This window comes from Gambusia affinis, linkage group LG19 (genome assembly GCF_019740435.1).
Source record: "Gambusia affinis linkage group LG19, SWU_Gaff_1.0, whole genome shotgun sequence".
In the NCBI taxonomy this organism is placed as follows: domain Eukaryota; kingdom Metazoa; phylum Chordata; class Actinopteri; order Cyprinodontiformes; family Poeciliidae; genus Gambusia; species Gambusia affinis.
The window spans coordinates 10,143,393-10,255,412 of NC_057886.1; the positions used below are offsets into that span (position 1 = coordinate 10,143,393).

Below are 112,020 nucleotides of genomic sequence, written 5' to 3' on the forward strand. Positions count from 1 at the left end.
ATGTGATTTTAATACCTCTATATACATAAAAATCATAACTGTTAACACAGAAACCGTGCATCTCTAAAGTTGCACCAACAAATTGCTTCTAAATGTAAATTCTTACCGTTTGGACAATTTAATATGTCCTTTTTTGATACTTTCCTTTAGAGATGTGTTAGTAAAACATCCCAAAACAAGTGATGGGTGATCAATAGTAGTGATTTTCACATAAATTAAACAAAAAAAATGAGATAAGAGGTTTTGCCAGACAGCCACAATGCTGATGTGTTTTTTTCTTTTTTTTTCACTTTAAGGCTATAGAACCTTTGACGAGCAGTAACATTCGAGGTTACAGGGAATAAAATATAGCTGATAATAAACTAGGTGTGTTTCATTTAAGGTGTTTATAGATGAGAAAAAGAATGTGACATGAAGGACTATAACTGCAGTGTAAAAAGAATGCAGACTGTCACCAAAATCCCTGTTACTGTTTAGAAAAAAAGATAAGCATTTGCTAATATCTGGGCAGTGCATACTGGAATACAGAAAAAGGTAGGGTGGATGAGATGTTTATTGTCTCAGTATCCATACCTCTTTATGGCTCTGGAATAAATGGGTTTCATTTCTCTACACTGCACTTCACTCCACTTTTCCTGGTAGTGCCCTCATCCTTATATAATGGCATTGTAAATTACTTTATTACAATGCACCCAGTCCTTTCAGTAATACAATGTATCTACGGATGGCATATTTCCAAAATGATGTAGAGATAGCTTCAGGTGATGTTTTAACTCCTCTTTGAAATCTTGAAACTGAGAAGAAGCAGACTTGCATTCAAATGTTAAAAAGTAATGGGCCATTTCTTCTCGGCCTGAAGTAAAACCTAATTAACCTTTAATAACTTTCTTAAAAAAAAAAAAGGAGAACCAACTTTCAACAGCTTTATTTGAGAACATAAAATGTCATGTCACTGAAAATGATGGTTTCAGCCCATTCATTGAGTCTGGAAGTAAAACACATCTGCATAATTCTCTGTTGTTGTTTTTTGCCTCTCAGATGTTCACCTACTCTGAGGATGAGAGGCTGTAGCTCTGAGGCGAGGGCCTAGAAAGGAGTGGCATGACTCAATGATTCATAAAGCTGAATAATTCAATGGCTGTATGCATGTAGAGCACTCCGCCCCTGCTGAACCCGCTCTTCCACAACCCAGTGGCAGATTTCCAGGCAAACCTCTGCAGGCTTGGTCCACACCACATGAACAACAGACGGACAGGGAAATTCACGCCATAGCTACAGCACGGGTCAAAAGTGCTTTTCTAAATATCGCTCCAACACACCTGAACCAAATGACTGAATTCTTTCATCGACAAGACACTCAGTTCTGGTGACAAGACTGTCATTTGATTGAAGTGTGTTGGATGAGAAGCTGTAGGACAGCAGCTCTCATGGGTGTTCTTGCACAATTACTCAGTTTGTGAAGATGGCCTGATCGAGGCAGATTCACACATGAGCCATGTCACTTCTATGTCTTGGTGAGGGATTTAGCAGAACTCCAGGTATGTTCAGTGCCTTGGAGATTTTCTTTTGTATCCATCCCCCGACTTATACTTTTCAATAATGTTTTCTCTAATTCGCTCTGAGTGTCCTTTTTCCTTTATGCTGTAATGATAGCCAGGAACACTAACTAACCAGAGAATTAACCTTCCAGACACAGCTGCTTTTATGCTACAATCACTTCAGACACAGTCACTCCACTCAGGTGGTCCCCATTCCACTGATTTTCAGATTACCAGCACCAATTGGCTGGACCTCTGTTGAATTGGGTCAGTCAGTTTAAAGAGGGTGAATATTTATGTTATGAAGAAGAATGTTAAAAAATGTTTAATTATTTATTTTATTTTATTTTTTCAATTATTATTTAAATATTAATTAGTATAAAACAGTTTTTAATATAACATTAAAGCTGTTATTTTGGCTCTTTTTTTGTAAATTGTTTTGCCAATAAGCTTAATTTTATTGATCATGATTGATTTGTTAAAGCAACAAAAACCTTAAAACATCCAAAGAAGTGAATACTATTTATTTGTACAACAAGATTACTTTGAACCTTTGTAAACTCTCTACAAACTGTTGCAATAGTTAAATTTATGGGCAAATCTCAGGAAATCTATACAAAAATAGGTAAACTATTTTAAGGTTTCCAGATTCATTATATTATGACAAAAGTGAACTCTTGAAGACTGAATCTTGAAACCACATTAAAACATGAGCACATTTACGTAGCCATATTATTCAGGCTTTCTTCGTAATCCATTTACATTTTCCTCCAAAGTAGACTTGCAGCTTTTTTAGTTTTACTGAAGAAGCTAATCATGTTTTGAAACAGAACCAAATGGGTCAGTCAACGGTGTTCGTCTCCATCCAGTGTTCATAGAGAAGAACTACAGCATAAGCGGGAGAAGACGTAATGGTTTTTATAATGCTGTTAACTTGTCATATTTGGTACCACTTCGTGAACGCCTCAAAACAAGAGAAGCGCATACTCAAAAGTTTTGTGTGTGGTTAAGCAGAGCATACTCACCTAAAATCAAAAAAACATGGCGATAAAATACAAACTCGCAGAATTGCAGAGCAGAGCTATTTGTCTGCTGAAAAATAGCGCTGACTACACATCCCCCTTTTTTATTTTGAACATAAATCCACGTTGAACACCCTAAAATAGCTTCCTCTATTTGGTCAAATCTAGAAGTCCTTCAGTTATTGTAGGTTTTCTAGTGCAAGACCACATGCCCCACAATGCATTGCGACTCCATCATGGCGCCCCACACGACCGCCTGACAAGCGACACTAAGGGCTGCTGAAGGTAAACAGTTCTGTTCTTCGCGGTAAACTAGCTAACTTAGCAAGTACGGGAGGATGAAATTGTTGCTGACGACACTGAAACACACACGAAAGCCAGCTGTTTACCTTTGCCGACGGTGCTGTTCGAGCCCCATAAGCAGCGGTGGATTGTCATCGCTCCAAGATGAGGTGATGGTGGGGTCAAGCCTGGAGCTGGTACAGACTGTGGGCTCTCAGGTGGAGGTGAGGCCGGGCTTCATCACAGAGGAGGAGGAGGCTGTCCTGCTGCAAGAGCTGGAGCCAGGTCTGAGGAAGAAACGCTACGAGTTCGACCACTGGGACGATGTAAGACGTGCTTACAGGGATTGCAGGGACATGACAGTAATTTACCACAAGCAATAAAACATATATAGATTTATCAAACACAGAGTTTCAATCATTTATTTTAGTTATGACTTAGAGCTACTGAAAAGCAGACTTCTGATTGTACAGTTGTCCAGCAGACAGTCGTTGACACCCTCCACAAGACGGTTAGTCATAAAAGCTCATCGTCAAAGAAGCTAAATGTTCATAAAGTGATAGCATTATTGGAAGATTGAGTGGAAGGGGAAAAAAAAGGGTTGCACAAGTAATACAGATGACAGTAACACAGCTATGGAAGTATTCCGAAGCAAAACCTATGGTTTATACATTTGCTAGCCCCTTCAATGGCACTCCATCACCAAGTCACATGCATTTTCTTAATGTAGGATTTTACTGTGCAACTTGGTGAGTATGGAGGAGTCTTCGTTAGTATAGGATGTAAATAAATTAGTTTGCAGGGTGGGCATTTAGTTTATACAGCGGTTGCATTTGATTACCCCATAATATAAAACTTCAAACAGCCTTTTAGAGCTTTCTAAAACTGCTGATCAAATGTTTTTAGTTGTTTATTCAAATAGACTGAATTGATCCCCTCAAAAACCGAGCGGCAAGCAGACAAGTCTTTGGTGTGTCAAAATTAAAGTTGAAATTGATAGGCTAAATAAGTGCTTCTTGAAATGTATCAATCCAAGAAACTTATTCAGTTCTAAATCAGCAATTTTTCCAATGCTTTTTTTCAAAATATATTATGCAAAATCATGTATATATATCCCCCAACTTTTTCAAAATATATTCTGTGAAATCTTGCATGTATCCTCCATACATTTTTACTCAGCTGTTATTGTTGCTGCCCATTTGCTAGTGACATATATAACAATACAGATGGATAGCATCGAGTGTTAAAATGACTTAAGAGCACGTATTTATTCGATACTTACTGTAAATTCATTTGCACTGTGCTACCTTGTACACGTTCAGGCAATTCATGGCTACAGAGAGACGGAGCGTCTGAGGTGGGCGCCGCCGTGTGAGGAGATCCTGAACCGTGTCCGGTCTGTAGCGTTTCCTCGGGGCGCTCCTTTTCTGGGGCCCGTGCACGTTCTGGATTTGGACAAAGCTGGCTACATCAAGCCCCACGTCGACAGCGTCAAGGTACCTCTCTGATCACATTGTTGTGATGTTTTGTTATGAGCGGATCTCTTAATAGTTATTTCTCTTCGTGTCTTCAGTTTTGTGGCAGCACCATTGCTGGTTTGAGTCTTTTATCTGACAGCATCATGCGTTTAGTAAAGGAGAATGAGCCAAATGAATGGCTGGATCTGTTGCTGACTCGTCGCTCCCTCTACATACTGAGGTCCAATGGGTTTTTGTATTAGAAATTGCCTGTGTATCAACATACCAAGTTTAAAGGACAGTTTTACATTTATTTTTGTTTATATTTGCACAGGGACCAGGCCAGATATGACTTCACTCATGAGATCCTTAAAGATGAAGAGTCAGTGTTTAACGGACACAGGGTGCCGCGGCAGCGCCGGATCTCCGTTATCTGTCGTAACCTTCCAGGCTGACGCGCTCTCTGTTAGCATATCAGCATAATGTAGACTGGCTAAAAAAAATCTTACCAGATTATACCTGGATATCGAAACCAAAAGAACCTACTTTGACTAAGTTGATATGAAACTGATGGAAAGGTTTTGGATTGTATTTATATAATACCATCACTCTGATGTGTTTTTTCGCTTTCTGTATAATACAGACACTCTTTTGGAAGTATTGAAACAACTCTCCATCTAAAAGTAATGTTTCTTCCAAAATGTAATTGTTTTAAAACAATAAATGTTGAAAGACCTCAATCCAGCTGTATTATTTTTTCAAATAACTTGGTTGAACGGTGAATAAATTAGCTTTATATATATATGCATATCTATATAAATATATAAATAATATGGGCACTACAGGCTGAGAACTGAACAATGCCACCAGTGCTTGACAATATTTCAGAAATAAAATTACTATAACATCAAATATTATAGTAATTTTACTATAACAAACTAATATTTAAAGTTAAAACGTAACCAGAGTACAGAACAGAGACACTTGACCTCTACAAGTAGGAACAATATTAAAGCATGTTGCCACTCATAATTTCCTTATTTTGTATATTTAATGCAAATTGTGTTTTTATTGTCCTGCAATATGTGGACTCTTAAAAGTGAATTAAAACATGCAGGACTGGTGTGAACATCTTCAGACATTTACGTGGGATGTCTTAAGCTCTGTTATGTACATCTGACCATCTTTATTGTAGTATAGTTGCATAAAAACTTTACACAACTAATATCACAATTTCCAGAAATACTAATTTAATTACAAACATTCCTGATATTTTGCAGCTGTAAAAACACCACATTCATCTGATATGCTTAAATGCTAGCTGTAGACTTTTAACACTGATAATTTTATATATTCCTATCCATTTAATTATTTAATTCTTTTATATAGTATTGTAGAAATATTTGACGTTATATGACACAATCAAATGACAATGTGTATCGACAAATCACAGTGACAAACCAGTTAAGTTTACATTTTATTATAAAAGTCTTGACTTAGAAAAAAAAAATGGATAGACTAATTTCTAATTACTTGCAATTGAAAACGTGTTTACTAAAACATTACATCTACATGAACAAAGTTCAACAAAAATATTTTAGCAAATCTACTCCTCACACAGCTGATAAGAGCTGGTGCAGCATGTGTAAGAAAGCACAAGATTGTTACACCTTCTGTCCAGGGATCAGGAAAAACACTTCTTTATTTACTATGGTTTCGTTATTATTCCTACCGCTGTTTACTCTGTGAGGTAGAAGTGCATTTTGTCATTGACCATCTTGCGCTCTGGATTGAGACGCTTCAGGATCTGAGCGAGCACGTTGACCGTCTGCTCGCTGCTCAGACCTGTGCGCTTTGTCTGGAACTTCTTCAGCAAGTCTTTGGTGGTCATCGGCTTACGGATCAGGTAGCGGCGCACGGCTTCCTCAGTCAGCTGCACGTCACTGTGAGGAGAATTTTTGTAAATTGTGATCGGTTTCAATGTAGCCAAGAATAAATATTAATAGTTCATTCATTAGTACCTAACATTTAGCATTAGGTCAGTGATTGTTTCAGGTCTGAAACTCTATTTTTTTGTGTGTTAAAAGTAGGTCATACCTTGAGCTTGGAGTGGATTTGCCAGATGGGGGTTGAGGTGTGCTCTTCCCAGAGGGGACAGGGCTCTGACTGCTGGGCTCCATCTTGAGCCTTTTGGCTGCTGGTGAGTCAGTACCTCCAGTCTGAATTTGTCTCTTCCCTGATGACAAATGAATCAGTCTTCATCATAGGCAAACTAACATAGACATCCAAATATCTGTCATGCGTCTCTTTTCAATGCAGATTTTGTTTGGACATTGGACATTTTTGCTGATTTACAAGGGCACACCTTGCTCTAGTTTGCTGGCAGCAGCACGCAGCGTACTGGAGGTGGAGGCGGAATCTATGGACGGCGTCCCAGGACGACTACCCGTCCTGGAGCTGCCTGCAGAGCCGCGTCCACCAGGCCGCTTGGGAGGCGTGCGCTTTTTCTGCGAGGAGAAAAGTTACAGAGACATTTCATAAGAATTAAAGTATACCTGTAACAATAGTATAAATATAAAACAATTCACACATTCACATCTGCAAGCTTAAAATAGCTCCAAATACTTCCAGCAACACTTACACACTGTCGATAAGTTACTGTCAATATTCAATATAAGTATTTGAGTCAAACAGTAGATAATGATTTGGAAACTAATAACCAGTTTTTCTGCCACACACACTTTAGCTACCATGAACAAAGCAGAAGCAGTCTCTCCTTCAATGTCGCTGTCGTCGGAGCTGTCTGATTCGCCACTGCTGTCTACAACACAAACAAGACAATGTCACTCAACATTTGTCAATATTTATGTCTCTTACAAAAACCTCCAAGAAAAATCCTTGCAGGATTTCACCTTTTTTCTTCTTCTTTTCCATCTGGACCGGGGTTTTCTTCCCTTCCTCTTCGTCTTCCTCCTCTTTAGCTTCTTCTTCATTCTGTTTCTCCTCTTCACTATCTTCCTCACTCTCGGATGCCTCATCGATTCCTACATGTTTAATTATTTTAGTAAAAAAAATTAATTGGAATTCCCATTCATAGTTTTAATTATCAAATGCATTAATTGAATCCATGATCTTTGGCTTTTTGTGACTCTGTCACCATCATTAGTGGTTACCTTTAGGATGCTCTTCTGCTTTGGATGGCTTTTCATTTGTTGGCTCGTCGTCTGAGCTGATAGGGGCAAAAAAAGAACATGTTAGCACAATTATTTAAAAAAAATAAACTCATCCCAACAACCAATGATGGTTGTGACAGTGGTGCTTCAGAATAAGGAAAAGGCTCCAATCAGTATTAATATGCTGATGTAAAATTAGTCATGGCAATGTAAAAAAAAAACTGGGATTAATTATATTTCTGCTTATTTAGGCCTGGAATCAACAACTGATTAATGTTGGACATTAAAAAAACCTAACAGAAATTAAATTAAAAAAATGTAAAATAAGTGACCAACCTGTCTGTGTTTTAAATAGAAATATCAGGGAGCAGTGTTTATTTTGAGACTGATTTCTCTCAGTAAGTTTGCAGACAGTCAAAGATGCAGTGAAAGCAAATGCAAGTATCCCAGTGGGGAAGTAATGCAGGACATGAAATAGCTGTGCATTCTGGGTACTGGCTGGCAACCAAGCAGGTACACTGAAAGACAGCATATGGACCACAGTTGGAGAATGAGAAGGAGAAAGAGTCATAAGGACAGAAAAAGGTATAAAAAAAATGCTTAAATCAACTACCTCTTACTGTAGTTGGTTCTACAGTAAGAGGTCATCGATGGAGCCTCTGACCAGTTCTCCAGACAAAACATTAATATGGGTTGGACCCATAAAAAAGTCCAGACATTGATTTATTTATTTTACTTTGTTATTAGACAGTATGATTAATAAAAGTTAGCAGTTTTGGTGTTTTTTAACATGCAATATTGGCAAATATTATTGCACATCTGATATGCATATTGCTGTGATTTTGTTATAAGGATATATCTGTGATATATTGTGCATACATTTTCTAGTTTTATTTAGTTTTTGCTATCATGAAGTCTAGAATGGTGGTTTCTTGTCTGCTCTGTATTTGTGCCATGTGTCATCTTGCCAAATAAACATTTCAAAGTGGCTTGGTGCTTTTTTCTGCCACCAGGAGGCGATCTCAGAAATGTGTCATCTGACATGAGTCTTGTTTGTGATCAGTGCTGCTGGGAAGGCAAATAAAGGGAATCTTAGTGATCTGACCTGCTTTCCTCTGACATATAATCCACTTCCTGGCCCTCATAGTCTCCATCATCGCTGTCTTCAAGGGCCTCCTTATCATTGTTCTTTTGCTTCTTCTTCTTTGATTTCCCTTTTCCTGTAGCTTTTTTCGTCTTTGCCTTGCTTTCTCCATCTGTTACATGAGAGAGCCCAAAAAAATAGAAAACAGGTTCAACAATCTGATTAAACAGACAGAATACTGATAAATATGAGGGTTTACAATGTGTTCCCTACCTTCTCCCATGCTGCTGTCACTGTCATCACTGCTCATCTCAAGGTCCTCATCTAGGTCGTGTATGAGAAGGTCGCCACCCTTACGGCCCCCCTTCTTTTTCTTCTTCCCACCCTTTTCTGTCTCGTCTTCATCGTCATCACCACGCTCCTGCTCCCGAAGTCGTCTCTGAAGCATAATGCTGAAGTGGTTTACCACCTTGTTCCGCCTGTAAAAGGACAGAAACATGCAACTTACATGGTTTTTCATGCAAGTATACATTTATTTATGTACTTTTTAAAAATGCTTTTAACTTTCGATTTCAAGTCATTCATTCATTCACGTACCTGCCCCACTCTTCTTCGGCTTCTTCAGCGGTTAACGTCCGATGCTTTGCCTGCTGTGTAAAGTTATACCACCCATGAACAGGAAAGGCTTCAAAAGCTCCATCTGGACACTGGGTAAAAATGTAGTAGGATGCATTTTCTGTAACTCCACCTTTCTTTATACCCTTAAACCTGATAAAAATAAAATAAAAAAAACAGGAGTAAAACAAAAAACAGGTTGAAAACTATAAAACATTAGAAAAACTCCACTAGAGACACATAATTGGTGCAGAAATACATCTCACATGTTTTAGAAAAAATACATTGTGACAAGATCAAGATAAAAAAATAAAAATAAAAAAAAAAGACACTTTGAAAAATTGCTAAGCATTTTAACTTCTTAAATCCTAAAGAAAAGTAATCTGTTTTCTAACCTCTTGCCAGCTTTGCCATTGACCTTCAGGATCCATGGCTGATCCTCCACTTTGAACTCTCGGGTAACAATTCCAAACTTTTTTCGCCGAGATTCCTCTCGCTGTTTTTTGCCAAACTCGCTACCTGCGCCACTCTCCGGTGTCTCCTCCTCCCCATATATTCGCCGAGCACTCATGTCTCTTTCCATACGTGCCTGGGAAGAAAGAGAAAGGGAAGCATAACATTACAAACTCACATTGGAGATATATTGCAATTTCTCATCATTCTAATATTCTGGTTTCTTGATTTTTTTTTTTTTTTTTTAAGATATGAAAGCTCACCTGTGTCCAGCTTGAACAGTTGACTCTATCCCCTGCGTTAAAAGCCATTATATTGTACTTTTTGGTGGTGCTTCTATAGGAAAAACAAAGATGAAAACAAAATATAGTCAGTCCCATTTTTCTCTGGGTCAGAGAAAATTATTATTAGATGAAGGTAAATCTTACTCGAATTATCCCCAAACGATAACTCGAGTTATACAGATACATGCTTTCACTACAATTGTTTGTTACTTACTTGGGGACTCTCACAGTGTACTCTGTGGTTGAGGAACTGCTTCCACCCTGTAAAATAAACAGAGGGATGTGTCTAAAACCATGTCATTGCCCATATTGTAACTCAGGAGCTGTCCAAGCCGAAGTATGTTCAAGTGTTTTTCATTTAGACTTTAAGAGTTGTGACATGTTCTTAGAAGGAACTGCATATGTCAAAGTGGTACAAAGAAAAAGAAATGTAAATTTGCATTTTCCAAGAAAAGTCACTACTTACCAGTGACGTCATGGCCAGTGATCTCCTGCTGGGTTTATGAAGAGCTGATTCAGTCCAATGCAATACACTAAATAACAAAACCAAAATTTAAAACACTGATATGAGCATGGAATAGTTACTTCTAGACGAAAATAAGACAAGAATCTCAATACTACTGTAACTTTTTCTTGACCCAAATGATTTGGTATAAAAATACCAATTGAAGCTTAATGTTACTAAAGCTACGAAAGAAGCAATATTATTATATGACAAGCAAGTTATCAAATTTTATAATCCACATTAAATCAAACTTAACAATACAGCAGAAATGAATAACAGTACGAAATACTATAAATCCTAACCCTGCAAAAAATAAAAAGGCTTCACTGTTAGCAAAAGATGCTAACACAATTAGCACTTGCTGGTTAACCAAAACTGTGATGCTATTTGCTGCGTACTGCCCTTAACTTTGCCGTAATTACTATCATTGTGGTTCCAACTCACTCACCTATCCGTGTAGAAAAAGATAACTTGAGTTATACAAAGCTTTAGGACATTAAATTGAACATCTTGATAAGTGGTGCAACACTGTGCCGATCAACTAGGTGTATTGTGTTCCGTTTATGAGGACGGCTAGAAACAACTAGCCACAAATGGTTCCGAACTAAAACCCCGTCACAGCGTCAACGGTAAGTGCTGCAAAGTTAACCAAAGGTCAATATTTTTGTTCATAGTATTTTGTGCTTTTAAATCAGTCATTCGAATAAAATGTCAGGAATTCTATTGACATGAATCTTGTTACCAATTTGCTCAATAAACCGAACATTAACTTCACCAAATTTATCGCTTCTTAAACGTCCTCTCTTAACCACCGCGTTTACACAACATATTTCCAGTTTTTCAGTGAAAAACAGTGGAATACAGGATGAAAATCTGTTCGAGGATGGGATGGTTCTGATTATAGATTTCCGCATGTAACAATGGCACGGTTAGACATAAATCCAAGAACATGGCAAATTTTAAGGGTTAAAGTGACTACAAGATCCCCCAAAAATGCAGCTGTAATTGCAGAAAATTTAAATTCTACGAAGTATTGACTCAGAGGGGCTCAGAACAAATGCACAAACATTTTATGATAATTTGTTTTAGACATAATAACTGCCTTTATTCTAATTCTAAAGAATTTTAAACGGCATGAAAACTTTAAAAATGGTTACAACTTATATTCAATTTTTAAGGCAACAGAAACCTAAGCATTTATTAATAAAATAAATTAAAAAACCGTCAGAATTACTGATATTTGTCACACAGATCTCATCGCTGAACTTTGAGACGTCTGAACTTCAGATTGAATTATTAAAATTCTTTTAAATATAATTTAATCTTTGCAGAAGGGCAGTATTTCCATTATTATCTGCCGATATTATCATTAAAAGTGCCTCTTGATGTTTTGTAGTTTCCCTTATCTGCCACAAGATGTTGCTGACAGTCCAAAGACCACGTAGTATAATTGCAGTCTCGCTCAGAATGGCAATTAAGGTTAAGAAAAAAGAAGAAATTGGACATAATGCATATGTGTACTTGCTGGTTTCAAGCTAATTTGTTGCCAAATAGAACCAGTATACAGTGCAAATGGTCATCATGTATTACGTCTTACACAGTAAATAAAAACTCACATCACCGATTCTGTTGCAATTTCTTTGAGCTTGTAAAGTTTATTTACATATTAATCTTTTTTTATAACCCATAGTTCTTTTTTTTCACATGCTCATGTGTATTTATTATGTAAGCAATCTGAATAAAATTTACACATCAGATTATGTATTTGCACATTTATTTAAATGGTAGTCTATATTTAGAAAAGCAGATTTTAATCTAGGTTGCCTGCTTTTAATTAAAAACATCTAGTCAATGTTACGTTTGCATGCAAATGTGAGTGTGTGACAAAAAGTTAATGCATTTGATTTGCTGTTACTAATTGATGTTTGATGCCGTGCAGCTTCGAGGACTGATGAGAACTCAGTGTTCCAGTTGCCTGGGTGCAGACTGCATCATCGCTGAATTTAATGACACTGAGCAAACAGTCATGTTGTTCACTCAAATTCTCACTTGCTACCTTCTTCCATAATCATGTTTGTATCTCAAGCGCTGAGTCAAACTGGTTTATTTATGATGCATTTCCAAAAGCATCCTAAACTCAGAAGTGTTTTACTTTTGTTAATAGCAAAGATTCCTGTAGTTTAAAAAGAAAAAGTTGAAGGACAGCTTCAGTTTGCAGTGCCTTACAAATTATTCATACTCTTTGAACTCTATATTGGTTTTTATGGAGCAACTTGACTTAATTGTATTATGTTAGGATGACTTGCTATAATATATTACATTATATAATGAGGTCCTCTTCCACCTCCCAGTGGTCAACCCTGTGATAGACCAACACAAAGTACAAGCAGATTTTGTACTTTGTGTTGGTGCAATGTGAAGGACTCAGTGTACCAAATAAATCATCAACGTCTCAGTGGGGTGGTTTTGTCACGGTCATTGAGCCAGGTCTTAACACTGGTCAGCGTTAATAGTGAGATGACTGTTGCTAAATCAGTGCTATCACTGAGGACAATTTATCTGAGGCTTTAAAAGACTTGAAACTGAGGCAGCAGGTAACCTTTCTGCAGGAGAGCAACGTAAGTAATGTGGACACTTTTGTCAAGCTGAGTTTGTAAAAGGCGATTATTTTAATGAACTGAGAATGTAGCCATAGTGGTAGTATTAACACCAAGACTACTTTTAAAGTCTATTCCAAAAACAAGCTTCTGTTACTTTAAAGTAATAGTTAAGCTGCAGCTACCTGTAGAGAAGATAATGGGAGCACGGAGCCAAATAACAAGATATTACAGAGCTAAAGCTTCATTGTCTCTCGCCCCTCTCACACTCTTTGCACCTCTTCTCCATACTATACGCGGTTGCCATGGAAACACACTCGGAGCGCTCGAGTCGTGAGGCCAGTCAGCTGCGATACCTCGTCTGGTAAACAATCCTGCAATCTGAGGGGGAAAATGTTGGCTGCATGTCAGAGTTTGTCGGATCACGTAGATATCAGCCAAAGGTCAGGAGCGTCGGGAAGCTTGCCGGACCAGAGGTGAAGTCCAGATCGCCAACGTGAAAGCCTGAAACTTTGGGCTTGTTTTATTATTACACCGGCTTATGAGTGACAAACTGACACAGGCCACTGACAAGCAGCTGCAACACATAATGCTATAGTTATAGAAGATAACTTTTTGTCTGTTTCAGTTAGTTGTTAATAAATGTGCAAATATTATTTTATTACCTAACAACAGAACAGGAGAGACAAACAATTAGAAAACATCCTCCTTCCGTCTACATGAAATTTTCGCTCAGCTCGTCCCAAAAGTTATGGCAGACGGCTTGGCTCTGTGTCCACCGATCTTAGAAGCTTGACAGAGTTTTATGAAACCAGTCTGGTCAGTTGCAAGTCTGAGTGATTATTCCTCACTCTGTGTGCACAGTGACAGTTGTTGTCCTCCGCCTCTGACAGGAAACCATCCTGTCTTGCTATAATTATTCCAGTAAATCTTCTCTGCAGTCTGAAGCACACACTAAATGTAAGAATAATTTTTAGAGCGTGCCCAGTAGGTCTGCGTTTCTTTCTTTCTTCGGTCCCTGCCTCTCACCTGTATTGTGAGTTACTCTAATAATGTGATGAAATTCAAAGCGGTGTAATCAAAACAATAATGTTGCACTAGGGTGTTTCAGTACCTCATCAGATGATATACTTCTGTAATACTGTTGCGTATTTGTCTGTATTTCTTGTGGCTGTGTCAGAGAAATGACCTAATAATATTATCATTCAGTACAACGTTCTGCATATGTTCCCATTTGGCACTGATGAAGATTCATTCAGCTGTGTGTGGCTGACCCAGTGAAGAAGGTGGACAACTTAAAAACTGAGTTTTTTAGTTACATGTAATCAAATGAAGATAATCAAACTTCATTTATTTATGTTCACTTAACATTCATAGACCTCATACTTACTCGGATAAACATATTTTGATTACTTGTTACTTATTGAATCTTTTTTTAAGTTGTGGCAACTGTTCTCTTTTTTCAGTGTGTTTAAATTAGTGAAGAACTATTTGACCACTTGGGGGAAATTACTTTAAACCAAGAGAAACATATTTTAATGGAACATTCTTGCCATTTTAAAAAAAAATCTTATAAAAGCCAGAGTGATAATATTTTCCTTTTTTTTTATATTGGCTTGCAACACAGTTTTTTCATAAAACGTGCATCTGGATACCGTTATTAAGAATTTTTATGTGAGTACCTTGAACAAAAAACTGAAGAAAAAAAGCTGGTTGTCACAGGACAGATTTAATTAAATTGCTGACTTTAATTAGATAGAGGTAAAGTTAGGTGAAGGAAGGTCTTTAATAGATTAAAAGGAAGTTGAATCAGGAAACACATTCTTCCCCTCCTGTCCTCGTCCATCACTCCACAGTTTGGTGTTTTTTCTTGTCTAATGATTTAGCTGTGAAATGCAGTCTTGGAAATTCGCTAATGGAAATTCAAAGATATGATTTTAATCTTTAGCTTGCATATCATAACGATCACATTTGGTCCAAAAAGCACATGGAAAAAAGAAATGGAAACTATCATCAATGGGATGTTTTGTTTTCTTAGTTTTTTGCCTCTGAGTTCAGTTTTGCTTTCACTGGAACATAAATTAAGTCTGTTAACGCACATCACCGCAAAGCCTCTCAACAATAAATTAGTTATTTCTTAACCATCAAGCCTAGACAAGCTATTGTGATATTGCTAGCCACCACTGGGAATGATAATGAGAAAATATTAATAAGAGTCTGAGAAACACAGGATGCTGTGGAGCAAATTATTATCCGTTAAAAGAGGCAAAGATTGACAAAGAGAGTTAATGAGCCTTCAAATAGTTGCATGTGTTTGGAACAAGACTTGCATAGTGAGATGGACAAGAAAGAACAAAAAAATTTAAGAAAAACACAATGGAAAAACAAAATAAGCAAGCAAGTCAGTAACGAGTAGGGGATGTTTGTTAATCAGGTCTAACCAAAATTTCAATAGATTCATTCATGTGAAACAGGAAGGACTATTCTTACACTGTTCACGCATGCAAAACATGTGCCTCTCCTTGTGTTATATCTGGAGTTTCCTTCATCTTAATTCACAAGCTGCTGAGGAACACACACTGTAGAGCATTGAAAAGGAAATATGGAGTTGCATTTCTTTTTTTATTATTTTTGCAAGCAGTTTACAGTTCTGTATTGATTCATTTCATACATTAGTATCAGTATTTTCCTTTATTCCAGAGATAATCATCCCAATGTGTATGAGTTGCTGTTACAACTCCACAGCTGAAAAAAATGAAAAAAAAAAAATCCAAAAATGTTCTTTTTTTGAAAATTCAAAGAATGAGCGCCCCCTGTCATGAGGCAAGAGAATTGCCTGCCTCACCTCGAATCTGTTCTCTGCCGTTTATGATCGGTCCTCAGCACACAAAACACGTTACACACACTTGGTGACAAAAAACACTTTACATGCTAATAGTTATGGAAAATCAGTTCATACATTAAATGTTTTTTAGACATTTTTTGTTTTTGGCGACGTACAGAAAGGAGGAACATGCTCTCATAGAATGGCAGTCAGTGCAGTTAGTGAGAGGTTGCATAAACCCAGGTGAGGCTCAGCTTGCTGCTGCCTCACCGGCTGCACTTTTGAGTATTTGAATGGGGAAAATGCGAAAATTCAGCAATTCTGAAGAAAAAAATATCAGAATTGGTTAAGCTAAATGAAAAATAAGTACTTTATGGTACAAATCACAGGGTGAAAATACCAATATAAATTATTTTATTATTATATATTATTTTCCCATGATGGCAGGTGAGGCTCTGACCACATGTCACTGCACATTTCTGCCTAATAATACCAATTAAATGCAACTGAGGCAGAGCCACAGCTGAGGTTCTGCCTCCCCTGACCGCATGTCGCTGCACATTGTTTTTGCCTTATAATATCAATTAAAAGCTAAGAAATAAAAATGTGGCATAAAGTAAAAAACAAAACAGCAACTGTGTTTTTTCTGTTCTCATCCAACCTGGGCTCTCTAAGAAAGTATGTGGGTCTGTGTTTGTTTTCACACACCGACACACTTCCAAAACTTCCTAGCGTGAAAGGATTTCTTGTTTTTCATATTTTTTTTTTCAAAATCATGAATCACCTCCTGGAGTCTCTCTAGACAAAGGATGAACACAAACACACTCACACGTTTCAATATTGCACCAGGAACCTTTCTGCCCCTGCTATCCTGGAAATCCAGTGTGTGTGTAATAATGTAACAATTGCACACAGAGAGGCCATTTTAATGCAACATTAGATCTGAGGATGTCCACAGTTGACCTTTCAAAAATGATTCAGAAAGCTGCGGCTCTCACTTGTGAGACCTGTATTCAGCAAATGAAATCCTCCATGGGGACAAATGAAAGCAGCAGGATGCAGATCATAATGCAACAAGACAGCAGCAGAAATTGTTTAATTTGAAGCGCATCAATTGTGATGGGTGAATTTAGTCATGTTTTTGCCAGCATGAAAATTTACATGGAAAATGGTGTCAGTGAACTAGTGAAATGACATGTTGTATCATGGCACATAGGCTGTATATAAGATGGCTACCAGGATAAACTTTGAACAGTCTCATATGAATAACATGAGCAAATATCCTCCTATATTTACCATTTTTAAGAATCTTCAAGCCTGGCTTTTATATAACCACAGTTAGTCTCCTACCTGCTCCCATGTATTCCTTCACTCTTCACCTTTTGTACCTACTCCTCAGTGACTACTGCTCCATTGAACTAACTCCAATTAAGATGCAGCAGGAGTCCTTCTCCACCCAACCTTTGACACCTTCCAACTGTGAATATCCATCCAGCCAGGTCTTTAAAGCAACTACATCCCCGACTCTGCACCTCGTATAGCTTCATGCTTGCCATGTAGTAAAAACTGCTGTATTACTACTATCTCTGTCCACTATGAACTAACATAAACAAGAAAATGAACAAATAATGCTTTTGTGGACAGCAAGTGCTGAAAAAAGGACCCACTGCTCCTGCCCCATTGCACAGTTATCTCACTGTTGTACCACAGGGACCATTCTGAAACCAAAGTGTGGAACCTTGATATGGAAGCTGCACAAGGTCAGATTGTTTACGTTTACAGAAAATAGAAAACATCAATCTTTGTCTCCCTTTGATAGGTGAAATCCACAAGGTCCAGTTTGTCAAAAAGGCCACCATCTCTATTTTTCTATTTAGCTGGCATTAAGTTAAGATGCTACAAAACATAAAAACTCCCAACAAACCAGGCACAAGTCCCGTTCTACAATACATTAAATGTTTTGACATTTATACAATTCTCTCTTCTGCAAGAGTAACATCGTACCAGATTGTACGTGCTTTGTGTTTACTTTATGTCTTTACATGTGTTTATTATTACTAGATGGTAAACTTGGAAGGAATTCAGACGCTGAATTTACACAGTTGTAGCCTTTAAATCCCCTTTAACAGAGTTGACCAAAGCTGCACCAAATGTGTTTACTAATAATTGAAATACTTCTGTAAATATGTAAATAGCGACAGATACAGCAGCTTCAATAACAACTGCAAAAACAACTAATGTTTTAATTTAAACTGGCTTCTTAAGCTTATAATACCGATGAGGTCACTGGAGAGTCCCATTTTAATTAGAGCCATAACTTTGGGTTTTCAAAACTTCTTCAAGGGTGTGTTAAATGCAATGGAAGGAAACATAAAAAAAACCCTTTAAAATCCCAATTTAGACCAGTTAGTTTTAAAATCCAATATGGAAGATTTATAGTGAATCCTCAGCCTGAAAAGAATGTGGAAAACACACTTGAGAAAACGGTTAATTAGATTGCTTGGTGTCAATGACAATTGCTCACAAGAAAAGAGATAGCTTCCAATCAATGTTTTATGCCTATACTAATAGGCATAAAACCTATTAATGTAGGTTTTCAAAACAGCTTTGGAAACCATTGATGCTTCTTTTGTCTCCCACAACAAGATTATGATGCTAGAAATTTATTGTGCTTGTTTTTATGATTGCATTGTTAAACCATAAAGACATTATGTGTGTTGAGTGTTAATCACCTTGAGAACATTTCTTTCTTACACTTTTGCTTCACTTCATAAAACTTGCAGTCAATTCTAGTCGACTCCATCTGAATTGGTCAGGCTAAACAGAACATGATCTCACCTATAAAGTCAAATGGACAGTATTTAACAATCTTTCTTTGTTCTTGTGTACTTGAGCACAAAAGAAAATGGATTTTCTGTGAGTGTGTTGAAGGCTTTGGAAAATATTCAAACAGGACAAGTGCAGTAAGTGAGGATATTTGGGGCCTCAAATTGCCAGTGGGATCAAGCAGTACTTGAAATTTTATTAGATATGTTAGAAAATGTGTTGGTTGTGAAAATGCAACACATTGTTTGAGACCACATTTGTTGGTAGAAGACCATTTTACTTAGCTATAATTTGCAGCTAGCCTCAGCCTCCAAGAAAAAGCAAATTCGTTGATACAAAATAAAATCAAATAATAAACTGCAGCTAAGATAACTACTGCTAATGACCTTTTAACAGAACCTAATTTTAATTTTCATCTCTTTTGGAATTCATTTCTGGCTTACTAGTCGTCTTTACAATGAGCTGTTGTGAAGACAAAATGCAAAAACGATCAAGGGTGGATAATGTGAAAGCGATGCCAGAGGGGCAGTGGTGGCAGGTGGACAACAGACTTAGACAGAAGTGAACACATTTACAAAATTCTGCCTGTGGGCCTTAAACATCTTGAACTGGCTCTATCTCACCGTGAAACATGATGCAAACTCTGCAGAGAGAAGTTGCCTTTAGCATGCATGTTAAAATGTTTAGTAGTCAATATCTGTCAAGAAGTAAATTAGAAGGCTTTTTTGAAATCCATTAAAATTTTGTTTCTCTGGGAAGTAAAATGTCACATAGGGCCAATAAAATGATTTCTAATAGAAAACTACTGTTAAAACCATTCAACAAACAATCATGGTGAAAACTGTTGATTTGACAGACTGAGTGTCAGCTGTCACTGTCATACATGAGGAGAACTTGTTTTTAAACATTTTACTCAAAAAAAAAAATCAGTAGGGGTTACAACAGCAAACAGTTGTAAAGCAAAGCTAATTTATGGGGAAGCTGAATTCATTTTTGGACAGGACTTGCTGCATGTGCACACTGCCAAAAGTGCCATTACATGGTTTATTGACCATGGTATCATTGTGTTTGATTGGCCAGCAAACTGTCCAGACCAAGGCCCCGTAGAGTACCGGCACTAGGTGGAGACAACAGAACCGAGAATGGAGATAAGCTGAAGGCCGCTATCTAAGCAGCAGCCATTGTTTCCTTAACACCTCAGTAGCAACACAAGTTGATCCCCTCCATGGCACTTTGCACTGATGCAGTAATCCATGTAAAAGGAGCAGTGACCTTGAAGTATTGAGTGCATATAGTGTGCAGCACAAGGACATTATTTTTCAGTAGGGCAATACCGCTGTATTAGAAAATCCTTTTTTAATTTGGTCTTATGTAACACTCGGATTTTCACAGATCCTGACTTTCTAATTAGCTGTAAGCCATAATTATCGAAATGACTGGAAATGGGTCACTCTGTGAATATTTCAAATGTACATTCACCTTTTTTTAAAAATTGAAATAATTTAATAAAAAAACATTTATGAATAATATAAAAAATTAATTAATAGCAGTTCTTCAGCATACGTTTTTGCTCCACATGCCAATCAAGCTTAACACCCACCTACACAATCAAGCTTGTGTAGGTGGGTGCGTTTGTTGCTTTTTTAAAACACGTGAAATCTCAGTGTAATGTTTGCTGTCAAGTTGATAGAATCATTGATGTGCAGCATAGCCACCTCCTGCATGCAGTGTCCTGATCATATATCCAGTAGATGCTAAATTCACCTATCATTCATTGCCTATAGCACCAAATCTGTGAATAAAAGACCAATGTACTGTAAATTTGCTGCTACTCAAACAGAAAGCAAAGCTCACCGCATTAAACTGTTACACTACGCAGAGGTCTATGCATCCTCCCTCCCTCTCCAACTGCCTCTCTCTTACTCTGTTGCTCTCCCTCTCTCAGTCATCCTCTCCCGCCGTGGTGCTGAGCCTGCGACGTTGCTTAGAGAGAAAGAGGGGAGAGAAAGAAAAAAAATCTCATCCTTTCTGCTCCAGCCACTGAACGCAGCGTCTGACGGGGAAATAAGTGAAGGTACTGTGCAAAATATGTTTGCTTTCATTTTTGCAACATGTAGTTATTTATTTATTTATTTATTTATTTATCTTAAAGAACAGTCATGCTCCGATATTTCATATGCACCGATATAAAAGAGACGGCGGGGCGAGAACGCACCTGCCCTCACAGACTCCAACCTTCTTGGTGCAACAGAACCTCACTGAGCTAAATTTACGATGGCATTAAAACGCCTGCTTTTTATTTTCCCTGTTGGTGCTTTGTAGAAGACTTGTCAGAATAACCTATTAAGGTGCCCAGATTTCATTTTATATTTTTTACAATACGCTTTTTTTTTCTATCGGGTTGAAACGCACGCCAAAAGTGATTCAATCTGTGTCACAGATTTAAAGTGTCACATGAAGCCAGGTTGGATTCTGCAGAGATAGGACGGCCGGGCAGGATACGCGCCATGGACAGATGTGCGAGAGAGAGGGGATTTAGTATCGAGGGAGGAATCACGCAGGGGATAAAGCTGGTGATGCATGCGCGCCGCTGCTGCGTGTGTGTGTGTGTGTTCTTGCTTTTTCTTTTTTTTTATTCTGGGTTAAATGGTCGGATTTCCAGCAGTATTGACTACTCAGTCGCACGACAGAAAAGCGGCTCACTTCACCTGCAGCGAGGGCTTAGGCGGAAGCCACCTTTAGTTCTCCAGCATGCATGAGTTATTGAATGTGTGGCTCTGATTATGTGTTTAAGTGAGAGCGAGAGTGAGAGAGATAGAGAGGAAGAGCTCTCATACCAGCAGCGGCAACAGTGTCCAACTGCTGACCGATGGACCACACAGATTTGTACGCCCACACACTGTGGACAGCCAGGCACGAGAATATGCGTAGCAACAGAGACAAAACACTTGGAAATCTATTGTCTGTATCGTCATGGGCAGTAAAATCCCTGTGCATCATTCACTTTATAACAAGTTTTGAGTCTTAAAATGCAGAAGGTAGTGGACAGAGTGTGTGCAGATCAGATGGAATTTCTGTGGGTCATGGAGTCTAAATGTGCAGACTTCCATGATCCAAGTAGGCATGGGCTTTAAGAAAAAAGTAAGAATACCCTGCTTTCATGGTATTCATATATATATATATATATATATATATATATATATATATATATATATATATATATATATATATATATATATATATATATATATATATATATATATATATATAAAACAACAACATGAATATTAAACATGATCTAACTATTGTTATTCAAAACTGATTAGCACCAGTTTTTCCTAGTGTTGCAAAAAACAGTAGACATTTTCATTGTTCCAGTTATAATATCGTTGTACAGACTGTGTACATTGTTCAAGTATAACATTTTCACCTGGGTAGAGCGTAATTGTTCCCTGGAAATGTTTTTGAGTAGAATATTCAAGTCATTTCAATTAATTACAAAATAAACCCCAGCAGCAAATTAAACATTGGAACTCAAGCCCTGTTAAAGAATTGTTTTATTGATGGGTCTCACTTAGTGGTCAGTACTACATGGCTGATTGGTGATAAAAGCCTGACGTTGGGGCTTTACGTAACATTTCCAAATATTGGAATCTATTGCTGTGTGCCCTACACCCCTTTAAGAGGCTGAGTGACTGTAACATTTAAGGGAACTCTAATTGGTTTTGTTCCTTCCATTTTTGTTGCTTGTGGCTGTCAGCAACCATCGGTTTGTTTGCAATAAAAGCCTTCTTTATTTATCTAAGCTAGTGTACTTGAGTCTTCACTTATACATCTTGCAGAGGCGCATATTTATAGACAATCTCTAGTACACTTCAGTAGCAATTGATTTTGTCTTCAAAGTTGGAGATTAAAAATGGGCAAGAGTAGAGAACTGTACCACATTATGATAGCTAGATGGCCAGATTATGGCATCTCCAAAAACTGTAGTTCTCATGGAGTTTCTCCCGTTTTCAGTGGTTAGTTTCTTTCAAATGTGGTCCAAGGAAAGAACAGATGTGAATGGGCAACATGTTACTGTCATGGTTGTTTGGGGCTCATTGATAAGTGGGGAGAAATAAGGCTGGTCTATGTGGTCTGATCTAACAGGCAAGCTATGTTAGCCCAAATTGCTGAAAAAGTTATGCAGATTCCAATGGAAAGATATCAAAATACACCATCACAATCTGTTACTTGCACTGGCTGCAAAGCCAAAGTCCACCGGTGTAGGGGCCAACGATTGGCATGTGATCATCCAATCTAAAAAATGTGACCTGCTGTGAATGCTTTTTTCTTTACAATGCATGGATTGCTAGGTGAATATGTGTAGCTAACTAGAGAAATAAATTGCACCAAAAAAACATTGTGAGCTATTGAAGCATAGAAAAACAGCAAATCATCATGGGTCTAGTAGATTCCTTCCTTGAATGGTTCAAGGCTCTTTTTGCAACATGAGCCAGGAGCCGACTTTTATTTGGCTCCTCAATAGAAATGCCATTCATAATGTTTGAATTGATTAAGCTGTTATTACAAAATTCAGAGACCATACAGATGTATGATGCTTTTCAGTCTGCAGCTGAAAAGCGTCTGTGAAAAAAATAATCTAATCATGGGTTGATACAGAAATTTATACCATTCACCGACATCAGATCTTGGCATTGTGCACAAACAGATAGCATGGGAAGAGAACCAGGACGATTACACTGTTGCCATATGGGAAATATTTACTAATGGCCTGTTCTGAACTCAGTTTGACATTTTGTTCTGTATCCAGAATTTAGATGGGATAAGGAGAACATTTTGGCAAACCAACAAGCTCTTACGTGATACACTTATACTTTGTGATGCAAACAAAACTAATGAACAGAGCGCTGCTTTGAAAACCATCTTGGCTGTTTTTCCTCCAACAAGAATTACTTGTCAAATACTGCTTTAAGAGGAGCGGTGGGTGATGCCATGACTCTCTGATGAGATTAACTTGTCTTTTCTTTTTTCTTTTTTTGTTAGCACAGGAAAAGTGTAGGACAATTCCCTCAGCTAACTCTGAGCATAATTTTCTTGGAGAATAGACATATGTTCATTGGAGAAACAAAACAATACAGAGAGAAAGAGTCTAGTTTCTGGTTGTTTCGTGTGAGCTTTGTGCACAAGGTTCAAAAGTTCGGACACTTATTTAGTCTGTGTGATCAATACTTAATAAGTGCTTCATCTGATTCTCTTAAAATGACAAAGGGGGATATCAGTTTGCTTAGTAAGTGGATTCCCTTTTTATAAGATGTTGTAAATTAGCTTTTGCTCCAGTCAATAATGAATCGCTTACCTGTTTTCACCCATGACATCTAAGGTGCAGTTTGTCCAGAGTGATCCCTGGAGACACCCACTTTAAATGCAAAAGGGACACCCTTCCAACTTTATTTTGCTATTTTATTGCACCCGTTTAGCTTCCACACATAGTCTTGTTCTCCACCCACCCGCTCCTTTCATTTTACCATGCCTCTTGATGTCGTCCCTGGAGGAATGATGAGCAGTCTCCAATCAATTGCAATCACATATCAGAGCTGTACCAGGGTGAAAAAAAGAGGGAGAGGTAATCAGTATGGAGGAACAGGCCTGGATGAAAGTGAAATAACCACCACCTACCAAACCAAACCACTATGTAATCTTCTCTTTATCAGAATTCTATTAAGCAGCGTGAGAAATAATTTTGGAAATCCATAGTTCTGTCTGTGGGCGATAATCTGAAGAAGTGATGAATGCTGCACTGGTATGAGCCTGAAAATGCAATTTTCTTACTTCTTTATGTTTGTGTGAAAATAATCAAATATGATGCTGCTAAATTTCATGAGCAAAATGAGGATATACACCAGCATACCTGTAAGGAACTGGTTCTTGAACAAGATGATTGGGAATACATGCCACTGCAGACATGTCCAATGCATTGGCTGAAAGCAATAAAACAGCTTGATATCCTTGCTTTGAAACCAGCAAAAGTTAGGGAGGACTGACCTAATTAATTCTGCTTACAGTTAAGTTAAAAAAGATGCTTGCTCTGTAACGGTATGGTAGCTGAGCTAAAATGCTGTGACAGCAAATGCCTGGCAGGTCAGATTATATAGATGTAGCAAAAAAATACAGCATATAATCTTGACTCATTTGTATGGCTCGGATAGTTTTCTTATGGTCGTAACTGCTGTGTAGCAGAACAAATAAGAAGATGAAACAGTACATAAAAATGATGAAGAAAACATGTTACTCATTAATTTCAGAATAGAAACTAGATGGCAGGCATATTGTCACAGGTAATTCTTTTTCACATTTAATAACATACTCAGTTGTTACAAATGCACAGTTTTGTAAGGTGAATCATTGAAGCCACTACTGAAACACTCCAGCAGAAATTGACAAGATGACTAACATAAAGTGCTGTGAACCATTGTTTTAAAGATAAAAAAAATCCTGAATTGTTGTGGGTGCTTCTGCTTTGCCTGTTTTTTAATTGATATCACTAAATATAATCCAGGACAATGAATTGCCTTTAGAAGTTAGATAATTAGTAAGTTGGTTCCACTTATGTGTCATCTAGTCATAGGTAAAGCTGATCTTTAAAGACTTTAGGGGTTTGTAAGAGAAGATTAGAGTACAAGTAGAATCATGAAGACCAGGAAACACATCAGATAGATAAATAAAGTGGTGAAGAGGATTAAAACAAATGTAGATTATACAATTACATGCCAAACTTATCATCTTATTTAAGAGTTTTCATCTGTTTCCATCAGTCATGCAAACAAATTTGGATGAATCTGGTCTTTACTGAAGAGTGACAAGAATAAATGGATCATTTAACAAAAGGATATTCAGTTTAAACTATGCTACAAAAAGAACCAAGTAGGAAACTCTGCATGTGAAAGGAAGTGATCTGGTTAGATAAGATCAATACCAAACATCCTGGCCTACATGAAAAATCCTACGAGAGAGAGAAATTAATACAGCACATCTCCTTAAACATGCCATCCCTACTGAGATACATGGTGGAGGGAGGATCATGCTGTAGAAATGTGCTACGTCACAGGGGATAGGAAGGCTGGTCAGAGTTGGTGGGTAATGGATGGAGATAATCCTTGAGAACTATGCTTATTATGGGAAGCATAAGAAACTGGAATGAAAGTTTAACTTTCAAACAGAACATATGCTTTACAGTAGGGGTCTCAAACTCCAGTCCTCGAGGGCCGCACTCCTGCAGTTTTTAGATGTGCAACAGGTACAAAACACTGGAAGGAAATGGCTTAATTACCTCCACCTTGTGTAGATCAGTTCTCCAGAGCCTTAATTATTCTATTCAGGTGTGGTGGAGCAGAGGCACATCTAAAAGTTGCAGGACTGGGGCCCTCGAGGACTGGAGTTTGAGACCCCTGCTTTACAGCATACCACCAGAGCTATGGGAAGTCATATTCATGTGCTGAAAAGGCCCAGTCAAAACAACAAAGAAGCAAAAACTTGCAACAAAATGTCTACAAGTTCAGAATGCCTTTTCACTGCAATATAAATCTCATGGGGTCTTACCTATTAGATATCTTGTACATTAAATAGCTGTGTGCATTATTTGTGTATATTAATTCAGCTAATAATGTGCCTGTATGCAGACCATGAAAATCCTTGCAAGAAGAACCTCTAATAGGCCAAGTGAATAAATTAGGTATTCAGGAGGTCCTCCTTGCTGTTTCACAATTGACAGCCTTAGATCTTTAGGCCTCCCCACCTGCTTCATCCCTCCTGGCCTCTGTTTCTCTGCCACACCCTCGAAATCGATCTCAGAATCCTTCAAGGGAGATTATGCAAAGATCCTGAGAGGGATAACCCTTGGGATAGATCCGCACTTGCTCACTCCTCCACATCACGTTCTTGGCTACTGCATGCTGTGCTCTATTTCAGCCAACCAGCTGTTGCAGTCCTCTGCACAATCAATATGGCCGTCGTGTTTCACAACAACCAACAGTCCCTCACTGCCAGGTACCTGTGGGAAGTCCCCCAGGGAAAGAAAACAAAAGGCATGGGAAGACACCTTTAGAGTTGACAGATTTCAGAATTGCAGCATGTTTGAATGATTTGAGGAAACTGGATGCAGTCTCTTTAGCTGTGCCGTTGCCAGGCGTGAATGAAGTAGCAGGGGAAGAGAACATCTTTGTAGACAAGTAGAAGCTGTCTCAGAGGGAGAGAAAAAAATAGATCCAATGGATAAGAAAGTGGAACAAGAATATTACAGTATGAACCATATGTTACATATGTGAAAAGGAAAAGAATAGGGACTAGTGAGAAGTTAGTGAAACAGCTCTGATGAATGTCATGCACTCCCATAGTCTGCTTTAGGCATGTCTCACACCTGGCAAGTGAACTAATAATTGGCGAGAATGGTGTTGGAAGGTCTGGTAAAGAAAATTTTCCAATTTTTTTCAGAGTATTGCTGAGTTTAAAGTTTTACAGCTCCTTGACTCTAGCTTGAGTTTAAATTTTGTTTTTCACTGCCACGTGTACATTGCAAATCTATTGACCCTGCATCGTGTGACGATAGATAACTGTCTGTATGAGTTTTGACTGAAGTGATGTTTTGTGAGGTACTTATGTGAAGTCAGTATCTTACCTAATAAAGGAAGCGACTTATGTGCCACATTTTGGAGAAACAGGATTTTGTTGGGATTTTAAGCAAACAGGTACTTAAAAGACATTTTGAAAAACAAATCAAACTTTGAAAATATATTAGGGATTTTAGTAAGTAGCACTCTTTGGTGTGCATTTTTTTTTTACCAGAGAAGGTTAATGTCAATATGTGACATTGTGTGCATCCTTGTAGTTGTTTTAAGTAGAAACATCTTCCTAACGTCTAGGATGCATGTAAAAAAACTTTGCAGAGAGATATACTGGATGTAAACTCTTAGTACAGTGAAGCCATTTGCAGGAAATGGGTCTGTCATGTTACCTCTAATGTGTTATTGCTGGATATTTGTCTGAAATGATTTGCATGGTTATATTACTAAACAGTTATTATGTATATATTTAATTCTGACATGGGTTTGTGACATGTTCTGCTCTTTTTACTGTGTGTGTGAAGGTGTAGTCATGGCTGACCTCCACCCTAATTTGTCTATAAATAGTTGCATTGTCTATAATTCACAATGATCTGTCTGTCAGACCAGACAGGGGTACTTTATTTTTTACTTAACTGTTGCCTTAATATTTAATGCTAAACTGAATGTCCATGAAAAAAATTTAATTATTTACTTGTACCAAAAAGTGGTCAGATTAACCCAAAAAGAAATAAATGTAGGTCACCCTATTAGTTTCATGTTTTCTTTCAAACATCCAGCGTACCTGGTAAGCACATCTTTGTACATGCACTATATTTCAAAAAGCCACAGCCTGGCTTATCTAGTAATCCAACTATGGCTGCAACAGTGTCAAGTGAATAGATAGATGATGATGGCCTCTTGTGTCTTACAGCTGCCAAGAAAAATTAATTTCAAGAAGCTTTTCATTTTATTTTACTCTTAGAAACATGTACTGCTTTTCCAAACCATAAACTATCTGCTGCCTGCTGCAGGGGAGACACTGACAACTCAAGCATACTTCATACAACCTCATTTATGAACAAAAATGAAAAATTTAAATGAGTAAAAGGAAAAAAAAATGCTTTGACATGTCATTTTAAATTTCACTAAGTGTCCTTGAATGGAATAAACCCACCCTTTGAAATTACCGCATTCAAAACTTAAAGCTTTCTGACAGATGGCAGTAACAACGTGGTGCAATGTAGTGCAACCGCTTTGTAGTGTCTTTAGATCTTTGTAAGAGTGATAATGTAGAGATGCATGTCTGATGCAGAACATTAGTTTCTTTATGATGACAAATTTGGAAACCTTTAGTAGATAAAAGAAAATATACATGTATCCATTCTGAAGGAAAGGCATTAGAGCCAGTTGAGGTCTCTAGATAAGTACAAATACAATCAAAACATTTCATGGTATAAAATCACTCTTTTGTTTGCTGCGTGAAAACTGCCAAAATTATTTATATTTTCTAAAGGCCAAAATAATGAGTGAGATTTTTTTTCTAACAACTGTAGGAGTTTGGTCAAACCGTGTGGGAATTCTTTCACAACCTTTTGACAATACTTTGTTGGAATATTTATGTCCTAGGTAGTTTTGAGTTGTTTTTGAAGTTTGATTTCTGTTTTACTCTAATTTAGTCCTTCCTTAGTGATTCCAGATTATGTTTATTTCTTATGTCTAGGTATTTCTTGTTACTCTAGTTAATTATGTTTCTTTGGTCTAGTTATTCTTCAGTGTTAGATTTTTTTTACTAGTCCTGTGTGTGCTGTCCTTCGCGCTCTGTGCCGCTCTGCCTTCTGCTCTCTCCCCTCACACCTGCAGCCCGTTTCTAATCAGCCATATGTTCCTTGTTCAGTAATCAACCTCCCCAGTATATTTACGACTCATTCCCAGTCCCTCCTTACTGGCTTACCTCGTCAACTCCTGTTATTTTCCTGCTAGAATTTTTACTTATATTTCTGATTTTGTTTTGTCTCTGGCTCCTTGTGTTCTCTGTGTGTTTTTTAAATTTTTTTATAATCTTCTTCACCTACAAACTGCCTCTGCCTCTCTGCCTTTGGGTCCACCTAAAAACATCTAATTATGACAATATTGTCCTATTCCTCCTGACAGAACTGCTTTAACCAAGTCAGATTTGGAGAACATCATGCAAGAAAAAGTATTTTTTGCTCTTCAAAGCACATAAGCAACCATGCAACTAAGTTAGCAGTGTTATTGGGGATATTGTCCAATAATTGGAGTGTTATTGGACACTCCAATAGCAGTGTCCAATTGCTATTGGACTGCTATTTATGCAATAGCAGTCCAATGCAATTATGCATAAATTTATGCAATTTATGCACAATTGCATAAATTGTGCACTTATGCACAATTTTTATGTTCTTTTACAATGTTTTAAAAGTGTTACTTGAGTGTTGCATAATGTTCTTTTCTAAAGATATCTGTTTTATGAAAAATACCCATTCCTTTTGAAGTAAAACACATACCCAGTTCTGTCACCCCCATACTTTACATAGGCATGCAGTTCTAATGCTCATTACCCTTTTTCTCTAAATTCAACACTGGTCATAATAATCAAATGGTTTCATCAGACCATAGGAAATATCTCCAAAAACTAACATCTCTATCATTGAGAGCAATGTAAGCTGTAATTTGGCTTTTTATGTTGCTAATAAATAACATAAGTGTACCTGAGTGGCCATTCAGCTAATGTACAAGACCTGTTTCACTCTAGATATGAAACTCTCTTTGTAGATAACTCTAAACAAACTGTCCATGTTTCTGTCCATGCTAAGTTTTCCTTGTCCATTTTAATGAGTTAGAAGAGATAAGACAGCAGTCGATACTTTAATCTTTTTTGAGTTTTGCTTGACTCTGTTGGCTATTTTAAAATCTTAATTTGCCATTTTGTTTTGATTAGCGCAATTCTCACCACATCTCAGAACAGTAGAAAGAATTTATAAAACGTTCTCGCTTTCATTATTCTAACTTTAACCAAAGTTACATGGAGGGTGATAAATCACTTTTCAAATCCTAGCTAAACAAAAATAGGACAATTTTATTCTGATTTGTTACAGGTAATGGTTAAAAAAAAATGGACATGTATTGCTTTACACAATGTATGCACACATCTGGTTTTAAGAGTGTATGCATACACTGTGGATTCCCTTGTACACCTTCCATCCATCCAGACTTTCTGAAACCATTCAGGGATCCAGTCAGATCTGTTCTGAAACAAATACACCAGACATTACTTACCTCTAAAAACGACTGCACTGCTTCCTTCTCCAGCGCTCTACTATCTCATAATCCACCTGCAGGCTCTGACTGAGGGTATGATATAATAAGTCCCCAATGTCTCTTTGCGAACATTTTCTGTTAGAAATGATGAGGTCAGAGCCTACGTGGCACTTCTTCGGGTTGCTATAGATATTTGTGTGTTTGCGTGCGGGCGTGTGTGTGTGTGTGTTTATAGCCAGAGACAGAAAATGAAAAATAATTAAGCTGTTGTTTGATCTTTGGGGAGGAAAAGCTTTTTGATGCAGTTTTTTTAAGCGTACAAATTTTCTGAACAAGAAATAGTTGAAATCATCTCGTGCAATATGCATAAATTACTTGTAGGACTGCCATTTTAAGGCTCGTACTTGCATCAATACATAACAGACCTCCACATATTTTGTGCTCAGTGTAGTCTGAAATTTTTTCAAGTTATTAGAATTAATGTGAAACATCATCAGAAAGGGAGAAATTGAAAAAGGCAAAGATAACTGTGTAGGCGTGTGCCACAGTTTTTTTTTTCTTACATCTTTTTTTGGGTTAAGTAACTGCAGCCAGTAAAGATATGATTGGCAACTAAACTGCATCACTAATTGACTGTAATGAATGTAAACAAATAAAATACAATTGGATCCAATAAGATTAGTAACAAATTCATACAAAGACAACCGTAAACCATGATTACATGCAAAGCTTAGCCATTCTCTGTGGAGGCTGTGATGCTTTTGCAGAAGTCTCCAGGTGTGTGTGTGTGTGTGTGTGTGTGTGTGTGTTATGAGCCATGCATAATATATACTCTATGTGCTCATCCTTCTCTGAGTAAGAGTGTGTGTGTTCAGTGTCAAGTGTGTGCATGTGGTGTATATGTTAAGTAAGGACACCATCTGCCATGATCTTTGGTTTGTGCCAACCCCCCACCCCTGTTAACCCACGCCCATGCACACATACACAAAATCACTCAGTGTTGATGAGGAGAAATGAAGTCTCTCTCAGTGGATTGCGAGAGTGGGGCAGGGGATGGATGCTGTAAGAAGAGTGGGAGTAATGTGGAAAGCGCTATGAGGATTAAAAGAGGATGAATACAAAGAAAGTTGTGGTGTTCCAGCTTGGTTAACCTCTGGTATGCTGCTTTGAGAAGTGAATGCTTAGCGTACTGTATGCTCCAGCAAAATAAACACAAACATTTAGAAATAAACGCACACACACACACCAAGAGCTGCACATGCGTACTAAGTAGATTTTTGAATAATGCTTTGTGTTTAGTTTTTTTTTTTTTCTGAACTGCCCTAGATTCATTTGGCATCTGTGCTGCACACTCATTTCTCTCTCACTGTCTCTCTCTCCCATTCTCTCTCTCTCACTTTCTGTCTCTCTCTTACTTTGACATGCCTTTTTATACACATCATCGCTCTCTTCTTTTACTCTTTTTACCCATCTTTCTTTTTCAGAGAGAAGTGATGGTGAAAATGCCCGACATAAATATTTTAGCCCTCTTAGCTTTTCTGCATCTGCACTTTTGCACTGAGAGAGATTACTGTATATCTGGTTTACTACGGTGAATACATGCTGGTGGGTTTCCTTGTTAAAAACTCTCTGGGTAAATATACATAAAAATTCCCAAATCCCACATATATTTTGCTTATTGTTTTATGAAGATGTTTTATTGCATCATATCTGCATCAACTGTAGTTCATTTGGGCCAGGAGACAATTATGAATGATGACATCTTATTAAACCATAATGACTGAACCACCTCCTGAAGTTAGATATTACAAATCAACGTCACACAATCATATTTCCCTTAAGGAAACTAGGAGCATAATGTGGGAAATTATGCTCAATCATAAGTTTTCAAATGACAGAGAGGCATTCCCAATTCAGATACAAAGCAAAACAATATAGAGGGTTAAAATATTACAGTCCTTGGCTAATTTAGCGACAATAGCTACTTTCACCAACATAATTACGTTAAAATTAAAAATTGCAGACAGTGATCCATAAAGAATGTGATCCTGGACGTATTTGCTTTACTGGAAGTGAGCAGTATTTCCAAGCTGTGTTTGGAGAAATCATCTGTGTTTTAGCCTGGGCATAATAATTACAGTTTATGCCAGAGGATTACAGATTAGATTACCTCTGACAGCTTTCACTACTTCCATTGATTTATTAATATGACAAAATTGTGACAGTATGCATATGTGGAAGTGTTGTGCTTTCCTTATGAGAGGAAAAGAAACAAAAAGAGCTTTTGCTGTGAAGACTTCTCTAGGCTTAGTCAGGTTTCTTGGCTGAAAGTCTGTGGTATAAAAACAAAAATCTTGAAATGAGCTACTGGCTTGAAATAATCAATATACAAACAAATAGTACCTCTTCCTTTTGTCAATAATAATATTGATTGTGGTACATTCTCAGTTAAAACAAGCCAAGGGGAGTTTATTGTTCTTCTTTTTCATTTTCTACCACTTTGCTATGTCATCACTTGGTCTGACGGCATAGAAACTCAAGCCAACAGAAATAAAGTGTGTAAACTTGGGTTAAGCACACAATCTCACACAGACACAGTCATGCATGCATACACAGGGAATGAAAGTGTGTGAGACTGACCGCTTATGTTGCTCTACAGTTTGAATGTAAAGATTTGAAAACAGAAAAAGATTCAAAATTAAGTAGGAATATTTTTTGTACACATTGACTGAAGAGTGATATAAGTTTGCAATAATTCCCAACTATAAGAAGATATTCGTTTTGCTAATATTTTTAGCATAAACAATGTATTCACTCTTCAGCAGAGATGTCGAGAGTCCCATTTCGCCCTCAGATTGCAATTCAGTTATTTTCAAGACTAACACAAATTTGGCTTTGATCAGATTTATTCAGTGATATTTTTACAACCCTTTTGAAGTTTAAGATCAGAAAGGATTTACACGTCCATTTCCCACAAAAAAACCGACGACTTTATTTGTTGCCAAAAACTTACACAACCCCCTAAGTTTTTAATTACAGTTTGAAACACAGATTGTGTCAATATTATGTAAAAATGTGAGAGAAAGCCAATCAAACACAGCAAATAATGAAGAAAGTGTATTTCCTGGTGGAAAAGTTTAGTCTGGGCCTCACTATCACTTCCAATGTTACTGGCATGATTAAAATATCCCAAGGCAAATGTTTTCTACATTTGAAGCAGGCTCCGTCATAATCTGTGGAGTGCTTTCCATTAATGGAACAATGTAGCTTCAGGTTGTTGTGGTATGTCAAACCCCGGCTAGCAATGCGGAGATTTTGCATCAGACAACTGCCTTGACTGACAGAGTTCCCCTGTGGTTGCAACGATGCAGTTTACTACGCTCATTTGACAAAAGATTTCCTCCAGGAGAATGAGATTTCTCTCTTGGGCTGTGCATGACTCCCTGATCCAGAACTTTTACAAGACAGTTATGGTCTACAAGAAAAAAATACATCAGTTTTAGACCATAACTGTCTTTCAGTAGGTCACGTTCACCACAAGGAGCAACATTTCCATCTAATGCACTCTATTTAATTGCTCCTTTGTAATCTGGTATGAGGCATATGTATAAGTAGAGCATTAACACCAACTGACTTAGTATATGTACGGTTTATTTGGTGGGAACATACCTTACATAAAGACTGATGCATGCTTAGATATCCAGTCTGTAGCAGTTGCTTTCACAGCTAGGGTGAAACACCAATAAATGTGAGAGCAACTGACCTGACAGGGAAGTTGAATGAAGTATCTCCAATTCATTACTAAGAAACCAGTGAGCTGACATACAGTACAGCATTAGTGATGCTTGGCAAAGATACTGGTAGGAGCAGCCACGATGGAAAGTGTCCACCATGAAGAAGAAGAACGTTGAAAGCCAAAAGTGGGGCAACACAGAAAGAAGTCAGCCAATTGTCAGATCTCCAGAAACTTGCATCTAGAAAAGGAATACCCCAAAATTACAAAAAGATGCCCATACCTGAGGCCCTGGGAACTGCCACGGACTCCAAGCTTTGGCTGCCAGGCTGAAGAGATATAAGTCAGACAAATAAACAAGTCGTCCTACATCAAATCGTGGCTGGGTAATAACGCACAAAGTAACCCAGGAAGGAGTGAACAATACTGGAAATAAGCATCACATAGCAATGATGGACAGTGGACAATAGACCTGGAAGCCTAGCACACTAATCTCCCTGTACAAAGTCCAGTGAACATCACAATGGCTGACATCCAACAAAGAGTTTGTGAGTAGGAAGAGCTGGACAGCTGGACATGGTCCATGCCTACAGGCTCAAGAATATGAAGTCTCTTCATGAGCACCTCTTGGCACAAGTGAACCAACGGGTGAAGAATGAGACCAACATCCAAGATCCAAGCTCCAAGAATACATTAGGAAGATGGCCGGTGGTAGAGGACCCAAGCTTGAAATAAAGAGCCACCCTTCTTGCCCAGGAGGACAGGGATGGGTGAGAGAGTAGTTTTAAATAATGTTAGAAAAAGATTTGATGGTTGAAATAACACCTCACTTTCTCATCTGAGCATTTTGAAACTTTTCCTACTGAGCCTGTGATGAACCATAAAAATAAAATAGGTCAACAACAGTTTTTTTTATGCCAAGGTTTTTTGTCATCTGTCTCCTGCCTTGGCATTACTTCTTGTCCTCCTTTTTCTTTCTCTAAAGTTTTTTTTAATGTTACTTGCCTAAAGCTCAACACAGTCTCTGCGGCAGATTTTATTTCTACCAGCATTAAGGTCACACACACCTTAAAGGAAAGGCAGATCAAAATGGTTATAAGATGAGGACAGACAGCATTTTGGTAGAAGATAACTCTGTTTCACAGTAACACTAATTTACTTTAATGACTTGTTTTCGCAAAGTTCACATTTTCATCACAGCCCTAGTATTTTTGAGACACTACCTGGAGGAGTTGCTTTTGATATAATAAATGTCTTATAAGCTGAAGTTGACACTTTGATGGCTACTCAAACAACAGTATGGATCAAAGTAATGGTAACATCTAATTGAGCCTGTAAGGTCTTTGTCCAGATAACTCACAACTGATGACTGCGTAGGGAAGAACTGTGACACAACAAGGAAAGTTGAAACCTGAATGTAACTGCATGTTGTGACAAGATAATGATCCAGAAACAAACATAGAAACAGGTTTTGGAGAAGAAAAAGCAGGCTGTTCCATTTTCAGGATGAAACTCCAGCTGTAGTTTTACACAGCAACCTAGAATGAGGCGTAGTGCACGATTTCATGAAATGTGCTTGCTTAGGAGATGCACATTAAAATAAGAAAATAAAAGTGGTTCTTGGAAATTTTCATCTTGAACTAAAAGGATTATATTGTCTAAAAATTAAGTGAAAACACTTTTTTATCTTTTGCTTAAACTTCTTATATAAACAGTTTTTTTTTGTGTGTTTGTGAAAACTTAAATCTAACATCCTTGTTACTTTTCAACCGCTGGCATTGTCACCAAACTATTCATTGCAAATTTGCATAAACAAACTTGAGTTTCTTTAAAAAAAATAGCACATTTTGTCCATGTACCTCCAGAGATAATATAACATCTCTTTTATTCTGATTCACATATGTATTCTTTACAGACTGCAAATCTTAGCCCTTATGCCATTTTTCATTTAGTTCCTTTATTTACAGCCTTGAAACACAAATGGTCACATACAGATAGTGTCATAAAGCGTGGTGGAGAGGTGGTGAGGCAGCAAACGGAAACCCAGGGCGTAGTGAAAAATGAAGCTTAATGATGAAAATGTCCACAAAAAAAACAGGCAGCACGGCAGAGCAAAAACCAGGGCTCAAAACCGGTAGCAACTGGGCAGCACAAATACAACAAACGTAGGGAGACGAAACCAGACGTATGAAGACGTAGGACCCGACAAGGACACAGAGACACAGGTGACACTAAATACACAGAGGGTAATCAGGGAACAAGACACACCTGGGAACTAATCAAGGGGAGACAGGACAACACAGAGACTCAGACACACAGGAAACTGAAATAAATCCACAGAAAAACCTGGAACCTGACAGATAGTGTAATAATTGAGCAAGAGTGTTTTTAAAAACATTTTCTAATTTTATTCAAGGCCAACCATTTACTCTGTCATTTTCAGTAAAGCATAAATGAGCTAGTTTCAAGAAGTGTAACACATTCAAAGCAGGTTTCTTTTGTTCAGTCAATTTCAAGATTTTATAAATTTTTATGTATTTTAATTTATGGTCTAATATTACACCAAATGGTTAAACTATGTATGTATGTATGTATGTATGTATGTATGTATGTATGTATGTATTCCTTAAAATCAAAGTAGTGACTGGTAGAATAATTGCACCTTTAATAACCAAACTAAGTGGTAGCTGGTCAAATGAAGGCACGGCATATCACTTGCTATAACTGGGGAAAACACTCTTCATGGTTAATTTCCCTCTTGGCATGTATTATTTTACTGCTCACAACATCTAGAAGTAAATAACACTAGAAATAATTCCAAGCAAAAATAGGCTTTTTTTCTTCTCGTATATATAATTTACTTGAATTTTTATTTCCTCTCTTGTACCATTTTCTGCCATTAGGAGGTCTATGGCCTTCCTGTGTCTACTTAAACTACAAATCTAGATAGCATAGCCCATTAGTGTAACCCAACCATTAGAGAAGGCTGTTTGTTTCTGTGTGCGTTCATGACTGATTCATTTCAAACCTCCTCATTGTGTCAGCAGCTGTTTCCCCCGTGATGTGATTATAGGTGGGAGAGGAAGAACAAGACCAGAGACAAGATGATACGTATGTGTCGACTCAGGAAATGTAGGCAACAAAAGCAGTCCGTGACTGAGGTGTCACAAAAGTAAATCATGGCATCCAGATCCAAGGCTGGTTTGGCATTAGAAGTTTTACACTTCTTAGTTGCTGTTCATCTGGCAAAAAACTGAAAAAATCCTGGAAGTCTGTCCAGGGCAAACAAAGATAATCCTCTTGGCAGATATGGTAATGGTGGGCAATGTCCCAGTCTCTTGATGCAGTATGTGTCTGACTGAAGTTGCATAAGTAATGACATCATGGTTAAGTAAATATTCTTGTATCTGATCTACACAGCATTTGGTTATTTAAAGACCTCAGTGAAAGCTTGAGGAAGAAGACCAAAATGGTGTCCATCTATTATTGACCACATAATTGAGAAGAGATAAAATACTTAAAATATATTGCTGAATGCAAGAAAAAGAAAGACCTTCATACTGCTGGATCATAAAATTCAAGAGTACTACAATGTACAAACCATTGTTTGTGAATTGCTACTTGGCACTGGGTGTGCCAAAAAACAATTGAACTCATAATTGAGCTTAATGATTTGCAACTGTGGTGAAATTTTTTTTTGAACACCCTCTTATTTTCCACTGGACTTACATGCTCCCATTGACTGCTGTACTTTCAAAATATTTTCAAGCACTTTTGTCTTGCAACTCCTGTGAGATTCATAAAAGTCTAATTGGCATCACTTAAAATGATGCAGAGATATAATTATGTTTTCCTTTACTTGGTGTTTGCAAAAGAATGTTATGTTTTTTTTAATTCAAGGAAGATGTGCTTGATACAACTCATCCAAATACTGCCATAAAGAACAAATGAGAACAGAATGTCCAACAATCCAGCCTCTGATTCCAGATATTGTTTGTTCTTATGAAGCACTGTGATGTGATGCAACAGTAATGACAAAGTGGCTCAAAAATTAACCCACTTAAAGATTAGAAAACTCTCATGAGAAGCAGGTTGATAAAAAGGAGCCAACAAATTAAGATCAACACTGAGCACTAATTAGTCAAGAACAGGTCACCTTCAGTCAGGACTTGACCTGGAAGTTTATACTCCGCATGTGTGAAAAAGCTTAGAAGTGGTGAGAAACTGGGGTTGGCAGTATGAAAACATGCTTTCTTTATACATTTTAATTACATTTTTCTTCAGTTTACTCCAGCAAATATAATATATGTACAAAACAGCATGTGTCTCTGTTACTTAAAAAGAAACTTTGGCCATGACGGTACATTCGCCGCATAAAAAGGCACGATGATCGTACTTGAAATTATTGCTAAAATTGAGACTTCATGCTTGAGTCCCTTTAGGGTAGCTGGTCAGGCTACTCCTAACTGATTTAGACTGTGTGTATATGTGCACCACAGAGTGGGTAAAGGTGCTGATGGGAAAGGGAAAAAGACAGCAAGAGACCGTTCCAGAGAGGAAGAACTGAAAGAGCGAGCCCCACAGAGATAGACTGACAAAGTAGTGGACTGTGTGTGCCACTTTCTCTGACAGTTATTTGCAGGAATTGTTCATAGACAGCAAATGTGCTGTGTGCTGATGGCTGGAGGTGTTTTGAGACAGGTCTTCTGCTCTGTGATTGAAACAGAAGATGGGTAGCGCCTCATTTTATACAGTACCACTGTCAGTGGAGCTATCTGCCACTGTGTACCCGTCTGATGCATCATCAGCTGTAATTGTCATCATTATTCTTATCCTACTTTCCTGCCCCCTACGCTGGCAGAAGGGTGTAAAAAGTAGTAGGGAAGGCAAAGAGTAAGAGCTAATAGAGAAAGAAACGGGACATTAAATAGACTTTATATGGACTGTATAATGCACTTTTCAGGACGTCCTTGGAGGGCGAAAGAATTCGGCATCCTTTTAAGTTGGTCAGTGCTCTTAAACTGTCTTGCAGTTTTGTTTCACATTAAATTTTAATGTTCGCTCTACTCTAAATATTTACGTGTTTACTCCCGTGTAATATATATGTAGTTGCACTGCAATACATTTAGTTCAATTAGAACTCTGAAGTTTTGTTGCAATATCACCCTTTGTAAAAAAATAAAATAAAAGAATGTATTTGGAGATTTTACACAAACACAAAATATTTTCGTTCAAGTACTAACACAATTAATAGCAATACCAAGGTCCAATCTGAGGGAACTGCACAGCAGGAGATGTGAAAGGTGTTCTGAAGAATTTATGACTTCTGCAGTCTCTTGTTGTATTCCAATATTACCAGAAATTAAAAATTTATGAAATGGCACTCTTTTTTTATATGTATATCTGCATTTTATTTTACTTCCAGGCTGAGATGTCTCTCATGTGAGCCACACAGCACAACCACAGAGGGGCCGTAGAAAGTCCAAGAACAGTGAAGCAACTCGCAAAAACTTTCCAGTGCAAGCCAACGTGCCAAACGTTGGAAAATCTGCCTCCCTGGGTTTCCCCAGAAAGGATACACAGCAGTAAATCCAGGGAGTGCTGTGAAAACGACACTTTGGAGTGGGAAGAGACACCGAAAATATAAAACAGGTAGGGGTATATTTTTTTATTTTCTTTAGCTGACAAAGATGTTTTCTTAAGTATATTTTTCTTTTACATGAACGCAAAACATTGATAAAAGTTTTAAATGGCTCCCCATAAATGAACTCCTGGTAAAGACGTGTAAAAGGCCTTAAAAATAAATTTGGATTTCACACCCGAAAACCCAACGTCACACCAAAAAAATAGCAAGTGTTTGTGTGTGTTATGGCAAGACAGAAAAGTGTGTTTTGGGAAGATGAACTTGGGTCTTCATCAGTCTTTTTATTTGAAACTTTTTAATTGTTGGTCTGACTGTTGAGATGGTCAAGTTTAGACAATGAGCTGTTTTCTTAGCCATTCGTTTAAGTTGTGTTATTATTCTTTTTATGAGTGCCAAATGAAGAAGCAAAGATTTCTGTTTGAAGAAAAAAATGTTGCTTTGTGATTGACTTTGTAAATCAGTAAAAATTATAATTTAGGGCTGTTTTTTGTGTCAGTGCAAGATTATCATGCTACAAGAAAGGTTATCAATCTTTCTTTTTTTTTTTTTTTCCAGAAAATCCAATATAAAGGTTGCCTCTCTATCCTCACTAAAGATGAATTCACCACACTTAGCCTCTTGTTTGAAATGCTTTAAAAGTAACATGGCATGATCTTAAAATAAGATTAGATCCAACTAAACTTTCACACATATGGCCTCTGATTCTTCTTCAAGTTCCTTGCCAGCATGTATATAGTCCTGTGTCTTTGTATGATAGTCAGAATCGCACACACACACATTGTCTTGCTGTGCGTACGGGAGCGTGAGCGTCCCTTTGCATCTATGACGGATTTGGCATGAGGTGCAGCATTCGTTAGTGTCTCCTTAAACATATATTTTGCCACAGTTCCTGCATTTATTGCACCTCTTTTACTGGCACCACTGTGATTAGTGCCGACAGTATTCGACCTACCCCTTGCTATTATATTCTTTGTGCACATATGTGAGTGCACTGCGTATGTGCCAGGCAGAGATAAAGTAAAAGCAGTAATTGTTGTAATTATTCTTTCTCCGATCTCTTAACGCCTACTGTGATGGCGGAGAATCTAGCTCTAAGAGAATCTAACACTGCAGCATGCAATCCATCCAGATTTATTCCGACTTGTGAGCACGCCAGCTTATGGTGCTCATTACTGGTCATTATGTTAATTGCTAGTGTCAGGAAGAGAGTCAGAGTTCCTGACAGAAGTGCAAAAAAAAAAAAAAAATTCAAAATTGAATCCCTCTTAATCAAAACTCAATTGATCTTTGAAAGAAACTGCATTGAATGTGTAAGTTTAAACAAATTTGGTGTAAAGCTGTACTTCTTTTAAGTGTGGACGTGAATTAATATTTGGAAAGGCAAATTCAAGAAGGGTGTGTTCACATCCAAGGAGATAACACTAAAACCCATTTGTTCCGTTTCTCTGGTGGCCATCTAATGCAGCTCTGTTGCCGAGCGTCATCCCAGATGCTTCCGTAAAACAAACGCCTGAGATCAGACAGCGTGTGCACACAAACTGACCCCAAGGTCGGCATTAATGTTTTATTTTCTTAGCTGCTTGGTGCATATTAAAACTTGAACTGTGTCCTGAGAACAAAGCTCATATGCGACCTGCAGGAGATAACCTCCTCTGAACTGTTTATCTCAACACAGAGTCTCTCCTTGTGTTCAGCAGCCATGACTGCAGTGGAAGTGTCAGGAGACGTAGACTTTAATACCACATTTGCTCTGGCTTTATGGGAGGTTATTGGCGTGGCCGTGGTTTTTAGTCCTGCATAGAAAGGATTGTGAGCCACTAAACAACCCTCAAGTCCCTCCTTGGGGTTTTGGCCCTAAACATATAGTGGGAGCTGTAGTTCTGTTAATTAATAGAGCAGGGACTTATTCAATTCAGACCAAAGATCTAAGTGATGAGATCTATTTAAATGAATAATGAAAGCAAGGAAATTTAAGCTTTTTTATTTTTATTTTATTTTTATTTTTTTTACCAATTTCTCCAAAATCATCATAAACTAAATGTTCTGAAGAAGCGCCATGTGTGTTTTTTTGTTTTGTTTGTAATACTTTTCTGTCTTGAATGCTTTGAAGAATTTTCAAATCTAAATATTAGTGTTGTTTTGTTGAGCATTTAAAAAAAAAAATCTTCAATGAATTGAACCTTGTTCACCCAGTTCTTATTTTTAAAGTCACTGACGTTGTACAGAGTCAATCATACCCCTCTGGAAAATAAAAAAAATAAATAAAAAAGAATAGCTCAAATGCATCCTTAAAAGGTTATTGTGAGAAACCTTACTTTGTTTTCTCAAGGTTACTCTCTCAGTTCAGTGTTCCTGCTTTGAAAATATTAAATATTTTTCCCTCTGCGATTGTGTCATTGAAACAACAGCGGCAGTACTTCTTCCTTGCGATGGGTTCAGCAGCAACCCATGCTCACAAAAGGAGTTGAACAGATTTCTGGTTGTTTGTTAATGCAAACTCTGAGGTTATCAGCGAGAATAACTGTGGCAAACTGACGTCTTAAACAGGTTTATTCCCTTAATGCCAGCAAAATTCATGTTGTTGGTGAAGCAGAATAACAAACAGCATTTGGGTCAGCATTTGCTGCAGAGGCATTAACATGAGTTACAACACTTTTTTTTCTGGGCTTTGGCTGAGAACGTTTTCACAAAAAATACAACAAAGGTAAAAGGACAAGATAAGAATAAAATGTGCAACAAATATTGCATAAACACTTTTTTTGCCCCCCCCCCCCCCCCAAGTGATGTTGGCTGTAGCTTTTAAAGTGAGTCCAGGGAAGTCACTGTCTAAGCTCCTTTGTAAAAAAAAAAAAAAGGAATTCAACAATGCTGGTCGAACCTAATCTGTGCTACATTTTAAATCAAGGCTTTTAGATGTCGAACAGTGGGCGAGAAGAGTTGCTTTTAGCAGCTGAAAATAAATTCTGCTCTTAAATCACGAGATGCGCAAGGGAACCAAAACGTTCCCTTTCATGTAAAGCACCACTGTTGTTCTAAAGTGTGGGTTAAACTAGAATATGTGTGCTTGCTTTTTCGCAAACATGTAGGTATCAGTGTAATGAATAAATGTACCAGATTTTGGAAAGAGTGTTTATGAATTTAAAAGTAATTCAAAGATTTCTGGAAAAGGAGAGCTCTTTCAGGTGATTGTCTCAGAGAGCTAAAGATTATATCAGAGCCGTGTGTAAGAGACAAGTTGCACAGCAGATTTTTGATTTAATGAAACAAAGAAAATTGTCCAAACTTCACATTAAGGAAAAAAAACAACTAATACTCTTCTTTTGATTCTAACCACCTCCTCTTATGCTACCTAACGTCCAGCCGACATGTACCACTCCTCGACACTAAAATTGCAAAGGTGCTGATGACAGAAAAAGCAGCAAGCACCTTTTTTTTTAAAGTGGCACATGATCTAGCTACAATTAATTACATCTTTTAAACTAAAGTATCCAAAAAACATTTAGCTATCCATCCATCCATCCATCCATCCATCCAGATATAGTGGATGGATGGTATAGTTAAATGCAGGGCCGCAAGGGGGACTGGCTAAAGGGTGTAACATTCTGGACAGATTGCCAGTCCATCACAGTCCAAAACAGAGACACACCCAATAAACAGCCATGTGCGCACAGTCGGCCTGCTGTCATCACCCTTGGCTGCTGGAGGCATGCCTCAGTTCACCTGCGACCCTGAACAGCACTGAGCAGGTATAAAAGATGGATGGACGGGTGGATGTTACCTCGTAACATCCTCTACTCTTCTGTGTAGACCAGGGGTTTAAGCAAAGACTGTTTGTGGCGAACATCCATTTCAAAATACACTCTCCTGGCATGAATAGTGTCCTTGCATGCACCACCAGTCAGCATGAGCTGCAGCTTCTCAGTGGGAGCCTGTAGTGCTGCCTCGTTCCAGGGAAATCCTGAAATCACTGAAGCAGCTCGTATTTCCCTGCTCAACAGAAATCCTTTCATGAATACCAGAGCCACTACGATGTAGACAATTTCGCCTGAAGTTAAAGGTGTGTTTTCATTTTTGCACATTGTTAGCTGAAAGGACGGCAGGTAGGCCAGTAATTTTGTGACTTAAAAAGTTTGATTATCAATCATGAATAAATTTCTTGTTATAGAGTTCCAGCAGTATCATAGAAATGTAGTGTTATCAGCATTATGCACAAAACCCATCGTCATTTATGTTAAAGAGACATTCAGACCCAGCATGGTTTCATTGAAAGAGCAGATGCATAATTACTGATGACATTATAGGATGTTAAGTGTTTTTCCTCATTGGGTTAGGTGCTTATATTTAGAAACACATTAAACGTTTCAGCCAAATGGCCATCAAATGATTGGCATCTCGTCAGCAATTTTCTGCTTGGTGTATATAGTCAAAACCTCAAAAACAAAACAAAACAATAAACCTCAGTGGCCTTAGCCACACAAGGCCTAAGATGAAGAGAAAGAGCTTCTGGCTTTTATTTATTTATTTTTTCCCCACTTTATTTTACAATTCTTTTATATTAGTTGGTATTGACCGTGCTTTTCAGGTGGATTTAGTTTTATGTGTTTGAACAGCCAGAAGAAAAAAAAGGGTTTTGTGGGATTTGAAAAGGAAGTAGATAAAAGAAAACTCTCAAAGGGCTTTTATAGATGTACGGCTTATCTTATATCCGACCCAAATAGTATAATCAATGGGCAAAACACTTTCATATAGAGAGTAGCAAAGTTGTTTCAAGGATTTTATGCCAGGAACAAACACGTAGTAGTGCATAGGTGAGAAGAAGAAGGAGAGATATTCACTTTTTTTATTATCATTTCTTTTTATGTTGAAATCCAGGTTATGCACTGTGTTGTGCACTTGTATTCTGCCCCCCCCCCACTTACTCTGATATCCCTAAATATGAGGAAGAAAGATGGAATAGAAATTTCTCTCATTGTTCCTTAGTGACAAAAATCAAAATGAGAGACAAACGAAGACTAATGTTGTTCTTAGACTTTTCAAAAACCGTAATGTGTACAGATGGAACTAGCCCTTGCAGAGTAAATGTCTGCTGATGGTGCCTGCCAGCCCAGGCCATGTATCGCGTTCAGCTTGAAATCCGTCTAATGATGTCTAGGAACTTGGCAAGTGACGTGGATTCCCCAAGGGTTTATCCACAAAGCTGGAACGTGCCAGTGGAGATATCGGAGCAATGTGAACAAGTCTGACATTTTGTTTCCAGTTGTGTTTTCTCTAACCATGAGCTGTTCCAGGCATGGAAGCAGTTCCCGCTATTCTGCTTTGAGGAAGTTTTTGCCAAATGGGACAAAAATTATGCAGAGGAAAGAAAGTCCGGAAGCTGAAAGCGCTGAATTTCCCCAAAACCATATGAACTTTTATTGACGTCTGGCTTTTGGAGCTCTTGTCTTTCGCATGTGCAGCAAAACGAAACTGTGATTGCCAGCGATGTGAATGCCAGTCATGACAAGATTGTAACAGTAACAGCCGGAGGGAGCTGTGGTGCAGGGACACAGTGATGCATAAATCCTTGTACAGCACAGTTATTATTTTAAGTGCCGTCCTATATATATATATATATATATATATATATATATATATATATATATATATAATTGTGCTTTGTCACATATACATAATTATTACCAAATAAGAGTGAGCTCTGCTTCTTTGTAAGAGCTTTAAAGATTAATGGTGGATTCATACTGTGTGTACTTTGCTTGAGTGGCTTGGCTTTCACCCACACACTCACGCCTACACCCTAAACACATCTATAGGTGGCATCCTGCACTGCTGAAGTTAAACAGATTGGACCAAATGAAGAGACCCCAAAAAATGACGGGTGAAAAGTTCATAAACCACACATGTATTTCTGTGTACATATAACCACAGCAAAGAAAGAATATTGAAAGATGGTGTTGTTCTAGAATGTGTGTGGGTGTGTGTGTGGCTGTGTTCAGCGCCGTCTTGAGTTTTGTTTTATTTTGTAGATGTTGCCTTTGAATGATGGGAGGAATGAAGCGTAAAATTAGCCTGCAAACTTTCATGAATGGTGTATCATCACTTAATGAGTTTTTGTTTTCACGTCTGCACTTCAAGGTGTTTTTCTATTTTAATTTGCTTTTCTCTACGGTTTATTTTATTTTCTGTTTACGTAAATAAAAGAATAAAGATGACTGCATTGTCATACCTAGTTAAGATCTAATGACATTGTTAAGACAATAAAAACAGAAAGTCGTCTCTTAATTGATGTTATTGTAATAGCTGTTTCTCAGAGGTCTTGATCAGGATTTATTTTGTTCACTTACCAATCAGGGGCACTTAAGTAGATGCGTTTTATAGTACTGTCACTGATCAATGTTTCAATAAAAACAATGCCATAAAAATGGTGTAAAACAACACTGTGTTTCATCAGTTTTACAAGGTCTGCATTAATTTTATGAACTTATATGTCATAAAATTAATGATTAGGAATGAGCACAAGTTCCCAATACTATCTGTTTTTTTTAACTAGAGATATTTTGCTCTAGCCAGGGCTGCTGACACAAAATAGGGTAACTAGGTCAATAAAACTTTGGTAATGTTCTGACAACCAGTCAACTAAGACAGGTTCATCATCTGCCCCTGGAGAAATTTCTGACGGTATTTTATCATGCGCAGCAGTTTGCTAAAGTGCTAGGCTAGGAGCCGTTAGCCTCTCAGGTTCAGTTAATTGTGTGCAAACAGACAAAACTGTTTTCTTGTTTTATGACACATTAACTGGCTCAGAAAACCAAAGTAAAATGTAAAATGTGCTCAAGGGAGATTTCTGTGCCTGTGGATGACATAAACGTGAAGACAGTAGATCAGTAGTAATTATTAGCTGCTAGGTTTCATCGGGGATCATTTCAAAATGCCTTGCTTGGCATCCCAAGCAGATCAAACTGAGACGTCCCCATCGACTATATCTGTTCCCACTTTTCTTCTTCTGAAACAGTGTGTGTTGCTATCCCTCCCTTTACTTCACTCCCTTGTCCTGTGAATCATGTAACAGTTTAAACCTGATATCCAAGTAATTTGAATTATTCTTTGGTTAATTAATCAAATATTTTGTAATTAAAATGCAAGTTCAGTTAAGGTTTCTATGAGTTACTTGCTGATGTTGAATTGCAAGTTTGTTCAGGTGTTTCTTAATTTTTTTTAATGTTATATTCAAGCTACAAGATGTGGGATGTCTATTTTCATGTCCCATTTTAACCCCAAACAACTTGCTATGAAATCATTTGAAGTTGAATAGCATTTACTCAAACAGATTACAGCAAGATCTGTTGCCTGTTTAGTACTGAGGACGGCTGTACATAAATCAAACTTTTAGTTTTAGTGATTAAAACTGGAAGTCATTCAAATCGGACGTACCGGTTTACAGTGGAGATAAAAATTTTTGTGTGGCACAATTAAATCTTTTCAAGGCAAAGTAACACTCTGGTACCTTGTTTGAATGTGCTGTGCAAGTTCAACTGAAACATGTGATTTTGATCTAAATCTTTTAATATGTGCCTAACAGTGTGGAGTTGCAAAGAAAAAATTTACATTGATTGGGTTGACCAGGTCCAAATGTTGCCATCTGTGCTTCACTAATTTAACTCTTCCTGGATGAAAATCATCCGAAATGAAATTGTGAATTGATGGAACCATAGGTGGGTGTCTCTGGGGCTTGAGCATTTTTTGGCAGAAGTCTCAGTGGTTTTCTTGGTGGTTTTCTTGGTGGCTTCTCACAGGGGCCGTCACATCCCATCAAGCTGACCGGAGGGATTTGAAGTTGGCTGAACATGCCAGCAGTTTCTGTGGGCAAATTGGTGTCCTGCTGAGGGGGGATGCTACTATAGGTGAATGCTGTTGACAATAGGAAGATTGTAATTGGTCTCCAAAAATGATTTGGTGGGTGGGTGGCAAGTGTCAAAGTAACATTTGTATGGATGCCGGAATGCCGAGGAGAATGCCACATTGTAACAGGATGCCATTTAACTCATTTGTTAGTATAACAGAGGAATGTTGCAGACATATTTTTAGAAGAGATTTTAGATAAAAGGTATAGCGCAATGAGTTGCACAGATTGCTCCAGCAATTTGCATTGCTGCATGACTAAAAATCTCAAAACAAGGCGTATCGCTTTTATACTTTTAAGATAGAAAGTATTCACAAGCCTTGCTTTTTCTACATTTGGTTACATTAAACTTTGCATCTAAACTCGACATGAGCATGTTTTTTTCTTTCTTTTAAAAGAGATCCAAACAGTTCTGCAAGAAAAAGCAAATATAACTTTTCTTGCCGGCAACTTGTTAATCTGTTGCATTTTTTTAAGCATTTGTCATTTAGTCGTCTTTATTATGTTATGCACAACTGCGCCTATTGTGCTTTGTTTAGATCCTCCTCTAGCAAAAAGGGTAAATGTTTGTTTAGACTGCCTCAGTGTCAAAACACCGGGAGTAAAAAAAAAGGAAATAATAAGATGTCTGCATTCCTTCTCTTACATATGTCACCCTGACACACACACACACACGCGCACACACACACACACATCCAGATGCACTAGCAGATGCACAAAGACAAAAAAAAAATAAATAAACCTGCTGAATTCTTCTCAGGTTCTTTCCTTCCTCACGACTCTGTCTCACCTAGTTTCACTCCCCTGCTTTTTTGCCTCCACCTGTGTTCTTACCTTTTCCACATCTTTGTTTAGAACAAATATAGCGGCAAATTCTTGCTCTATGCTATGTCTGGCATTTAAAAATCATGCTCAAATTGGATTATGTCTTAAGCCTCTTTTTCCTAGATGTAGCATGTGTTTTGGGTTTAGAGAGAGGCTAAAAACCAAAAGCAAACGCACATTTTAAAAGACACGCTGAGATTCATTTTAAGATCCTTTTTTAATACTTACCAAGGTCTTTGCCTCACTTGTTTATCTGATGTGTGGCAGGTCCTTCAGGTAACTTAATCTCTATTCAAATGCCTTTTAAGTGTAAATCAAAGCACGTGGTGAAGCATATTCTTCAGCTCTATGCGCTCAACTGCAAGTAATATTTAAAAAGAAATGAGAGACGTTCAGCAGCTAATCTGTAACAATTGTGTCATTTTCCAGTTTGATAACTATTACTCATCAGTCCCTGAGAGAAGTGCAATACTTTGAGATCAAGATATGAAGACAGCTTATTAACTCATAATGTTAATGGATCTAAAATGAGAAACGCTGTATGAAAATGCTCTTGTTATCCTGTCATGAGCATTTTGCTACTTTAAGAAGAAGATGTATCAACATTTTACGATTATGATCATATGTTTCTTTGTTTTTAAAAAACCTGCCAAATGTATTTACTTTTCCATTTTCTGATGACTTTGCACATCCAGCTCTGATCTCCATGCAATAATATTCTGAACAACAAGCCTTATACAGTCAAATCTAAGCTGCTAAACAATAACTAAATTCTTACATAATGAAAGCATTTGGTGACTCTGAATTTAATTTTAATTTCAATTAATAATCACTGACTTTCTGTTTCTGTCGAATATAAATATGATGTAACAAAGAGCCCTTTCTCTTAGACATCCAGATTCCCAAATTTGATAGGAATAAAAATATTGTAGTAAACGGGGCAATCATCTAGAAAGCTAAACATCAAACATGGTCTCAATTTTTAGTAATACTTAGTATTGCTAATAGATGATTTTCTTTTTTTGATTGGGGTATAAATATAATGCAATGTAGAGATCAGTCTGTTTTAGCCACAAGTACCAAGGTTTATTTTGTCACAGTGAACAGTGAGCAAGATGATAAAGGAGTTTTTTGTAAAACAAAAGCACATTTTGGTGTAAGTATGGTGGAGGATCTGTGATCCGTGATGCTGCGGGCCTGTTTCTCTTCAAAGAACCCCTAGGAGCCTCGTTAAAATGCATGTAGACCTCAATAAATATTACAGAGAAGACCATATCGGTGTCATAAAAGAAGAAATAAAAAACTTTCTACCTTCTACCATCTTTCCTTACTGTTACAAAAAATATCCTCCCTGTATTTCTGTTATTTCATTTCGTTCTGCAACTTGTTTATATATGCATGAGTGCATTCAGAAACCAAACAGACGGCTCACACAGATGCTTCCTTACACCGATATGCACAGCGTTGCACACAGCCATACCCATGCAGGCATTAAATTGTTATAATAACAATGTCAAGTGAGGGACAGAGGGAAATTGTTCTGCAATCCACAAGATAAAGAGTACAAATGTCGCAGGCGGTGCAGTGGCTTGGCTACATCCACATCTGGCTTGGGCATAAACTCAGTTTTTCAACATTACCTCATATTTTTATGGCGCCGAACATTTACTCTAATTTGTTCTTTTCAGTCTTTGAAGTGGTAATCCGCCTGCCAGGTCTGCTGGCTAATGAAGCTGCAGCCTTGAGGTAATTATCAGTGCCTTGTGCATGGGAGGTTACCAGCTATAGGCAAAAGACCAAAGCAAAAGTGTTTTCTTTCCTCCTGTGAAGGATTACAACTGCAGTATTTCCAGACATTGTTTATGCTTGTCTGACAGTTCATTACGGTTTCAAGTCATGTCGTATCCTTAATGTGAAGGCATTCTGTGCAGAGTACTAAGGAAAGCTTTATGGGCGCCACATAGGCTATCAGACACTGGACAATGTGTCTAAGAAATAAAAAAGAATAACACAATCAAGGGGAAACAATAACATGAAGCAAAAATATACAGCTTGAACAGACTTAATTGCTTTAGTCATGACATTTTTATGTAAAATATTTATTTTTTAAGAAAGGGTAGAACATGATTGTCAGTGCGGAAAGAAGAATTTAGCCTGTGCACCATTTCAGCCATGATAATTGATGCTGACATTTATCTTGCTTCGCTGCCCTCTTCCAGAAGTAGACAGTTTCAAAGGATAAAAAGAATATGGCATGATTTTTTATTTTTTATTTTTTTGCCTTTTAATGCTTTTCTGTGCTTTTTCTGGACTTGTAGACCACAAACGATGTAGTTTATTTTAATCTCTTGAGACATTTAGAGCAGAATACAATTACACTTTCAGCTAAGAATGTTCATGTTTACTGCAAATAAGCAATACTGAGCACAATATTAATTAAATGTTACATGGTTTTCCAGGATAATCTCCTTAGCAGTAGAATAACAAAAAAGAGAGGTTCCATTAGATTCAACCATGGATGTTGCGTAACTCAACCTACATACAACCACAGTATCTAAGTAACTAAAAACAAACATCAGGTGTGGGAATTGAAAGTAGAACGCCATCCAAACGGACAAATATATTATCAATATACAAAGTGTTAATGCATGGCACTTCCAATATGTTAACAAATTGACTACTGTGTGGGTTGTGGTGCAGTTGATAGCACTTTTGCCTTGCAGGAAAAAAGGTGTTGGCTTTGAGAATTTTCTGCACAAAGCTTGCATGTTCTCCTGATGCATGATTTATAGAACAAAAACTAACCTGGTTTAATTCTGTTATGCTTGGATGCAAAAATTGTGCATCCTAGCTAGCAGTTAGCAGTCACTCCCTAAGACCCAACTTCACCCCCTTTAGCCAAGACAATTTCAGTGAAATAATTATTGTTCCCCTCTTGCAGTCTGATATCTGACCTACATCTGACATCACCCTGTAGAAGGTTTGCTTCACTCCTCAGTTTCACCACTGAGCTGAGGTCTCTTGCATTTACAGCCAGTTTCAAGATCTGTGCTTTTGTCTTTGCACTTTCAAAGTCTTAATGTTTCTCCAGTCTTTAGTAAGTAAAGAATTTCGCCTATTTTCCACAAACACCCCCTGACAGAATTCTTGAGGGATGCTATGATAGTGCAAAATCTTAGCAAGTGTTTTTGGTCTAGTTTCTAGTGCAAATGCTTGAAATAAGAAAAGTACATTTCCTGCAAGATTTCAGATCTTGTTTTTAGTCAGTCATTCTTTAATATGTGGTTATTTTCTTGGAATGCTGGATTTGGCTTAAGCCAACATGTGTTCTGATCTTGCATCCGAACTGACAATGCACCAATCTACTTTTTTTCAATTCCGATACTGATGCAGATGTTTGAATTGTAGTACTGATAGATACAGAAAAAAATGCTGAATTGACTTGAACTGTTTATTTTTAAAACCCAGACATAAATGTACTGAATTAGTAATTTATCTGATAACTCTGTACCAGTACAGGACACTTTAATACACCACTAGCTTCACAAGCTTGGTGAAACATATAAAAATAACAAAACTTTAATTTGTTCAGTCAGTGAAATGGGGTGTATAACAGCTAATGTAAAATGTATAATAAGGAAACTGAAACCGACAAAGAAATTCGGTTGACTACCTAGGTCAAACATATAAAAATCAACTTCAACAAACCTTCTGTTCAGCAAGTAAAATTAGGAAGTCTAAATATAATGTAAAATAAATAAATAAAGCATAATTAAGCATAGAATTAGACTGACTAACTGTTAAGAGCACAATGGCACAGTTGGTAGAACTGTTGCCTTGCAGCAAGAAGGTCCTGGGTTCGATTCCCAGCCCGGGGTCTTTCTGCATGTCTTTCTCTCTAAATTCTCCCTTGGTGTGAGTGTGTGTGTGAATGGTTGTTTGTCCTGTATGTCTCTGTGTTGCCCTGCGACAGACTGGCAACCTGTCCAGGGTGAACCCCGCCTCTCATCCAAAATGTTAGCTGGAGATAGGCACCAGCATCTCCTGACCTCATTAAGGATAAGGGTGTTAGAAAATGGATGGATGGATGTTAAGTGGACAATATGTAAGAAAGGTTTGGTTATTTGCTACGGGCAAACATCCATCTGTGTCCCGTCTCTTTTTCCTCTAATAGTTTCAAAAGTGTCGATACTGTGTTTTTACAGTTTAAAAAAAAAAAAAAAGTCATTTGGAAAGCATCTACTTAACATTTCAGCAAAAGAATTGCACTAAATAATAGAGTTTGAGGCAGCGGAAGAAAAAGGAAAATGATCAAAGAAACAATGAGGTGTCAGTTCAACAATTACCCCATGGAGATTGTGTGCTGCACCTGTGGTTCTCTTTGAATGTTGTTGTAAAGGGGGTAGATATCTTGAAACAGGCAATAGTGCACATCTAAATGTGTTTTACCCACTTTCACACCATGTATAAGTTATATTTTTACTGATTTTTCCAGGTCTATGTAACCTTTAATATTCACTACTATGAGAGAAAAAAAAAAAGATGGTAGGTGGGGTGTGTAGGTGTGTGCAAGGAGATCTAAGTGTGACCGTAGAGGTCCCCTGACTTATTGTGCGCATAGTGTAGGAGCTGCCAACATAGTGGGAGTTTGCAGAATTTTTGCAGGTCTGTACGGATCTGCTTTCATTGCAGCTACATCCACTTCATGAACCACTGTGGCTCGTTAAAAAAAGTCTGCACCTCCAAGCTTCAACCAGATCTTGACATTTTGTGAAGGCTAATTGTATCAGTTACATCAGTTACTCACCCAAAGTCTAACAATCTTTTCAGTCAAGACACATGCCATCATGAATATAAAGACAGCCTATCCATCTTTTCATCATCTAGCTATTAATATTATCCCTTTTTATGATGATTAATTTTAGCTTGCACGGTCTATTGTCTAAATTCTTTCATTTCTCTTTGAATATCCAGTACATAAACACGCATTCCTGTATGTAAGTGTACATAAGTGAATGTTCTCTCCAGTTTCCCAAGTGTTTGAAAAGACGTTTAGAAATATTTGCGTTGGTTCACCATATTGCTTGTAGGTAAAACATGTCACACTAGCTAAGACACCGGAAACTTTAGTAGATGCATTCGAAAACAGTTTGGGTTATAGATTGACAGCTGATGCTGAAACACTAGAAATTGACATTTACCACATTCATCTTAAATTTAGCACTTGTGTACATTTCACTCAATGGGATTGGCAATTTGCTCCCATTAGCGAAGGATCAAGATTAAGGAAGATAATTACTGGGGCATCTGTGGTACATACCCACCCAGTACAAACCAGGATATCAAACACAAGAAGAAAAGTGGTGTTTATGCTTCATGTGATTTAGGTGTTCCTTTTCAGCTTTGCAAGTAAAATTGCTTACAGATTAGTTGTAAAAAAAATCAATGCCCAGAAAAGTCAGAATCTATCCTTGGAAAGTTAAGCATCCAACCTACCACTGTCCGGTCAGGTCACGAGTGCAACAGGTCCAGGAAGAAAACTCAGAAATCCCTCTGCCCAACGGCATTCTTGAGCTTGTTTTGAAGAATCCCGAAGCATTCCCACACCAGAAAAGAAACGGTATATAATCCCTCCGGCAAGCTTGAGGTCTGCCCTGGGGTCTCCTCGCAGTAGGATGTACTCTGAACTCCCCTAAGGCAGGCACTCAGGTTTGCAAACTGACTCCTTTTGAAAGCAAATGAAAAGTGGGTGTCCCCCAGATGATGGAGCAAGAGTCCAGCAACCCTACAGACTAAGCTCATTTCAGCTGCTTGTATCCAGGATGGCACCCATTTGGTCGTGAACCATATTCCATAACACTAGCTAAGGGTTAAAACCTGATCTTCTGTTCTGTCTGTATCATAGAACACTAGGTTCTTGTGCAAATGTCAAGTATGGCTCCATCACACAGCAAAAAATGTCTGCAGTAATAAACTCTTTATTTGCATCTTTTGGAGTACTTATTTCATTAAATCTGTCTCACAAAGTTTTACCAGGTGGGTAACACAATGGCACTCTAAAAATGTGTTCCCCATTCGTTCTACTGCCAGTGTGTGATAACATTGTTTTTGCTTGCGTGTCTATTTTTTCACATGAAACTGCAAGATTTTAAATATTTGCTTTATTATGTGTTTGCTTGGCTCAGAGCTGCTCTGGGATGTTTGTTGGTCTCTATTGATTTATTTGAATAATAATGAGAAGAAACATCTAAACCCAACACTTATGGCGCATATTTCCCCTAGTTGAGCTTAGATTTCATCATGTAAGCTGTGTTCTCCTTTCTTTAGGTATGCTTGTTACTTCCAAAATCCTAAATAATACAAGAAGCAGGTCTGCTGCGCTCAGTAAACAAACCCCCAATTCAGCTAAGTGTAAGACATCAGATTCAAAGATGCTGCCAAAAAAGTGGTGAGCTCTGGGAACAACTAAACCGAGGCGCTGCTTACTTAGTCTGAGTTCAGCTCCTGAGCGACGCTGCTTTTCATACATCCCTTTTTTTTCCTCTGAGCTGTTTTTCGTGTCACTCAAGCCGTAGCTGTTCACTTAAGTAAGCAAATGCAGCAATAAAAAATAAAAAATAAAAAAAAAGTTTGGATGCGCTGTATTTTTAGCTGAGCATATGAGGACGATTTTATTGGGTCACAATTTGTGTGAGGCTAAGTCTCAATTAAGATGCGCCCACACATACACCTATCAGCGCGCACACATTCACATACATTGCCAAGTAGTTGAAACTGGAGCATCGAATGAGGAACGGTGTGTCGTCTGAGACCTAGCCTCATGTTATTTTAAACCTGAGAAGCATGTCAGGGTTATACTATGTAGGTAGCCTAGAATGAGTTTGACCTGGCAAACATCAAGCATATAGTGCACACTCTGTGGAGTGTTAAATAGATGCAAAGTATTATATTGTAAGTTCATTCAAAGGCAGTGACAAGAGGAACATTTTCTTTCTCAATGCCCAACTTCTACTATTTAATTAGTTCTCCGTAGAATATAGGTAATATATCTTAATGGTTCCTCAGAGTCAATGAAGCCACTGAGTTTGCTACATGTTATTTATTTTTAATTACACCACATAAGACACGAGGGGAAAAATGCAAAGAAACTTATGCATGCCTCCTACAATCATTAGAGACACAGCCACCTTGATAACACCAAAAGTGCTTCTTGTATTACTGCGGTGCTTTTGCGAAAGTTGTGAATTTCACCTCTATTTCTGTGTGCAGAGCCGAGGCACGCTCGACTTGTGGGAGAGTCAAGAACGCGGCGGGGATTATTTCATATACGCTGCCACAGCCAGCAATGTATGAAAGCATTGTTCTCCCAACCGAAGCCATTATTCTTTCAGTCGTCTTCTGTTTCTGCATGATCACAGACCATATGCTGATGATATGCCTACACAACAGGCGCCCACGGATGAAGAAGAAATAGAGATGAGGCAATAAGAGATATATTGGACGATAGATAGATAGATAGATAGATAGATAGATAGATAGATAGATAGATAGATAGATAGATAGATAGATAGATAGATAGATAGATAGATAGATAGATAGATAGATAGATAGATAGATAGATAGATAGATAGATAGTGTTAAACATTGCTGATGCTCTGCTAAAGAGAACAAGCCAACTAAATCCCCCTGTTGTAGATTGTTTGAAGGTGTCAGGCAGGAGACTGAAGGAGAAAAAGTGCAGCCAAAAATTGGAGTACATTGTAAAACACAAAACAAGAATAAATAGGTAAAGTGACAATGACAAGTTCTAGAACTTACAAAGTAACACGTTGGAACAAAGAACGTTATAATGAGACGGGCTTTTGTCGTCCTTCGAATAGCGTCAACTCAAAAGCAGTGAATTGTTTTCTACAGCACTCACTTTCCTTCACTCCTCTTCCTCTTTTTTTTTAATCTTCCATCTCTAACTTTGTTGGCCACACCTCCCCACACCCTTCTATGGCACTTTTGTCACAGATTTCTAATTGTGAAATTTTAGTTTTCTTTGATTTCCTTTAGCACTTTCACTGATTCTCTATCAACGTTTACCCCTGAATCATTGTAGAAGTAGAAAATTGATTGCTCTAAATCTTCAAATATGACAGCTCTTGTGTATGAAACAGATAAAATATCTATCACCATGTTAACATTCAGTTTAAAATGACATTTTCAAATCAAATGTTTTTGTCAGATTGATTCTTTAGTAATGAAGAGTCTCTTTTGTGTCAGTTTGATTAGTCTTGGTCGGGCAATTCAGATAGTGTCATATTATCAATGTGTTAACAAAATCTGACCCTGAAGAAAACCACTCAAAAAAAAAAAATCTCTCACCGCTGGTGCCTCTTGATTGCCTGTGCTGAGGGCGTTGAGCAGTCTTGGCTTTGACATGATAGACTAAATGAAGTAGCTCTTGCTGCTCCTCAAGGGAAGACAGGTGTGGAAAACCCACTGATGCATTCTGACTCTCAAATGCGTCTAATCTTGGCTGTGCTCTGGCCCACACCTGCAATCTTCAGAAGAGTGCAATTGCAGTTGACAATTGTTGTCGTTTTAGGAATCCTAATTGGATGAACTTACACTTAGTTAAAGACTCCAGCGGTGCGGGAGATAATATACTTCACTGTGGGGGGTTTCCATTAGGGATATGGTGAGGGACAGCTGTAGAGACTGGAAGCAAAGAAATGGGGTTGTGCAGAAAAGCATGGCATTGTTAGTTTGTAACAAGATGCCTGTGGTATAAGGGCATTTTAAGATGAATAGGACTTTGCACTGTGCACTGTGCACTGTGCCGAAGGCTTTAGCACTGTTGTGTCACAGCAAAGCTCCAGTTTGAATCCCAGAATGGCTCATTGTAAGCAGTTTCTTCCAAATGTCCAAAAACACTTTTTTAAATTAGTGCAGGATGATTTGTCTTTGTTATTTGCTGTATGTTTCTTAATTTAGCATGTACAGCATTACAAGTAAGCTGAATCATAACACTTCTACTTGTATAACCCTATAACTGGTAGCATATGGTTTTTGTGATACCTGTGTCTTCAGCTGAACATGTCCATTGATGTAGCCTACGTTTCACCATCCAGTGGCAGCAAATTATCTAAGCCTTTCTGAGCAGGGCAGCTATTTCGTATATATCTGCAGTTATAATTGTGCTGTTTTTTTTTACTGTTTCATAATTTCAAAAGTTCTGAGATGTGTCTACTACATTTTTTTCTTCCATTACCCCCTAATGACAATATGACATCATGGGTTGCTGGTTTGGTATTTGCATTGTTTCATTTTAATTAACAGTTTTTCTGTGTTTTCCCATGTTTAGATTGATGATTTTTGCTGTTTGCTCAATTCTCACCCTTGTTCCTGATTCACACAATATGCCACGTGGAATGTGTGACATGTCCTATTGTATAATAAACTTCACCTTTTTTAATTCTTTCAATCTTGAGCCACTTTATGGGTCATTATCATCAATCTCAGTATTTTCCACTCCTCTCACACCATTTTGTTTGACGGTCTATCATAGCACCACCTTAAAAGCACATAAGCGTTATATTCACCTTTCTGCTGTTTGGAACTTGAGTCAGCTGTGACAAATTTGTTCACACCGAAGCCCCTTTTTGAATGTTTTATCCTTTTGACAAACACTACGTTTACAAAAAGATGGTGTCAAACATTTCTTGTACATGCATTTATTTTTTTCACATGACTGCATCCACCTTTGCCTCTGTCCTTGGATCAGTATTTGGGTCGTTGATAAGGGCGACTCTTAATGACAGAACAGAAGGTTCTTTCTCTCTGTCACTGTTTTCCACAAACTATTTTATTTATTTATTTTTGTCTTTTTCACCCGTCTTCAATGTGTCGCAGAGATTTAACCAGCAATACAGAGTTTTGTAACATTATCTGTTTTGGTTTATTATAAATGTGGTGCCTTTTGTTCTTCCCGTCATCCCTATTCCTCTGATCTCATTTTGTATTTCCCCTTTTCCCAGGCCTCACTTTTTTCTTTTCTTTGTCCTGCTACATTCACATCTCAGATTGAAATTAAGTGACTTCATATTGTTGAAATTGGATGTTGTAATAATTAAAATTGAATCATATCCAGTTTTTGATGTAATTCGACTTTCATGAAATTTTTTTTTATATCATAACTGCATGGGATATTTGCTAAAATTGCCTAATAGAAAAAAAATACACGTATCTTGGCAAAAGATAAGCTTAAACTCTGGCAGTTTCTAATGATGGTATTCACAAAAAAACCATCATTGTTTTATGTTGCATACCTTAATATTCTTTTACTAACCAAATCTTTTCTTGGATCTTGTTCTTAAAAATGATTAATGATTATGTTTTTAAACATCTGGTTATGCTGTGATATAAGTAAACCAAATAAATCCTTAACTCTGTTTTCAGTTTGATGATTGTTATCAATCATTTTTTGTTTGTTGGTTTTTTCATTGTTCAGATCAGTTTACTTTTTAAAATATACAATACAATACATGTTAATAAACATTAATTATATCCAAGTGACTAATTTACTTCTTGCCATGTTGTTAAAAATACAAAAAACATAGAAACAAGAAAAAGAACAAGCAAATGTAGTACTACTGAGTAAACAGTCAGTAAGAAAATCTCAAGGTACATATTTTAATCTTGCTGTGTTGACATTTTTGGATTTCCAGAATCCAGATTTTAGTATGTCGTCTAAAGGAAGTGAGAAGTTGGAGTTACTATAAATTACTCAGAATTTATTACCAGGGTTGATATGTGCGATAAGACGCAGAAGCTTGAACAATAGCAGCTTTCCTAAATAATATTAGACAGTCAGCCCTACAGTGTGCATTATCCATTTACTGGAATTTTATTGAAATAAACTTTGAAATGGAGGGGAGCATAGCTGTAGTAATTTATGACATACAGCACCTTTCTGCAAAGCAATAGGTCAATTTTATCAATATTTATGCAGTGGGTTCACTATGAGGAATAGAGGAAGGTAATATCAGGTTCACTTTTCTTCTTCTGCTGTAGCTCCAGTAAGATACAATGATGAATATTTCAAAAATTAAAGTCCATCACTCTCAAAGCTGAACAAAATGAAATTAAGATAGCTAAGTGCAAATTGTATTTGTATTTCTGGAAGATATATCACTGAAAAAAACATGTTTGTTTTTTTTAATCTTCTTATTTAATCATATAAAATAATAATAATTTAGTTATGCTCCAAGATTGCATTCTTAAGTAAGGATAAGCAGAGAGAGAAGGAGGGAACAGGAGGAGGAGAGATGAAGGGTGAAACTGACAGATGGGACACCATATGATCTGGACAGGTGAGGAAGAGAAGGTTACCACATGGTTAAGACTCAGGTTGTCTATTTTTATTTTCAGCACTTTGCTACAGTTCAAAAGAAAAAAACACGTTTTCAGAAAAATCTGATGCGGTGAAAAATGAAACCATATTATAAAAAAAGCATCAACATTGTTCAGCAAGTTGGAGTTTAGTCTGACATACTTCAAGTTGCTCATTACTGATGCTACCAACAGTTACAAGAATAGACAAAGATAAAAGACTTTTGTTTTAGCACCATAGCACAGAGCCACACTTGAAGGCAGCTCTTGCTAAAAATGAAAAGTAACTTAATTTCAAACTGAAAAAAAGAGGGGAAAAATCTAATCCTCAATTTGATTATACAGTATTTATTAAGAAATATTCATATTAAGACACGGTTGAATATTGTTTTTATTTTATTTTTTACAAACTCACTCCTGAGATAATTATATGCATCCACAGCAGTTCCAACAAATTAATATAAGTGAAACTTAAGATTTGTTAACAATCTACCTCCGTAGGTCAATTAGAGCATTGTGAGGTTTGAATTAGTAATCACCAATTTCTTTGGTTGCGATATAGAGGTCCATTTCACTTAGCTACATGCCAAAATGAAAACCACCAGAAATGATTCCATTCAACTAAGGCAGTCTTCAATTTAGCTTTTACTCTAGAAATGTCTAGAAAAAAAGATAGCTATTTGCACAAACCTGCAAAGATATCTTCAGTGAGAGCAATAATTAAAATGTCTCTTTTTGGCAGATTTTGACACAAAGATTTTACTTTCCATCTATGAATAAAAAAATGCTCCCAAAAATCCAGTTTTTGAAGAAACTCCACACGTTTGAAGATACCTACATAGCGCTGCTGACATCTCTTGTACATATTACCATCACATTAACATTTGAGATCAGACACATCGTACTTGGCATTATGTAATAAGTTCATTACCTGTTTTTTTTTTTTTTCCTCAATCTCCTCCTTCCAATTTCTTTGTCTCTCCATGTCTTATTTGCCCGAGGTGAGGCAGTGGCCTAGTTTAGCAGTGCAGACGGTTGTTAGCATCATCCCCTAACCAAAACAACTGAATTGTGGAAACATAAAAACTAAAAGCTACACATGCATACATGGAAAGCTCCACCTATCCTGTACCGTTACAGGGCTGGATGTAAGTGCTTTACAGGGGCAGATGCTTAGGTATTCTTACTGTATGTGGACTCTCCTATGAGTGTGTGGTGGAATCACAAGGACATGTTGGAAAACAAGCGAACACACACCCACACAATGTCCTCCGCTTTACTTTTATCCTTGTTTTTCTAGAATTTTAATCTCTTCAAGGTAGATATTAGCTCTTTCCTTGACAAAAGCACACCTTCCTCCTGACTGAAAGAATGTCTTTCTTTACACGTGCCAGGACATTTCTGAAAATATTTTATTAATGCATATTCAGTCATGACTGACAAGCAGTTTTTTTTTTAGGAAACATCTTTATCACATCTTTTTATGCTGGCAGTGGGAAGATAGGAATGTGGAGAAAGGAAAAGGGAGTCTACTCTTAATATTAGTAAAAACTTGTAAAAATAAATCAACATGAAGGAAAAACTTGATATTGTAAGGTAAAAATATAAAAGTAAGAAGAAAGAATTGTCTTATTTTTTCACATCCCGATCTTTATAAAAAAATATTCTTCTTTTTTTCATATGTGTCAGTCTGTTTTCAATATGAGTCAGTACATGGAGCAATCTCACAAACTGCTGTATTAAAAGCCACCCATCTGGGGCCACAAATAGCCAATGCCATTTTCGATATTATTAACCATGACTCATTGCCTGGTGTGGCTGCTGACTCACTGCTAATAAAATAAATTAATAATCACTGGAGAAGGCGCTGCACACCGTCCTTGCCTGGCGTCGGATGTTAGCAAGCTGGAATACTTGAGCAAATAAGTAAACGAATAACAAAACAGGTTTTAGTCATAGAGGAAATGAATTCTAAGCCTTCAATTAGCATGCAGTGTCAACCCTGATAATAGAGCTGTCACATAGCACCAGTCACCAAAATGTGAATTGTTAAGGGGCAATTATTTTGAAACACAATCTCCATTGGCTGAAACGAATTTATAACTTAATTTGCATAAGCAGAGAAATATAGCTAATATGGATGTAGTGGTATGGGCAGGATTAGCTATGTGAGATGTGTGGCTTTTGTAGTAATCCACAGATCTAGTCAAATAACATGTTTGGTTACAAATAAATAAATAAATAACATGAAATTGTATTTCACTGTACACAGCCCACCTTGTTACAACCCCTTTTCCAATACTGGTATTACCTATATTTTTAACAGGTTATTTTTTTTTTTGTTCAAAATAAAAATTTAAAAGTATGTATAATTGTGGGGTAATCACATCCTGGGAGATTAGATCTTATAATTTTAAATTCCCACTGTGTTTCTCATCAGTTGTTAATGACTTCTTCTATAAGCTATCATTATTTTGGACCCCAGGCTTTAAACTTTACAGTTATTTTGCGTTTTACATATTTTCGTGTTGTTTTATTTATTTATTTACTTTTTTTTTCAAAGATATATCTCTAAATTTTATGTTGAGTCGTTGAATAATCAGGAACATGCAACTTATTTGAGCAACGTTGTATTGCTAATGATCATTACCATGTTCTGTAAGCTAGTGGTAGGCTTTGATAACTGCATGCATGATGATAACCCAGTTTCCTAAAGAGTGATGCTGCTGGGCAAATAGTGTGTTACTATTTTAGACCAAAGTGTCCTAAGCGTGAGGTGAGATTGAGTCTAACTATCATCAAGCTAAGGGAGCCAGTCGGAAGGGATTGCAGAAATGCGGCATTTTATCTCTTCACTTGTGAAAATATAATACATAACGTATTCAGTGGTGCCTGGTCCGTTTGAAGAATTAAGAGAAGTAGGAAAAGTGCTGTGTCCCTTAGTCAACTGTGATATTGGATGCAAATAGACATCTTGTGTTTTCGATCCATCTGAAGCAACATTTGGATCTGAAGCCTGTTCAGACAAAAGGCCTCTCTCTGGAATGCTGCAGTTTATAGCCAAGCAAGTATTTTCAAAATAATAAAATATTAAAGAAAAGAAACTGAATGACGTAAAATTCAAGTGTAGCCCTGGTTAACATAGTCCTCATTAAATATTTATGACAGGATGCATGGAGAATAAATAATAAACTCTTCAGACATTTAATCTGATATGGAGGGTCATTCATTTGTTTGCTGAATTATTTTTTCTTTTGCCCCATATATCGGCTGTATTTTCTTTTTTCTGTATTTTTTTTCAAACCACATCAATTCTTCTTATGATGCTGTTGAAAGTGTGAACATTTCTGTTAGATTAAAATTGAAGCAAGAAATGGGTAAAACTGGAAATTAGAGTACCTAACTTTCTGTAGTAAAAGTTCAGAAAGTCCAAAAAGTTGTTCTTCTCCAACCCTGGAAGGATGGCCTCAGCTGTTTTATTTGTGCTGTTGAGAAAAACATGTTGTGCTAGATGGCTGCTTATAAGCAAATAATTACACATAGTGACTCTCTCTGTATAACTGCACTATGATTTTAGGAATCTGAGAGTACACACTTCCAAATGCTTTCCTTCAGTCCACAGAGCTGAGTAAGTCATCTAAAAAGAATAAAATATGCAAACATATATATATATATATATATATATATATATATATATATATATATATATATATATATATATATATATATATAAGTTTAGTAAAGATCTAGAAATACCTTTTGATTCCTCCTACTTTGATAATTTTTTTCTGCAGATGTTTGCCTCCAGCTAAGAATCTGTCAACACTGCAAGATACAATTAGGAGTCTCGAAATTCTCATGACGCACACTGAAATGGTGAGGCTGATAGATGTCTTGCTGCGAGGACTTGGAGGAACGTAGTCAGGGAAAAGCGCAGCACACTTAAACAGCAAGTTTGTTTAGTTCCTAGAATTTCGAATTCTGTTTTATTTTGATCATCACATCCACAGTTAAAAAAAAAAATCCATAAAGGTGTAATAAATGTACCAGATGGACAATAATTCCCAAGACAACATCTATAAAAGTTTACTCTTGCCATATGTGTCATGTGCTTTCACTCCCCCTCTTATTGTATCTCTTTGCTCATCTATCTAAATCACTCCATTATTTTATGCATCGTTGGTTATTGTGCTCCTGTTTGAGAGTATACTGCTATATCTCAACCAATAAAGAATTGTTGCTATTGCAGCATTTCTGCAAATGTGAGGGCTGTGTAATTAAAAAGCTGTGGCTATAGTAGCGAAAGTGACATAAACTCTGGCCTTATGCTTGTTATTTATTATAGCATAGAATAGTTAATACCTTTTCTTTAGTTTTCTTTCATTTAGTCAAATTCAATAAATTATAATAGTAGAATGATGCTTTAAAGCACCCTTTAAAAATACAGTTCTGAAGAATATATTTCATTAGGTCCACATTTCTACATTAAAAATGCTTTTATTGTTCAGATGGAAAAAAATCGAGCCCTTTTCATTTTATGTTTTCATTAGCTGTAAGTGTAAAATCATTATACACTGAAATACAGTTTTAAAAACAGTCTCTGTGTTAATTTATATAATGCGTTTCACTCAGTGAATTAGATGACTGACTGAAAATACTCTAATTAATTAAAAATATCTGTAAATAATTTTTTTGTAGACTGTTTAAGTTTGCACTAAAGAACTATCAAATTGCTCAATATATGCCTTATATTATATGCCATATATTGCTTGTCACTTGTTTTGAGACTAATACGTTTTAATGACATTCCAATATTAATACAAACTTTTTCAAAACGTTTTTGCCTGGCTATTGCAGATCCACATCTTTAACTTTTCTGGGAGTGCTTTCCAGAAGGTTTGAAAGTGTGTTATTGGGGCATCTGGTTATTTTTGTGAGGTCAAGCTGTGATGTTGAACAAGGAAGACATGGCTGCCAGTCTTCACTCTATTTTGTGACAAATGTGCTGTTGTAGGTTGAAGTCAGGGCTCAGTACATCCTACTCAAGTTCTTTCTCACCAAACTCTCTCATTCAAACTGTTTTCATTGTTTACATTGTCTACAGTTGTAGACACCATAGGTTTCTCTACAATGTCTTGGTATGCTGCAGCACTATGAGTTACTTTCGAAGAAAATAAGGGGCCAAGTCCAACTCATGAAAACCCACGCCATAATCTACACTTTTAACAAGTTTTACACGTAACATAATGCAGGCACCTAAATTTCTTGATTGCATTGTCAGACAGAGAGACTTCTGGTGACTTTGTGTAGCACTACACACCCTGCTCTGGGATTTAACATGGCCAACCACTTCATAGCTGAGTTACTGTCATTGCTACTAGCTTTTGCTTTGTTACAATACTACTAAGAGTTGATTGTGAATATTGAGTAGTGAGGAAAGTTCAAGGCTGGACATTGTCTTGCCGGTCTTTACTAGGCTCTTGAGAGTGACAGACATTTTAATAAACACTTGTAGTAAAAGTCTGTATATCTAGGGGGTTGATTTTGTCCTGTGGTCATGGAAGTGATTGAAACACCTGAATTCAATTGTTTGATGCCTTGCGGCGAGACGTTCCTGGGTTTTCAGCTGGGGTTTCTTTCAACAGGGAGTTTTCATGTTCTCCCAGGGAAGGCATGGATTCTCTCACAGTCCAAAAACTTGACTGTTCTGTTATTGCTCTCTCCAAATTGCCCTTACGTATAAATTTGGGCATACATGGATCTTTCTTTTGTTTGATCAAAGAAAAGTGTAAATTTTCTGCATCAGGAACAAACCTTTTCTGTAGGTTTTACGTAAAACCATATTGAAATATTTGAAAGAGGTTATTTCAGAACAGAAGTGGACATGTTGGCATAAACCTGCCACTTCAGCAGCGACTTCACTTCCTGCCACTTCAGGATAAAAATAATAAGTTACTTTACCGGTGACTCTATGAGTAGTTTGGAGTCAGACATATCTTGGAAAATTATTAGACAGATGTCAGGTATTCATAGGAATATTTTTTGCTGGCTTCAATTTTAGATTCTAAGAAATAAAGTCAACATATAGAAAAAACTGTTTTTGAGAATCAGCAAGACACTTTTTGATTCTTTAGTTATTGAATTGACAATTGGACTTACGGTAATCCCGTAGTTACCCTGTGTCACCCCACATCCATATTATCTTCGAAAATATCCTTTTTGTCACAGTTGCTCTACCCTAAGTCTTAGCAAGGAAACAATCTTCTTCTTCCCACATGACTGCCATATCTGTGCTTTAGTTTGAACATGCACATGTTTGGCTTTTACCTGATTTTTGAGTGGTATATCTTAGCTTTTTCCACTGGAACTACTCCAACAACTTTTAACTTACAGTCCTATGGTCCACCACGGGACAATGTCTCCGGGTCTTCCTGCAGGTCATCCTGCGCTGTGTTAGTAGCGGTTATGTAGTGGGCAGCTGGGGGCCTGCTGAGGTGCTCCGCTCCATTTAGCCCCAGACCTTTGGCTCGGCCTGCCACGGTCCACTGCATCACTTCTTCCTGCAAGACAGTCAAGAAATGGATATGATGTCATGGGTGAGCAGCCGCAGATAACAGTGGTCTAAGTATTACGCACAGGGAAATAAAAATAGACACACACAGAAGGGAGGTCAGGAAGAAATTAAAAATGGAAGAAAGACGAAAAAGAGAAGCGTAGATCTTGGGGAGTACAAGCAGCTAAAATATGAATTTCACGTCAAACCTCAGATGTAGCTCTACTTCAGATTCTTAATTCTTGTATGATTTCTCAAGATTTTTTCTGGCTTCATCTTTTTTTAACAATTTTATACATCCACAGTAGTTTATGTTGCAGCATGTGTGACTTTTCCTCTGTTCCTTGTAGACACAAAAGTTTGCAGAGAATATACAGATCAAATGCAGTCTCTCATCATGTCTGCCTTCACTGTCTTTTCCTCTGGCCTCTCTTTGTGCTCTTTTCTCCCTGTCAGATCTTCCTATTTTATTTATATCTTGCAACAGTTTTCTGACCTACTTGAGCACCACATAGCTGTCAAGACCTAGAAACACAGGGATCAAGAGGGATCATGGAAATGCATATTTTGACTTTTTTTGTGTGCTACATCTGCTCAAAAAGGACATGCAAATTTGTGGAAACTTTATGTTTTTTTGCCCTGCTTAGAAAAATGAACTTCAGTATCGGAGAACAACTTGCTGGAGGGCCAAAATATATTTCTTTATAACATTTTGTAAATAGTTTTGTAAATGAACTGCTGCACTTTTGACTAAAATAGGACATGCAGATGAATGTAAATTAACTGGACCTCAACCTAGTTTCTGTCTGCAGAAACGAGGAGCTTTTTATTTCCAGTTGAATCAGTTTCAGTCTGATTAAATCAGCCATGTAGGCCATTGTTTATGCCCTTGTTTTTGAAATCATTGCTTTATAGGGCTCGAATTCTTAAAGTATTAAATTAGTGGTTACAAGCTTCTATTGCTAATACAAGCTGTCATGACCGCAAAGAACGACAATCACCAAGTCCGACATGAATGTGACATAAATGTGGTTTGTTTGGATGTCGTTCCTTAGACTGTTTCCTGTCCTGAAAGTATGTTGATGTGGCCAAACATGATGACATGCAACATTTTGATAACTTTCTAAAAGCTGAATTGCATCATTATCAGCATCATCAAGATACTGTCACAAATAGGAAGAAAATATTAATTGTTCATAATGTGCAACCATACACACACCATGTCTATTGAGTTAAGATAACTGGTAACTGATATATAATATCGCTGCGAAAAAGTGATTCAAATATTTAAGAAATTCAAATACTTAGAGTGTTTGGAATTTAAAAAGATATCAGATAAAATAAGCATTGTGTAACATACTTGTACACTTTAGCTAAGGCCAGTATTTTAGTACAGTGTTATACATCTGATTTTCAAAACACATAAAAGTGTAGAATTTGAACAAGGGATGTATGTATCGTCAAATCCCGCTGGTAGTGACACAAGTAAAACACGCTCAATACTTCTGAACAAAAGAGTAGAAATGCTTTTAGCAGTTTCTCTCATGACCACTGCGATATCATCTGTTCCTCTTAGACCTACACGAGGTTACACTCTCAGAGGAGCCTCGTACTGCTCTGCTTGTGTTTGTCTCATCCTTATGTCCTGTGTGAAGTGGAGAGGAAAATGTTTTGCTCACTGCCTAAACCTCTCAACACTACACCGTCTTCTCTCCTGGGAATGGGCCCCGGACAACAGGGAAGTGCAACAACTCTGCTAAACCGATGGAAAGACTGTGAGAGAGGCGAGAAAGAGACAAACTGAGGGATAGTGGGAGACAGGAACAAATTTCAAGGCTTGAGGGGGATTAAAGAAGCTGCGAGATAAAAAGCAATGGCAGAGAGTGAAAGTTGGGAGAGTACTAAGATCTTGTGATGCTAAAAGATACAGAGAAGAGAGAAAGCACTAAGAGACTGGGGAGTGAAAAGGATCGTTGTCTTTGTGGTTGCTGGAGGAGAGTCTCAGGCAGAATACAGATCTATTAGGCCACATAGATAACACTCACATTAATGTAAACGTCAGTCTTTTGATTTCTGAATGTCCGTTTCGAATGTACATTACATTACCAACATATAATATCACTTAGCATATATTCATGTCTTTTGTGATTCCTACTTCTGGAAATCCAATAACTTCTGAATTAATTTGCTTTCAGTCAAATTTGACCCTTTCTGATGACATATATGAAACTGTGGTCAAATGCCACTTTTCTGAAATAATTTTCAGATGAGATGTTTGGACTTCATTGTAATAACAGAGATGAGGGCACATCCTATCATGATCTCTGGGAAATGTTTCCTTAAAAATGCCTCAGATTGATGACGATCTTGCAAAAGGCAATTTACAGTGCATCCGGAAAGTACTTGAATTCCTTCACTTTTTCTAAATGTTAAGCTACAGCCTTATTCAAAATTGTATTAAATAAATCGCTTCCCTCAAAGTTATTAACACGGATGCCTCATTTATAAAGTGCTCTGCTAATTTATTAAAATCAGAAAACCAGTAAATCACATTTTTAAATGTATTCAAACCTTTCCCACTGATACTCAAAAAGGGGTTATTTCCACTTATCTTTAAGATGTTTCCATATAACTCCACAGGTAGATTCAGTTGATAGGACTGGATTGGCTCTATAAGGTCCCACAGACGACAGTACAGGACAAACACCAAGCATGAAATCGAAAGGATTGTCTGTAGACCTCTAAATGAAAATTATTTTAGCGGTACAACTCTGGGGAAGCATTCAGAGTACTTTCTGCTGCTTTGAAAGATTCCACTCCAAAATCCTAATATTACTTACAGTCCAAAATCAAGGTTAACTTTAATAACATTAAAGCTAAATATTCTGAAAGCTTAACAAAAAATTGTGCTTCCTTTATTAGCTTCATTCGACTCATGATTGTGAGTCGAATATAAAGCGATTGATAAATGGCTCCATCCTTTACTGCTTCCGTAAACAGTGCGCTGCTGTGTGACGTCAATGTTCTCCTGTGTTGCTTTGGGGTCACCCAGCATTCAATACTTCTTAGATGTATTTATTAAGACGTAGTTTACCTTTACATTTTCTTTATTCTGTTCCTTCTCTCTTTCTTTCTTTTTGGGCATTTCTAGAAATCAATTCAATAGCCAAGTATAAACCCACTTGAAATGAATCCTTGACGTCACAGATCTTTCTGACTCATGGTGCGATGAATGAAGTGCATTTTCTAGTGTCATGATAAAAAACGGTGAAAAACTGCAAAGCCATTTACTTTGCTCTCTAAAAAAAACATCAAGCAAAACATTGTAAACATGACAGAAAAACACATTGAACAGAAAATCTAATTTCATTACAAATCAGTCACTGTTTTGTTTATTTGCTAGACAGCATTCGCTGTTTTGTGGTCTCCCCAAAGCTATTTTCTATGGAGTAATCACAGTTTGGACAGACACATGCTCCTACAGTCAATTAGATAGCTCTAGTAGGAAAATATGTTGCTGACAGATACATTCCCAGCACCTGCCAAAATGATCATAGAGTGCTGGTGTGGATCACTAACAGCTAGAACCTAAACAGATATGCAATTGTCACATATCTGTGAGACTGTCTAACCTTATTTAAAAATACTTACCAGGACATTTTATTAGCTGTTCAGGTGAAGGACCAGTGAGTTATTTTCTTTGTTTTGTTTAGTTTTTAACAACAGTGGTTATAGCAGACTGTGTATGCTTTTGTATATTTATAAAATCTAGGTGTATAATGACACATTCAGTGTAGGAGAAGACAACACATTATAGAGGCTTTAGTGAAGAAAACCAGATTTCTGCTGTATGTTTGGAGAAAATGCTTGTGCAACTGAGTGTTTCCAGTCACCTTGGTAGGTAATCCTTATTTGAGGACTTTCTCAACACAAGCAAAGACAAGAAATACTCCCTTTCTCATTTTAATATACCATAAGAGTCTCCGAAAAAGGCTCAGTCGTGTCATATCACCCTCATATCCACTCTTAATCAAAGGTACTAAATGCTCCAGATCAGGTCACATGCTGAAAGCGCCTGGATAATCATAGCACAGGATCTTTATATACCCTTTGCAAAACTCTACATTCACTCTGTCCTATAGTCACAAAATATATTATTACATATTGTATGTATAGTTGGACTCAGATATTTATTACTGAGCACTGCCTGTCAGCTGGCTGAAAAAATGCTCCTGAAAGTCATGGTGTGGCACTCCATGGCACTCCATTTATAATAAATTGTGTTTTATTAAGACCAGAGGATCCCACCGTGGTTAAGTTCATGCTGTTTTAGAACTGCATGTGGCGATCCATTTTAAGCAGCACACGGCAAGCTGGCTTACATATATTTTTGCCTTTCTATTAAAACAATAGAAAGGCAAAATGTTTTACATTTTTGCTTCAAATCTATTTGAATGCGCACACACAGAGAAACCGCACTGCCTTTACAAGGTTAGATGGTTTATTTGCATCTGAAATAAGGCCTCTTCTAACACCCTGAGTTGTGGTTCCATCAGACTCTTACAGGCAATTCAAATAGGCAACATGAAGAATCCCACTTACAGTGAATATTTTGTCCACAGGTTGCATCTGTTCAGTATCCACATTGAATTTCATTTTAGGATCCAAGTGGGTGTTGTGTTTCTGCTCCAGCTTGGTGCCACTATAGACCCCAGATCCCTATGTTGAACCTGTACAAGCAAATGACATGGGGGTCTTTATGTAACCAATGGGCAGTCGCATTTGGAACTAATATTTTCTGCCTATTTCATACCAGTACGGACCCCATGTAAAAATATTTAATGGGAGACTGCCAATGCATTATTGTACAACAGGCTTCTGTTTGATTACTCAACCACTAACCACACAATGATTGTGAACACTAATCAAATGCAAGACACAATATCCAGTCACCCTGCATTCCCACATATACAAATGTGCGTCTTTTGTTTTAGCACCTCATTTCATGCAGAGCATTTAACTCACAGGCGATGCAATTTGCAGTGACAGCATCATATGCAACTGGAGGCGCAACGGGTACCAGCCAATGAATTTACATTTAGGCTGACAGTGGCCTGGCTTCAAGAGTCATGTTGGTGATAGTGTAGAGGCGATACAGACCCCCTCCAATTCTACCACCTGTCACAGCCAAGGCATATTGGAAGCTATTAGAATTCATGGAGGAGAGTTTTATCATTGTGGGTAATGGAGTGGAAGAGACATACTGATTTGATGCAAATGTGAACAACATCCTATTCTCTTAGCAAGTGAGTAAATTGACACTGTCAATCATATCCGTTTCCGTGGCAACTGCAAAGAATAACTGGAGCTTGCACGCTGAGCGACCCAGATGTTTATGTGCATCAGGACACACAGCTAATGTGATGCTTGCTTTAGTAACGTCCAGGGTTCCCAAAACAAAAAGATTAGCAAAGACTCCAACGAAAACTTGCTTTAATTTAAGAACTTTGTTCTAAATATGAACATGTTTTATTCCAAATATACATAGATTGTTTCAACTGTTCACATTTTCTAAAATACATTTACAATTTCTATTTGCATCTGTATTCCTGAAATCACTCCTGAGGCACAACATACTTCTTTTGTGGTATGGTGAGATGAGAAAGCTAAAGGCAATATTTAACAATAGCTCCAATAATTACAAAATTTAGAGATTTAGCAAACGTCACACAAATTAGACATTTTGCCTAAATGATTGGTTGGTATTAAAACTAAAACACAAACTAAAAGTTGCATTAGGTATACTACTTTTATTTATTTTTTTAGAATTTAGATAATAATAAAATGAAAAAAAAAAAAACATTCTGTAAGAATTTGGGTTTCTGTGTGTTTATTTAGATCTGTGTTCTGGGGAGTTTCTGTGTTGTCCCGTCTACCCTTTGATTAGTTACATCTGTTTCTTGTTTCCCCTGATTGTCTCCCTGTGTTTTTAAACCCACCTGTGTTCCTTGTTCTTTGTCGGGTCCTCGTCTCGTTTTGGCGTCTTGTCTGCTGTCAGTATGCTTTCAGATGTATATTGAACTACCAGTTGCTACCAGCTATGAGCCCTTAGCCTTTCGCTCTTGCTGTGCTGCCTGGATTGTAGTGTTTATCATTAAATTCATCATCCATAACTCTTCAGCCATAACCTAGGTCCGCTGCGTTTTCCTCACCATGACACATTTTACAATTTTTTGACAAACGTGTCCGTGCTATGAAAATCCTCTACCCCAAGAAGTGTTACTTCTTGTCCCATATTTCTAATTATGTAATCATGTCCCTAAACATGAGTTTGTTCAGACATACGGTGTCTCTTATGTCCCCCATGTGAACCCTTTGGGGTTTGCTATGTAGAGCACCAAATGAGATCATGTCTCGTGTGGAGGGGATAAGCCTCAGAGAAGAGCAACACAATGCATTTCAAGAGAGGGTGCTGAAATTTGTTTTGGGTTTGTGATACTCTGTTTCTCCACTCCATTAGGGAGTAATAGAAACAGGTGAATAGCAAAATATATTATCCATCTTGAGTACAAATATGAAAAGATGTTTCAAAATTAAATAAGCAAATACTGTTATCCCAAAAAATATTTCATAAATACTCCAGCAAATGAATAAGTAAATATCCCCATGAAATTAAAGCAAAAATAAAAATATCAGCAATGTATCTATTTTTAAATGGGGAAGTTATTTTGTCAGTCACAGTTTTATTCATTTATGAACATTAATAACTGTGTTTTTTGAGTGTCATTTTTAAGTATGTAATGCTAGTTTACGTATTTTAAGGACTTTTATTTCTTAACTGATTTTATTTTGCGCTATTTTCAAAATAAAAGTGTCACAAAATAGTACACCATTTTGAATTAATTAATGGAACACAAAAACTTTAAAAAATGCACAAATAAACCCTAACATAAATATTAAAAAAATGATTAATTAATAAAATCATGACTGACAAAATACGCATCCAGTTTTTGTAAATATTTATTTTGCTTTTATGTGATGGCCACATATGTTTATTAGATGGAGTAAATATTAAGATATATTAACACAGTATGCATGATAATAAAGTATTTATTTATTGGATTTTTTTTTTTAATGAAATGGCTCTGCATATAAATATTGTATATTCTGATAATCAAAATAATTTACATAAAAATCTGCTTGCAAACTGCAGAATAAGCTGCTTCTATCATGAAAATATTCATTTAAAAAAATGGAAAGTCGCAAATATATGGATAAATTCTTTATTTAGCTAATGCAACCAGTTATTATGGTTTAGGATAGGATTTTTTTCCACTTCAAAACCAACGTGAAATAATTATCAATCACCCTATAACCTTATAGTAGCAAAAAAAATCTGTGTACTATTGCAATTGTTTGGTCCCACTTTTCAAATTATTCACATTTTTAAGGATTTCCTTGAGCTAAGATTTTTTTTGTAAGCCGAGAAAGAGGCCAGTAGTTTAAATTTCTTAATATTTTGGTGTCTAAGCACTTTTAATCTGATCACATCCTCCTCCTGAAATCAGGACATTTACAAAAAGGGTCCTATTTGCAGGATAGTCTTTATTTTTTCAAAAGATTCATGTTTGCAGTTTTCAGCAGTACTAAGCAGACTGAAAATCATGATGAACTTGATTTCTTTGCTTGCATCTCTGGAGACCCTGGACCAGAATAGCCGGTGATGAGTTCAGTTCTTTGAGCTGGGATTGGAAAGAAATGTGAATTTGGAGTGCAAGCAGACTTCTGACATTTTTCTGGTGTGCATGAGGAGATGCAGACTTAATACTCTACTGTTTATCTTTGCCTATAGATTTGCTTTTGTGCATTCCCATGTGCTGTTATCCAACAACATATATACAGTATAATTGAGTATGTCTGTATAGTCACGCAAACATTTCCCAGAGAACATATGCTCCTTTCAATTTGCATATTTGTGCATATTGTGTGTCAGCAGCAAACAAGAGGACAATGTCAGCTATGATGCAATAGGCAACTAATCTTCCCCATATGTAAATGCTAGACTGCTATTCAAGTAACATGCAGATGGGTTTTGGAGCTTACGCTTTTGGCAGGATAATGTTATATGAAGACGAATCTCAGAAGACGTTCTGTCATTTTGGTGATTAATAGTCGCCGTTGTTTCTGACAAATGCTCTCTCTGTGCTGATGAAATATTGGCACTAGCTTAGATTCCATTGTAGTTATCAGCAAAGGTTTGCTGTTAATGTGTTGGTGAATGTTATGTAATCAAGGACCAAATAAGGATGAAAATGTGGCAGTAAAAAGGGCTAAAAGAAGGTTTTGTTTTTAAAAGTAATTGTGCGTTTCAACTGTATTATTTGGCGTTGCAAAATTGAATGTAGTGAAGTTTTATCGTTTTCATCCCACAAAAATTTATTTATTTTTTCAGAATAAATAAGTATAGAAATTGACTTGTATGAGAATTCATAGTGCACATATATATTAATGCATTTCTTGTGTTCTGTTTTTCTCTATAGATCATTCCAAGGTCCCATGCCACTGAGTTACATAGATGTCAACTCTTCAGTGAGAGAATGAAGACAAGTTGCTTCCCTTCAAATTGTAGTTCAAGAAATTATGACATAACAAGGATCTGCTGCTCATCACCATAATGCTGAGACAGGCATTCTAAATCCCTCACTCCTTCAGCACCCAACCCAGGCCCGTTTCTTTTCTTTGGGGGGGAAGTTTTTCCTGGTTTTCCCAATTCTACAATCAAATCCTTCTTCTCCTTTGCCCTGATTGTAGCCTTTACACTCTACCTTTTTTCTTTTTGTTGACATCATGCAGCGTGCTTCCACTGTTTCAGTTCTCCTCCCTCTTACCCTTTTTCCGCTCCTCTTCTTTTCCTGGTTTCCTAACATGGCCAACGGGGACTGCTGGCTTATTGAAGGAGACAAAGGCTATGTTTGGCTAGCTATATGCAGTCAGAACCAGCCTCCCTATGAGACTATCCCCCAGCATATCAACAACACAGTCCATGACTTGAGGCTGAACGAAAACAAGCTGAAAGCTGTGCTTTTCAGTTCCATGTACCGCTTCACAAACTTGACCGACCTCAACTTAACCAAGAATGAAATCAGTTATATTGAGGACGGCGCTTTTGCAGGACAAGCCAATTTACAGGTGATTAAAAAAATTTTAAATCATGGAGATTTTAAGAAATTTTAAGAAAAATCTGCTGATTTTAATCTAGGTGGAAAAAGTATAGAAATCAATTGTGAAGTACTTTCTTAATTAACTTTATAAATGTTTATTGAATAAAAGAAACATTAAATGCATCAGGAGTAATTCTTAGTAGTACTTTAACTGTATTATCTGAGGTGCAAACTGTTTGTATTCCCATTAGTTTAGGAATGCAGTTTAACACATGTAAGAAAACTACCATAATAAGTATAATTTCTTTTTCCTCTCAGGTTCTTCAACTGGGTTACAACAAGTTGACGAATATCACTGAAGGCATGATGAGAGGACTTGGTCACATGCAGTGCCTCTTCCTACAGCACAACCTCATTGAAGTTGTTGCAAACAATGCATTCTGGGAGTGTCCCAGCCTCAGCAGCATTGACCTGTCGTCCAACAAACTCGCCCACATCGACCCGATTACATTCACAGCTCTGAACCGCCTGATGGTATGTGAATTGGCTGCAAATCCATTCCACTGTGGTTGCGATCTTCTAGGTTTCCTGCGCTGGCTAGAATCCTTCAACAATGTGACACACACTTATGATCGCCTCCAGTGTGAAACACCAAGGGAAATATTTGGCTACCCTTTACTGAGTTCTTTTTCTTCAAGCCACAGTGGCCGTAATGCCAAAAACATTTTGAACCATCGCTGCAAGGATGGTGTGATGATTCCAGGAATGACGTCTCTGCCACCAGATATTGATGGTCCTTCAGGGATTGGACCAGACATGTTTGGTGGTGTTGGGCCATACTACCAACCCACCCCATCATCTTCATCCACAGATGACAGCTTGAGCCCAAGCATTAAGCTCCAGCATGTTTCTTCGTCATCAGCTTCTGTCATTATAAAAATTCCAAGACCGTTCAGCAAAATGTATATTCTTACACAATACAACTACTCAATGGCATCTGATGTCACCAATTTGAAACTGATGATACAAAAAATAACTCTCGACAAGCTTAGACCTAGCAATAATTACACCTTCTGTGTATGCTCTGTCCGTAACTCTCAGCGTTATAACCACACCTGTCTCCAGTTTACAACACGAGGCCAAAATCGGGACGATATGCTCCCCACTCCCTCAACCACTACTCACTACATAATGACCATTGTAGGCTGCCTTTTTGGCATGCTCATTGTCATAGGAATTGTCTACTACTGTCTTCGTAAAAAACGAATGCACGATGAGAAGAAAAAGTCCATCTCTGTGAAAAAAACTATTCTTGAAATGCGTTACGGACCAGAGGTGGCAGCAGCAGTAGCAAATGATCCATCAGCAGTCCAAAAGCTTCAGGAGCAGTCCAGGGAGCATCACCAGTATCAGCATCACCATGGTGGAAAACTGTCCACATCCTCCAGCTCTGGACTGTTACATTCTGCAAACACTACCTCCTCAAGACTTTCCTCTATCCCTCAAGTGGAAAAGATGGCCTCAGCTTTCTCTGAAGCAATGGCTACAAGTAAAGGAAACTACATGGATGTGAGAACTGGAGGGGCTGGCATGGAAAGAGTGGGGGACGGTGGTCATGGCGGGAGAAGGGGCGACGACCTGAGGGATGATGACGGAACTGATCTTGGCGATGATTCAGATGACGATGGGCATGGCTCTGCCTCAGAGATTTCTACTATTGCCATGGAGGTGGACAAAGTTAACCAAATTATTAACAACTGTATTGATGCTCTTAAACTTGATGCAGCAGCAGTCGCTGCTTCAGGCACCTCGACTAGCCACACAGTTTCTAACAATCCCAACTCCCCACCGCCCACCAGCACCTCATCTCTTACCCGTGGCCTAATCCCAGGAGGGACAGAGACATGTCAGGTCATTGCTCCAAACAAAATACCACCTCCTCCACCCCTGCCTGCACTAAACACCCCTCTCTCTGAGCGACCAGGGATCACTGGTGGGGGCTTCGTTGTTTCTCCCCCATACAGGCACCCTCCCCCAGCCACAGCTACACGTCCCATTCAGCGGCAAATGAGTGCAGATGCAGCTGTTGTTATGGCAAATGCTGTCAAAAAACAGAGCAGCACCACATCTTGTGGCTCCACAAGTCGAGACAGGGAACGTGGTGGAACTAGAGTGTACAGTCTGGATGTTCCTGAACCAAGAAGCCCGGATGCTTGTAACCAACAACAGCCGCAGTACCCAGACCGAGCCAGTCCTGTGGGATGTGGGGAGCCGCTGGAGAGACTGCCTTTAGTAGGGAGTGGGAGCTGTGGAGGAGGGGGTGGTGGTTGCGACAGTGGTGGTGTTGGTGCCCAACATCCGGACAGCCAGAAGTCACATCATTACCATCAGCAACAGCAGATACAGCAGCAGCAGCAGCAGCAGCTGGAGGTGCAGCAGGACTACCACTGCTCGGAGCACCGCCACTCTGTCCCAGCTCTTTACTACCAAGGTTCCCACCATGGCTCCCCAGCCCAGCGAGTTTCTTTTCTAAAACCCCTGACACGATCCCGCAGGGACGCAGCATCCTATTCCCAGCTTTCCCCTGCCCGCCAACACTCCAGTTACTCTGGATACTCTTCTAGCCCAGAGTACACATCAGAGAGCTCGCTGCGTATCTGGGAGCGCTTTCGTCCATACCGAAAAGGGCCTCGCGATGAGGCCTGTTATGTGACAGCTGGAAATGCTCTTCGAAAGAAGGTTCAGTTTGCTAAAGGCGAGGACCTGCATGACATCCTTGATTATTGGAAGGGTGTCTCTGCTCAGCAGAAGTTGTAACTGGGAAAGGAAGTTAAGCAGAGTGGGAAATGAAGTTTTGGTACATTTTATCCTGATAAGCCCATGGGCCAAAGAAACCATTTGAAGTTTATTGAGGGGAAAAATGTAGGACAAATTTTTCCCATGGGCTTGTTTTTCTTTTTTTTCGGGGTTTTTTTTTTTTTTTTTTTTTTTGGCATGCTAGGTGTATAGGATATTGTTCTACAAGCAAGTACTGTGAAACTGTGCCTGGGAATTGGACATTCATTACAGTGCTTTTTTGAAGTTTTTTTTTAATACTTCATTGTAGCATTTTTTTCCTTTTTTTGGTGTTTGTGTGTTACTTTTATTATACAGGGAACAAATGCCTACTGTGTAATTTAGTACTCTTTGAAGTGATCATGGTTTGTGATCCTATGGACCATTTTTTAATCAGTGCCATGTTTCATCTCAAGCTTTAAGCTTATTTGATCTAAGATGTTCCTGTTCTGTATCGGAGTTTACATTCATTTCAGGTTTTAAATGACAGGTGACTCGCAAAGTATGGAATCAAAGCCCTGTTTTTTAGTTTCCAAAAACAAAGATTGGTGAAAAATCTGCACAACACAGTGTTGTACTCTTTCAAGCATTTGTTACAATGAAAAAAATAGATCATTTGCATTCAAATACTGATATGAAATAAAAGCTACCAGGTCAAAATGAACTATTAAGTTGTGTGAAATTGGAGAGAGATGAGAAAAAGAAGTAGGGGTTTTGTTCGAAGCATCAAACAAGTTTCCATTTAACACTTTTACATGGTTTATTGAGTAAAATTGTCAAAGAACAAACTTTTTTTGGTAAAAACAACAATGATTATTCATCATTCATGAGGATGAACCCTCAGTTGATACTAGGGGTGTAACAATACATCCATCTCAGAAGGATGTTGAAGCCTTGAGAACAAAATGAAACAACTTTTTTTAAGGAAATCTAAGGCTAATGTTCACATAACGGGAAAATGCGACCCATATCCGACTTATCCAAACCAGTCTGAACTCTCAAATATTTTCACCCTGATAAAAACAGATTGGTGCCACTAAGTCATATATGTATCTGACAAAGTCTGCTGTCAGAACTGTCTGACTTCTATGTCACTGATGAAAGACACACATCATAATTCTGTACTAGAAGAAGCCAGACTTAAACAACGTGTGAACCAAGCAGGGATGACTCTGGATGAAGCTAATCAATGGAAATACAGTGACAACACCTTCGCCTCCCATATTGCGACAACATAAAAATGTATCTATAGTTTGCTGCTGTGTGATCTGTACATTCTTCTGCACTTGCAGATTCCTTTGGGGTCTAAACCATTCACACAGGAACCTTATTGTATTGAATTAGTAATATGAACAAACAAAAACACATTTTAGGAAAGAAATGAAATTAAGCATCAAGATTCTATGTGTGAACGTAGCCTTAGATTTCTATTGTCTTCCCTATCAAATACAGGTCTTGCAAATCACAGTCTGATTTAAAGAAACTATAATCAGTGCAGAGTATCTCAGTCTAAGTTGGATGTGAGTCCATATGATAACATTTTGTTGATTGTCTTAGTCCAAGGTTAACTTTATGTCCAAACAAGCATTGAAAGTCCATCCTTCTAGTGTTGTCACTCATACAGCATAGGTTTTATTAATTTGTTTCCTGCGCTTTACAATTTGAACAGCCTAAGTATTTTAGATTTTGAACCAGGGAAGATCAAGTTAAGTCCAGAGTCACTAGAAAAATGATATTGCCCTTTAGTTTCACACTAATAGGAAGATGTCATGTCAACTTCAGCATCTTTAGCAGCTATGGCTTTTTGTTTGACCAGGTATTCAAAATGCTACTAAATAAATGGATGAATGTTGTTGAAGGTTTCTCCAGTGTTTTGTGGCCTTGTATTGACTGGCCATAACAGCAGGAAGTTCATAAGCCTGTCTGGGCTACTTAAGAACTGCTTCTTTTCTTACTTCAAAATAAGGGTCTCAAACCTAGATAACATAGGGTGTCGAGTGTAAAGCAGTCACCTTTGTATCCAGGACTTATAATAGCAGCTTAGATTCACTTCAACAGAAGTCCTGAGCTGGATGGAACTGGATTTAGCTTTGTGAGACGGACTTAGAGCCATTTTATGTCCTGAGCTCTCATGCCACTGATAACATGAGGTTGAGGTTGTTTAACACAAAAATTTTGTTATTGATAGATGAGTTTACATCTCTCCCCTTGAAACTGTGGTATTCCACACTGACCAAAACGACCAAAAACATGTGAGTGAAAGAAATGCAATTGGAAGATAACGTACAAACAATGTTTCTGAGTATAGATGAAATGTATATAGGCTATAAACTTGTAATGTGGAGAGTACCATTTAATATGAGCATGACGTTACATTCCAAATCCTTTGTCAAACATTAAAAATGAACGAGGCACAGTAGGAAAGGGTGCTTATGATTACTGCCAATGTGTTTATTCTGTTTCGGAAACAATCACTCTTGTCTATAAATGATAACCTAATTAACCAACTTGTGACAGGCATGTCCTCTTGCACTTTATGCCTCATAATTGTGTATGTGTAGCTGTGTGGTACACAGTGGTCATTGTAAGGAAGTGTCGGCATGCCTTGTCAGATAATATATTATATGCCCAAACAGGCTTAAATTAATATCTATTTTTTCCCCTGTGTCTGGTTGTCTCAGTCTGAACAACAATAGATTATTAATGGCATGTACAAATGTACATATGTCATACAAATTCATGGTACTTTTTGTCATTCTTTGGATATCACAGTGCCGTGATGATTCACAAATGTACTGTGCTTTTTTGGTAACAGCCTTCACTGGACCTTGCTCATATTTTAGGGTAAATTAACCCTTTTCATAATCTGCAATTTGTGTCACTTCCCTGGATTTAGAAAAAAAAAACAAAAAAAAAAAAACGATTAGTTATTCAGCCATCGAGGGACATTCTGCACTAAACTTAAACATGTGAACGTTTTTTTTTTTAACTGCTATGTTAACATTTCTCTAAGGTTCTCTTTTACTGACTTCCCACATTACCTGCCCACCTGGGTAAAGTGGGATGTTGGTATGAGGGAAAGTAATGATCTGTTATGCAGGCACACATAAGCAGTAACTTCTGGATTGTTTTAAATGTTAAACTTTTGCAGTTGACCTTCAGTATTATATCTATTCTAGTGAATAAATGCAAGGTGAACAGGAAATATGCAAAAGTATATTGATGTATCTCAGTAAAGATCTCATTCTAGTTGTATTTCTTTAAACAGTGGTCACCTTATCTTTTTTTTTTTTTTTTTTTTTTTTTTTTTTAACCAATTTTGCTATTGTGAGGTGTTAAGAAGAAGCATTTTTTGATATTCCGAATTCAGATATGAAAGGTGGAAATACCAAAACAAAATTCATGTTTCAAATGTGGGTTTGTTGGTGCTGGAATATTTGGGATGTCCCGTCCCAAGCGCCACATTTCTAGCTTAGATCACCATTTTATGATCATTGAGACGTTTCAGCTTTTGTTGCCTTCCAATCATCTCAAGTAAAAAAGAAACATTTTCAAGGAACACAAGATACTTTTACTAAATCCCTGGGTAATTTACTCCCTTTCGCTGATATATTTGGACCATTTTATCAAACAGAGGAAATTTGGTGCGTTCTATTCCCTGCAGTCTCAACTGCCATAACAAGTTTACAGAAATGGACTCTGAAGGTAACGGCAAACATTCAGGGTAAGAATGATGGTTTCATCTTAGCAGCCATTCATGTTCATTTTACAAAATACACAAAAAAATGTGACCGAAAATGGTTTTTGTTACTATTTTCATGAATAACAACTGAATTCATACATTTCTATTTTATTAACATATATATCAATGTGTTTTCAGGAAATGGACTTTCAGGTGTAAGATGTTTCAACTACTCTTCTGCTCTGACTCTATTAAAATACTTGCTTTAACTTACAGTGAAGCATTTACAATCCTATTTCAATGTTGGGGTGTAAGTTTTGTTTATTTGTTTTTTCTTTTGTTAAATTAGAGCAACTATAGGTTATTGTCTTTAAAGAGAAATCAAAACGGAGGTACCGTCAACACAACAAGCAATTTTCAAACGGCCTAATTGAGAAAAAAAAAAAAAAAATTACAAGAACGGTATAACAGAGACTCAGAGAGCTCAGAGATATTTTTTCAGATATTTGTACTCTATAGGCAGGAACACTTATGAGAATTTTATACCAAGAAGATTTTCTGGTAGATGGTAGATCAAGCTCACGCTGATAAATAGATTGGTTCCCCACACCTAAAAATCAGCCCAGAGTCACGTCTCTAAAACGATCTGTTCTCATTCATTTTTAACCCTCCCTCTGTAGTTTTCTGAAATTCTGTACAGGATTACAGCTCAGGGGGACAGTTTAGCTACATAAATTGTAAAGTTTGTTTCTCACCATTTATGCAGACAGATGCCCTGCAATCCCCAGTTTAATTTATTAACACTGTTTTATATAGCATACAGTGTTTATGAAAGCTTCACGGTCCTCACCAACTTATTTTTGATTGGCTCCAGTATCTTGAGGTATTAAAAAACTACAGTGTTTTCCATCAAACTTAATATTGTTGGATAATAAAGATACAACATATAAAATGTACATGTTGTAGTGAAGCAAGTGATGAGAATATATTCATAAAGATGTCGGTGATGTGTAAATTTTGGATTTTAAACATCTTTGTTTCAACTAAACTTGGATAGAAGATACTGTATGAGTAAGACGTGTAAAATTAGCATTTTATTATTTATGGCTCAAACGACAACTGATAATTCTGATGTCAATGAATTTCCAATGATCAGAGTGTGTATAGTTGTAAATATCGGCCTTTTCTGCTAATCTAACAAACGGTGACCAATTCAAATTCTGATATGTGAAATCTGTAGATGGCAAATTTTAATTTCTCAATCTAAAATATTAGTCATCGCATCTGCGGTGAGAATGTGTTGTCCCACACAGCCGGCAACAAAGAGAAAGAAAAATCTCGGCCCACGTTCTCCATGAACCCCTGGAGGGTGACTTGCTCAAAGATGGATGGTCCTTTTGTAACGCCATCCCTCTTGTTTGTCTCAGAGCCGCAGGAAAGCGAGACGTGAAAAAGCCATCTACCACGCTATCAATGTTTAATCATTATGTTAGAGACTTACTTGGGTGGCGTCTGAAAAAAACAAACAGACATTTTTCAGCTTGAAACTTGTTACTGTAATCCGACACGGTGTTATACCAGTGCACCCAAATTAAATTGGGACAAATTCTTTAATTTGACACTGCTGACTTTTACCCCTTATGAATGATGGATGAAACATCTTCAAATTCAAACATCCTCTTTACCTTTCATATTAATAATGCATCCAGACATTTAACGGTGTGTTACATTACAGCATTTTCTACGTTTAAAATAAAGTTGCAAAGAGCAGATGATGGAAATGCAATATACAAATGTGAGTCAGAATGAGTCACACACACTGACTAAACCAAAATGACTCTTTTCCTGTAAGGCAGGTATTGTGAAAGGTCTTCAGAGAAAGGGCATGGAGTTAGACTTTGGTTGAATGCAGGCAGACATCTGTAATAAAAGATGTGAAAGGATGGCTACACTAAAACCTACCCTGCATGAATCAGTGCATCGCTTCAGATGAACTTTTGCACATGAATACGCACGCGAACGTGTCTGCTTAACTGAAAAGTATTGTAGGATTATTTCTGAACAAGTTCAGAAAACGCAACAGTAAAAGCAGCTTTTTTTTTTGGGGGGGGGGGCAAGTTAATTTACATTTGATGTTAATGCAGGTGCCAGCGCTGACAGTAGGATGCAAAGCTTTTCATTTGGTGTCCTTTAGACCTTTTCTCTAATAGTCTGCTAAGTCTATTAGCTTTCTGTGTGGGAAATTAGCCCGAGTGGATAATGTGCCATATTTGATTAGTGGAAAACTGTGTGTCCTTTCATAACAGCCACAGAAGAGCTTGTTGGATAAAATTAAAAACATCCTTTTTTTGTGTAGGTTGCTCTGATGTGAAACTGTATTTGGCAAATTAAGCATGTACTGCTGTGGTCGGGCAAGCATGAGAAGGGATTTTCCACTAGGACTACGCTCATCGACCACTTTCTTAGGGACATCTTGCTGGTCCCGAGTTGAATCCTGTTTTGCCTTCAAAACCACTTTAATATTTTATGGAGTGGATTCAAAGGAGATTTCCACATTGACATGATAGCATCGCACTGTTACTGGAGAATTGTTGGCCAAACATCCGTAAGAAATCTCACCTACAGTGCTGTCTGCACTCACTCCAGTCAAGTTAACGTTGCATTAAATTGCTCTGCTTTAGGATCTGCATTCAGGGACAGCAGCCTCAACATTACAGGTTAGGATATTTGGCCATAGATCAAGCACGACTAAAGGTAAACTAAAACGGATATATTAAAGCCTGATTTATCACGGAAGCATTCATTTACCTTCAACATTGTTTTCTGGACGTATTAGCTTCAGTGTACTAGCTGCGATTGTTGATATTTCTGAGTAGAAGAGTAGTTGAAAAACTTTAAAGTGAGCTAATAGTTGGGCTATGGTTTCCCACCTCATTGGACCCAATTTCCAAAGGACTTAATCTGTGAAATATCTGTGAATTTTGTATACAAGATGAAAAAAAAAAAGGTTCAAAAGGCTTCTGTGGATGTTTTATACTCAGCCTGAATTTCTTGATATGTCTGTGTGCTTCTCGGTTTTGAGTTGAATGTTTGTCTTTGTTTAATTTCTTTTGGGTACTGGGAGGCGAATCAGGGGAGTGATTTTAAGTAACTTCAATGATATATGTCATAAAGGTTAAGAACAGAGAAAGCTTAACTTGGTGTACTACATAAAAGAATAAGCTGTTATATTTGCATGATTCCTGTATTTTTCGAGCGATACAATTTTATGTTGTGTACAATGAGCGAGCGCACATTGAAAACAAAACTCTGAGGCTGAGATGGTTTTGTCAAGTACCTTTCATCGAACATCAAGGGTTTCGCTGTTCTCTTTCTCTGTCTTTTTGGTGTATTTTTTTCATGTACATTCTTGCCAAATGGGTTTTCATCAGGTGACGGCACAACATGCTGAAATTGTAGACACAGTACACTTCTAGCCACAGGGTGAGAAAGTTTACACTCCACAGCAAGAGGGCATTTTCACAACTGGTGATTGCATTCATCCATCTCCATACTACGCAGATTAGTCTCTCACGGCAGATAGCAGCAGCTGGCTTTAAGGTTTGAGGCCATGTCACAGCGGTGCAATTTTCTCTTAATTCAGCCATTTTCTTGTGATTAAAAACATATCACTGCTTTAGGAAATTGCAGTGAAGTGATGTGGGCTCACACACAGATAGTGTAAAGGGCTGAACCTAATCTTAATCCATCGGTTTGAAGTCCCTGGTAAATTAATGCAGCACCAGCAGCTCCTCCCTTAGCTGCAGCCCTCTTGCTGCTAACTAAAGGACTGACTTTTTATTCCGCCTCCTCTGGTCTCAGAACCTGCTGGTTCACTATCCAGTTAGCTATTGAATTTACCCTGTGTTCTAATACTGGCGAGTCAGTCCTTTATCACCAGCACATGAATCAAATTAGTTGAAATACAAAAGACAGGTAAGACACTGCAGAGACCAAAAGAACGAATGGCTAGTAATTGAGTAAAAGTAAAGGATAGAGAGAGTGAAATATGAGGTAATACATTCCATAGCACAGAGAAAAGAGAGCACATTTGTGATGGAAGGAGAAAAGGATCTTCACATAAGCCATTTTTATTTTAAAAAAAAGACAATACTCAAGCCTTGGCCATTGCATTAAACTGAATCCCTCATTGCAACAGTTCTGAAGAGAAGATCAAAATCTGAGAGTATTTTCTACATGTATATTTCCTCTGCTTTGTTTGTTTGTTTCTTGTCACACAACATTTTTTTTTTAGGGTTTTTTATTTTTATATCAGACAAACGCATAACTGGGTGTGCAGTTTTCAAATGATTTTTTGCAAATCACTTAATTTAGTAAGAAGAAAGATTGGATCTATGTGAAAAAGAAATTGCCACATGGATGAGTAGTAATGATCCCCATGTTTTGGAAAGATGAGCATGAACAGCATAGAAAGCATATGAGGGCTAAAAGAACGAAACAAATTCTATAATACATGAGAAATGAAGTTACAAGGAAAATGTTACAAAAATGCCAACAGTCATAACATTAATCACATAGATATTTATTACAAACAAACCGAGAAAACAAACAGATTGGTAGATAAACCAGAATTACTCCAATATTACAAGATTACTCATATACGGAGTTAAAAAAGAACAAAAACAAAAACAAAAAAACTGTTGACCAAAGCCAACACAAAGGCAACAAATCTAAGCATTAAGGCATTTGTTGCTTCAGGGCTTGAACGACTTGCTGTGTTAGAAAGAATCATAAATTCTCCTCCATACTAGAAAATGCTGAAGGAGAATCTGCTGCCTTCAGTTAATGACCTGAAGTCAAAGTCCAACTGGATCATGTAGGCACACTCTGTAATGAAATCCAGCTGAGATGTTTTGCCCTGGCATTAAATAGGTTGCCCATGTTTGAAACCAATTCCAATGTGGCAATTCAGTGGAAGAGACTAGGCCAAAATTTCTCCACAACAATAGGAAAAAGACTCATTATTTCTCACAAATGTTTGCTGGGAGTGGTTACCGCTGCGGGGGACATTGGAAGTTGGCTTAGATAGTTTTTTTTTTCTTTGTTTTTAATTGATATTGTTGTCTTTGCAAAAAATGATTTTGTACAGAGGTCTGCTACTAAACAAAGAGTTAGACAAAAACCGATAAAAAAGTAAATGGTACAGAACTTTTCACAGCACTGCACACTGAGCTACATGGTCAGCTTCAGTTATATTTAATTACATAAAATAAACAAAGAAACATCTTGATTTAGACAAGTCAATTTCTCTAAACTGGAGCCAGAGGCTAATCTGTAATCTGTGGGTCCTGTGTCTCTAACCTCAGTCCCCGGGCAGTTAAACTTGCTAAAAGGTTCCACTGCGGCAACGGAAGATACATTTAAGTGTCAGGGGCCCATCATTTAGATCAATGTTAATGTTTTCTGCCCTCTCAGAAAGCAGTGGCGCAGGCATTCATTGCTATTCCAAACACACAGTCGAGTTCTGTGGTGCCCTCAGAGCAGAATGATTGGCCTCGCCAGTGCCAGACATTTAACACTCTGCAGCTTTGAAAAAAAAAAAAAAAAAAGAGGCTGCCACTCTTTGCAGGGAGGATGTGTTGGGCGGGGGAGTGGGTTTTTTTCTTTTTTCTTAACTTACCAAGGAAATTAGATTTCTGACTGATTTGTTCGTAAGCCCGCGATATCTTGGAGCCGCATCAACGGAAAGCATTTGATATTTATGTGTGCCTCGGAGAACACTTCGTGCAAAAGCTTTGCTCGTTAGAGATCAGAAGCAAACGCTGTGACAAATTATGAATTAGGATTGGGGATATCAAAACCTGCTCAGTCAGTAATCACTCATTTTATTTCTGCTGAGCTCCTGCTTTTCGATCCAAGAGGTTATAACTTTCCACTTCGTTAATGAACACTGTGACATAAAAGATACAAAACAAGAAGCAAGAAAAGTATCGCGTTGATTCAAAGCAAATACAGTGGTGATGTGTACTTCATTCTATTGTTATAGGAAATAATTCTGTTTGCTTTATTTGAAAACTTTCCTTCTGGTTATGCTAATTTAAAAAGTCTGATTGACATAAGAAGTATCTGTGATTACAACCATGTTCAATGTACTTGTAACTGTACAAAGTAAATTTTACAAAATAATTGCCTGACTACAGAACAGAGGAACGAATTTTCAACATTTCAAGTTCCTTTTCTGGAGATGTTTGTGGCATTTGTAACTTTCCGTCAATGAATAGGCCCATCAGTATGCCGACTCAAAAGTCCAGAAATTGTGTCCTCATCAAATCTTGTGGGACTTACCCCTGCTGGTTTCATCCCAGTTAATGTTTCGAGACCAGGAAGGGAAAGGCAAGAAAAAAGTTTGGATTGGCGGACACAAATCTTGGCTTCTTGCTTTCCTTTATCTGTTGCTTATACTGACATTTTCTCTTTGCATTTTCTGTACAAAAGATCTATTTCTATATTTACAATAAATTTGTTATAAAAATACTAAAAAAATAAATGAAATGTTTATGGTCTCTTCATTTATATGACGCAGGCAGGTCGGCATTTGGTATGTGCCTCTTTGAGGCGTGCGTAAACCTCGCCTTATCTGCAGAACAGTTCATACAGTTCAGCTCCTCTTCAGTCCACCTGAACCACTTGTACTCTCCATTAAATCCCCTTCAGTGCTTTGATGATGCACAAGCACAGATGGGCACTTGAAGAGCAGAAAAAAAAGCAAAGCCTGATGATTCATGTAAATAACAGGATGAACCACCTCAGTCAGAAATTCAGAGTTTCAGCTGTCAAGGTGTAATAAGGACTGAACATGCACAACTCAGTTTGACAGGTTGATGTGAAAGAATGGATTACTGATGGCATTCTTTTGTTTGCTAATAAAGGCGACTCATAGTGTATGGAGTTTTAGTCACAATGCCCAATACACAGGCGTCTGAGACCACTGCATGTTGTACAATAGGCAGAATCTATTAAAAACGCACATAAGTAATGATCAGAGCTGCTAGAAGGTCCTCAATTCCAGTCAGGACATTTCTGCATTGAGTCATGTTCTCCCCATGTAAGCAAGGGTTTTCTCTGGCTTCTATAAGGTGTGTGTGGAGGGTTTTTTATGTCCAGTGTAATTCTGGGTTAGATTTTTAGACTGGCAACTTATCCAAGTTGTACCCCACCTTTCACCTGCGGAAAACTGGAATAGAAAATGTAACTTTTTTTTTTTTTTTTTTTTATTTGTATCCCAGCACCATCATTTCAATTATTGTATACGTCGTAAAAATTATCATATGTTTAATACAAAAAAATAAAGAATAAAAAAAACGAAGTCAGTTTTAAAATTAGAAAAGCTGATCTCTTTCTGGACATTTGTAAAGTTGTTTTGACTTAAAGGTAAACTGTGCCCTGCCACTACAGCTTTTTTTTAACCAAGAGTTCCCTAGTAACATTTTTATTTTGTAACAGTGATATTACATAGTGTGATCTTTCAAAGTGTCCAACCAAAGACTGATTGTAGTCAGACTGCCAGATTAATGCAGAGACCTGAGTCCCAGGCTATCTCTGAAGGTTCTCTGACGAAAATCTCACTCAGTTCATCTTCAGGCCATTCACACTTCCATTCACCTCTGTCTAGATACGACCGGATCACTCTGAATGCATATTAGTGCCAGGTGTGAATGGAGCCACTGTTGATTGAGGACTCACACAGATTTCTTTAAAAACTCTTCCTGCTGTTTGGCTATTAAGAAATGCTGCTCTCATCGAATCCGATAAATCTAAATGAATACGCTGCTTCCTCTATTTTCTTTGGACAATACAAGCATAATTTAAAAGATATGAATCGACAAATAAAATACTGGATACTCATTCCTTATCTTTGTGATATTGTTGAGTATTTTCCTGCATGCAACAGAGCTGCAATTCTTATCCGGGGAATCCCTTTTCTCCACACTGATTGATTGCGGAGATTCATGTAGGAACACAAATTTACAAAAGCACCAATAAATCTAGCTCATCTACTTTGGAGTCGTGCCTTCAGTTGTATGGGTGCCAGTTTAAAAAAGAAAAAAAGAAAAGTGGAGGAGTACAAGCAACTAAAATGATGCTAAAGGAAATTGGACATCTGGATAAGTGACATTTGTTGGCAGATATCCACCAGAGGCATTAATTCAATAAAGCATAAAAAAAAAAAAAAAAGTTCACTCCTCTGTTTTAAAAGGTCTGCCAGACAAAGGATGTTTAAGACAATTTGCCATCCCGACTGAGCATAAAAACCTCTGGAGACGACCTCCCTATAATCTGTTGCAGAATGACCGATGATGTACATTTTGGCATAGTGAAGCATGAGATGGAACTATAATCTAAGTGAACCCAATTGTATTTGTTCAACACATTCCAGCAACGGGGCAAATCGAAACATGAAACAACTAACAGAGGCAAGCATTTCAGTGCAGTGGTAAAATAAAAGAAAGCCATCAAAGGTTGCAATGCGGAGTGCAGTTAAAGATGTTCCTGTTTTTATTATTCAAAGACAACACTGAACAAATTAGTTTGTAAGCCTTGATATATGGGAGCGTAGTGTTGCGGCCGTTTTACATTTTTTCCAGAATTTTATTCTTTGAGCTACCGGGTGCTTCCATCTCATGAACCTGTAAATTAGAATTAAATTGAACAATGCAGTGTAAATCCATATGACTAACGACTGAGATTCTAAGATGCTTTGTGATCCTGCTGCAGTTTGTGATCTGATTTGTGATTTAACTCACAGTTTATACTTCCACTAAACGAAGTGGTAGTTCTGCCCAATTACACTCTGACAAGACTGCACCATGTCAGAGAAACATGAAATTTTAATATTACTGTTGAAAATTGTGATGAGCATATTGGCTGAGGTTAACTTGTTCTCTCCTCTTTTTCTCCAGTTTTGATCATCATAATGTTTCCACCACTGTCATTTCATGAGTTTTAGCATCTCTGGCACTAAATTCTATGTGAGGTGTGCATAAAAACCTTTCAAGATCGATCCAATAGACTGGCAATGAAGTATTTTTGGCATGCAGATAGGTGAATGCATCACACTTTAATATACAGTAGCTTAAAAAGTATTGCACAAACCCAGCCCTTTACACTTATGGTATACACGCTTTTATTCTGGAACAATGGGCCGTCGGAGAGCTGAGATTCTTTTTATAACCGTCTACAGCCTACAGTTGTTTGGTGACGTCATAGCTGGGTGTCAATAGGTCACTGAATCTGGCAGGAGTCATATTGTTTTGCTTGGTTACACTCTCAACTGATAAGTGCATCCTAACAAATATTAATGCCAAAGGTTTAAATCAGTCATTGCATAATCTGAAATGTTCCAGCTAAAAGACAAAAAAAGAAAGCTGTCTGGACTGTCTTTGTGGGTCTAATTTTAACCATATGATGTCATTTATCATTCCTTTACCTCATATCCTGCCCCCTTTGCATGTCCCCTCTTTGTCTTCTCTTCACCATTGATCTATTAATAAGAAAAATTATTTCTCCCAATGCGCCATGTTTTTTTCCCATTCAATCTCTTCCCCTGTTACTTTGTGACAGCATTATCTCCTCTACTTGTTGTTTCTCATTGTCACTACATCCCACTGTGAGAATTGTTTTAGCCTTGGCATCTACAAAAAAAGCAAAAAAGCCATATTGCTAAAGATACAAAAGTCAGAACGACACATGCAGAGCTCTTTATGGTCTCTGGATTAACGGAGTGGATTAACCTTCCATTCCACTTTTACCAACGTTAAATCATATTCTATCATATTTCTCTTTATGATAAGTCTATCACTGTCTATGTGAGTTTTTCTTTGGCTTTAGCTTTCACACACAAAGGTTTAAAAAAAAAATGTGGGAAAAGCACACACACGCACACACGCACCCCTTCAAACAAAAAAGAAACTGAATTCAGAGAATGTAAAATTAGCTGTAATGTCATTTTGCCCTTACTTCACCTTTTCACTCTCACAAATACACCCACACATGCAAACACATACACAGATGTAAAAACTTAAAAAAAAAACAAAAAAAAACAGGAGTATCTGAAGACTTAAATCAAATTTGAAGTTCTAAACAATCTTACAGACTAAATATTTGAAGTTACTACTTAATGCATTCACTAAATAAAGCATATATAAAGGCTAAGATATGACTTACTGTTAAAAGTTTGACATGACTCTAATACCGTATTGAGGCTAGAAATCACTTTCAGCAGTACCAGTGATACTCAACAGAGAAGCAGAGTGGAATAGTGAAGCTATAAATTACTGACTGGAGTTGAATTGTACCATGAAGTGTTCTTTATTCCTGGGTTGGCCAATGAAGAAAATTTCTGTTGATCCTTGGATGTGGGGGCAGGTAAGTGGCGGTGAATAAACGATCTGTACCTCCCCTAAAAGCTTGACTGATCTTCAGTTGGTATTTTTGCTGAGGGCAGACAAGTAGGCGTTGAGAAATTGTTGGTTGAAACTTTATATAGAAACAGTGGTCAATAATTGAAGGTTGCAGATTAAACGGTGCTTGAAGGCTCTTCACCTATATACCCCCTTCTGATTTTTTAATTTTTACTTTTTTTTCCAGCTTGCACAAAGAAAAATCGCTCCAAGTTTATTCCTGTCCATGACTCTAGATCGTATTTTAAAGAAAGGATGATATATGATTTTATTGTTTTTCAATGTAGTTTGTAGTTAGGGATGGTCATAAAAGTCAGTCATGTTTAAGCGTTTGAGAGTCAAGGCAATGTGTTTGTTAAGCAAATTGAGAGACCTGAGAATAATCACAGCTAAATATTTTCCCCATTAACAGACTCTTGTGATGAGAGGAAAGTTTCTCTGCTGTGAACCAGAACCAGAAGGTGACAAGAAGATCAGGAAGTTACCTTTAATTGATCTGTTTAAATAAAAATCTTATCATCTATTTTGGTCCATTCCAGTTCTTACATTTAAGCAATACATTTTGAGCCATAGTTTCAAATTTTCATTAAAATGTTTTAAGGAAAACATTTAATTTTTTAAAGTTTAATCTTCTAAATCTAGCTTAGATATTTTTTATAAATTAATGTATCTTTGCAATTAATCAGTAGTAACCAGGTGGATAAATAGCACACGATATCTCTATGTGGATTACATAATCTTGGCTATGAATGACCCTAACATTCTTGTTGATATACAAAGCAAAATTGCTGATGCTGTTGCTGCTGCCAATGCAGCCCATTTACAACCTACAGTCACTGTGGTTCCAAATTCCTGCAGGAGCTTGAGAGTATTTAAATAAAGGGGAACATAACAGACTGAACAGCAAGACTGAGGTTTGCAGTCTGATCACGTCTAGTAACAATATAATTTAAACACAGAAATAACCAGAGGACATTTTTTCCCCAAACAAATCTGTCCTGAGATATATTGACAGTGTTGGTTTGGGTGTCACACAGTAAAAAGTGCCACAAACATAAATGAAGCAGAGAAAGCAGCTCTTTCCTCACTTAACAGTGAGAAGCAGGTGTGAAAATCAGATTGTCAGTTTCAGAGAGTTATGATTAACGAGTGAAACACACACCTTCTGTCCAACACAGAAAGATGTCAGAGGATGGGGTTTTTGAAACAAACTGACCATCTGATGTGTTTGGACACAGCAAAAGTTTAAATTAAGAAACTTAGAATTGATTGCCCAAGTAAAAAGCATATCATTTTACTCTTGTTGATGTTATTTTAATGAAACCAAGTTTGCTTATTATATCAGATCCATCTATTCATCCACTGCCTATAATCGCCATCCTTACAAGATTGTGGACGAGCTGGAACCGATCTCCACCAGTCATCAGGTGAGCATCATATCAGATTTGATAAAGTTCAAAGGTCTTAATTATAAATCTAACCCTGAAAATAATGGAGCTATTTATGTCATGTTTTGCGGTTAGGGATAGTGAGGAAGACACTGTGGACCCAGGCTAAAATGAAGAAAACGATGATTTAATGAAGTCAGAAATCCGATAATCCAAACAAAGCTCAAAACTGGTAACAACTGGTAACTTAACAAGACAAGACAAGATGAGACAACTAAACAAGGACCCGGCAAGAAACAAGGAACATAGGTGGGATTAAATACACAGACGTAATCAGGGAAACGAGACACAGCTGGGAACAATCAAGGGGTAGACAGGACACAGAAACCTAAATGAATGCACAGAAAAAAAACAAATCCTTACAGTAGTACAAGGGTGGGCGGAGGGGCGTCGGATGGGGGCAAGAGTTGATGGAAAAACACTAAATAAACTTAGTCCACAAAAAAGCACGGTCAGGGCGGGGCCTGTTGATAACAGTCCAAAGGGCGGTGACATAGGAGGCAGACCCATGGATGCAGGTCCGGTGGGCGACGTTGTGGGAGGTCCGCCGGCATCGGCGCAGGGGCTTGGACCTTAGGGGGCAGTGTGAAGGCCGCAGGGACCCACATTCATCCATTGTCCATATTGCTTATGCTTGTGCGACCGGGGTGTGTGTTTGTGTCTATCTCCAGTTTTCATTAGGAACACCCTGGACAGATAGCTCATCTATCACTGGAAAACTTGGTGATACACGGGGCAGACACACTCACAACTAAGGATATTTTGGAGTTCCCAGAAAGAACCCACTCATGCACATGGAGAACAAGAAAAGCCCATGCAAGAAACACTAGGGAGGGATTCATACCTAGAACCATTTTTATTTGAAGCCAAAGAAGTAACAGCAGCTTCACTTTGCAGCTCTTTGTGAATCTACAGAAACATAAATCTTGGAATAAATTTAGAAAGAGCATCTCTCTGAGACAATTGCCAATCTATCAGCCACTGCATGCAGGTGAAAAAAAATCTTTCCTTTCCCATCCAGGTAATTACACAGTATATTCTGTCACCTAAGCTCCTGCATGAAAAGCACACCAGGAATCACCTTGCGATTACAAAACTATTAATGCTCATTTGAATGTCTCTTCATCCTTCTTTTTCTACTTCTCTCACATTTTTAAATCTTTCTATCCTTTAATCCTTTCCCATCTCTTTAAGGTTCATGGCTCCTTGCTCTTTCTTCGCCTCCCTCTGTGTGCTGCTAATAGACGTATGCTATCTGAGGCCATTTCTATTTCCATGATCTTCTGTCTGTTGCACTTCTTTTTAGTTGCTTGACCTACAGATCTTAAGCCAAACATGTGGTCATAAATATTTTAAAGGCACTTCTGGTTTTCCATCCTGCTGTAAAGTGTTGACAATGGGTAGATTTGCTCTAGATTTTTTGTGTAGAGGTTTTGATCTGTGTCTATTAACCTCAATTGCCATAGTTGTTGCTGATCTTGGAGACCAGCAGTACAAAGAGAGAACATCAGCAGAGTTGATAAAGCAAAGTAGAGCACGTATTTACAAAAAAAGGTGGAGCGGCGGAGTAAAACTGGTCCAGCTTGTTTAAGTGTTAGTTAAACTCTGCCTCTATGTTTCTACTGACAGCTGAGCAATTTAGCAGATGTGATGGTGTGCAGCTACTGGTTCAGCCATATGGCTCACCAGTGATTAAACATCTTTGAACTTATACCAAGTGATGTTTCATGCTTCATGTTTCATTCCCAATGCAGTAGTTCTGCATAATAATTTCTCTACCTACATTCATATTTCTTATACATCCCTGTTAATATTTTGTGATGTAACAATAAAAAATTGCTCCCAAGAAGGTTGTTTACTGTAATCACCAATATATGTAGGGTTCCTGCTGCTGCCGCTAGAGCAAGAGAAATGCTAATTGTGCCGGGAAGACGGCATTTGAATACAAATGCATTTTTGAAATCGAGCTAGGGTGTCCTAATAACATGACTCTGATGCGCATTCGCTCACACAGCTCCTCAAACCAATCAGGTTCATTAAAACCCTGTTGGAAGAATCCTCTGCATTTTTAATGCAGAGTGATGCATTCAAGATTCTGCCAGATGTTTTATTCATTGTACTTAAATATAAATGGCATGTGGTGAATATGGGATGTATTTTTAGAAGAATTTGTTAATATTCTTCTTGATCATGAAAGCGTTAGTGCCGCTCACTGCAGCGCTGGCTGTTTGTATGTGTGGTAAATACTGTGTTTGTGTAAGGGAGTACCAGAAGTGGCATGGAATCAATAGCATGCAACACGGCGAGGCGCAAAATGAATGTAGCCTGCAGTGTAACAGTGTGCTTTCACGTGTTTCAGTGTCAGATTTCCAATGGATCTGACTGCTCACATTGTGAACTGTGGTACTAGTCTAAGCACTAGCAAGAATTTATTAATCCTGAGTCTGTCCTTTAGTCCCACCAGTCCTGTGAAGAAGAAGTTGTCTGAAAGCTTTACAGCAGGGGTCCCCAAACTCGGTCCTCGAGGGCCGGCCTCCTGCATGTTTTAGCTCTCTCCTTGGTTTAACGCACCTGAATCAGATAATGGCTCGTTAGAAGGCCTGAGAAGAACATTGACATGCTGAAAAGGTTGTTGGTGCCACCAGGGAGAGAACTAAAATGTGCTGAATGCCGGCCCTCGAGGACCGAGTTTGGTGACCCCTGCTACAGTGAGACATATAAAGTTTATGTTAATGTCAAGATGAATAATATATTTCTCTATAGCTGAAGGCAACACATTGCCCCTGTCTGTACCAGCTGAATTCCCCAGAATGGGCAAATAAACTAACAATCGATGGTGCTTTCCTGCTGAGGATTATTTCCTTAGTAATGTTCTTACTGGCAAAACTTTAACTGCAGTGTACTTAAGAATAGTTTTGGAATACTTTTATTTTCATTATGTTGGTAAAAGAGTACATATGCCAAGAGATAAAAACTGGTTGTTGAAATGCACAAATATGGTCCTGTAATGTACTATTATTTTTCTGCCTATAACGCAACTATTTATTGATTTTTTTATTTGTTTTGTTTCTATACAGGTCATCCTTATTAGACCAGAGCATAATTCTCTACAAAAACTCTTTGACAAGCAAGAAGACATGATAAAAATGAAGGGCAAGAGAATTTTTTTTTTTTTTTTTTTGCCAAGGCATGAAATTAAGTAAAAGTATGAAATTAAAGTAAATAGAATACAAAAACAACTTGTCAGTGTTGGTTTCCCCAGCATAGAAGCAGTTGTATAGAATAGAAAAGAACAGAAAACAATAGAATATAATTCTATTAAATATCTGATATTTAATAATATTCTATTCTATTAAAAGAATAGGATAGAGTAGAATAGAATAGAAAGAAATGGAATGGAATAGAATTGAATAGAAATATCCTTTATTGTCCCACAATGGTTTGTCCCACAGACGTTTGTCTGTGCAACAGCAGCAAAGTGACTGACAATGAAAGCTAATACATTCACCTAAAGAGGGATATGCAATATATTAAAACAGAATTAAAACTCCACTGATTCTTTTAAAATGGAGCTAAAGACATAGCTATGAAGACTTATAGCTAGACTGCTACGTTTTATCTCGGTTTTTATGTTCTTGTTTTTATGTTTGCCTCTTTGTGAAGGACTTTGTGATTTTAATGTTTGTGGTAGGTGCTATGTAAATAAAATTTACTTACTTTTACTTTCTAGAACAGGGGTGTCAAACTGCAGTCCTCGAGGGCCGCTGTCCTGCAACTTTTAGATGTGCCTCCGCTGCACCACACCTGAATAGTATAATTAAGTCATTAGCAAGGCTTTGGAGAACTGGTCTACACAAGGAGGAGGTAATTAAGCCATTTCATTCCAGTGTTTTGTACCTGTGGCACATCTAAAAACTGCAGGACACCGGCCCTTGAGGACTGGAGCTTGACACCCCTGTTCTAGAAGCTTTGTTAAAACCACTGAAATTCCAAAACTATCACAATTTTGTATATAAATGAACATTTTCCAATCGTTTGAGCATATTTAACATAAATTAATTAAAAGTTTTGTGATGGGATAGTGATCTGTCCAGGATGCACTCTGCTGCTCGCCCTATGACCACTGGAGGTATAACCCTCCAACCCTTCCCCCAAATACCATGACCTTGCAAGAACAAGCTTATATAGATGGGAGAGGTCAAGATGGATTATTAACACCTTACAGCAGTTCAAGTGGTGTTTTGAACTACTTCATACTGTCTTATTCCTGCACAAAATATGCTGACAGACCATCTAATGCAAGGGTAGGCACTCCTGGTCCTGGAGGGCCGGTGTCCTGCAACTCTTAGATATCCCCCTAGTGCAACACACCTGAATCCAACAGCTGAATCACCTCCCAAGTGCAGTCATGTTCTCCAGAGTCCTGCTAATGACCTCATTATTTGACTCGGGTGTGTTGAAGTAGAGATACATCTAAAAGTTGCCGGAGACCTGCCCTTGAGGACCAGGAGTGCCCACCCCTGATCTAATGTAAGGATGGTAGCATTTTTAAAGGTGTTTCAAATGTTTTTTTGGAAAAACAAACAGAACAAAAACACTTCCATATTATTCAGATGAAGGTAATTTGGCACCTTAAACTTCTATATTTGCTTTTGGATGTGCTTTGACTAACTCAGTCACATTGGGGACACTAAGAGATTCAAAACCTCTTAACAAAACTTTACTTCAAACAAATCTGGCTACGTGAACTTCCTCAAAAGACAAAATGATGAATATTGAAATACTTCTTTCTCTTATTTAACTGTGAGGTGACGAACTTTGCTGTGAGATATTTAAGTTTCAATCTCACTGACCGAGCTTTAGGCTAATTCTTGAAAGAATTGTAAATTTTTGACTTTGTGGGATTTAAATGATTCAGAATCTCCCAGCCGTAATAAAACTTGTGATTCGTGTGTTTTAGCAGATTAAAAGTGGTACTCAAAATACCTGGCAATGCTTATAATAGCGTGGCAATCAGCATAAAGCTGAGTCTAAAACAAAGAATGGATAAACCCCTTTGAGATCTTGGTTCTTTTTATATGTTTATTCAGTAGCAGCTGCTCTTGTCACAGCGAATAACATTTGGTCACACAATTCCCAGAGTGCGTGTGTATGCGTGCCTGTGTGTGGCATGAATGAATGGGGAAAGGAGCACAGATATTTAGCATAAGACAGGTGTTTTCTCATACTTGTTTTCCAGTAATCCATCAGATACTGAAGCCAAGCAACTTTATTATTACTTATCGAAGTCAACACATTCATCCTATTGTCGCCACAAAACGTCAGCACACACAGCGAGCAGAAACATATGCCAGGAACGCAGAGCTGTTAACTCAAGCATGACAATGTTAGACCTCAGCTAATCACTGACAGAAACCAGGGCTTATGAACACTATGCCCCAACTATTCACCTACATGCATACAAATCAACCATTCATTTCAGCACTTATGCCTGTTCAGCCACACAGTGCTGTGCATAGTCAGGAGATGTTGTCAAAAACAGGCAAGGACACAGCTGGGTCAGTGAGAGACTTCATGCATAAACTCTTCACTGCTGAATGAACACTTCATTTACGCTAGTGTTAGAATTTAAACTTACGAAACAGTATTTTGTTTGCATTATGTGTTTTTAATGACTATATATTTATCTAATAAAATATTCACAAAGGCAAAGAAGGACTGCAACTCCCAGAAGGAACTTTGTGGAAAAAGGCGGTGCTTTGTCTGAGCAAGTGTTTTAAATACTCCAAATGGCTGCTAAAGGAGATGTCTTAGACATGCATTAGAGAATCAAAGCAACTTTCCAAGTATGTTTTGATGAAAGAATAACATTATAAGATGATATAAAGTCAACAACAACAAAAAAAGATTTGCATAATTTTCCCCTCCTTAATACAGAAATATATTTGGGAGGAGGAAGTTTAATAAATGCTTTATGGTTGTTATTTTCAAGACAAATGGGCTTGTCAAACACATATTGTAATTCAAATTCATGCACTGTAGCCTGGTGAAAAGAAACATTTATATTCAAATTATCATCATCTCCAATGATGATGTTAAAGAAAGGAAAACATTTATTTTTCCAGAAAGAAACTACAATAGCAAGTGCTATATTTTATAACAATATTTCAGTCATTTTGATGCACCATCATGGTGAATCTGTCTTATTTTTTGTCTTGAAAGCTTTTCATACCGTTGCGCAGAATCCCACACCATAATAACTTAATAAATATATTAAAAGTAATCAAGGATGAGCAGGAAGTAATTATTTGGACATTAGTCTGTTTGCCACAGGGGGACAACAAACTCATACTATAACAAATGGAATATCAAGGCATGAAATCATGGATACACTCAAGGATCTTGCTGTTTCACCCTGGAGTACATACCTACACATTTTAGTCACACAATTTATATTACACTAAGACTTTAAATTACAGTCTTCTAGCTTTAAATGGGGGCACTAACACTCTCTAAGATATAACTACCAGCATCATTTCATTACAAATGAATACCTCCTATGTTAGTTTGCACCTCAAATATTAATACCCTATAAGAATCTTAGGAAAACTAATTTTCTTCACATCTTACATGACAAATTTTATTTTTCTGTATTTGTCTGATTGAATTTTAGCAGATGCGCAAGACAAACCAGGTTTCAAAGAAGTTCTATTAAAACAAAGAAAAATAGGGCTTCTCGCAGACTGAGAGGGGGGCTTTAAAGTGCTTTTACTGCTTTATAAATGCACTGGACACCTACAAGGCGTTGAGTGGGCATGTCTATTCCAAATCAAACTAATCACAAATCATGTAAGTGCTTTAAAAATCCAGTTTCTTTGAACTCTGTAGTTCACTGAAGTTAATAGAAAAACACCATTCGGCAGAGAAAATGACGGCATCCTGCCTTCTGTCTGCAGAGGCAAAATTCAGGCATACTTTTTAGCAGCCCCCACACGTATAATAGACGTGTAAAAATCCTTAAAAGGAATTTACTTATTACTCCAGCGGCGTATTACACTTACCACACTTCTAAAACAATGTTCACCTTTTCATGTTTGTCACTGTATGACAGAAAAGGTTCTGTTTAGTGTTGAAGTGTAGTTGTGAAGATCTGGTGACCCCAAATGTCACTTTGTTGCTCCAACAGCTTTGGAGACTTTGCTACTTCACTTTCCTTTCAGCTCACAGTACATTGCTCCAAATATCAAATTGGGTCCTCATCCAGCCTGTGTGCTCTTTTCACAGTTCCAGTTGTTTTAAACTTTTTAACAATTACCTTATTTGTACGGGATATACATTATCTGTGGCCTCCACGTAACAAATAAATTGCTTCCCAAAATCTCCTTTTTTATGTGGTGGGTTCACATGGGATAACAAAAGCTTGAGATTTTGTTGAAATGTATGAAAATCTCCTTGGATATGGTGTTAACGCGCTGTTTATTGGCAAAATCAAATTAAAAAGTACTTTATTAATCCCAGAAGGAAATGAAATGTTTCTTATATCAATTCAGATTCTTCAAAGAGTTATTATAAATAATGTTGATGCGAGGAATGACATCTTTTAATGTGAAAACTACTTTTTGGCTGTCACTGCTGTGTCACAGAAGGCTACAAACAGAAAAAAAAATATTCTTACTGCAGAGTGCAATGCATAACGTGAGACACCATTTGCATCTGATTTAGTTCCTTCTCTTCAGTCTTTTCTTTTCCAAAATAATAATAAAAACTACTTTAGTTGTACTTATTGCACAGGAATTGTTTGCGTGCCTACCAGAGATCGGAATTGTATTCAAATAGGTGTAGCACTATTTTAATATACATTTTTGCTTCATCACAAGTAAAGCAACAGTTATCTAAATAAAATGGTGCAAAAATATACTGTGTAGTAAAGCTACTACTAGAAATGATTTCACAAAACTTAGTACATATAACTAGTCAATATCCACTCCTGCTGCCAACTGATGATTTTATTTAAAAATAAATGTTTCAATGGGATACATATATTCTATGGAATTAATGTATTTAAGTAAAAGGCCAGATTTGTCCATTTTTTCCCAATATGAAATTATGTAATTGCAAAAAAATAAAAAATTACATTACATTTACAATCTCGCTTTTTACACATCTTTATCAGGGCTCTTAAGTATGGAAGGTGCTGGATTTTTGGGAAGATTTTGATAAACAATCTATGTGGCCTTTTTAATGTTTTGATTTTGTTATTTTAATTCTAGGGTTTTATTTTATGTATGAGGGGGAAAAAAAGCTGACCAGATAAGTGATCACTGACACTGGATCATCTGAACTCTTTAGGTGCAGTATTGTCGTTCTTTATAAATGGGCTTCTCAAATTCCCTGATCAGATAATAGATGTTTTGTACATACTTGTATAAGCTACAAGTAAAAACATTATGCAACTAAAATCTAAGAACGAATAAGAAAGTTTTCTATAACAGACACCAGATAACCATTTAAACCAACAGCAGTTTTACACGACAGTATTAATTAGAATCCATTTGTTTGTCATTCATTTAAATATATGAATTGGAATCAGGAATGTAAATGGAACGTTTGTTTTTTTTCTTCGTATATTTTAGTTAGAAAGCTAGAAACTGTATGCTGAGCATTTTCTCAACATACTGTTTATCCAAAATGAGAGTTCTAAATGAGAAAGTAATTTGATAATTTAGCCTATTTATTTGTTTTTGTTTTTCTAGCATTGGGTGGTGTTGTATGCAATGATGATATTCAGACAATAAGTGCTTTGCTAGGATGAGTTTTTAAATGAGGTGAAATCAGAGAGATTTCACAGCATGATGAGTGTGTCATCAGACACATTCTGAGGGAAGAGAACCTGGGTGAATATAAAACAGGAGTTTTCAAATTATGATTATATTATAAAAGATAAAAAGCTTTCTTAAAGACTTGAGCCTGTGTGAAAATGTGGTTGATTCTGTTGTAAAATCATGAATTCACCTTCATGATTTTATCCACCTTCAGGATTGATTACTGCCAGATTTTTAGAAATAATAAATCCCTTACACAAAATGGTTGAAACATGATGGAGGATAAAAGCTCTCAAAAAGCAACACATGATGTCACAATCTGGACTAATCTAAGAGCAGATGAGGACCACAGGATAACTTATCTATGTTTATGTCTTTGACACTCAAGAGAACCACAGTTAGTCATCACCACAAAAACAAAACGGTGGTGAACCTTTTCAAAAGTGACCACCCTAGCAAAATTACACAATGAGGGCACCGACAGGAGGTCACAACGGAACAGAGAACAACATATAAAACCCTGAAGGTCTCACTTGTCTTAGATATGATCATTTTTACAAAACACACATTTGCCAAAAAAAATGTAATAAAATCTTGATAAATTCCAATATTTCTTAAAAATTATTTTATGGACTCATGGCATAAAATTGGACAATTATGGGAGATCTGCATCCCTTTGCATTTGGAGCTACAAAGCTCTGCTGCTTTAGGATATTGACAACTTTGTACCAGATATCATGATCTTTTGCAAGAAATTTATAAAGAAAATATCCATTTCTAACTCTAAGTTCAGGTATGGCAGACAGATAAAATGAAAAATAAATAAAAATCAAATCAAAATTCCTCCACAACCTCAGTTATTTCAAACTGAGGTTGAGACAACAAGAGAGACAAACAAGGGAAACAAACAAGAGACACAAAACTTGTTTTTACGTTTAAAAAAATCATCTGTTTCATTACAGAAGATGACATGGTTTATTCTTTGAAGGAAAAAATACAACAATAATTTTCAAAATGAACTACTAAGCTCTAAATGTAGGTTCAAAACATTAGGGGACCTCAGACTGAAGGTTTGCATTCAACTACAAATTGAACTACCATAATAACTAATAAATTTGTCCTTAAGCAATCATTAAAAATCTGCAAATTTCAAAGAGTCAGTATCCTCAATGCAAACACCAAATATTTTAGTCAGCTGCCCTTAACAGATTGCACTTTTACTTCACTAACTACATCCCCATGAGCCATGTAAATCTCTGTGTCCTAACCCTTACGCTCCTTTTAGCATCAGAACTAACCTTTACCTCTCTCCTGCTGCCTGGAGATTTAACCTTCCCAGAAGGCTGTGCACCATGAGCCCATACTGCCAGGCCTGTTACGCTGCAGTTCGAGGTCATCACACCATGGACACATAGTGACAGGCCTCATGGCTGTCGACATATTTGTCCTTTTGAGTGGAGCATGAAGCTGTTTGCACAAAAGCCATTTGTGCAGTTTTGCTGTCAGAGAATTACAATTGACCCATGTTTTCTAAGGACCTTCAAATTTAGCATTTTTGCTGTACAAAGATTCAGAATCTCTGAATCTGGTCGATTTGTTTGCTTTTCCCCAAACTGCAGTTTACCAGCCTGCCATAGGCATCGTATTGTAGTAACATATTTAGATACACATCTGAATTTCAGATGGTCAGCAAAAGATTAGGTGACAGCAAGTTCCACATTTTTTCCAAGCGCCTTTTGCCCAAAATCTTCCCCAAGGCAGGGAGAGAAATATGTATGCCTGTATGTTCCACAAGCTACCGGAGTAGAGGCATTACCATTTCAGAAAGGAATAACCTCTCTGAGTGTCCCTTTAAATATTGAATGTGCTCTATTTCCTCATGCAAGACCTTCTTTTTGCCTGCATGCGTGTGACTGTGTGTGCAGCCTGCAATTACCGGGCTGTTGCTCTAAGAGACAGGGAGGAAACGAAGCAACGGGAATCAGAAAGGCGATAATAAAATTGAGGACAGAAATGAAGTCAGACTACACAGAAAAAAAAAATACATGATTATGATAATTTGCAGTTGAATGCGGCAATGTAAAGGTTTCAACCTTCTTACATTGTAATTACAAAGAAGTATGCGTACACTGTTGGACATAGATGCATGTGTGAGGCTTCCCCAGTCCTTTGACTTTCTTCATGTTTCCCTTCGAAAACAAGAGAGGACTTATGAAAAATGCAGATTAAGAAAGGTCAAATGGAAAACTGTGACAAAGTGGTTGAGGTTGCATATATTCTCCACTTGTCTCTTTAGCATATTCATGATTATTAGCATTTTTTAATAGTTATGTACAATGGTTTAGTTTCAAAATTCTGTAGTAACTTTCCTTCACACACTCTCAGGTTTGTTTGTGCTCTGTTACAATTAGCTTCCAAGCACATTTAGTTGAAGAAAACTTTACTGAATCATCAGATCATTTGAAATGGTCTTCTGTTAAAAGGTAAATTTCTGGCAAACTGTTTATGTTAATGTTTCTTCGTAAATAGTCACCGTTGTGTGTTCACTTGTTCAAATATTACATCCAGAGTGTGAGAGGCTTACCAGCACTTCTTGTTTGTATAAATTGACAGTGTCATTTACGGCATCACTGGATTAACCAATGTTTTAGCTTGGTATTATTTGTTCTCTTTAAAGGAACCATTGGAGCTGCATGTGAGGCATTTTATTTTGCAAACTAATTAGTTGTATAGATGAGTTTCTAATTTTGATAATTCTGGTTTCTTTCGGACTGGATTGTTTGGTTTGATCAACTTTCTGATGTTACAGGCAGAAAGACTTCTTTTTGCAACACAAAAAGAAGTCTGAGGTTGTTCTTCCTTAGCATTTAGCCAGAATAAAAGTGCATGCTAACAGTTGCAAAACAAATTATAGAACTGAAATTAAATAATTTCATCTAATAATAGATTTAGAAATATTTACTTCTCCTCAAATTTGTCCACTGTATACTGAGCAAGCAACTGTTTTGTTTACTACTTTGGTAGTGAACAAAATTCACTACCAAAGGGTGTATTATTATCCATAGCTGGCAACTAAAGCTGATTGATGAGTTTGTTACAACAGAATAGTTTTATTATTTTTCACAGTGTCTAACTGATTAAACTGACTGCTTGTCACAGTCTTACAAATTTAGTTGTGTTTCATTAGGATTTTATGAGGTACACTAATACAGACTAATGTGATGTGGAAGGCAAATTATATATATTTTTTATTTTTATTTGACAAAAATTTCTTGAGGGAAACCCCATTTTCTGTATGTTTCTGCTCTGGCAACATTTTTTGTATATGTTTTCCCTCGAGTTTACAAAGACTGGATGGATTCAAATCTTGCTGGATATTCTTTGACTGGGCCATTCAAACAAATGAAATGTTTCAATCGTACCAAAAATATTTTTAAATAACCAGTGAAGCAATACTTATATTTTTTAAACTGAAGTGTTGGAGACAACCAATACATTCACAAGGAGAATATGCAAGATTTCAGCTGTAGATCTAAATCAATGTTTTCTGAAGGTGGTTACAATTGTAATAGTATCAATTGTACCTTATTATTCTCCAATATAAAGGTCATTGGAATTAAGAGGCGGATAAATGAATGAATCAATCAATTAGGTTTAGAAAAAGAGAATGTATTGTTGGTATTGGAACCACATCACATGCTCTTCTCTCACAACAGTAGCTAACAGTTCTTATCTCAGGTTTTGTTTTGCCTTCCTTTTTATGCTAATACGACAGTATTGTGGACAAAAATACCTACTGCAAGTAAACCTACTGGAAGGAATGCAACTGGAACATTATCACACTATCCCAATGACACCGCCGCCACCCCAGTGGTGGTTATTAGATAGTGTTGTGCTATCTAATGTAGCAGCACAACAGCAATAAAAGATTGTTGATCCTGAGACTAAATTTGCATTCTTTGACCTACATAACATATTTTTACAGTAGCAAGAGAACGTAATGTTCTGTTTGCTATTTGTTGTTATTAGGAAAAAAGCAATTTTTTTGTGACATAACAGTTCAATTCATACCACCACAGAGATGACTTACGCACAAATAATTTGCAAGAATTAACTGGCCCAAATGGAAATCTGAACCAAATTATATTGAATCTTAGCACAATACAGCAATCGGATCATATTAGACTAGAGAGATGAGCATTTGTATTGCTTTAATCTTAATAACTCATAAAAATGCTGAACTACAATAAAAAAAATAAATAGATTTGACATGGTGCAGGTCCCAAAGTGGTTTGCTTACAAGTATGAAATGGCAGTAGGAAGGAAGAAAATAGCTACACAGTTAGGAGATGGGCAAAGGGCAAACTGACCCTGAGTTTACAGTGTAAAGTTTTTTTTCCAAACACATGGCACATTGCCAGTTTAAGCAAGCTGTTAATATCTTAAAAGACACAGGGATTTTAAAAAAAACACCATCATGCTAACTGCTCTAGCTAATGTTTTAGAGTTCATAGCAACCATACAAGTGCATAAAAACATGCTCAGCTTGTTGCACCTGTACAACCCAAGCCATTGGGACTGTCATACTGTAAGTGTCCAAGGATGCACAAGTTGCATTTAAAATGCCTGTTCACTAATTGCTCACGGGTCAAAGTGTTTGACATCAATAGGAAGCTTCAAAGACTTTTATTGTGCACGTGTGTATGCTTTTTAGATATCAGGGATGCCAGTACACTCACACACACACACCCACACACACGCACACGCTTTTTTTTTTTTTTTTTTGTAAAAGACATGCAGTCCCACACAAACATATGCATACAATAACAAAACATTACAAAGCAAGTAGGATCAGTCATAGACTCCCCAGAGCATGTCTGTGTTGTAGCGAATGCATTGCGACAGGGAACTTGACTCACCACAACACCCGAGGGAGCTGGGCGTTAGCAGCGATCCAATGTAGCAAGGCGCTTGCAGCACCGAACATCCTTTTGAAAGGGAAACAACACCCGATGCACCGTCATCCCACAACTGTCAGCGTCAATTACTGTGAATTTTTCAAATCACTGTCATGCCTCAGTTCATCTTGCTGAACTGGAGGTGAAATGTCCTCAATGGTCTCTGTGATCTCAGTGAATAGATCCCCTCAGTGAGACTTAAACTGAATTTTAATATGTATAAAAAAATTGTATAAGTTTTGATAATCGAACTTTTGTGCTGCTTTTATAGCAAAATAAGAAGAGAAAAAAAAAAAAGATTTGAACGTGTTTAAGTAGTAGGATTAGTGTTGCAAGTAGCTGGACCGTAAAAGATCTGCTTTGCTTTGTGGTCCTGCGGGAGCCAGCAAATCCTAAGAGAGATTTTCAAAAGAAGACAAGTCACTTTGAAATCCATCCTATTTTGCATACATGTTGTATCATCCCATGCACGTAATCTCCTAATTGAGACTTCAGTTAATCCATCTGCAGCCTACGGGTCACTCTCATTTAAAGTAAAAACCATCTTATCTGTTAAAGGTGTGTGACCCTCCAGAGGCAATTTGGCTTTCATCTGTTTGTCATCATTTTTTAATGAGTCACAGCATTGGAAAAAATTAAAACGGGGGGGGTAAAAAAAAATACTTGAAAGCATAGAGAAACAAGGAAAGAGCTTAAATGATGAAAAGTTAAAATGCTGAGAGATCAAGATCAAGACCACCCACTGTGCAAATTTCTTATGGGCAGTTTTATTTATTTATTTTCTTTCTGAGAGACCAGATCCTATATTTAAAAGGAAAAAAAGTGATTTTTTGCCAAATGTACTATGACTAAATATACTATGATGATTGGGTGAGTTGCCACATTCACCCAATCATCCTCACATCTATTCAATGAAAAGCAAATCGACAGAAAACTTGGGATTAAATGGCTCCTGTACACAACAGGAGGAAACTGAAATCCAACCCATAATTTTAGGTTTGCAAGAGAACTGCTTCCTGGGAAGTGCAATTGGCTCACAGTGATCAACACTGCTGATAAGCTGATAGTGCAGATGGTGTTTCAGCAGCACAATACCGAACTTGATGGTGAAAGTGGAGAAACATGAAGAAAATTCTGTTGGTTATGACAAAATCACAGTCCAGCTGTATCCTGCGATGTACCTTTATGGCATGGTAGCAGGTAAACCCTATTAGGTAAGTACTAAAAATGTAGAAGTTTATTTTTTTCGTTTTGCAACAAAGTTTTTGGTTTGTTTACCAGCACTGAAAACCATATTTTCATTTCACTTTTTCCATAACATCTTACAGTCTGATATGTTTTTCTGTTCAGTCTTTTCTTTCATATTTTCCTTGATTTTGCGCTGTATTTTCACAGCATCTTTGCAACTGAGATTCTTCTTTCTTGTACGTTCCTCCCATGTCATTGCATTTCCTCTCAGGCGTTGCTCCCCTTATATCGCTCAAGCTCTAGTGGTCAGTGAAAAACACAGCTTAGAGCTTTAATTGCACCCCAAAGGAGCCTCCTTCTCTTTTCTCATCATACACTCATCACTTCTTCTATCACTTTGCTTTGTTCTTTCTTACTCTCTTCCTCCTTCACTTGCTCTTGTTACCACTTACATGCTTTTTTTTCCTTATCATTGATACCTTTCTATCCTTTTTTTTGCTTGCAGTGAATACTAATAGAGTCCAGAGCTTTTTTCCCCCACTAAATCTAATACTTTACAAGCACTGCAACAGTTTTAGTACAATTTTAAAAAGCTGTCAGGCCTTCATGTCTTGCATGAACTTAACAAGATTAAGGCTCTAAAGCCTCTCTAGGGAGCTCTGTGAATCTCTACTTAGCTACAGTTTTGATACGTGCAAAATTTTGTCATTGGCAAACGACATGTTTTAAAATTACACCACCACACATGAAGTTATGGACGTTTTCGTATTTTGTAAGTTAACATGGGCAATTCCCTAAAATAACCAATGAATGCATGATTCTGAATCACAACTATTGCTTTGAGATCTGACTAGATCTCAGCCTTATTTGAAGCTTTTATTATTATTATTATTCATTTGTGTGAATTTTGCCCCAGTCTCTGTGCTTTAGTTGAAGATACAGTGTGCAAAGCTGCAACTGTAAAAGGTTCAGAGTTCAGAGTCAGTTCAAGAAGATTCAGATGTTTTCTGTCACGCTGCTGTGAACTGCCTGGCCCTTTCCACACCACCATCCCGCCACAGGCTTCTGCTGATTGTGACTCATCCCAGTCATAACAGTCATAACAGTCGTACCGAACAGCGGTTGAGTTCATGCACAGAATAAAATAAAGCATGGTTTTATATATATATATATATATTAGTATATATATATATATATATATATATATATATATATATATATATATATATATATATATATATATATATATATATATATATATATATATATATATATATATATATATATATATATATATATATATATATATATATATATATATATATATATACATGGGTGTGTGTGTGTATATGTGAGCCTTTATGCTTGTGAATTTGTACACAAGTACATCTGCAAGTTAATGTTGTGCAGTGGGCTTCATTTAGTTAATATTTTATAAGACATTCTGAGTGAATATTTTATTTTCCAAGCAGAATTTTCTAAAGGAGACTTAAATATTTAATTGAATCCAGGTAGCAATATTGCTGAGAAAAAGCATGCACTTGCTACTTCAAACGAGAACTACTTGCCAAATCCAACCTGATTTCTACAAGGAACCCACTTACTGTCATGGATGAAAATGTTTCAAATGCTGATTTTAAAAGATGTTTTTTTCATAAAATATAAATTTAACATATCAAGAAATGATCAGATGTAGGCTTGCAAGTAGTCGATGTGGGAAAATCCTATTCAATGAACAATGTGAACATTGCTTGAAATAATGTCCATAGGGAGATTACTGTACTGTAGATGTCATGGGTGATGGTGGCAAAGGTGGGAAGAGTTGGTGCTCATTCAATCCCCGACTCCATCTGTTTCCATCACTTTGTCCTCGGACAAGACACTTCGCCCAGTTTGGTGGTGGTCAGAAGACCCAGTGGAGCCGTTAAACTGCAGCAGGGCGACAAGAGATAACTGAAATTCAGCAATCGTTATTGAATTGAATGGGTGAAAGACTGAGGGTAGCATAAAGCGGTACCCTGAGCGCTTTATGCTACCCTCCTTTCAAAAGGTCCAAGTACCTTTTGAAAATAACCTTTAGGCAGTTAACAAACATAATTTTTATTAAACCCATATATCGGTATCAAAAAATCTGTTTTGATGTAATATTTTAATCTAAAACAAAAACACATGTCATGTTTTGATTAGTTTTAAATAGAAAATCATAATTTTCAGAAAAAAATTATATTTGACCTTTATAATATATCTCTTTGATGATTAAGTTTCCTTCCAATAACATTCTATTTTATTGAGATTTCCTGGATAGAAGGTTGAATTATTTACAGGTGTAAGTAGACCAGTAAATAGTGACTGACAGTTGTGATTTTGTTTTTGAGTGGCTTAATAGTAATGTCTTAAAATCCAGTTCTAGTCCATTGTGGATGGACGGATGATTAATTGATGAAAAACTCAGACATTCCCAGACATTTTACACACACGACACATTAAAAACTGTAAAAAAAACAAAAAACCAAAAAACAGGGTGCACATATTAATCAATTACCAGTGTCATGATCTAAGTTGTGGCTAAACAAAACATATTTTTATGCCTCCTTTTTGGGTCAGATCCTAATCATCTTTTGTTCATTCATTAAATCCCTATTAGAAAAAAAAACCCAGCCACTTTAGTCAGCAAATTGCACAATTCTTTACTTTGATTTAAAGTGGGTATTGAAAAGGCTTTAATATTAAGGACTGATTAAGACTTTACTTATTTATCTATTTATCACTGAGGGTACCACTCTGATTTCATTATGTTCTGGAAACATAATAACAAATAAATAGAACCTTTTGTCTCATGTCTTAAGAGAAACTGCTGTTGACAGGAGGCAGATTTCTGTTGACCAGACAATATTAT

The 112,020-nt window shown here is 37.3% G+C and overlaps 3 protein-coding genes across 4 annotated transcripts; 2 read left to right on the plus strand and 1 right to left on the minus strand.

Moving 5' to 3' along the window:
- The first annotated feature begins 2,753 nt into the window (after positions 1 to 2,753).
- alkbh7 (alkB homolog 7) lies at positions 2,754 to 5,039 on the plus strand. The gene is made up of 4 exons (XM_044101047.1): positions 2,754 to 3,168; positions 4,165 to 4,338; positions 4,416 to 4,540; positions 4,634 to 5,039. The coding sequence occupies exons 1-4, from the start codon at positions 2,899 to 2,901 to the stop codon at positions 4,752 to 4,754; spliced, it is 690 nt and encodes a 229-aa protein (XP_043956982.1). The 5' UTR covers positions 2,754 to 2,898; the 3' UTR covers positions 4,755 to 5,039.
- A 724-nt stretch (positions 5,040 to 5,763) lies between these two features.
- On the minus strand, positions 5,764 to 11,015 carry gtf2f1 (general transcription factor IIF, polypeptide 1). Of its 2 annotated transcripts, none has more exons than XM_044101046.1 (14): positions 10,862 to 11,015; positions 10,375 to 10,441; positions 10,123 to 10,169; positions 9,888 to 9,960; positions 9,567 to 9,760; positions 9,154 to 9,324; positions 8,830 to 9,035; positions 8,578 to 8,728; positions 7,473 to 7,528; positions 7,212 to 7,343; positions 7,050 to 7,120; positions 6,665 to 6,806; positions 6,397 to 6,535; positions 5,764 to 6,242 (listed from the first exon to the last, which is right to left on the minus strand). In XM_044101046.1, the coding sequence occupies exons 2-14, from the start codon at positions 10,384 to 10,386 to the stop codon at positions 6,038 to 6,040; spliced, it is 1,599 nt and encodes a 532-aa protein (XP_043956981.1). In that variant the 5' UTR covers positions 10,387 to 10,441; positions 10,862 to 11,015; the 3' UTR covers positions 5,764 to 6,037. The 2 variants fall into 2 exon arrangements, with proteins under 2 accessions (XP_043956981.1, XP_043956980.1); XM_044101045.1 differs by having other exon boundaries at positions 7,041 to 7,120.
- Positions 11,016 to 12,907: 1,892 nt separating this feature from the next.
- On the plus strand, positions 12,908 to 88,728 carry LOC122822405 (protein phosphatase 1 regulatory subunit 29). Its single transcript, XM_044101048.1, has 5 exons — positions 12,908 to 13,031; positions 20,606 to 20,734; positions 39,698 to 39,924; positions 75,111 to 75,759; positions 76,050 to 88,728. The coding sequence occupies exons 4-5, from the start codon at positions 75,418 to 75,420 to the stop codon at positions 78,546 to 78,548; spliced, it is 2,841 nt and encodes a 946-aa protein (XP_043956983.1). The 5' UTR covers positions 12,908 to 13,031; positions 20,606 to 20,734; positions 39,698 to 39,924; positions 75,111 to 75,417; the 3' UTR covers positions 78,549 to 88,728.
- Positions 88,729 to 112,020: the final 23,292 nt, after the last annotated feature.

Coding starts and splice junctions, on each gene's coding strand:
- alkbh7 (XM_044101047.1), top strand. CDS start 2,899: ATGAAATTGTTGCTGACGACACTGAAACACACACGAAAGCCAGCTGTT. Junction 3,169..4,164: donor AGTTCGACCACTGGGACGAT/GTAAGACGTGCT, acceptor GTACACGTTCAG/GCAATTCATGGCTACAGAGA. Junction 4,541..4,633: donor CGCTCCCTCTACATACTGAG/GTCCAATGGGTT, acceptor ATATTTGCACAG/GGACCAGGCCAGATATGACT.
- gtf2f1 (XM_044101045.1), bottom strand. Junction 9,761..9,887: donor ACTGTTCAAGCTGGACACAG/GTGAGCTTTCAT, acceptor CTTTCTTCCCAG/GCACGTATGGAAAGAGACAT. Junction 6,807..7,040: donor CTTTGTTCATGGTAGCTAAA/GTGTGTGTGGCA, acceptor TTCTCCTCGCAG/AAAAAGCGCACGCCTCCCAA.
- LOC122822405 (XM_044101048.1), top strand. CDS start 75,418: ATGCAGCGTGCTTCCACTGTTTCAGTTCTCCTCCCTCTTACCCTTTTT. Junction 75,760..76,049: donor CAGGACAAGCCAATTTACAG/GTGATTAAAAAA, acceptor TTTTCCTCTCAG/GTTCTTCAACTGGGTTACAA.